This window comes from Motacilla alba, chromosome 3 (genome assembly GCF_015832195.1).
Source record: "Motacilla alba alba isolate MOTALB_02 chromosome 3, Motacilla_alba_V1.0_pri, whole genome shotgun sequence".
In the NCBI taxonomy this organism is placed as follows: domain Eukaryota; kingdom Metazoa; phylum Chordata; class Aves; order Passeriformes; family Motacillidae; genus Motacilla; species Motacilla alba.
The window spans coordinates 98571856-98684234 of NC_052018.1; the positions used below are offsets into that span (position 1 = coordinate 98571856).

A 112379-nucleotide genomic window follows, 5' to 3' on the forward strand; every position below is an offset into this window, starting at 1 on the left:
GCATCCCTATTCTCTCTTTGAGGTCCTTAACAGAGATGTGGGGCAGCACTGGGGGGCTCCACCTTGGCTGCACCATTTTCCCCCAAGTGGGCTTTGTGCCACCAACCACAACCGTCTGGACCCAGACATTCAGCTGCTTTTTAACCCACGCTGCCATCCCCTCCTCTAACCTGCACTTTGTCCAGCGGGATGTCACAGGAGACAGTGTCAAAGCCCCTCTGAAGCTGAGGTAGAGAGTATCCACCACTCCCACCACGTCAACCCCATCACCTCCTTTGGGTTGGTTAAGCCAAATTTCCCCCTGGCCTCTCCCTTTTTCTGCTGAAATAACAGCACAGCCCAAGGATGTGGTATTTTAAGAAAACAACTAGATTAAGAGACAGATGCTAAGTGTTCAAAGACTTCTGACAGAGATAAACTGCAGTATCAGTCTCTATCAGATGGAGAGCACAGGCCCCATGCTTCAGGGGAGAGGCTTAATGATTTAATAGAGCTTTCCCACCTCTCACTAGTGAGCTTCAGCCCTGCACACAGATATGTGAGCACCAAGGGGAGACAACCCCAGATGTAAATAAATCATTAGAAGCCCTCACTCAGGGTCTCAGCACTGAAGACATTATCTGGGCATGTTTCAAGGAAGAAGCAGAGCATGTTTCCCTGTGTCGGCTTATGTCCCACACCTCCTGGAGGAGGGTGGATATCTCTCTTCATTCTTCCTACTGCCTCTGGGGCTAGAGCCTGTGTTTTCTCTGGTGCTTCAGGCTTTTTAGCAGGAATTTAACTGTTCATGTGAGTGCGCAATGATTATGCTCCTGGTGGGAGAGGGGGATCAAAGAATTTTCTGGATTCTGCTTCCTCTTTGTCCTTTTATTTTGTCTGCCTCCCTCTCCACCTTGGCTTTCTGTTCCCCAGTGGAGCTGCTCCACGTTACCCTACCAAGCAAGCACAGCTTGGCTCTGCAGGTTGTCCTCCATCTGCAGCCTGCGCCCCAACACTCAATTAGGTGGAAACGTCTAACCTCCAACTAGATGGGAGAGGAAGGAAGAAGAGAAACTTCCATGTGGATGCTTGTGGTGCAGCATCTATCCTGTTTGTTGGGGAACAGGGTCATATCTCTGGCATCCTCACTGACTCCATTTCTGAGGAAGGATGTTCTCTGCAAGCTTCATCTTCCTGTACAATGGCTTCCAGAGGCTTTGCCCACTGAGGGCTGATGTTTAAGCATTTAAAAACGACAGCATATGTGGATCCAACAAGACCTACCAAGTTTTATCCACAAGGAAAAGGGAAGCTTGTGATGGTACCTTTGGTCTACTTCCTCTAACTCATTGGCATGTATTAACCATGGCAGTTAATACGTGGTTTTAGCTTGATGAAATTAAAAAAGAGAAAGGGAGAAGGACACAAGCATACAGACTGGGAGAGAGGAAAAGTCCCGAAAATGCCATAAAACCTGCCAGGTATCCTTATTGCTGCCATTGGGAATGAGATTTTTTTCAAGTAAAATGGCAGCAAATAGCTCAAAGATGTGATTTCAAGGACCCCCGTAAGAAATCCTCCTGCCTCGCTATGTGGAGCTTCACCTTTTCTGATTAGTTTTTAACATCCTGCTTAGTCCACTGTACTGATTACAAAATTAAGTTGCTCCTCTGAAATCAGGATGTCTACACTAAGTAACAGCCAAAGAAGCTCTATTCCCAAATCCCACATAAGAAGCTCTGGCACCCACAAATTTCACAGGATTTTTGGGTGCTCAACACCTCCCAGGCAGGATGTGTCCTCAAATGACTGAAACGAGAAGAAAAAAATAAAAAGAAAAAAAGTCCTCTCAAAAGTAAAACACACTTCTGATGCAAAATTAGCATTTGGCAGAGAAGTGACTCATGGTGACTGAGGGCTTTGTGCAGCCCTTCTCTGAAGCATCCAGAATCTTTTTCTGGCTTGTGATTCACCAGAAAATGGTGGATGAGCACATCTTGACCTAAGCAAAAACTGAGGGTGTTGCAGAAGAAGATGAACATCTCTTCTCTGCTCCCTGAAATGGTGCTGCTGGCAACTCTGTGGTGCCAGGAAGAGGGAAAACAGCATTTCCAGGAGTGGGTTAAAAGGCAGAAAGCTTCATTTACAGTGTATTCTAAGTCTTTGGGAAGCCTGAAGGTGAACCAGTGGTGGATTCCACTTTACACAGAGCAGGACCCTGCGTGGGAGGGTGACATGTCAGTTCTTCTGAATGCCTGATGCCTGTTATTTTTTTATTGTTATTTATTGCAGGACCCCATTTTTGTCACATTTTCCATATGCTCTTGTGACCCATAGCTCCTCCCAGAGCCCAAAAATCTCATCTTCAGGGTCTTTACAAAGACCCTTCAGACTTCTTTGAGAAGAATTTTTGGGAATGGGGATCAGCAAAGCACCTGAGCACCACCCTAAACCCCATCTGTACCTCTCCTCCGGACACAGCCTCGCATCAGTGGAACTGTGTGCAGCAAAGACAGAATTTTATCAACACACATGAATTGCAGTTTCACCACCTAAATTGCTACAGGACAGAAGGAAGGAGACATCTATAAGACATGCATATGCTTACTGAGTGGAGCAGATATATAACAAATTTGGGTTAGAGTCCAGCTGCATGAAATGGGGCAAGCACAACATCTCCAGCTCCGCAATGTCCCAAGAGAACCTTTCTGCTGGAGGCAGGGCACAATGTGGAACCAACAGGCACAACTGGCTGATGCCCCAGGGACAAGCACCATGCTGATGCCCCAGGAGGGGGCAGGAGGGGTGCTTGCAGCTGTCCAGGCACAGAGAGGCACAGAAATACATTTTGTTTGTGGTTGGATTAGCTGGGTTTACTGATGGCTGAGGTGAAAAGACCAGACTGTCTTCTGCTTCTTGTTTCATAACTATGCCCCTTGTCATACTTCATTTCTACATCTGTCTTAATTATTTTTTAATCCAGATGACTCCCCACAGCAAAGTCCCTAGTCAAGAAGTCTCTTATTCTCTAGCAGAGAGAAATAAACGTTGACAATGATCTTTTTTTTCTTCACATCAAGTAGAATTAAGTGCCAACTTTTGTCATGACTACAAAACATTCTCTCTGGGCCAAGGACTACCTTTGGATAAATGTTCATCACAAAATAGCACCTTCCCTCATTAATTATCCCCCTGGTCAAAATTTCCAGGACCTTCCTACTGCAAAAACACTATGACACTGATGTCATGGTTTAACCTGAGCTCATCTTAAACAATCTAAATCAGGTTTTGTGGGAAGGGTAGCCACGACTACAGAGCAATACTGAGGGTAAACACTTGAGGTGGTGGATGTTAGCTGAGCTCTGTTGGATGGCAGCATCATGCTACAGGCACTTTACGGATCCCCGGGTGAGTGGCTGGGTGTGTCACTCCCCATGGCTCCAGACATCCAAGTGCAAAAGTGCAAAATCATTTTTTGCCACTTGTGTTGTGAATGCAGGCAAGGGCAAGTGACTTCGGACTTTTGTGCTTCCCTTCTCTGGGCTCTCCATGAACAGGAAGGTGAAAATTGCTGAAGGGAATCTGAGCAGGAGCCCTTTCCATAAGGGTGCTTTGCTGTAAGATCATCCACCTGCCCTAAGGTACCTGCTGAACCTTTTTGTCAAAAGGCAAAGGAGTGATGCAGAAGTGGTACCAGGCCAGCCACACAGACCTGAGCACAAAATGCTGCCTTGGTGAAGCTGCCTCCTTGAGCAACAAAGGCAAAAAAAAAGAAAAAAAGGAGTCAAATTCCAATCCTGCCATTGCTTTCATGGTAATCAGCACGGCATTATGCGGAATGATTTGTAATTTTACACTGACAGCTATTCTCTTCTGGCAGCCGCCATGACTTAAATAAATGTCTGATGTTGTAAAGGCCTGAGGGTTTGTGCCTTTGACAAAAACCTCAGCGCAGTAAAGAGCCCAAAGACAAAGAGATGCTGCTCTGCAGTCCTCATTTCAATCCCAGCCTATGGATCATAGACTCTTTCCTTGGTGCCTATGGTCATTCTGTGATGTCAGCCGCACTTGAAATTCCTTTTGCAGAGCAAACAAAAAGCACAACCTGTGGACTTTGCTTTTAGTATCCTCCTTTTCTTCTGATGGAGAAGTGTCTGGAATGAGAAGAGATGCAGGGATAAACCCTACAGCTTGACCCAACATGGCAGATTTTGAATATGAATAAGAAATGTCAAAGTAATTTCCAGCCTCTTACTCGGGCAAAAACTTTTATTTTTTTAATGCCTTCTAGATAGACAAAGCAGGCAGCAAGTGCCTGGGTAATAAGTGATCTTCAGCTGTACAGGTTCACAGGAAATTGTCTAATCTTCCTTACAACTCACAAAACAAGGGAAGCAGGATACAGAAAATTAAAAAATATTCTCTTTTGCCTTGAATTAACTTGTCTTTTCAACTGAGTTTCAACTTGAAATCCAAGTCCAGTGACTGGAGGAGATTCAGCCTCATGAGCTGTCTGGTCCTGGACATTGAAGAGGATCAAACACAAAGTGGGATGAGGCTCCACAGCTGGAATGGTCCAGTTCCGATTCACTCATAATATTAATATTTCTCTCACCATCAGGTCTTGTTCATTCAAGATACCTGTATAGCTCAGGCTCTCCCACCAACCACAAGAATACCCTGCCAATCCACAGGGATTTCCTATAGGTCTATTTTTAGAAAAAGTTCAGAGCTTGGAATCAATAAAAACTGCTTAGGTCAGAGTTCCATCTGTGTCTAGCCTGGCTGGATTTCAATCTCTTCATTAAATTTTCATGTCTTGATAGAAAATTAGAAAAAAAAGAAGGATTTGTTATTGTGCAGGAAAAAAATATTGCTTTTCAAGCAAAGCAGCTATAAAGTTGATCCACACTTACAGAACTTCTTTGGCTTCTGTGAATATTTTTAGTTTTTGCCTGGCTACTTTTGATGGTTTATTTAAGGTGTTGTTGGCACAAGTGGGAGATTTCTGGGAACTTCATAAAAGCTTTTAAGTTTTTTTGCTTTTATTCTAGAAGCTTTTGTGTGCCCAACAACTGACAAGCTGTTTCCAGCTCTAGTGGCTTGTCCAATAAAATATATTAATGTTCCCTATGGCCTTGATACATTTCTGTGATGCTCAGAAAAATAGAGGTCTGCAATTCTCACCTCAAAGCCTCTCACCAAGTACTCTGCCTGATATGTAAAAATCCCAGTGTCCTGAGGCATTTGTAATATAAAGTTGAGGTTACATAATGCACCATCCCCTTCAATCCTGATCGGGACAGATCCAAGGTCATTTCCCTGGTAACTTCAGGAGACTTTGGCACAAACCCATGGGGTTTTTTTATAATTACAAGCCACTTTTGAAAATATTGCCTGATACCACCAAAATTTCCTCAACCAAAGATATTTTCTTTTTCAATTTTTTTTCCTTGCAATGCTTTTTCCCCCCCAGGTGCTCCTTTTTTAGGGTGAGGAGGTGTTGGCATCTCTTTTGACGCTGTCCAACATGCGAGATCCAACAGGAGGTGGCACAGTGGTCCCTCCAAGCAGAAGAACAGTTCCCCCAGGTGGCTCTGGCACAGCTGTCTGGGATTTTGCGGCTCCTTCAGTCTGAAGCCACGTGAGCCTTGCCAGCTGGTAGATTAACATCAAACCAGCCCCATCCAAGTAAAGCTATTTTTAATTATTCCAAAGATGTGGCTGCTCTCCTCAGTGGACATGGCTCCACAGCCTCTCCACTTCCCTCCTTCCCAAGCCCTGGCTGGGTCCTGGGGTCCTTTAATGTTTGAGTTCTTCCTTTTAATCTCAGATTTAGTCTTGAGAAGAGATGCTTTGCAGCCTGAGTGGGGCCAGCCAGGAGCTACTCCCCAATAAACTTCGTGTCCTTTGTTTTGCCCGGCAATGTTATCTGGGCCATTGTTTTACCTTTCCTGCTCAGTCCCACTCAAGGTGACTGAAACCACATAGAAACCATAAAATGGGGAACTCCCAGTTTTCAGGGCCCATCTTCACCCATTGTTTGGATGCTCACCTCACCTTCTCCACCCTAATTTCTATCACACTGAGAGCTCCTGAAATTTCTCACTTCCTCATGGCAGTGTCTCACCTATCCCCCCATGGGTAGGATTTGCTGAGGTCATTCTGTACAGAGGACATGACCAGGTCATCATCACTAGTGCATGTGGTGGGCAGTGAGGTGAACCCTAAACACCTGAATGCTGCCTCTGAAAAAAATCAACCCCCTAAGACTCAGCTCTGTAACAGTGAACATGAAAAGGAAAAAAAAAAGAAAATTCAAAGAGAGTTGACTTTTGTATCCCTACTCAGCTCTGTTTTTACCTCTGAACATCAGCACCCATGGCAGGACTGCGTTTCCATGTAATGTGCACTCCCCGTAGATAATTACACTTGATTGCTGTTGCTGGTGGCTCAGACGTCTCCCAGGCTCCACCATGATTCCACCAGCAGTGCTTGGGAGCTGAGCAGGGCCACCGCGTATGGTCCAAGCTGCAGCCCGAGGATGCCCAGTGCCACTCGCACCCCCTCCCTGCTCCCTTGGCAGCTCTGGGAAAATAAAAAAGGCCCAGGGTCTGTTACAGTGGGATACAGAGGTCTGCCCCACCATGCAGGCCAGGAATTATCTGTGAAGTGGGAATAGCCCCTTTCATCCCAGCCAATTAACTCCAAAGGATAAAGATGGTGATGGAGCCGACAGCAGCTGAGTTTATCACAGCTTTCAATTTAGAAGAAACGACCCACTAATGTGTGCTCTGAACAGATGGATGTCACACAAGCCAGGGTTTTAGGAAGCATTCCTGATTTTTCCAGACTTCTCTCCTGAAGACCTTCCCATTGCCTCTTCTGAGCTCCAGGGAGATCAGCAAAGGCCAGAATGGGATGGTGGGGGAGCAGCAGCCAAGGAAAGATAGGAAGGTTTGGCTGGGAACCCTCGGACTCAGGGTGGGGAGCAGTGAGGCTAGTGTAACTTCTGCCCCGTGGGGCCCTGCAACAGATAGGAAGGGAGGAACCCTTCCCATCAGGAAGGGATTTGCACCTGGAGCCTTGGTTCCTGCGCTCACACTGCTTTTCTCACCTGGAAAATGCCCTGCTCGAGGGAAGGACCCCACAGAGCTTTATGAAGGCAGCAGTCTGACCCCAGCACATACCTGAGATGCCAGATTTGCAACAGCCTCTACTACAAACATTTTGTTTATTGCTTGAATGGCGTGTGAAGAGAATCACTATTTTTCTGTCTTATTTTTGAAGCCCTTCGCTTGTTCTTTTGTAGTTTCTGAAATGCCCAGCCCTGCAGGAAGGTTAGCAAGAGCTTGGTGTTCTACCCTTAGGGTATGAATCAGTGTGAGTGGGCACAGGATAACTCATAGCCTGCATGTCTGTTCATTTAAGGATCTGCTCTTTGCACAGCACCAGAAGCAGGGCTACAATGCCAAATAATCCTTCAGTCCCAAAATCATCTACCCCAGCACTCTGAAATATCAAGAGATAAATACTAATTTCAGTGATTCCCTAAGCCACGCTCACAGAACTTGTCCACAGTGTTTATCTGTATTGTTTCAGCCAGAAATTGTTGTAGTACTTCTTCTTGGTAATTATTTGAAAAAGCCATTGCAATGTGCCACCTGCCCCTCTGTACAATGTGCCTGTCCCCTTCTTTTAGGGGCACCTACAGGAACCAGATGCCATGGTGAGTAAGACAATTCCCCCATGGTAAGGAATATCTGACTCTTTGGCAAACTCCAAAGACCATTGTGTCAACCATCCTCTCTGGTGTTGATTCTAGTTGTGCAATCAGGTTGTACGTGAGCTGGCACTAAAAGCTTGCTCTTCCAGGCACCTTCTGTCTTCAGGTGACTTTTGAATGTAGAAAATTGGTTGCTTTGACCAAAAGACCTGTTTTATTGAAAGCTTCTCAGCTTATCTATGCTGTCCTTGTTTCTCAGTTGAACCCTTTGCTAGCCTCAGACCTAACCACATTTCTGCTAGGCACAGTGGCTTCTTTTTTCCATGTGAAAGGTTTATGCACTGACCTTTTCCCCACACACCTCACTTTTGCCTTCTGTTTGTCTCACCCAGCTTCAAGCAGTTCTCTGAAAAACCCAGATAAGGAGTTTTGTCATCCTGGGTTGTCCTTGTAGTCGATACCCCAGAAGACAGAAGAGATATTTCTCCCAGCAGGAGTTATAGCTTGGCACGATGGTGTTCTCCAGGCCTTTCTTTCCATTTGAATGACCATGGACATCTCAGACAGCTTAGTGGTAAGCAATGATAGGCAAGGCAGCTTAGAGCTGACTTGTAATTCACTTGTGCTATGGTGATACCAGAGATGATTTGTCCAGGCATCGCTCAGGTGATATGAGCTATGGGACAGGGTGGGATTCTTCAGGTCCCAGACCAGAAGAATTTTGTGGAGTCTGCTTTGGGAGTGCATTTATGGGTGTAGAAGAGCCAACAGCCACATGAGGTCCAAATGCAGTGAAGAAAGTAGCCTTTGACTGGTGTTATTTTTTGGCTGGTGAAAAATATGCCTCCTGTCTTCTATCAAATGCATTGAAATGACTACATTAAATTAAATAATTTCCTCCTCTTTTTTTCCCTTAAATATACAGTGGTTTTTTTTCATATAGTAACATTTGCTATAGTAGAATGTCAAATTATTGTGGTAGAGGTAAACTACTGTGGCTTGAAGACTTTTGCAAAAATATGGGGTTTTATATTAGACAAACATGGACATTTTGGTTAGTCTGAGGTAGCAGCAAATGAGGCAGAAATAAAAAACTCGGAAAGTTAAGAGACTGCTCTCTCTGTTTGGTTTGCTACTTACGTAGGAAACATTCTTGATTTTACAGGAAACTTTCTTTACTCCCCTTCTTAAACTGATTTTCTACTTTGCCAGGATCTGAAACATAAAAATTAAAAATAATGGACTGTCCTGCATAAATTATTACATTTACGCCTTGAATGCATCTTCTTTCTATTATTAATTGTCCTTTTCCCAGAAGGGATTGTGAAAAATGGGCTGCTTTGAAAACAGTCTTCCCCAGCCTGCTGATGGAAGGAGGGATGATGGACGTGGTTTGGATTCTACAGCTTATTGCACCTGGGGCACCTCTTGCCTGCTCCTTCTGCCTGCAGGAAAGGAGAGGGGTCCAAGGGCACAACTGCCAGGCCAAAAGTCTCAGTTATCATGAGTTTCATCCCCAAACCCATTGAGATGTTTATGCAGAAGGGTTTCTCCCTCTGGGCTTTAATTTCAGCAGCTCTAGCTGAGCAAACAGAGAGGGACCACCAGGTCTCTGTCACTGCAGTGGGCAACAGCCCCAGGAGATCCAGGTTAGCTCAAAGCTAGCTCTGGAATAGCTGCTCTTGCAAAATGGCCATGCAGTAAGTGTCTGAGTGGAAAAACTTCACTAAAAGGTGCATTGTGCTGCCTAAAAATAACTACCACATCTTTGTCCAAACCACATGCCTCCCGAGGGCTCCAGTATTTAAGCACATTTGGATGAAAGAGGAATCCTAATCAGGGAGATATTTTGCTCTGGCTGCAGATCTCTCTGAAGTCACTGGAAAGCATCTGCAGAGGCTCTGGGAGGACTTGGCTGTCACCCATGCCTAGGCACTGCAGCAGCGAGTTGGCTCTTGGAGCGGATTCCTTTAATTGGGGCGATTGCTCACGTGCAGAGGAGCAAATTAAAATCCTGGGAGCTTGGCTCTACAGAGAAGCTCACAGCTGCCCAGGGAAGGCTGAGGGACTGACACAGAACTGTGAGCTTCTTTAGTTTGGAACAGGACTTTAAGGTCATCACATCCAATCATTAAGGCAGCACAGCCAAGGCCACCACTAAACCATGTCCCCAGGTGCCACATCCACACGTCTTTTAAATACCTCCAGGGATAGTGACTCCACCACTTCCCAAGGCAGCCTATTCCAGTGCTTCTCTAGAAGCTTCTCCAGACCCTTTCCCAAATTTATTGACCTTGTCTGGACACGCTCCAGCACCTCTATGTCTTTCTTGTAGTGAGGGCTCCAAAACTGAAGACAGACAGGGTTTGAGGTGCAGCCTTATTTGTGCTGCATAAGGGGGACAATCACTGCTCTGGTCCTGCTGGCCACACTACTTTGGCAAGCAGGAGGTATCACTTGTCACCCCATCACCTGCCCTTGGAAAAAATTCCCCTCCAGACACCATGTTTACCTTTTCTCAAGTGCTTGCCTGGAGGGAAGAGGCTCCAGAGTATGGTGTCTTACCATGGGCTATTCCAGCATATTCTGGGGATACCACAACCTGCCACACTGGGCCTATGCCTCCAAACTCACTTATTATCTGTCTCCCCTGTCTGCAGGATTCCCATAATTCCTCCCAAGTAGATGGATGAGATTTGGGATGGGAAGGGTCAAGGTCCAGCTGAATCCAACAGATCCCCTTCCTCCTTCACCCTCACCCTGCCAAGCCTGTACTTTGTGGAGCTCAGCTTTGCTCCTTCCATGACAGAGATTTTAAACACTACTTTAAAAAAATAAAAATAAAAGTGTCCCAAAACTCTCTCACTCCCCAAAGCTCCTCTTTTTCTTTTCCCAGCAACTTTCTTTAAATTTAAGATGGTGCTGGTCACCTTTGCTCCAAAAATGCACAAAGCTGCTGCATAACTATTTTTCAAATAATTAATCTTTCCAGTGGAATAACTTAAAGCCTCACGTTTCCTGTTAGGTTACACAGCGGCAATTTGTAACAAGAGATCCCGCGCTGAGCTACGTGGGCAGAGGGCCAAGGACGTGGCGCTTTACCTACACAAGAGCCCTACATAAATAATCCTTCCCTGCATGTTAAACAGTTAGATACTGTTCAGTTCAAGAAAAAAAAGGAGATGGAAAACAAAAGCCTTTCTTTGGTTGTGATTTCACATTTGGAATTAAATTTTCAGCGGCAATCTCTTTTGTTTCGCAAGCTTCGGGGGTTGGGAATGCACCTTCTCAGCTGCCAGGGACATACAAGCTCAGTTCTACTACCAATAGCTGTTTTATTAATTAATTCACATGTCACACAAATATTTTGTCTGCCATAAAACTTACAGCCTCCTGTATAACTGGGATCTCATGATATGCCAAGAGTAAGCTGAGTAATACTTCTCTGCCCAAAACCAGGCTTGGGTGGAAATCATAGGAGATGGGGAATGTCACTGGATGAAACAGCCCTTGGAGGGCCACTGGAGCCAGGCATAAATCAGAGCCACCCTGAGATGGTGAGAAAGGATGCCAGGAGCCGCACTGTCCCCTGCCAGCTGCAGCATGGGGACAGCTCTGAGGTGAAATGAAACCTCCCTTGGCAAACCTTTGTCCCTCCTCTGCCTGGCGCAACATGCAGCTCCCATCACGCTGGAATTCGGGGGTCTGGCCTCCCCAAATCCCTGAGTGTCTCTTGTCATATGTGTTTCACATATCCATACTAACAGCATCATATGGGCTGTGGGGCGAATGCAGGGCTTGGCTGAGGTAGTAGCAGTGTTTATGGGTGTTATAAATTATCATCAGAATCATGCATACTGCACTTGTACTGTCAGGATAACAGTGAGAAGGGCTGGGATATGGAATAAATCAGTTGTAATTTGTTCTCTTATCAAATTGAGGGAAAGGATTTCAAAGGCTTTCAGCAAAGGCAGATAAGCACAGTGTGCATGCTCACGGGTCAACCTCCTAATTTCATCCCTGAAGATACAAGTAGGAGCTTGGCAGAAGTTTGCTGTGGGATGGGAAGGTCTGAAAGCATCTAAACCAATTCAGCACCCAGCCTCCTGTGCTGTCAGTGGGATTTTAGGCATCATTCACTTCCAGACCTCTAAACATATTCAAAGCATCTAACCTGTGGTTAATGGGACTAACATGAGGGAGGTGGGATGGACTGGAGGATGTGTCCCTTGTAAGAGCAGGTGCTGCTGCTTGTCTCCTCTTTTTGCTGAGGAGACGAGTGTCTGAGTGCAGCAAGGTAAAAATCACAGTTCACTCAACCCAGTGAGGCAATGAGCCTGTAAAGATTGCTTCCAGCAGCTCCCAAATTTGAATGATGCTCCTATCTATTTTGGGGGTTACCATGAGACTTCCAGGCGATGGAGTGGTCTTGCTGGGAGGAGTGAGTGAGGAGACTGCAGGCTGTGGTTTCCCTTGGCCCTACCCATGGCTTGTGCTCACACTGACAGGATTTACCCCAAGTGATGGGCAAGAGCCTGATGCCCTTGCCAGGACCAGTCCCAGCTGGTCAGCTTTGCTGCCCTGGGAAGACCAGCCACGTCAGCTGCAATGTACCGGAGTAACCCTTCACAAGGGAAACAGTTTGAAATTAGGCAAACAGGAGAATAGCTTCCAAAAGGCGTGAAAACTAGCTTGTTTCATGCTTAGAATAACCCCATTACTTCAATATCCTGAAAGAATTATGCCAAACTTCCTATGCACACGTGCACACGCACAAAATCCCCCTTTGGGCTGCTTAACAACAGCGAGAAATTTCAGAAGAAGCAGCTCCTGAAAAGAAGGAATTTGTAACAAATTTGTTCTTTGGAGCAGAACTACAAAGTGTGTATCATTGTGCTTTGATATTTAGAATGGCAATTGTTCTTCTTATTGTGAAATATATTTCTTTTGTACCAGCAAATCCTTGAAAAAAGCTTAATCTTGCACACGTGCATTAGGAAAATTCTCAAATTAAGACCTCTTTAGGACACTGATCAATGCAGCGGAGAGGAAGGCCAAGAGGAAAAAAAAGCAGCTCAGAGAGGGAAAATTACTTCCTTCTGGACAGAGGGGGCTATTTATTGTAAGCAAGGATGTGGGAAGCTTATTATGAGAAGTGATGTTTGCGACTTCTCCTATGTGAGAAGGTTTGCACCCAGGTAAAGCAGCTATAGAGGCAACTGTTCTTCAAGCATGTCTAATGTGCTCACACATGGGTGCTGTCAAACTCCATGCAACTTTAAGAGCTTAAAAACTTGTTTGTGAACTTTTTTATTTCAAAGCACAGAATAAAATGCTGGATTCACATGAAGTCCTTGCCTTTTTCCCATGTCTGCTCCTGGTTGCTTCTCTACATGTGACTAAACCATGAGTCCACTTTTTTCATCAGAGTGATCCAAAAGACTGTGTGCCACCTGGAAATGACCATGTGTCAGCACAACTCTTATTAGACATCACAGTGTCCCTACCAGCAAATTGGCCCAACCCTGGGAACACTTGTATCCTTTCTTGCATGGAAGAGACACAAATCCAGGGCAAATTTGTATATACTTTTCCCACCACTTGCAGGAATTTGTAGTTTGGATATCTTCTCCCAGGTTTGAAGCAGTGGGTGGCAAACCTTGGAAAAGAAATGGAAAGGCCAGAATGGGAGATCATATATGGCTGGGGAAAGGAATGTAGCAGGAAAGGTGATGAATTGGTGAAAAGAACAAGCAAGCAACCAAAACGTAAAATAAACTTACAGAAACATAGAGAAGTTCCAGTGAAAGGGGAAAGAGAAACAATCTGGGAATGTCAGGCAGCAATGTGGATAGTATATTTAGTTAAGCCACTGACACTGGTGGGGAAAGTGACAATTGCAGGGTTTAGATCTTAATCCAACAAGGAAATTTCAGTATGGGCTTATTTTTAGACATGTGAGTAATCCTCATGATTTCAGATCAGAAAGGTAGATCCCAGCTGGTATCATCCTGTTGTCAGTGTGGACCTCACTGTTAGAAAAAAAAAAATGTTTTAAGCCTCTTTTAAGTCACATTTTATTTTCCCTGTGAAAAAAAATATACATACTCAAATTTATTCAGATTAATAAAGACATGGAGGTGGCTGCTGTGAGACGGGGAAACAGGGTTTGAGGTTTCCTGTGGGCTGAGACAGGTCTGCCTGGGGAGGCTGCTCCTGCTCCAGTTGTGTTTTGCTGAGAGCAGGCAGAGCCAGAAAAGCAGAATGGTGGAGTCACTTCTGGCATGATGGAGTGAGCAGCAGGACATGGGCACCCAAGACATCACATCCTCAGGAATGGGACTTGTCTGGTGTAGAGAAAACAGGACAGGTCACTATTGTGTCCACTCCAGGCTGTTGCAACCTGTACAGAACATGGCTTGGGTGAAAAGGGAAACAGAAGAGCACATCTAAGGGTGAGCCCAGCTCAAACATTCAGTGCACAATTTATCATATTTACATTTTAGATGAGATGATATTATTATAGTTATTTATTGATTGTTTCCAACTCCACTGTCTCCTCTTAAAAGTCAGACTAGACAGTAGCTTGATATAAAGTATTTTATTCACTGGATTTTAGGTTGGTTTCTTTTGGAGGGGGAGGCAGGATTGCTAGTTCTTTCTGCATGCATCCTTTTAAAATGCTCTCAACAATAAATGTTTTGAAGCTTTCAGACACAGTGATGCTTGGAGTGACCCAGCTTCAAGCGACCTGTTCCTACGTGGAGATAGTCCTGCTCTCTCTCAGTGACATTTTATCACTTGCTGCAAGCACTGCAGTGTCCCCTGAGACAGGAAAGCCCACCACAGGCTGTTCCTTATGTGCCACTGATCTCCACCGATACCAAAAAGATTAACCACAACATCATCATCCCCTTATTGTGCTGGGCTTTGTACTGATTGTCCTGGTTTAGGCCAAATTTGGGAGAAAACCTCCAAAGAGCTTCCTCTAAAAAGCAGATTTAAGTGGCCCCTCCCCCAACCAGTTCACAAAAAGATTTCCTTGGAGAAAAATGGAAAATACCTGTTTATTTAACAGGCACCAGCATAAAAATTTAACAATATCGAACATTAAAACCTCTTGCTGCTCCAAGAGAGGTGACAAACTCAGAAAGTCCTTTCCATGGGCTGTGGCTCGGCTCACTCAGTCTCTTATCAGTCCCTCCGGTGCTGGAAATGACTCGGCCCAGGCCCAGGTGCAAGCTGCCCCCCTCGGCCCCCCGGTGGGCCACAGGTGCGAGCTGCCCGTGCTCCTCTGGGTGTTCAGTCCAGAGCAGGTTTCAACAGGTTCAAGAAAAAGAAAAACCACAGAGCAGGGAACTTGTCTGCCTCAGCTAGCTAAAAGCTAACTAAAAGCAAAGGAGAGCTCTGTTCTGCTGTCTGTCCATCTGCAGACAACACAGTCCAGGAGCAGGACGCAGGGAAGCAAGTGCAGTTCCTGATAACAAACTCCGCGCTGCTTCTCTCCCCTCCTTCGCTCTTAGAACCAGTCTTAAAGATGCAAAACTTATTTCTGGGCTAAACAGACGAATGGGGATACAAGCATCATAAAGTCACCCCAGGATACCAGTAAACCTGCTGGCTATTGAAATATCCACAAAAAACTGCACCTCCTCCTGCAGAGGCTGCTCTTAGCCAACTCCACACTGCTCCAGAGCTTCACCATCTTCAGGGAATTTAAAAAATTAGGATGCCTGAAGGGATCTCAAGTTGCTGGGTGCAGTGTGATGTCACAGAGAGATGGTTCTTCCACTGAATATTGATGTGGCATTTTTGGGCCCCACAGAGAGCCACAAATCTGGGAGAAATCACCACCTTCCTTGTAAAGGAGCACATTTCAAGGCATTCGTTGATCAGAAAGATCTGTGTCTGCCTGCCTATGACCTGGCATCTTCTGCTTAACAGGTTAATTTTTAGCAAATAGACCCATATAAGAAGAATTTGTCAGCAGGTTACTCTGTGTCTTTCCATTGGATTGTCGTGAGACACTTCAACAATGTCCCATAATTAAGAATTTATTTTGGAAATGGTTGGAAAGCAGTGAGATTTGGCTAGTCCATCCTCATCCTTTTATCAGTGACATTGTGGGTCTCTGAAATTTAGGAAGAAAAGGTAAGAAGTCCATTAACTGGGCTCCTTCAAATATATATCAAATTGCCTCCAAGTTTGCCAAACCTTCCAAGGAGGAATTAAGGAATACAAAAGAGATGGAGAAATGACTGATATGAAGCAGGTCAGATGCTCAGGAAATATAGCATTGTTGCAAAAAACCAAAAACAAACGAAAAAGGGGGGGAATAAGTGGACTCTCATTTTCATCAGTATAAAAATTCATCTCCATTATTATGCAAACATTTTATACTGTCTTAGATACAAGTTCTGTGGAAGAAGTGCTTTACCCTAGCTTGCTGCTACGGAGCTGAGAACAGGAGCTCAGGAAAGTAAGGGCCAGGTCCTCTATCACTCCAGTCCTGAAACTGGTTTAGACAGCAATGGTTTAAAAGGACCAGGCAGGAGCAGCAGCTTTATTTACGGGAGGGTTATCTCCAGTGGTGTGGAGTGATGGTGACGGCGATGGGAAATTTGGGCTAGAAATGCTCACTAGCGTCCCTGAGACTTTTGCCTTTAGTCAGCGTTGAGAGCAGCATTTAAACCTGCAGAGGAGGGATCACTAAGTGGCGGCACTGAACCGGCCTGTGCAACTTGCCCACCTTTAGCTCCTCGTCTTCCTCCTCTGACCTTTTACTACGGGGAGAGGAGGAGTGAGGTGGGGAAGCAAACAGCACAGCAGGACTTCAGAAATCCTCCCAACGTCCAAGTCAGGAGAGACACAGACCTAGAACACCCATTTATTCCAGTAAGGAGCATTTATCAGTGCCAACCGGGCAGTCGCAAGAGCAGGAACCAGAATACACTTTGCAACACTCGGGCGAGGCGAGGCAGCTCGTAGGGACTCGTGGATCATTTTCTCCCTTTACTCCCCGAGCCTGACTGCGGCAGAGAGCGCTCAAGCCCCTTTGCAGCTCCCGGCCTCCCGCTGCCGGCTCCATCCCTGCCCAGCCCAGCTGCCGGGCTCGGCTGCCGCCGCAGCTCCCGCTCCCGCTGGCACGGCTGCAGCGGAGCGCGGCCGGGGAGGGCCCTAGTGACGCACCCGATTGGTATTAGAAGACTTCACTGGCTATTTATAGGCCCCCACCGACCGCAGAAAGCGCTTGGCCTCGGTTTTTCTCCCTCTCTCCCTCTCGCTCACTGGCTTTAGCTCAGCACAGGAGGGGGAGCAAAAGAAATGCTGTCAGTAAACCAGCAAGTCCAAGCGCGACATTCCCAAGCACAGCAAAATTTCTGCCCCTCCGCTAGTGGATTCAGTCTGAACAAATTATTTCCAGCATGCCGGCCTTTCACTCTGGTGTTCTTTCCTCCATTGCAGCCTGGATTTCTTTCCCGTTTCCCTGCCTTTTTTTTTTTTTTTTTTTTTTTTTTTTTTTCCCCTCTCCCTCTCTCTCTCTGCACAGTTTCACTTTCCAGTTCCTGGCATTGGCTTGGCTGCTCCTCAGCAGGGCTGGATACACACCAGAGACGGGGAGACCTCTTTATTGAGCTTGGCAGATTTCCCTGGTTCCTGCCAGGAGCTTCCCTGTGTGTCTCTCTCAAACACCCGGGCTGAGCCCTGACCCTTATTTTGGCCCAAGACATCTGATGCTCTCCTGACTGCTGGGCCAGGCTTCAGCTCCCACGTTCATCCTCTGAAGGACAAACCCATGGTCCCCACCCTTGTCACCCACGTCTCTCCAGCCCCTGCCCTGTTCCCGTGCTGGTGGATGAATCAGTGAGGACTAAACGAAGCTGTGGATGGAAATTGTACCTACACATCGACCCTGGATGCTCCTTCAGCATGGATAATCGCAGCAGTAAGTTTTAAAGTGCTGTTGTTGCAAAAGCACAGTCTGCTCCAGTTTGGGGCAGAGGTGGCATTTGGAAATGTGAGTAAAAAGTTCATTTCACCTGGATACGGGAAGTGAGGTAAAAACAGTGCCTAGCGTCCACAGCAAAGGCACTGATGGAGAAGTAAAGCCATCTATAATCACTTCAGTGAAGTGAAAAATAGAGGTCACTGGAGGTGCACATCCATTCTTTTTTTAACAAAACAATGCTGATTTTCACAATATTTATTGTCAGAAGCATTTCTAACAGAAACACTCCGGTCTGCATGCAGGCCCTCAGGTTTACAACAGAGGTAAGAGAGGACAACTGTGGGAATTAAATATGGAGCAAGCTATTCTCCTGCTTTCTCAGTGAATTAACCATTGCCCCACCTGAGAGGCTCTGTTCCTTGCAGCTCCATCAGCACTTCAGGGCTAAAGCAATCAGAGGGTGGGGTGTCTTCTCAGTCTCATCCTTAAGTAAATCACTTTATCTCTCAGTGTTTGTATGGCACCCTGCTCCACACTTATCTCTGTGGACTTGCAGGCTCCAGGGCTCTCTCCAGCAGGGAGAGTATGTCCAGCACCAATTCCAGACACATCCCCAGAGGGCTGAGGCTCGCAGAAACCCTGGCAGACAAATAACAGGGTCAGGGTCTTTCACTTTGGAGAGAAATGGCACACCCAGCTGCAAACAGCTGGTCCCAAAATTAATGCATTATGTTTTTCAAATTTATTATTATTTTTAGTATTTACCAGGTCCAGTTCTGGGCTCCTCAGTATAAGAGACATTGAGCTCTTGGTCCAGCAGAAACAAAGTTCATCAGGGGACTGGAGCACTTCAGTTCTGAGGAGAGGCTGGGGGAGCTGGGCCTGCTCAGCCTGGAGAAGAGACACTGAGAGGAACCTCATCCATGTCTGTCAGTGCCTGCAGGGAGGGGCCAGAGCATGGACCAGGCTCTGTCCAGAGACAATGGGACAATGGGGCAGGAACTGAGGCTCAGGAAGCTCCACCTGAACATGAGGAAGAACTTCCCTGTGCAGTGCCCCAGCACTGGGACAGATTGCCCAGAGAGTTATAGAGTCTCCCTCACTGGAGATATTCCAGAAGCATCTGGACACACTCCTATGCCGTGTGCTCTAGGACAATCCTGCCTGAGCAGGGAGTTTGGATCTGACCACTGTGGTCCTCTCCAATCTGACCCATTCTGTGATTCTGTAGCTCATCAAAATGAAGATACAGGAAATTCACTTGAACCTGGGGATGGTGCTTAACATTCGGGCAGAGAACCAAGAGCATTCTTGACAAAAATTACTTTTTCTTGACAAGCCTGTCCCTTTGTAACTTTCTGGTCCCATTTCTAACCCTCAACGTGAACAAGACTCTTGCTATAGGTGTCTTACTCACAGCTGTGTCATGACCAGGTCATCTGGGATGTGTGGGACTGAAAACTGGGTAAGAAATTATTATTCCTTCTATGCAGTCTCTTTAGAAGCTTCACAGAACTGCGTTGGCTGTGTCTGCCAAGGTGAACAGGCTGCCACTGTTCAAAAACAAGGGGATGCGAAGTGTCCTGGCAAAGGGAAAACGCCCCTTCTCATCTGACCATGCTGGAAGGTGCACGGTGTGGTACTGAAGAGCCATGCACCCTGTTGACCACTCTCCTCTCACTACTTCTCTGCAGAGCTAAAAGCCTACAGAACCTTTTTCAGAGGCAAATCAGTACATACAGATTCCCCTTGCCACTGATGACAGCCAGGACACTTCATTGTTGCATCCTTCTCAACTTCGAGATGCTCTAACCCTGAGAACTGCATGGTCACCCTGGAAATGTGGGATAAGCCAGTAAATTTCAGGATGCCTCTGGAAGGCTGTTTTAAAAGCAGATCAGAAGCAACAGCCTGCACAGGAAAATTTTGATTTATTCCTTAGTTCCTACTTCTCCAGTTTTGGAGAGGCACATTCATAAACCATAAAGGCAAATTATCCCTCCACTGACTAAGATCCAACCTTGACCTTTCTGCAGCACAATTAAAATGTAAAAGCATTTTTGCCATATGACTAGCATTGTTCCTTTCATTTACACCTCATTTTCTGCCAGCACCAATGTGTAAGGTGGTCATGACTCACAATAAATGTCTAGTAGTTCTCCTACAATAAAATCCTGATTTTGAGGGACTTCCAACTTGAGCTGGACAAAAACCTCATAAGATGTAACTTACTCTTGAATTCAGCATCCTGGTCCACATGCAGCTTTGTTTCCTCTGATTTTTGTGTGTGAAATTTTCTCACCGGGGTTTCGTAGAAGTAAATCTTGTTCTCATGGATCACACAAAAGCAATCCTTCTACAAGTACCTGACCCTTGGCATTCGACAGAGGAATGTGCTTGATTCACTGCTATAATTTATGGTATTTTTGCCAGTGCTGCAGTTGTGCCACTCCATTCCTAAGCAGGAAAACCACACAGGCTCTGCCTTGGATGGGCTGCAGTCAGATGACAACTGGTAATGCTGACATGCTGCAGGTGGCACACGTGGCTGGGGAAGTTTGCACACAAGCACCCATTAGACATTTCAGAGCTTTACATTAAAATTCTGCTAATTTCTACAATAAATGTGTGGGGGACAAACTCCACATTTAAATTGCAGTTCAAACTTTGGACTTAACACTATTGCATTTTAATATACTAAATGTCAAATGTCATGTGGCTTCTGGTAGTGGAATAATTCAAGCAACTCAATGTGTTATGCATTCATGGATTAGGTTGTAAATGTTTGTAAACCAGGCAATAAAGCTGTATGAGCAGAAGCATTTACAAGATAATAGTGAAGTAATTTGAGTTTCAATATTATGGGAGAAATTGGTGTTTGGCAGTGCTGTGTGGGGAGACAGACACTGGACAGCTGAAAACATTATAGAAAACATTATAACCAACAGAAGAACACAGTCCAAGGTGAAGACAGCTTACAAATGTGTATAAATTGCATGATTTAGGGGTAAAACATGATAGATTTTTTTGCCTTTAGGTAAAGGAGGGTCTGTTTTCTTGCAACAAAAGATCTGGATCTTCTGTCCTGGTCATTTGCAAAGCAAAGGGATTGGGAATGTGATGCTAAACTTTTGGAGAATGCACATGAGCATGATTATGTGAAAGCAGTAATGACATTAAATTTAAATCTCAATCTGTCAAACAACACAAATTGTTTGTCCTGTAATTTAGAAAGACAAATGTAATTTTAAAAAAGCAGGCATATTACACTGGTATACCTTTGTTCCCAGTTGTACTTCACAGAGTAGTAGATCAGAAGCACCCAATATCTAAATGAAATTGATAAAATGGCAATTATCTCTGTTTCAGCACACAGCATTGTTATTTCTTTGCTAAATACAGAATCAATAAACTCATTGCAGCTGGACAATGTTTATAGGCCTGTGGCAGAGGATGGTTTTCAAAGGAATTTAAATATTGCAGGGAGTGGTTTTATATTCCAGGGCCTCAAGTTTGCTTTGTGATAGTGGTTTAGTTTCACTGTTGCTCAAGAAAAAAGCCCTCTGTTCAAGAGGGAAATGCAGAAGGTGCAAAGTGAACAACTAAAATGTTCAGTTCTCCATGCCTGACACTGCAGAGGACAAGGAATCAGCATGGCAGAAAAGGAGACAAGACTGGATAAACAGCAGAGCTACAAATCCTGAACAAATCAAACACATAATATTGGTTTGCATTCCCAGAATATAAATTAACACCTGGTAAGATGACTGTGTTTTTGAGATAAAATTTTGCTTTCCATGAATACCCTCTAAAATGGGCTTAAAAATTTTTCCATAAACATTTCTGGCCACTAATCTAATTGATGGGAATGTGTTCAAAAAGCAAACATAGATGAAGGAAATTCACTGCTTTTATTCACTTAAAAGTGAGTATTTGCAAGTGTTTAAAGGTATTCCCTAAGGTCAATAACTAACTAAACAATCTTATTTTGTAAACAGCTGTGGTGCAGTAAAAAAGCCAGGCTCCAAAGGTCTTTGTGTGAAACTATCAACAAAATAATCTCAATTATGCTCAGAAGAACAAATATTTTTAGCAATTGTTCCCCTCAACAAGATAGACACTTTCTGATGCTCCCTAGAAGATGTAGTTGAAAGTGAAGTTTATGTCAGCAAGGCACCTGCATGGGATCAAAGATTTCTGACTCCTTGGGATGTGCATGGATGTGAGCAAGGAGGGATCAGGCCATCTTGCCAGACCCTGAATTGATTCAGGCTTTGAAGCTTCAAACCCGGGAGCTTCAGGGGAATTACTCCCTGCTCACAAAGGTGGAAGAGCGGCATCAAGCCCCTGGGACCTACCCCAGCTTCAGGCACACTGTACACCTCAAGCAGACCTGCTTGCCCGAGCTCCTTCAGCTCTGCGTTTTGTGGTTTGGTTCTCTCAGGTGAAGCCAGAGCCAAACCCATGACACACTTCCTGCAGTTTTACCCCACACAGAAATTACAGGGGGAGAGCTGCTGGATCTCCAAGCCAGGACACCAACTATCCCTGCAGAGCTGATCCTTGACTACGAGGCCCCAGTTTACCTGTGAGCACTCACAGTTTGGTAGAAATGCAGTAACTTCTAAGCCCAGTCTAACTGAGGAGCAGCTTATCTCTGTTCAGCTGAAACAAGCACAACCCTAAACGACCAAACGCGCAAAACCTGAACCAAACCACCTCAGAGAGAAATCACCTTTGACAGGCAGGCTGTGTTTCCAAACTTTTCTCTGTAGCTGTGAAATTGAGACTTTAGAAGTAAAAGCCTTCATGCAACTGCTGCTTCCCTGCCAGTGCTGGCCCTGAAAAAACCCTGCTGCATATTGGGAAAGCTGCAGTGCCGTGATGATATGAAATATTCCCTCGGCTGCTGTCTCTGGAAGGGTGTGCAAAGCTCCCGTGGAAGGCTGAACAGCAGCACAGGATGATTGCTTCTAGACTTTCACCAGCCACAAGCAATCGTGCCCAAATGCACGAGCTCAATTTCTGTGTCAATTCTGTCAGATTATTGCTGCTAAAGAAGGTTCAGCTACCAAAAGACAATTGTCTGCCCTGAGATTCCCACCCTGTTCAGTTCTTTGAAGAGGGGTATGTGTATATATATGGGGGTTTTTTTTCATCTATCATTGAATGGTGAATGCTCTGTTCATTCTGTTTGCCAAATTGCACAAGACCTGATGCAAAGCCCTCTTTAGTGCAGCATTCAGAAGTCTCCAAGCATGAGTCAGTGCGAGCACTGCTGAAGGCTGCAGAACCCTGCAAGTATTTTAACCTCTTGCTAATGGCAAGGAGGGGGGGGAAATAGATGACAGATCCTAAATTCTCTGCTTTTACTATCAATTCAAAGATGGGAGTCACTTATAAACACCCTTCATTATTCCCAATGATTAGTTGAAAAAAAAATCTTACCGTCTTTTTTTCTTCCTTTTTTTATTCTGACAGGATGGCTTTAATGGTCTTATTTTCTTCTCCTTTCATATTAGAGCAATTTGTGTGCTGTCCATCCTGGATTTCTTGCAAGACACTATAGCAAGGATGGCAGAATGGGGCCTTAGATGCTAAGACACAAATCTGAGAGCCTTTTTTGTGTATGGTTTAGCAATTCCTGCTTCAAATGAGGAACTGTGAATTCTCCCCGCCAACTCCCCTGGATTTCAATAAAAGCAAGCAGGAAAATACTGTAATTAGTCCCACCATTTCTGAAGCAAAAAACATGAACAAATTATTGCAGGTTACCATTTTTTCAGCTCTTCAATTACTGTGGATGTCAAAATAAGAAAAACATCTGTATTTATAGCAGTCTGTTGATGGAACAAGTTTTTAAAGCAAACAAAATTGTATTTTTTCAGCCTGTGAAAACGCTAATGTAGTCCCTTATTCTGTTATCTCACTATCTTACAGAAGTCTATCATCTGTTTTGTGCTTTTACTGCAAAAAGCAGGTCTTAGTGTAAGAGTTTGTACACAGAGATGAAGAGGTGAAACACAATTTGAGTATCTCATTTCCTTCACGGGGATTAAAATGTTGGTAAGGTTCCAGTATTTGTTGGAAACTCCTACTGGGCATTACTTCCTCCTCGTGCCCAAAATAAATTCCTCAAATATTAATCATTTGTGATAACTGCGTTGCTTTTTTACACCAATGACGCTGCTCCTACCTGTCAATTCCCCCCCAGCAGCAGGAGAGAGGAATTGCTACTGCTCTAATTTTTTTTTTCATTCACCTGGTCAAATTCTGATACTGTACGGGATCCCGGGATGTGCTTTGTTCTCTAAAATTCTGTCAGAATCAGAAAACAACCGAGACCTCGAGCCGTGAACACCTGTCAAACACAGGCAACTAGCAGCTTCCCCTCTTCCAGACCCCGGTGTCCTGAGGGAAGCCGAGGCTCTCCCAGCCCCCTCCCCAGGCTTTTCACCGCCGCCAGCGGGGCCTCCCCGGCTTCCCCCGGACCAGGCCCCGGCCCCGCTCTCCTTCTTCCCGCGGGAAACGACCTTGGCGGCGCCGGGAGGAGCCCTGATCCGCCCCGGCCACCTCCCGCTCGGCAGGCGGCTCCGGGGCGAGCCCTTCCCCTCCCCGGGGTCTCGGAGGCGCCGGCCCCGCCTGGCCCGCCGTGGTTCCGCCGCCCGCGGCCGCCGCCCCCGCTCCCTGCGTGACCAACTCCCCGCCGCGCCCCCGCGCGCTTCCCATTGGCCACCCGCGCCGCCCATCAACCCGGACCTCGCTGCCGATTGGTCGCCGACCGGGCCGGCGCGCGGGTCCCGCCCCGCGGGGCTCCCCCCGGCCCTCCCCGGCACTTGGCGGCGGAGTGTCCTCAGAAGACTCGCAGGGCCCGAGGGGCCGCTCCGCCGCCGGCGACCGGCCCGCGCTCCCATTGGCCGCTCACCCTGCCAATCCCTGAGGCCGCGGCGCGCCGTTGGTTGCCGGGCGGGCGGGGGGGCGGGGCGCTCCCCCCGCCCCCGCCCGCGCGGTGCCGCCCTGTGACCAACTCCTGTGTGTGAGTCACGGCAGCGCCGTCAATGCCGTGTGCGGGCGGGCGGCGCTGCCTGGGCTGCCCCGGCCCCCCTCCCTCGGCACAGGGCTGGCGGGCCGCACTTGTCACCGTGTCACATCCTCCCCGCCGCCTGCCGACCCGGCTCACCCTCCCCAGCTCGGCCGCCGCCCGGGGACGCCGCGGCGGCATGGGATAGAGCCGGGCACAGCCGCCCCCGCCGCTCGTTTTACATTGACCTCCCCGCGGTTTAAATCCCTCCCCCGCGTGTCCCCCCCGCCGCCTCCTCGCCTCCCCCGCGCCCATTCTCTCCGCCGAGCCCCCGCTCCCCCGGGCGCCTCCCTCGCCGGTCCTCGCCGCGGAGCCCCCGGAGCGGGTGAGTGCCGGGCACGGCCCTCCCGGGCTCGCTGAGGGGGCTGGGAGTGCGGGGGGCGCGGGCCGGGGCAGCCCCGAGCTCTGCGGGGCGGCCACCGACAACTGTTCCAAAGTTGGGGCATTCTCCTCGCGGCGCAGCCTGGCTCTGCCCGCTCGGACTGCGAAAGAAGGGGGGGAAAAAAATTGCTATGACCCCCCGGCGTCGCTGCCAACTTCTAGTGTGTGTCGTGCTGCCGGCGAATGTAATTTTGATTTTATTTTGGTTATTTTCCCCGCCCTGGTTGAGGCTGTGGTGATGGTTGTCGTGCGGGATCCCGAAAGCCGCCCGGGTCGAACAACCCCTGCATGCCGGGCTCTGGCCACTGTCCGTGCTGGAAAAGCGGGGAAACCCACCTTTTGTATTTCTAGGTCCTCCATCCTCCACCCCACCCTGTCAGTCCTGGATGTTCCGCTATTACCTGGGCATCACTTGCCATGGCAGGAACATGCGTGTTTGGAAGGGGGAAGCCGTGGTCCGCAGCAGGGAGTTTTGGTGTTCTGGCTTGGTATTGGGAGCGCTTGATGTGAACTGGTTATGTCTCTGTTTCACTGCTATTGATTTTTCTTTTTTTTTTTTTTCCCTCAATGTATTTTTAGAACATGAATGTGGTGTATGTAGTGTGCTGTACGTACAGAGTAGCTAAAATAAAGCAGAGGCATGGAAAACCCCAGCAAATACAGCAGTGCTTCCATGCACAGGGCATCCAAAGCCTCAGTACTCTGCCAGGTTTATTTATTAATATTAATTGCTCGATCTTTGTAATTTATATCATATGGAAACTAATTGCTGAATTGAAGGTTTACCAAACCTCGCAGGGCTCCAAAATCATCTATCTCAGGCATCTGAAAAATAAATCTGCTGAATTTTTGTTAAGAGGAAAGGCCAGCATCATTCTGGGAATCCTCCACATGAAGTTTCTCTTTCTAAAGCCAAGCACTCTTGTAAATAAGTCCTAGTAAAGAATGGCTTTACTCAGTGAGCACTCAAGTGTATGCAGAAGGTCAGTGAATTTCTAGAGAAACTTAAATCTTTACTAAATCTTGTCTTGCTTTTATCTATAAATAGAGGGAGGGAAACAAAAATAAATCAGCTGTGAGATTGACATGAAATAGAAAATCAGTTCATTTCCCAAGGGGTAATTTGCCCAACATTACCTGAAAACTTCCTAAATTTTGCCTTTATGGGGAGCGGTCCTTCAACTGCAGTCTCTTGAATCAGTATGAAGTGGGCTTGTTTCTCCTCTGGAACTGGCTTGGCACCAGTGTAACTTCATTAACAGAGCAGATTTGCATTAATGTGAGGAGCAATCCAGAAACTCACGTTTTGAGGAAGGCCCCTGTAGTAATGACGTGACAAGTCGTGATTCCTCCCCTCATCAGACCCAATTACACCACCCTTACTCACTCTGAGTGGCACTTCACTGCGCAAGTGCTCCCTGCGATGCCTCTGTGACTGCTTGTGTACTACAGTGCCAATCTGGGTGAGGTAGAGTGGCGCTTGTTTTTCTCATAACTATTTTATTCCCTTTCCTTGAAATGACAACGTGTTGGATAACTATTTTTTCCTTGGGCCACGAAGAAAACTTCTGAGGCTTAAATGTAAATCTGCTTTGTTAAGTGACCGTTCCAAAAACCCACTGTTCAGGACTTCTGTGCTGCCAAGTGGAACGGGCAGGTAAGTTTTCTGTGTGCTTGCTTTCCCTTGTTTCTACAAAAAGTTGGAAAAATATTGGTGAAAAATTAATTATCTTGTCCTGAAATTCCTCTGCGCCTGTGGGATTCCGCTCCTATGTGCGGTGTTCAAGTTGGAGTTGTTTTCCTAATTCCCCTCTGTCTCTAGAACCGCTCCCACCCCCCAAACATTCACTTTGCATTGTTGAAGTGTTTGCTGTTGAAATCACTAGCAGAAGCATCAGGCCCTCGGCTGGTTTTCTTTAAAGCAGTTGATAATGACTTGGATGTGATGTTGTAGAAAGATAATATTATCTGGTGTGTCCATAGCTCAGATCCACTGTCTTAATACAGGCTCAGAAGAAAGCTCTGTGCTAAGCAGCCTGTAAAGAAAATGTCTAACAAAGCAGAATTGTCTTCTGCCTTTCTGTACTTATTTATAAATCTCTTGAAAGTCTGTTTGATACTCTTTCAGAACAAGGCAAGATCTCTGCATGTTTGTTTCATGTTTTCACTTCCTCGTATGACTGTGTTCATTGCTAAGCCTTTGTGTCACTGATTGAGATGTTATTGTAATTAACATTAATTATGCAAACTACATTGTTTTTAGAGGCTCTCCAACTCTGTATTGATACTGTCAACTTGTTTGTTTGTTGAGCGAAAATCCACGCATTTCACCATTCTCTGAGGAAATAGATTAACCGATTCCAAGTTAATACATGCATGGGAAACCCTAGCAAAATCAAGTCATAATAGCTCAAATGGCACATTGAATCTTGATGGATGTGGTGAACCGAGTATGGCTGGATCTGAAATATCAAGGCAGAGCAAACAGGGGTAGCAGGAAAGGGGACTCTCAGTACACTCATTTAGGGAGGGTGTTTACACTGCAGAGTTCCATTACATTTTTTCCAGATAGACAGTACTAGGATCAATTGGGCCAAATTCTGCCATCCCTAATTGAATGAAACTTTCAGTAACCTGCCTGCTTGAATTTTTTTTGAGAAATGGAGAAAAATAGCAGAGTTTAATTCATTAATTATTTAGGGCGTTTTTGATTTTAGACTTGGAGAAGATATTTTCCTTAAATTTGTTTTAGAAGGTGTTCCAGAGTTGTCTTTTTAAAAGAAAAGCTTAATAAAAATATATTTGAAATATACATCCCTGTAACAATGGTAACATTTTATAATTTTTTACAATGTTAATTGTAGTGACATCCACAAAAGTCTCCATGTCTGATTTTGAATCACCCTCTTGAAACCCTTCTGAGCTGAGAAGGATTTTAGAATTTCTCCCTAGAAGTCAAAATTGTTGCAATATTTGCATGTTGTATTCTTGTGTACTCTTAGGAAGAAAAATAATAGAGGCGGGGAGAGTTTAAATGGGAATTGGTTGTCATGATATCACATCTGAAAATATATGCAGACTGGCAGATTATTCCCTGTCTTAAAAATCAAGTCTCTCTAACTTCCCATTTAAATAAGCAGAATTTGGTTTGCAGTTTGCTTTGGGTAAAAAAAGAGATATTTTTTTGTTTCTACTTTTGGTGCAGTGGTCCTCTGAAAAGTTAGAAACAGCGCCCTGGGGCTCAGCGAAGTGGAGGGTGTATAATTTTATGGGAAGGCTCCATAGCATCAGTGAATTAGCATTAGCAGCTGAGTGAGTTTGTTAAGTTGTAGACATGGCATTATGGAAATCAATAAAATGCTGATTTCTTTTCCTTATTGCAGATTCCATGTTAAAAGGAAAATATACTATTTGTTTGTCTGCCTTTCATGTAGGGTTGCCAAACCATTAATTGATATGGAAAGGCAGGTTTTTCAGCTCTGGCAATCAGTAGTCATGTTTGTTTTGTTTTGCTTTTTAAAAATTCTTTTAAATCTTTATTTATTAGATTGTCTTCCAAAAATCACACTAACATCCTGGCCTGCAAGTGGCTTCATGTGTGTCTGTTTGTCAGCAGAGGCAAAAGGGAAGGTCACTTATTTTTCTTATGTTTGGGTGGCATTGTTTGTTGTAGCCCAAATGCTCTATTTCCTGATATTCCTGTTTCTGCTGTAAATTAAGTTCTCCCAAGGATTTGGAGGATACTGATGCTGAAATCCACATTCACAATAAAAGAGAAATAGTGACCTTAACTGTTTTCAGAGGTGTGCGTCAGGAGGAATGATAGTAAGCACTGTAAGATGTATAATGTGCATTGGCCTTTATTTCTTTGTTCAAAGCTTCTCCTGCTTTTATACCAGAGAGACAAGTACCCAGATCATTCATCACACTGAGCTCTTACAGAGACATGACAGACCAACAGCCTTATGTTGCACGCTGTGGAACATGTACAATGCATTAGGTTCTGATGATCTATATAAAACATTTTAATTGGGAGGAGCTGTAAATGGGAATGGCTGTCTTCTAATCCAAGGGCATCGCTTTTTCTTCTCTTCTTCCTGATTGAAATGGAACTTAAGTTCACCATCAAATTATTATGTTTTAATGTAGCTGTATGCTATGACTCCTGATGAAATGCTGAGGTACAGTTTGGGGGACCCCTCTGCCTTTGTGATGGATGCTAATTTGGTGGACTTTCTGGAGCTAAGAAGGTCCAACCCTGTGGCTTCTTCAAGGATGCTGCGGCGAACATCTGTTCTGTGACGTGTGAGCAGCCTATGTAACCGAGTTCAGATATCACGAGGCTTGTGGAGCACGTTCTTGTACGAAGAGACGCAGTCCAAAATGCTGGGTGTATGGTGCAGACAACGCTAAAGATCAGCAACTTGGAAAATTAATACTGTGATTCATGTTGATGTTTTAGAGGGAATTCTGATGGAGGCGTGGTCCCAGCAAAGGCAAACTCAGAGGTCCAGCAGCACAGATAAAATAGCAGCCTTACTCTTATCTCTTTGGTAACCCAAACCTGTTTGCTGATAAACTGGCAAAATTATGTTTATAGTCTCCCTATGCTTTGTTTCTGCTAATCTCTAATTAGGTAGATCCAGGGAAGGCCAGCATGGTGCTTTTAGTGCTCAACTACAGCTTGGAAATGACACTCTGCTTTCTAATGATTACAAGCAGGTGAAGTGACAGGAAGGGCAGAGGTGTTGGAGTAATGCGATCTGCAATTAAATTCCTGATTCTCTAAAATATTTACCCATAACTATAGTGATCCACAGTACTTCATATCTGGCATTGCCCATGTGTGTCCAGTTAAGGACAGTTAAAAAGCACAGAAATACAGGGGGAAAAAAAAGAAAAAAGTATAAAGAGATCTCAGATGAACCAGAACAAAACCTCTTTAGCTCCTGCTATTTGAAATGGGGAGGAATCCCAGGAAATGACGAGGGTGAAGTCTCTCACACCTGCAAAATTACTGTAGTGATTGTGACTCTGAAAAAGCAGGTTCTAGATAGAGAAGGAATTGTACTCTGTGGTCTTGTCATAACCTTGCTAATATGGTTAAAGCATTAGTTCCGAAAACAAGTGCATTGAGAGCTTAGAGTCTTTTTCTTAAAAATGTACAAATCTATATTCATGTATTTTCTGTGGAGCAAAATAAAATAATGCTTTTTAGATTACCCATTTTCAATATTGTTATTAAAAAAAAAGAAATGCACCCTGTTTTCCATCTGTCAAATGAAGTCAGATATTCCTGTGGATGCCTTTTTCTCTTTTATCTTTTTTTGTTTGTTTGTTTCCTTCCTTCTGAGAACCTTTTCATCATCTGCTTTCCTACTTTCTGTCCTATTGAATTCCTTTCTCGTTGTTGTTTTGATTCCTTCCACTTCTTTCCAGATAATTTTTTTTTTCAATTTGTTATTGTTCCTTCTATCCTTAATCAACTACCAATGTTGCTGCTTGCCTGTAGAATCACAAAGTCCATGCTGAGGTGTGTCATGCCAATAGTATTTAGTGTCCTCTGTCCTCAGCAAGGAAAAGGTTTACCACTGCTGACCTGTAGTCCGATGGAAGACGTGAAGGGAGAGCCTGTTGGAGGTGTGACTTGAATCGGTGCAGTCATCTAGGAGGAGTCAGGGCCACAGCCAGAAATTATACCCAGATGTCATCAGCTTCCAGGCATGTGCCCTGTGCTGTAGCAAAGCAGGTTTTTTTCTTCTATCCTTTGCAGAGCTCACTTTTTTTAGTTTGTTTTTCTGCTTCTCTTTATTTGGCTGTCTTTTCTAGTTTTGTCTTTTCTCCTCTGTAATATGTAATAGCTACTAATGACCTCTCAAACTACATCACAGGAGTGTTAAGGCTAGTGTGTTTTCCCTCATCCTGTCTGGAATATTTGGCTGTTGCCAAAGAAATTGAGATTAGAATCAGGGTCTCTTTGAGTACCATGCACCAAAGGTGTATGTACGTGTGTTGAAGATACCAAAATACTGTTAAAAAAAACCACAAAAACAAACAAGATTTGTAAAGTTTAAAAAGTTAATACTTGTTTTGAGATGCAGTGTGAGAACTAAGGTATAAAATTATATAATGAATAAAGGCAAAGATGCAGCCTTTTTCAGAGAACCTTTAAACTATTAAAACTTTTTAAGGAACACTTCAGTTCTTTGCTGAACCTACTCAACTGAAGGAAAGTGAGCCATCCTCCTTCCTGTGAGAGGGAACAAATCTGATTGTAAACTTTCAAAACAGAGCTGAGGTCTTCAGGCCTGGTGGTGGTGATGGCTGTTGCCTGATGTCAAGTGAAGGAAGTAGTGGCAGATATGCAGCAGGAAGATGCCCAGGAACAGGCATTCTGCCAATCCAAGGAGGCTGTTTTAACTGTCCTTTGATTTGGAATATTTTTAATTTATTCTGTTTTCAGATATTTCAGCGCAAATTCTAGAAAAGGCAGTTTCTCTCTTTTCAGATTGGCAGATTTTTGTAGTATGCCTATCTTGAAAAATCCAAAAGAGGGAGGAGGTAAAAAGTAAATCTCAGATACAGTATTCTTCTGTCCCTCCTGCCATGTTCAAAATGATATCTCATCTTGTTCTTATCCTTGTTCAGAATAAAAGCTGTGATAATCCATTTCCTTTGCTGTGATAATCCTTTGCCCAAATGTCCTGGTGGCATAATTTGTTTGTGATGCTTGGACAGCTATCATATCACTCCTGCAAAGCAACAGTAATAGTTGTTACAAACAACAATATAATCCAAGAAATCCAGAGTTAAAGTGCTTACAGCAGAGACTAATTGCATGCTAGAGAGTATTACTGTATCTTCCTTATTGATGTCCCTCATTGGCCAAGACAGACTTGCAGATGAGTTCTTAACATATTATTTAACAAGATGGTAGTGCTCTGTGTTTAAATTGCTTGTTGTTGTGGGGTTTTTTTATTGCCCCTCCCCAGTGTGGTGTTCAGAACCTCCTTATTAGTTTGAAGGGAAGGCCACAGATCCAGATTCCTTCTGGAACTATTGTAACGTGAGGAAACAAAGTGTAAGGTTTTTTTCAAGACCTACTAAAGTTCTCCTTGCCCAAGGAAAGTTAAGAGTCCTTATAATCACTGGGGCTTTTGTGTGGTTTTTGTTTTATTTTTTATTTTTCCTTTGCCTTTCTTTCCCACTTGAACCCTGATTCTGAAGGAACTGGAGCAATTACCCAGCCTATCTTACATCTTCCCATTCACAAGAGGATGGAGTGGGAAAGAAGGTCTGCGTTGGACCTCACTTATTCTTTCTAGCCCCTTTGCCACCCCTAAGTCACACTACTTCAACCTAAAAAACAGCAGAGGTGAAATTCCAGCTTGAACACTTTTTCCTGGTTTTAATGTGAGTTTTTTACAAAGAGAGGAAATAGTGTAGGTGAATGCATCTAGCACCCTTTAGGAAAGGGTCACCACCACATAGATGCTGCTGAAAAAGGGTGCCAAATCCTCCCAGATTCTGTACCAGGCTCTTTGAAAGGCTCCTATGAAATAAAGAAGCTATATAGCCAGTGTGTATGTATATTTCTGAAGGTTATGCTGGATTTCTGTCATGCCACAAACCCTGATTAGAATAATTTATAATAAAAAGTGAGGCATGGATTCCAGAAATGGATAATGTGATGATGGAAAGAGGGAGGTGAGTAGCAGAGGAAGCAAATATGGACGTTTTCCTAGTTCATAGATGTACTCCAAAGTGTAGATTTACTGCCACTGTCTGTAGGAAGAAGCTACAGTCCTAATTTTTGATGTCAGAAATGACTGTTACATGCTTGGCTTAATATACATACTGTGCACTGCTGTTTGCTTATTTATTTGCTGTAGGACTCGGGATATTTCAGGTACTTTCTAGGTACTTACAGATAATTTCTGCTCCAAGGACTTCACAAATCAGAGAGGCCAGAGGAAAGTAAATGGGTAGGAATTGAGTGCTGAGATGCAGAATGAGATTCACAGGATGCAAGGCCCTTGAGAGCAGTGCAAGTGTGTGGCAGAGGTGCTGTGCAGGTAAGATAGGGAGGAGGATGCCTGCAGTGGCCTCCAGGAAAGAAACAGGCACTTGGTGCGTCTGGAAAAAGAGAGATCCTTTTGCTTTTCTTCTGAATTGCAAGTCAGTCTGTGGTCTCCAACTTCTGATCTCTCTCTTGGATCATTTCCCCTGTATTTGTGATTGTGTAATGTGGTGGCTTTGGAAGTGGAATTATTCTGTTGTGTTCTGTGCAGAGAAATGCTGTGAAAATGGGAGAGCAGGGGACTGAGGCACATAAAGTGTGTGCATGCAATATGAGGCTTGACATGGCCAGGGAGGAGTAGCATTGGGGTTTTGCACAAGTATTCTTTGGGGCATGAAGTGTCATCGTTTTCAGTTCTTTTTTTTTTTTCTTTTTTTTTTTTTTTCTGTGATTAAGGCCCTGAGCATGCCTGTAATGCAAAACAGAAAACATAAAGAAAATGTTTTCTCTTCAGCCATCATTCTAGCATGCTTATGTGTGTATGAATCATTCCTCCTCCATCTGGAAGGATGAGATGCAGAGCTCTTTTCTAAGGAGGTATCTAAAGTACATCCTCATAGCAGCCAGGAATTGGCATGACAAAAGGGTTATAGCAAGTGGCTGGCACTTTTCCCATCCATCTTGCCACTGGAAACATAATGCTTTTGCAATGTGCTTGTTCTTCAGGCACCAGTGTGCAGAGCCAGTCCTTGGGACATGCAAACGGAAAAGTTGCATGTTGTTCGCTTTTGTTTGTGGCACCTCCTCAGCAGCCCAAAAACTGGGAAGAGAAAATAACACTGATAAACTATTTTCCTTGATTTAAGCATGATGTGGAGTGGATGGGAACAGTGGGGTACTCGTGGAACATCCCCAGGTGTGGGAAGATGGGCAGCAAGGCATCTGGCACTGCCAGTGTAACATCAAGAGTGGGAGAAGACTTTGTTTTGCTTCTAACCCTGTATACCTTACCCAGAACAAGGAAAAATATAGTAGCATTGGGTGCACAAGGAAAAAGGTCTGATTTTTTAAAATGTCATCTGTTGTTCGTGTACGCTATATTGTCTGTATTTTGTCTTTCACTTTATTTGCAAGAAGGCCAAGGCCCTGAATCAATTAATTTAGTCTTAAGTGTTCCTGTGATGTCAAGAAAGGGTTTTACTGCGCTTTTTTTTGGTAGAGGAGTGTTAAATGTGGTGTCAGAACAGGCAGTAGAAAGAAGTGCCCCTAAATCTCAGTGCCCTGTTTTAACAACTCTATTGTTACCTTTCTCTTTTGCTGACCATGACTGGGAATGTCTTTGTCTTGCAAGCAGTGGCCAGCTCTGTATGTAGTTCATATGTAGAAACTGGGTGTTCTTTTGCTGAAGATCCTTAGGACACTCTTGAAACTCAACAAATGCATGTCCATGGGATTAGACATGTCTTTGCTGCTTCCTTCTTTTGAAGGGGGGTTGGAGATGAGATAGGAGAGTCCAGGATTCATTGCCTGCCCTCAGGGTCTTTGGTGCAGTAATGAACTTGTGTTTTGGACCAGTTGTTCTCAGAGCTGGGACCAGTGGCTTTTCCTCCCTGGGGAGTGCCTCTGCAGGCAGGAAATGCTCTCTGCCCCCCATTCCTGCTCTGCTTTTTAACCAGTGTCTGTTCAGCAAGGCAGGCTCATTTTTGCTGCAGGCACTGAGAGGATTTCTCCACTTCACGCAGGATAGTCTGGAGGTTTAGGGCACTGCTCCTGCAAGACCTCAGCTGACTTGGATCACAGTGGGAATGGCCAGGAGGAAATCACCAGCCTGTCTTACCGGAGAGCACCAAGGCCTGCTGTGCTGCATGGAGAATGCAGGCTGCTTAGTGCCTTGTGTGTGAAGTACTTCAGCTTTTTGAAGGCCAAGTTCTTGTCTTAGTATATGGATGGAAAGTCTTACTTTCTGCTTCTTTGCAAAGGGTGGGTTCAAGATGCAGCCCTGTTCTTGGCATCTCTTATGAGCTGACTCTACACAGTGACATGCTGACCTCGGGAGTTCAAAGTACTGTCCTCTTCCTTTGTATACTTTGGGTTTGGGGTATAGGGAGATGGCTGGTGGGTCTGTAGGCTTTCTGCAACAGGGCTTCTCTTCTGAGGTGAGAACAGCTGTGCCCCTTTCCTTTGGAGCTGTTGTGACTGCCGGCAGGGCCTGTGAAACCCTCTAGTGCCACTGAAGCTGAACACTGTGTATCACTGTCTGCTGCCTCCCAAAATGCTTTTAGGGGGCTGCTCTGGATCTGGGATGTAAAATGTCCCAGAAAGCCATTCTGCCCTGGAGAGTGAAATACTCTTGCATATTAAGGCACACTGTTGGACTTTGTATTTGGGGAGATCTTGTCTTTGACTATATCTCGAGCTTCTGAGTTTTATCTTTTTTTTCAGATACATGATAGCCTGGAGAAGACCCTTCAGGCAGAGATGCTTTGTTACTTTCTTTGACTTCATAATTGCTGTTTATAGTATAGTGCAATAAACACAATTAGCATTTTTGGCTTATTTCAGGGTGTGTGCTTGCATGTGAAAAGGATTGGATATGTTAACTCTGCCATCTTTCTTACCTGTGCCTGAGATATGATCTGATTATGATCTTTCCTGATACATTACAGCTTTAGAAAGGAAGTAACACTCCCTATACTTTCAGAAACATTTCAGCAGCTTGACTTCAGTATGTAGTACATTGGTATCAGGGATGAGGGGTGTTACGTTCAGTCTCTTGCTTTGAAAACTGGCTTCTGGATCCTGCAGAGCACAGTCAGCAGGTGGAGGATGTTCACATTGCACACCTCACCTGCAGTGTACAGTTGGGACGTGCTCCATGTGTATAAATTCAGTTTTGCTTTTCTCTATGTCATGTGTCAGAGTTTACAGTCTGGGGACCCCTGAGGCAGAAGAATTGCTCTGCCTTGTGTATATGAGTACACTCAGAAGGTGTCGTTTGTCCTGTAGTGTTTGGTATTTTCTAGCCCAAGTCAGCTGTGGGTATTTCTGCTTGTTGAGAGGCTGAAGACTAGGTTCCCATGATCTAAATTGTGCCTAACACTCTGTGCTTGAAGGCCAGGAGTCAGATGGAAGGAAATAAAAGATACAGTGACTTAGGTGCAATTTAGGACATGTGAATCTGGCTCCTCCTCTCCTGAAATACCAGTGTGCCAGAAGCATCTGATGTAGGAAGCTGCTAGGAACAGGCCAGGCCAGTGACCGTGTTTCACTTTCCAAAGTATTTCTAAACCTCCCAAACTAGACTTTGCACCTTTAACCAATTTGAATTCTCAAGCCAATTCCTTCAACGTTAGGCAGAGCAAAGAACCTGATCCAAGCAGTGCTACTGATTACTGGAAAGGTCCTGTCATCTCACTTTACCCTCTGGAGAGTAACTGGAGGGGTGGGGGAGAGGCCTGGAGCTGTGTTAGTACATGTGTTGTTTTCTGCCTCTGGGGATTTCTGTTGTTATGCATTCTCTTGTTTTTCCATCTTACACAAAATCTGAAAGCTTGTGTTGCAGCTGTGTCCTAGAAGGAGCAGTCAATGCTCTGTTACCCATCAGACCTGGTGATGAATGAAGGGGAATTTTGGGCTCTTGGACAGGGATGCTGAAGTTGCTTTGTAGCCTTCCAAGCGTGCTGGGCTGTGGGGGACTGAGCCCTGTCAGGCTTGCTTGTGGCCACAAAGAATGTGATCTCTCAGTGATGGCCCTGGTAATCTCTGACTATCAGTCATCCTCTTCTCAGTTGGAGGAACTTTGACTTAACAAGAGATACATCAGCTTAAGTAACTTCTACTTGAAGATACTAAGCTCTATGAACACTGTAGAATATCTTATCCTAAGCTTTTGAGCCCTTTCTGAGTGTAATGCAGTGCTGTTCTTGGAATTATTTGTTTAAACTGTAGGGCCAGTTTAAATAGAACTATTGAAGTGTATGTTGCTGTTCATCATACATCAAAAAATGAAGTTCAGGGAATAATGAGTTACCACAGGGCACCACAATGAGATAAGAACTCATCATAGCTTTGCAATAAATGGCAATGTCATTAAAAGTGAAAAAAAAGCCAGAAATCTTGAGTGGAGATTTTTAGCATGCTGACCAAATGAAATATATTGTAATAAGAGCAAATTTTTGTGTGCAGAGGGTGTCCAAGATTTTGATTGCTGTGTGAGACACATGGCTTTGGGATATTTTCCTGTGTATGCCTTTTGTGTAGATAAGTGACAGTACCTGATTTTTGGTCCTGGAGGGAAAATGTACACCCTTATTATTGAGCAGGTTTCCAAGATGCAGCAGTGGTCATTAAAACTCAACAGTAGACCATGAAGCTGAATTTGGCAGGTGGGTACTTTTTTTAATCCCTAAACTTTTAATGGCAATGACTTGCAGTTATGTCATGCTGTAGTTTTAAAGTGTGCAAGGCACTTTGGTTCATTTATGTTCTCATTCAGGTTTCTAATGTGCACACAGAGGTAGCTGCTTTCTGGGATTGTTGATAATATGGAATATGGTGAGCATGGCCAGCCCTTGGTGTGTACAGGGATATCAAGCACTCCCTCTTTCACTGAGTTTTGCAGCAAAGCCACTATGCTCACATTTTCTTGTCTGCAGAATGTGGCCCCACCCTGCAGTTTATAAAATATTTTAAATTAAAAAAAATTAAAAGAAATGATGTGCAAGATCCATGTCACTTTTCTTCTTTTTGTGGTACTTACTTTAACTTACTGCTTTTAGCAAGTAGAATCACTGTACCACAGTGGTCTCAGGCACAGTTAAGCAGGACACCACGATCTGCCCATCTGCAGCAGCTCTGCTGGAAAGGTCTCATCTGCAGGAGCCCTTGTTTGCTCTTAAGGATGAAATGCAATTGAGCATCTGGTGGAGTCTGCTCTATGGTAGAAATTAATTATAAATATATACCTGGGGATTTTTAAATCATTAGTCTTAAATTGATTATTTCCTACCAGTTGTAGGACTCCAAAGAACCGCTTTTCCTTCCATAATAAAAAGTATCAGTTTGGTGGGCAAATACAATGCTACAGGTAAGATATGGCAACAATAATGCATGAAGAGCAGTGTAAGGAAAAAGACAACTTCCTGCTCTGTGGTGTTCCTGATTTTTTTTTTTCCCTAATTATATGGAGTTGGAAGAGTGAGCTGGTAGGATATGAATGTTGCCATCCAATAATAAGAGTTGTGGTCATGGGTGCCATGCAAGCGTGAACCTTCAAGAGACTATGATGTGTTTTGGGGGACAGACCAGGAATAATTCAGGCCTGCATATGGCTTTCTCTGGTAGAAAGGTGAGTTAAGGGAATGTCTGCAAAGCTAGTGCCCAAAGCTGGAATTGTGCTCCCTCTTCCAGTTAAACCAATGTGTAAACAAACCAGTTCACTTGATGTTCCCATTAATTTGGACTGCCTACCTTTCCAGTTTTTCTAGCTTGTGATTTGAGCAGAATGAGCTAGTAGGAAAAATGACAGTCTGAAACTGGCTTGGCTTGTCTCTGGCTCTCCCCAGAAAGCCAGTTCTTTTTTTACCACCAAAATAGGGCCTGGCTCCATAGCTATTGTTCAGGACACCTGAGACAGCGAGATCATCTGCCACTGCCTAGAAAAGGACAGCAAGGAAAAAACTTCCAATCCTTTGCCACTCCCTTCTGCATCTTTCTACCTGCTAAGGCCTTTCTCCATGCACAAATGGTGTAGCAGCTGTGGCTTGAAAATCCCTGGGGCTTTCCCCTCACCCTGGGATGTTTAACTGTGTCCAGCCCTGGCACCTTTACAGGCGCAGGCAGCAGAAGCTGTGCGTGGGGCCAGTGTCACGTCTGTGCCGAGCACACTGCGCTGCCTGTGCCTCCTTCCAGCACAGCCACGCTGTACAAAGCAGGCTGGACTCTGAGAAACAAGTTGGGCCATTTTTCTGACTTGAGGCCTTCAGGCCTGTGATGACCTTAAGCCTCTTGTCCCTGAAGAAGGGAATACCATGAAGAAGCCTTTCCTTTTTAATGGGGAACCAAAACCTGGGTTACTGAGGGATCTCTGGGACCAGATGAAGTAGGTTTTCCCACTGTGTGTGTGAGAGGGGATGGTAAGGAGAAGGAGACTGGGTACTCAGAACAGCATTTGATTTGATTGTGTAACCCCAGCGTAGCATGCTCGTGACGTGTGTTTCTGACTTCGCCAAGAACCACTGAAGGTGCAAAGCCCCTCAGTGTCCTCTCTGTTTCAGGAAGTTCAGACAAGCTTCTGGCTAAGCAGTCAACAAGTCCACAGAGTCCCTTTGGTGTTTTGATGACTGTGGAAAGAATAGTTGGCAGTAGAACTAATTTTCTGGCTTTTGTTGCTGACTGTGACCAAAAAAAAAAAAAAAAATTCAGCTTTCTTGATCTGCAGTGATGGCAAGGCTGTGTGCAGGGCAGAGAATGCAGCCAGTGGTCTTCCCCTGGTGCCTTGCATCTTTGGAAAGAGATTTTATTGGTGTTATAGTAGACTTTAACCTTCCATGGGATCTGGTTGAATTCAGAGGTCTGCAGCTGAGATCTGAGGGCTGCCTTCTGATCAGGCTCATTTCACCATTAATTTTTATATGGCTCTGCATGGGGCAGTAGTAGAGATTTTGATGTTCTGTATTCTCAAACATCACTCCATGCTTTGGTATGCTGCCTGTGTATCAGTGGATACAGTTGGGAGTTTGCCTACTGAAAGTGTTTCCTTTTTTCCCTTGATATTACTAGAAGCCATTCTCAAATACGTTTTGCCAGACAAAATAAAATGAAACCTGTGAATCCCAAACACCAAGATTTACTGTAGGCTCTAGCGGGAGAAATGAAAGCACATTGCAAACTCTCAGAAAGTTGTTTGAATGCTCTGCGAGGAATACCACCCAAGGAAGGGGTATTCTTGCTTCTTTAGAGAGAACAAGAGATCAGCTGAAATAATTTTCTCTAACCTTACGTAGCAGTGTAAAAATAATTTATGGGAATTTTGGTTTTGACTAGTTAGCAAGGAGGAGTTGAGGAGTAGCAATAGAAGTTATTAGAGCCATGATTGACTGTGTTGCTTTTGATCTTGTGGCTGAATCAAAGATATGGATTGGTTTGACCTGAAACATGAAAGGTTTCTTTTGCTAAAATGAAAAATTAAGATTTTGCTTAATCCTAAACCCAAGTATTTTGGATTGTCTAAAATCCTTTAGGTTAAAGAGTGATTGAAAACAGTTTTCTAGTTTCAGGGAAACAAGAATCTTTATGGTTATTCACTGAATTCAAATTGATTTCAGTCCTCTTGAATCCACATTTTGCTGAATATAACCTGGGAGAGGGAAATGGAGCTGCAGTTCCCCCAGAGTCTCTCCTCTATCATGAGAATGAAATCACAACTGTTCAGCTCCCTTTTTCAAAGCAGTGCTGCACACATCTCTGTGATAGTCCTTCAGACCAAAAAACATCCCAGCATTGATAACAGACAGACAAAACTGAACGTCTGTCACAGTGAGAAACAGAGTTGTTGTTTTTTTTTTTCCCAAAGATCAGTGTGCATGTCGAAGGCAAGTGAAAATTATTCCCTAATGAAAAAGCAGTAAAATTGCTGAAGAGCACAGCTAAACAAAGGTCAAACTGCAGTCTGAATGGAGACAGAGGCTAAACTTTTTTGCAATACATACAGAGTGCAGTATGAAATGTAGGTGACCAGCCCAAGGAATGTTACCATGCATAGATAATACATATATGTGTAGGTAATACATGCAATCATACTTTTTGAAAGCCTGTAGTCAGAACAGATTGCATTGCACAGAATCCACACAGGAGTTAAAAAATGTGTAGCTGCAGAACATAATACCAAGGTCACCACAGAAACAGAGCATTTTTTTTTCAACACCAGAAGTGTACCAAGGAATAGTGGATTAAAGAAGTTGTGTGAGATACTGATACAGGTCCTGGCATTCAAACAGTGTGTATCCCATGCTGCATCCCACTTTTCCCTGAGATATGAAGGAAAAGGTGAAGGTGTTAAAAGTAAGGGTTGACAATTCAATGTAGTTATCAACCAAGTTATTAGCATATGGTTCTGGTGTACAGAAATAAATGTTATTTTGAACTGTTGTCTGTGCACAGAAGGTCTAGATGAGGCCACCTTGAGAGTGTGGTTACATGGGGAAGCTACAGAGATGAGGAGGCTTCCAAAAGAGGAAATTGTGTCTAGACTTCAAAATGCCAGTTCTCAGTTTTGTTTTAGGTGGTGATATCCTGTCTGGTATCTTTGAGGAGAAATAATTGAGAGGAAACAGTCAGTGACATGTAAGGAGGTGCTTTGTATCATTTCAGAGTAAAAGATCCAAAACTTTTATATTGAAAATTGTCACCAACCCTCAAAATTTGTCACACCTTTGAGAAAGGCAGCATGTATTTTATTGTCTGATAGAGTATCAGTTTAATACCACTGGCCAGCAGTGATGGAAAGTGTTCTTGTGAAGGCTGTCTGAAAAGTCTTGACTAACTTGCATGCTGTAGTCAGTCTGCCTTCTTCATAAATTTTTATGTTAAAGGTTAAACATTTTGGTTTCTTTCATGTTTTAGCCATCTTGGGGGTTGGAATGGTTATGCCGCTTTTCAGCTTGGTGTTTTTATAGTTAACTTGACAAATATATGTAAAATATAGAACATTGGACCTACGGAGTAAAGTTCACTGTTTCTGATAGTTCAAATTAAGTTTCCCCACTTCTGCATATTTTCTATGTGCACTGTACTTCTGATGTTGAGAGGGGAGGATCTCAAACTCAGTACTTCCCTAAACGAAGAGGAAAATAATTATTTATGTTGTTTGTGGTTAACCTACAGAGCAGTATTAATGGTCTGTAAAACCTCTTCAGATAATTGACTCAATAGAAACTTTTGAAAAATTATTTAAACTTGAAAGAAAAGTTTCATGGGAAGATAGGACAAGATGGAGTTAAAATCATTAGGAGGGTGAGTTGGTGTGTAGGTGAAGATCCTTTTGTAATACATTCATGGTAAGTTAGAAGGCAGAGTAGTGTGTACTTAGGTGCTAAGGGGAAGAAGCCATGAAGTGGGACCAAAAATCTTCAGTACAGTTAATTCTTTCACCCAAATGACAGTGGCGGTCCACACTTCGATGCAAATACTGAAAACTTCATCCGAGGTGCCAATAATTGCTTTTTTTATTCCTCAAATTCAAATATGCTGGAGTGTTTTCCCAGGCAAAAATGACAGTGTAATACTTAAAACTTGAAACGGAATCTTACAGCCATTGAGATAATTATATTTGTGCCATATAAAAGTTGTGCTTGAAAACAGGATTGATGCCGTTGTGTAATGTGTTCCTTTACAGAGAATTACTTAAATTAATAAAAAGTTACAAAAAAATCACACATGGTTGGATTTTTTTTCCCTCTGGACTATTAATGATTTAGAATATTTTGATACAGACAATTCAGTTAAGTAATTGTACTTATACCTGAGCCAGGGCTTTCATAGTCTTAGAAGTGGAAGGCAGTGAAGTTTCTGAAAGCTTATATAGTCCTTGTAAAACTTGGCTGTTTCTTCTGTTCTTTCAAGTATTTAAATTTTCACCTCAGTCCTTTTAAGGATGGACAGGCATTAGAGTTTTTTTAAATTATTTGACTGTGTAAACTTCTTTGCAGGGATTTTAGGGGTATCCTAAGCTTTTAATTATGTTTTCATCCATACTGTGATAGTTATTACAAGAAAACTGGCAGCGTTTCCCTCTCTGTGCTTCTCTATTTCTCAGAGAAGATGAAGTGCTGTATTTTTTTTTCTGTCATTGTTTTTATTTCTGGTATCTCAGTGGAAAATAAAAGCCGGTCTCTTTTCCCCACATTTGTGTGTGCCCACAAGCAGACACGTGTGCACACTCTTCGCTTGCACGCAAGCACACACAAGGAATTCTTGCTTGTGCACAGCCAAAAGAGGCTGGACCCGGCTGTCTTCAGCTCAGTGGAAATTGGCACCATCCCATCTCCAGTAAACAACAGCCTGACGTCAGCTTACGCAGCGGTGATAGCAGCAGAACTTGAGAGATTTTTCAACTGGCTGAGCTGTTGAAAGGCTATCGCTGGATTTGATAATCTCTGGCTGCACTTGAGAGGATTTGGTGCAAAGGTGGGGGGAGGAATGGCTGGTTAATGACAGAAATAATAGAGCAATTCCTGATAACTTCATACAGGGTGGAGAGGTGATTTTTAAGTCTTACACCAGAGGGTATTTTGATTCCCAGCTCATCAGCTGCAGTCATTCTCTCCAGGTTCTGAAATCCTGGCTGCTCTGTAGAATTCACATTCGTGCCCTGTTGGAAGCTGGAGAACAATTAATGTGCTGTAGAACAGTCAATCAAGCAGATGATGAAATTTGACTTTTCTAATGTGTTGAATTAAGCACTTTTATTATGATTTCGATTCCTGATGTTTACTTTAATCAGTTGTAGTTGAGTTCAAAGAACCTGAGCCTGTCAATGCTAAGATTTTTGCTAATTTCTGTATATTCCATTTCTATTAGTAGGATATAAGTCATTGAGGCTCCACATTATGGCCACAATACCCAGAAAAGGTTTACTGAAAGATACTTGGTTATTCATCCTTATCAAATTCAGCCAGAATAAAGGGACCATTTTGTGGTACTGGTTTCAGATAAGGCCTTGGGAAAAGTACCTGTTCTTATGACATGCTGCAAGACCCTTGACTGCAAAGTTAGTGAAGACTGTTGCATTTCTGAAACAGAGCCACTATGACTTAAATTTAATTACAGCTGGTTCTCCTCATAACCCGACAGTTGAAAGAGACTTTTCTATTGTTCAGTACTACCACTGAAAACACATTTCCATTATGAACTTAGAGTCCTCCTATGCCAAAATCAACAGTTAAAAATGAATGGTTTGCTCTGGTAACAGGAAAAACAAACATGAAAATCATTGTGTTGTGTGACAGAAAATCAGAATGTTAAAGTAAAAGAAGTTGATAAACCTACAAGAATAACTATCTGATGGGCTGTTCTTGAATCAAAGACACTTCCAAGCAAGTATTTCAAGGACATAAATAATAGTGCATCAACTTCTGCTTTGTTTCTTGTTTGGCTGCAAAGATAGCAAAAAGTTCATGTTCCATTTAGGTCCCGTCACCAGGGATTTAAGAGTTTTGTGAAACCCTGGAAAGGAATGTGAATATCTGCCAATATTAACATTTTCTAATGTACACATTTTTACATCTGCTTTTAGGGTACATTCAGACTAGGTTAATCATAAAGTCTGTCTTAGCAGGGAGGGACGAGAATGCAAGAGGGAAAGAAAAATTTTACTCTTTCTAGGACTATATCTGCCCTATTAACAGTTTTTGAGCCTTTTGACCAAATCTGATGGGGATGCACAAGTCTCAAAAGCTCACAGCTTCTGTGAAAGTGGGCAAGAAGGTGAGGACCTGTCTGAACCTATACTTCTTGGTGAATTCATAGTCTCTGAATATCTCATAACGATACAACTGAGATTGCTGATATTGCAGAGGGGAAGAAATGCGTGAGCAATGGGTCTTTAAAAACCAGGGAAGTCCTGGATTTCTGAGTCTGACTGTCCTTGGAGACTCGTGTGGCTACTTGACATCCTGTCCCCAGAGAGGCTGGCATGTGGCAGGGCTTGACTGCGCTTGATTTATGAGAAAAGCCCAGGACAATTTTAGACCAAAAGCCAAGCTGTCAGAAAGCTTGTGCCTGAGAGCTTGCAGTAGCAGAATAGTTGACAGCTCAGGTAAGGAATTTGTTCAACAGAAGTTGGCTGGAGCAAAACTCTCAGACTTCCTGCACTTCAGGGCCAATGTGCAACTCCAGTATCACAGCTTTGGCCCTGTGCAAACGTGAACTTGCCAGGATGTAGGAGAAGGGCAGACCTCTTTGCCTGTGCTTCCTAGGCAGGTGTGACACAGGCTGGGCACCATGACCTGTATACAAACTTTGGAACAGGTTGCCTTAGGTCTGTTTATGACCTCTTTCCTTCTCTGTGGTGGTAGGCTCTCGAGACAATGCCTTCCCTGCAGCCTGCCTCCTTTTCTGGGCTTGTGCCTGTGAAGGGAAAACTGAGAGCCATATTTACAGTGGCTGTCACTGAGCAAGGGTCTCATCCTAGGTCACTTCAGCAGTACTAAGTACTTGTCACAACCCTGAGCAGAACTTCCCCTTCCAAAAACCAAACCAGCAGCTCACAAGGGTGAAATATCCGTGGGTTTTGCGGGCTGTAAAGTCCAATCCCGGCTAGCATAGGACTCTGCCTGCACGGATATTACACAGACGAAGCAAAAGACGAGAAGCGCTCTTTCTCCACGTGGTTCTAATGTCTGTTTTATTGGCTGGAAAGGGACATCTGCGTGGAAGACCACCCAGGTGGAAAAAGAGCCAGTGGTCCAATCCCAGAGAACATTTATACCCAAGGGAAAGGGGGCAGGGACGGAGGGCCTCAGCCAGTGGGAGACCACTGAGGAGGGGCAAGGGAAGGGGTTACAAGGGCACAGATGACCAGGGGTGTAGGGCAGGGGAGTGAATGGAACATACCATATGAGGGGAAAAGGGTACAATCCATGTGACATAACATTTCAAATCACCCAGTGCAATACAACAACTATTTAGTGCACTGCAACACAAAGGTAGTTAATCTCTCAGCTGCAGCCTCTCTGAAGATGATGTTAGACCATAACTGGGAGGAGACATGCAGTAGGAAAGGTCCTTTATGATGTTGTTTGGGTTTTTTTCCCCTTGCCTTCCTTTATTGTCTCTCATCTCATTTAACCAGCCTGCTAGTGCTCTATATAGGTAGATGAGGTGCTGGGAAAGGTCTGTATACATCTCTCAGGCTCCAAGTAGGTAACACTTGAATTTGCTGCCCAAGGTAAGAGTTAGCCAGAAATGCTCACACTAGCCTTGACCTAACTCAGAAGCCAGAGACTTGTTGTAGCATGTTTCCTCTTGCTGGAAACCTGCAGCATGGCCTTTGGGATTCTCAGCCCTGCTTGTCTCTGCATGTAACAAAGTCTACTGGATGGCTGTTGAGGTTATGGTTCACTCTGTATCAAGAAAAGTTACATTTGGCTTTAGAGTGTCTAGGTGTCCAATAATACAGATTTTTAAATAGTTTAAAAAGATCTTGAATTTGCTTTTGGTTTTATGGAAAAAACTGTAAAAAGGCTCCCAAATAGGCTGTTTTGCTATCCAGATGTGACTTTGGAACAGCTTTGTCATGCATCTTGAAAGGAATTATCCTTCCCCAAAGATTCAGAAACATCTTGTGGTTAGCACCTTCAAAGAAACGTTGCAAGGCTTCTAAAGAAATGATGCTGAGGGCATCCTTTTGCTCTTAGATGATTTGGATCCTTGCAGGTTGATATTTTCAAGACTTTTGTTTAACATAAAGGGCTAAAACTTAAAAAAAAAAAAAAAGTAGTACACTTGAAGTTATTTTTTAGTGGCTTCTTAGTACCTGGAAATGTTCCATGGTCCTGTCCTTGCTCCTTCTGTGCTCCTGAAATGTTACAACTTTTCTGAATAGTAAAGAATCATCATAAGCTCTTCCCCATGCTTGATCACAATGTGAGATGCAATGCACAAATAGCTCTGGGCAAGACTGAGGGAGGGGGGATTCTTACCAGCCTCTGCCACTGGTGCCTTGCAAGAGCTGCTCCCAAACCTGTTCTGTGTCTGCTACAGCACACACATTAGTGAGTTTAATGAGGCAGAGGGCAGTCCCCAGTAAATTTTGGGGATTTGGGGCTTTCTTGTTTAAAACACTTGTACAAAGTGAAGGAGCAAAATAACTTTGCAAAATAACAACTCAGATTGACTTTATCTAAACTCAGAAAAAAACCCCAAGAACATTTTCCAGGCATGGTTTCCTACCTTGGCCAGGTCCTCACATCTTACTGGTATAAAGCATGAGTGTCTAGCTGAAGAGACCAGCAAGAGCAAAAAGGAGGAATTCACAGTGATCCTGTTTCACAGCTTAGAGATAGCCACCATAGCTTGCTCCTTCCTTTTTTTATTCTCTTTAATTATTTATCCCTAGTGGGCAGGGAGTCCTTAGGAGCATATGATGCCTTCGCATACTCCCTTATTCATGTCTCATTGAATGTGAGACCTGTCCCACACTGAGAGATCCACAGACATTTCATCGGACTGGAAAGGTTCTCCATCTTGTTTGGTCGTTTTAAGGGTGTCAAGCGAAGGAAATTTACTGATTTCTTCTTGTTGGCAATGCCATGCAAGCCCATCATGGAGGAAGAAATCAAGAAAACCAGAGCAGAGGGTGGGGTAGACTGGTGAGCAGGAGAATTTGGACTTTTATGGATCTACACTGAGCAGAACAGGGATTTGTGTGCTGTTTGGACAGCTGGGTAAAATGCACAGCCCTCTGTTCAGCTCCATAGTACTCTGTTCCCTGTTGAGGCCCCCCAGTTTTACCTGTGCAAATTCCTTGTGGATTTTTTGTCACCTGAAATAAAATAGCATGGTTTGAGGGGAAAAAAAAAAAACACTAAAAAACCCTGAAAAACCACACCCCAACACACACACACAAAAGTTCTTGCAACTGAAATGTCTGTTTCTACCACTAAAAGCTCCGTTTTCTCATTACTGCAATAATGTGTTGATTTGAAATGGGCTGAGTGGCTTTAATTATAATACTGATTTTATTTTCTTTTTTGGTAGCAATAATAGTCAAGCAATGGCATGCCGACAAAGACAGCTTTGAACGAGCAGCAATGCTGAGAGGTGCCATCCTGCTCCCTCCCCCCAGCCCCATCTCCCAACTCCTGACAAAGAAAACAAGTCGCTGCCTCTTCAAGACTTTTCTTGTCCTTTCTGTTCGTGACAGGCGTAAGTGTTAGTAACATCTGCTGGCCCGAGCTCGCTTCCTCCTGCTGTGCCGGGCTCTGGCAGGGCCGTGCAGAGGAGCCAGGACCCTGTGCCAAGCACGGAGCGTGGCTTTGCCGAGCCAGCGCTGAACGCAGCGGAGCTGTGCCTGCAATAGCCGGGCGCGGGCTCCGTGCGCCTGGCAGGGTCTGCCCGGCTCCTCCTGCCTTCTCCGGCCCCAGCTCTCACAAGTGGAAGTCTTGTTGGCTTTTTCTCCGTGTGGATAATGAATGTTATTTTAAGTAAAATAGCCAAGGAGGATAAACAGATCAACATGTGAATCTGAAAACATCTTCTGTGAGCTTTGACTTAGAAAGTTACTACAAATTAGATGTTACGGAGAATGCTTTTCTTTCACCATTTATTCTTTAACTTGTTTCTGCCTTTCAACAATGATGTGTGGTTCACTAGGCAATGGAGTTTTTAGTGGGTTTTTTTTCCCTTTACTGTCAGATTTCCTTGGTGGTGGTGATATTTTCCGGAGCAACCTGAAGGGAAAGTATATATGTATATAATTTCACAGGGACATAGCATCTGTAAAGATAGATACAGACCTTGCTTTATTTTGTAATTGTTTGCTTCAGAGTTGGCTAGCTTTCCTTTTGGATAAAATGGACAAAAAGTATTTGGGTTTTGCTTTTTAAAAGTAAGGCATAGGGTTTATCTTCCTGAGACTGGTTAGTTGAATACTTTTATTTTTTTCATCAAATTAAAAAAAATAATAATTAAGGGAATATGTGGAGATTTGGTCTATTTCATGTCCCATGTGAGGTCAATGGGGAAATTATGTGCATCTAAGAGTAAAATTTATCTCAGACTTATCAGCTCCTAACAAGTAGTGATCTTGCTACTTGCTCTTAGGTTGGCAGTAATGTGATGCTGTGCTGTTCTGATCTGTTTTTTGGGGGATGGATGGGGAGTTCCTGAGACTATTTTATGTGCCATTTCCTGATAAAAGAATTTTTAAAGACTCTTGTAATGATTTATCTGGATATTTTCTTCTAACAACATCAAAAGGCAGCCTGAAGTTACACTATCCTATACTTCACTCCAATCAGCCTTATAGAATAATCCAGCTGTTTTTTTCCTTCTGAGTACACAAAGAGTGTGTGTGGTAATGATCCTGGAGCCTGCAGGCAGCTGCAACAGAAAAGGACTTCCGTGGTTTGCTTTTGCTTTCTCTTCCTGTCCCCTCCATTTTCATATATGTTTTTGAGAAGGCCAAGTTTCTAATAGGCTGCCTAGTGCAAGACCAGGGGAAAGTGAAACTGTATTTCGGGGCTTGTTTTGTTCTTTTGGTTTTCATCAGTGCCTCTCAAAGGCGCTGTTCTTTAGTATTAAAAACAGCCCAATGGACGGAAAAATTAAAGATGTCACTCAATAAAAATTAAAATCTGAACTTTATCTATAGGAAATAATAATGAGAGATAAGCTGAGTATGTCTCCCCCTCAGCCCTGTCCCCTGCAAAATGCCAAGCATCATCACGTTTGCATCATTTAGAAGTAACTGTAGTACTTCTAAGTAGCTGAAAGTGAAAAGATTAGAAATCAGGTTGATGATAGTTTCTTTTCAAATGCTTTCTCTAAATGTTTAATACTGTGTCCCTGAGGAAGTCCCATTATTAAAAGTGCGTGACTCTGAAGTCACCTTGACTCTGCGGGGGCGATAGTTGAGAGTTCTGGGGATTTTCCTCATCTGACTCTCAGAGTTCCCTTTTGTTGCAAGGATTAAAAAGGTTTTTTGTGAAACGTGTCCCTCTCAGAGTTTGTATCATCTCCAGTCAAGCCAAATTGACAGGGGTGGCAAGAATTACCCCGTGTACACTAGGTGTACAAACCAAATCATGTTATTAACTGGGACTAAGGGTTGCTGTAAACTTTTCCCAAAGGATTTTGGAGCTTGTTCACAATCAAACGCTGAAGAGGAGTTTTGGTGCTTTCCAGGCACCTTTCCCCCCATGTGACATTAATAACGCTAACAGAAATAACTCAAGAGTGCTTACTTCTAATAGACTCAGTGACAGAGACCCTAACACACTTTGCCCCATGGATACTTGTAGAGGGGGCTGTCGTCTCTCCTCTGCCACAGCCTGGTGTGGGGTAGGACGTGGCAGCTGTGTATCAGCATGGCAGCACACAAGGCATTGGGATGAAAAGTGGGAGAATTTCACTATGTCCTGTAGGAACGGTTAAGAACTTTACCCAAAACAGGAGCTGATAAAGACATGAGAGTTAAGCAGTTGGCTAGTTGGGAAGTTTCATTTCTCTGCAGAATGCACACTGTAGGTTGTTGGCTGTTTTTTTTTCTCCTGAGTTATAAAAACTAGCTAGTTCTTTGCTTGAACTTTCCTTACTCCAGGTTTGGTTATAGGGCAGGCAGTGAGCCAAGGCATGGGCTGTGCAGGGTGAGGTACAGGGTGCTCTGCTTTATCCTCTCCTCTATGGATAATGTGGTAAGAGCTTTGAAAGCAGAGCTGTGTGTGTTGCGTAAGGGCATCGCATGTCTCCTCCAGTATCTGCTCAGAGCTGTGAGGCTGTGAGGTACCATGCTGCAGGTCTGCACAGCAGCTTCCCTGGGGTAGGCAGTCCATGAGAGAGCAGAGCAGTGCTGCTACATCACTACTAACTCTAGTATCTGCAGCACTAGGATCTTTCCCTGGGGGCCTCTCCTTTGCATATTAACCCAACCTGACCCTGCTTGCTTTGCAGGAACTGCCTAGATCACAGCTAAAGGGGGTATGGCTGTAGGCATGGATGTGTAAGGTCTGACACTGATGGTATCAATGAACAAGAAGCCTTACACTGCTCTATGTGTTCTTAATGAATGCTGAAGCCAAAATATTCATGCATTTCTTTTTTTCATCTGTCACCGGTACAGCATGTTTAATAGTTTTTTGAAAACTGTGTGATGAAAAAGAAAGGCCAAAACCCCTTAACCAAATCATTAACAAAACATTCTTCTTAATCTGTGTGGACATAAATATGGGCAGACTACTCTTACAGGTTTCTGACTGGGTCATTCAGCCTTAAATTGAAGTGGCCTCATTCTGGGGGGATCCAAGGAGCTCAAGCCTTGAATTTTTTTCTTGCCATGTTTGCTGATGATTTTTATACTGTTAGCAAGACTTCTGGTGGGTGATATACCGAAAAGTTTGCAGTGGCAGAAATTACCGATGAATTCAGTGAAGGAAAGCTGTGTGCATGGAGGTTCCAAGGGGAAGAGGATGTCTTTGGATTTTTGTTATTTCAGCTTGAGTTTTGGTGTGCAGTTTGTCTGGTCCTTTGAGCTGCCACTCTGACAGTAAATTCACATTTCAGCTTTTTTTCAGTTGATTTGATGTTGCCTAAGAAGTCTAATTTTTTACTTATGATCAGACAGGGCTGATGGATTTAGGAGGGCTGATTTTGGGGTAAAACTCCAAGTGTAAAGTGACTCTTTGTGTTTAGGTATACATGGGCACAGAAATGCTTTTAGTGACATTTGTTCCTTCTAGAAGCACATGCTCTTCTGAAAGCTTTGGGCTTGGTTGGTTGTATATACCAAAACCACTTTCTCTTCTGTTTTCCTCTTTCTGTTCCAGAAACTGGTAAAAGATCTGTTTGATTTCAGGTTTTCTTTTTAATAAAATTTTTGATGAACAGATTTCAGCAGTGATTTCAAAGGAGCCTGACATAGAAGTTAGGCATAAATGTCACAAAATTCAGTATCTGTGCATGATTTCAAATCTAAACCATGAAAAACTGAGATTTGCTTTCCGATTTGAAGACAACTTAAACTGCAAAGCAAGGCAAAAAGAAAGTCTGGTACTTCTAATGCTGCTGAAGTTCATGCAGTTTTTGAAGCCACCAGCTACTAAAACATGCTAATTACTCCATGGAGATGATAATGTTTTTGGGATGTCAGCTGAAAAGTTGGCATGAAACCTGGGTCCTGAAAAGTCAGCTGCTACTGACTGTGATGGAGTCAGTGTCACCTGCTGACCCTTTTTTAAAAAAAGGGTTTAGGCATGGTGTGTAAAGGGGATAGAAGATGTTTTCCTTCCCGTAACAGAAGATATGGGTGTGTGACTACAGAAGTTGCCACTGCCCAGAGGCAGAGACTTGGGGTAATTAAGCAGGAGCACAGACACCTAAAGAGGGAGAGAATTTCCAATAACTAGACATACAAAATTAAACCAAACTGGTGATTCTAGTTTCAGGTAGTTACTGTACTGGTTTTGCATGGCAGAGACAGTGTACACAGGGAGTGTTAGGTTATAGTGCCCGCAGTAGCTTTCCAAATACCACTCAGACAGCCACAATTGATTGATTTTGTGCCTCTAATTTTGACTTCTTTTCATCAGTGGGAAAAACAGATTCCTCTAAGCCAAGGGGACCATACCCTTCCATCTTGCAGTTGTAAATAGAGTTTGGTTCCCTTCAAAGTTCATTGTGAGTTGTTGCAGTATGTGTGACTCATAGCCTAGTGAAACAGTCTCAAAAAGAATACAATCTCAGCATTAGTTTTGTTTTCACTAAGCATATCCAAGTATTTTCCATCTCTTGGACAGTCAGATATGTGTTTTTAAATCACCTGCCTGCCTGACATTAGATTGCCAAATCATCGGTGATATGTGTCATGAATGTACAGGACTGGGTTGTCCTGTGAGCATGCTGGATGGCTGGTTTGGAAGGGGAAATTTCTGTCAAAAAGTACCTGCACTTAAATGTTAATTGGGCCTTCATTTCTTAGATGTGCATATCTGTGCAAGTGTATGAGAAAAACCAGCTATGGAAAGTAATCTTATGGTTCACTGTGTGGGTATAATGGAGGAAGGAAGCTTTTTTATTATTATTTTATTTTTAAAATTTATTTTTCTTAGTAGAATAATGTAAGGAAGTTCAGCCCTGTGTTTTCAGTGAATAACTACTTGGTAGTGAAATGAAGTAATGAAAAAACATCCAGTTTTTGGGGATACTGTGCATGTGAAATAGAACATTTTTGCATACTGAGTAGGATGCTCCAAGGCATGTGCAGTCTTTGAGGCTTTTTTTGTTCCTTTTACATATGGGCCTTGGTGAGAAGTCAGACCTGCTATAGGTAAAATTTCCATTTGTGATCCTCTTGCTTCTAACCTTGTTGAGCAGTTAGATGTACTAACTTGTCCCTTTGAGTCTCTCTCTGTGGTGCAGAGCTGTTTATGCATCTCACACTCCTGTTTGCTCACCAAAAGCCATCTCGTACCCACAGAGGCGTCTTTCCAGGCCAAGGTGCTCTTAAATAGAAGACCTGATTTTGATTGTTTGATACCTAGAGTTTTATGACCACAAACTGTTGAGAGAATATTGATAACTTCCAAGACTTTCATTCCTTTGAATTAGCTTGGGTTTGGATGTATTTGCTTTTTTTACTGTCTATGCTATATCAACATCCATCTTATCTCTGCTGCTCCAAATTTGTTGTTATTATGCTATGCCAACACCTTTTCTTGGCTTCTGAAGCTACCTTGTGTTGCTTTTGGGTTTACTGCTTTCTTCAGAGGGAAAAACTTTTTGATTAATACGTAACCTACTCAATAGCATAGGTGCTTTGCAGAATAATTTTTTATAAATTCCCCCAAAACAGGTATCTTCCAGTGATCTGGAATACAGGAGAGGGAGTGCAGGGGATGTGTGCGATGGGAAGACAAATCAGGAGACCTGAGTTGAGTGCCCAGCCTTTAAACATTCCTTTTGCTCTCTTGAATTTGCTGTTTAATTCCTGAGGATTGTATTTCTTTTTCGCATCCCTCTGACATATCTGTTTAGCTTGTAAGATGCCTGGCACAGGGCTGTGTGTCCAGACATGGATGTGTGTGCAGAGCCAAACCTCCATGAATCTCCGGGTTCAAGAGGAGGACGGCAGCGACAGCGTTGCCATCCTGAGCTACAGTGGTTATATTCCCATCCTGGGAGCTCCTGTACTTGAGGCTCCTTGTCTCTAGGTAACTCCTCAGTGTAGGAACAAGAAAGTCATAGTCCTCTGCAAGTTGCTGCAGCACATCCTACAAGCGTTGTGTCACATCCAGCCCTCTTCTTCCCGGGGCTCCCTGATCCCTTCAGCCCCCATTAGCCACACACTGTCTGGGGGAGTAGTGCTGGTTAGCTGAGAGCCCCAAACTCTGTGAACCAGACCCACTTGAATGATTCCTCTGTCTCTCCTTCTGTGTTGGGGTTTCGGGGATTTGCTGGCCTGTCTGCAGGTGTTTAAGGCTTCATCATTTCACCTCTGTCTTGTTACATTTTCCCCTGAAAGTGGTGTAGCACTGAAGCTGCCTCTGGCTCAGACTGGTGTTGCCCGAGTGCCGCTGTGAAGTCTCCTGGCACTCACCATCTCTGGGCGAACTACCTCTGTAATAGTCATCTGCTCTAGCTGCCTTACAGCTACAGGATGCTTTTTTTCCTTCCCTTCCGCCTTCATCCTTCTTACCTTTATTGGGTAGCTAGACGTAGGTGTTCTCTGGAGTGGGTGCTTTCCTCCCGTTCCCTCGCTATCAAGCGCTCATCACATGATAGCAGACCTCACCCAGACCCAGGCGGCTGCCGATCACAGCGCGTCGGCAGCTGGCACCGCTCCCGACTCTCCGGAGCTGGCAACTGTCCTCTTTTCTTTGAGCTCCGATAACGGGAGCAGATTAGCGGTGGGAGCAGCCGGAGCACTGCTTTATGGGGCTTTACTCCTGTATACCTCCGGTTTTCCACAAATCTTGCCAAGTGAGTTTCCTGATTGTGGGCTATGTCATTCGCTATGCTCCCCCTTCCCTGCCCCCACCCATTTCCTGGCATCACTTTAGATCCGGCTGTAGCACTGGTCCGGTTCTGCTGGAGCACTCCACCCTGGACTTCCGAATGCAGTAAATCTTTCTGGCCGGGAGAGTCATACGGTGTGTGGAGCATGAAAAGCTACAAAGCTTTGTCAAGCTTAGGAAAGAAATCCTCAAAAAATGAGGGAGAGTATTGAACTCCTTTTTTTTTTTTTCTCTCTCTTCTCTCCTCCCCCCATGCTGTGTTGTCTTCATTTAGTGAGTTTGCTCTACCCTAACTAGAAAAATAAATAAACAAACAAAACCTTTAAAATTGTCTCTACTGCAGTCTCCTGCAGCAATTTTGAAATTGTCTGGTATAAAGGAATAAATAAAATACGTTCTCATTTCATTCAGTGGCCTCTTTGGGTTACCTTTCTAGACTATCACTGTCATCATCTTTCAGAACACCATGGGTAGTGTTTCGTTTACCAGTGCTTACACCATCTGGCCTCAGAGGTTGGAGTTGGTCATTCTGGGGCTAAAACTGACCAAAGATTTGCAGTGCTGTGATTATGAATAACCTCTTGGCAATTTTGCTGCCATATATGCTACTAAAAAAAGCTTTTGATTAATAAGGAAAGTGTTGGAGCCCCCACTGACTAGATATTTTTCTGCTGGATGTCCCTAGGACCCAGGATATCCTCAAATTCGTGGCATTTGGGCTTGTCCCATTTGCTACTGATTTAAATCTCAAACAGCAAACACAGACTAGGTTTTGTACTTTTTTTGCCTTTTGTGTCAGCACTGGAAGTAAATGGACATGTCAAATCTTGAGCATTGCTTTTCCCAGTGTAAAGTCAAAAGTCTTTCCACCTGCATAAAAGGGAGAGGGGTCAGAGTGTTCATAACAGCATGCTCCTCTTATAAAGAAAAATAATTTCTTTGAACAGTGGACATGGGCAATTGATGGAATTTATAGCCCAGTATGTTTTGCTGCAGGATTAATAAGTGGTGTCCTGTAGGACAGCTGCAATTTGCTGCCCTAAAAGACTGCTTGGGATCAAAGTGTCCTTACTTCTGCCATATTGCCCATGAGCTATATCTGGTGAACAGAACTTGGGTGTGAAATATCTTCAAGTCCCTTTTTCCAGGTCAGTTGTCTGAGGCAAACACAGCCACCCCTTCTGCCTATCTCTGCCTCCTCGCCTTTAGCCACAGTTGAATTTTTGCTCACTTTGTATCAGTCTAAAGACATTTGCCATCATAATGTAGTGTAAAAGCCCTGGAGAGAAACAATGTCTGGTGGAAATGATGTCTTGTGTGGACTGAAATCACCTTGATGAATACTGTAGAAAGAGTGATGCTTGCTGGTGGAAGTTTTTAGGGGAACCTGTCTGTTTCTTGCAGGAGACATCACAGTTCTGCTGGATGCTCCACCATCATGATCAGGCAAATGCTCCTTTTCACTTTTGCCTTGCTGAGGCTTTTGCACCTTTTTTTTTTTTTAATTAACTGCAGTCATCTCCTTTACGCTGGGTTAGATAGCAGCGTGGCACTTGATCTGAATTATTTTTATTGTGTCCCGTGGCAGAGCACAGTGGTCCATCATGAGCAGAGCATATTTGCATGACATCCCTAACAATTTTGTCTTCCATACTTTATTGTGACTCTCAGGTTACTCCTGAGGAAATTCCAAGGACTGGACATTGTGGGGTGGATTGTCACAAACACTCTAGGACCAGTTTGTGTCTACAGTGATCAATTCCTGTGTGTCTTCCTCAGAAGTGACACACAGTGGGGATTTTTCTGCTGTGGGTGCTGATTACACTTGCAAATGATACTGATGTGGGAGGAGCTCTGAGTTTTCTTGAGAACAGGGTTAGAATTTAAAATCTTGACCAAGTGGAGAAATCACTTGGAAAAAATAAAACGTTATTCAGAAAAGGACAAGCACAAAGTTGTTAACTTAGGTGAGAATAATGGGCTGCCCAGACCCAGAATGGGAGGTGGCTGGCTGAGGAGCAGCTCTGCAGAGGGGGGATGGAGTTGATGGTGGATTCCAGGCTGACTGTGAGTCACCAGCCTCATACAGTTGTGAAAAAGGCAAGCTGAGGTTTATAACCAAAAGGGTACAGCAATCCTTCCACTCAGCTCAGCTTGGTGAGGTCTCAGCTGGAGTCTTGAACCAGTTTTCTGCTCACAGCCTTTAAAAACAGCAAAACAATTCAAAAGTGGGTCAAAAAAAAAAAAAAAGGAGGAAAATAGCATGAATGGATGATTTAGCAGACAGGACCTATACGGAGAAAATGTAAGTATTGGGGTTGTTCAGTCCATGGAAGAAAAAAGTGAGGGGATGGATGAACATGTTAGCACCTGTAAAATGTGGGAAGGAATAAGCTGTTTAGCATATATTTCAGGAAGAGGGCTGTGTACTTGAGTCTTGTGGGAGTTTTATGCAGCACAGTCCCGTTGACAGGCTGTCACCAGAAATCCACGGGAGCCTCTTTTTAGCAAATGTATTTATCTGGAACTGTTTCTGTGGCAATGGCCCTTCCTCTCTCCTGCTTTGTGATGGCCAAGCCTGAGAAACACATGGTGGGAAGGGAGCCTGTGCTTCCCATTGCAGGAGAGCTGGCTCTGGCCCAGTGAGTCGAAGAGAGCAGGGCAGCTGCAGAGCTGACCTGCACCTCCGATCGATGCCGTCATGGCAAAGCTCACCCTGTGCCTTTGTGCTGAGGAGGCAGCGCGTTCCTATCCAGGTGGGGCCCCACAAGTGCTTGGTCAGAGGTGTGCTCTGACATCGGGCAATGGGATTTTTTGACTGCTGGTGTAGGGAAGTTGGACATATGCATTTGGCTTGCATGGAAAGGCCAGTCACTTTCCTCTCTAAGGCTGGAGGCAGGAGAGGTGAAAGTAGGAATGCAGCTTTATACTCACTGCAGGGCTTGGTGGTCTTGCATGAGCACCAGGTATCAGCTCTCAGGATATGACAGATCCATCCTGACACATGTCCCTTTAGCGCCAGCAGCCAAAACATCGTGGTTGTGTTGTCCTGAGGGGTTTGTTCTCATCTTTTAGGGAGATTTTTGTCTTGGGGATGGGCTTGCTCTCCTCCATCATGTAGCAGCTACCGCAGCAAAGCAATATTAGGAAGTAAGATTTTAGCTCTCTTCCATGTGATTAGTCCTGCTTGAGGAGGGGGAAGGGCCTCACACTCCCTATTAATCATTTCTTCTTCCCTCCTCCCATCTGCTCAGTGATTCTCTTGCTCTTGCATACACCACTTACATTTGATCACTTTTATTTCTCTCTGATTCTCTGACTCCCTCCCTGTCCTTGTTGGTTCTTTCTTAAATCTCTGCCCTCCTTGCTCCCACATTCCTGCAGAGATGCTACTCAATGACCTAATTTTCTTCCCTAACTTCCTTAAAAAAAAAGAAAAAATGAAAAAAAAGAAAGAAAAATTACTCCGAAGTTCATCATTCCCTTCTCCATGGACATGACATCTTTTCCCAGCAGTCAGCACCTTCAGCCAGAGTTGTAGAGCATGCGTGGGCAGTGTCTGCTTCCCTCCTTCTCCTCTTTGGGCCCTCCCCAGAGGGTAAAAGCCTGACTCCTCCTCCACCTCCTTCTCTTCCAGCTGCTTTCACTAGCCTCCTAGCTCTTCTTGGCAGTGAGGAGTCTGGACATCTGTAGAAGCAGCTGGAAGCAAGATGGAGAGCCAATATCCTGCAGCTCATCAGATCTCTACAAACCTCAGCTCAGGAACAAACTGCTTAATTTGCTGGGTTTTTGTACTCTTTTAGTTCGCAGCGCACACCACTCGTTCCTCATGATCTCAGCAAAGCTCCAGCTTTATTGATACATGTCATGGCATGGCTATAGCCTGTTGTTTTAGAAATCTTGTCACCAGTCTGTAAATCTGAAGAAGAAGGCAGAGTTAAGCTTTGTTTCCACCTGGATCTTCAGCACTACCTGCCATTAGCATCATATGGTTCCACAAACAGTATTTAATCCTGTGTTAGTAAAATTTTACCTCTGTCAAACAAGCAGCAGTACCACAAATTCATAATCCTGAGAACACAGCAAAAGTGTATTTTGCTGGTTCTCTGTCACTTTCCCACCTGATTTACATCAAAACCTTCTTGTGAAGATGACTGGTGATAGTCCGAAACGCTACAGTCATCCTTCCCTGTAAACACTGGAAGGCAGCGTTAAACTGAGCTCCACAGGGCTGAAGGAGCAAAAAGAGGTGCAGGATCCCTGCTGCTGTTCCTGTGGAGGTGGGAGAAGCTGGAGGGGGCTGGGAGCTGCAGCATTTTGCAGCAGGGCGTTCGGGGATGGGCCCCTGAAGGGAAGCTCGTGAGGCGCGTTGCCGTGAAAAGCCTCGCAGCATGTTACATGATGCAAGCTCCTTGGCAAGTGCTGTAATTGTGTCACTGAAATGGCTGAGCCACAATGCTCAGGGAAAGGTTTTTCCTGGTGAGCCTGCGAGCGCACTGTGCCCTTCCCTGGTGCACGAGAGCAGTCTGGGAAGGCCTGGGATACCACAGAGTGCTGAGAGAGCTCGTGTTTGGGGAGGGGTTCCTGTGCTCTGTTTCGGGATTTGAAATTTGCCAATTTGTGGCTGAGCACACGTAACAAGAGATATAACTGGACAGATGCTTTAAAAATATTTTTCAAAGGACTTGGAAATGAGTGTGACGATTACGGACACCATTTTCATAAAGCTTTCAGCCCAGCATCCTGTTTTACTTTCACGACAAACTGCAGTTATGCACAAAAACAGCTACTGGAGTTAATATCTTGCTCCCTCAGCAGTAGCTGTTTGCTTTCAAATGCCATTATTTGCACCCAGAGCCATTGGAGCACAGAGGTACAAAGTAAAAGGAATTGCTTTAGAAATCAGGCTTTAGGCTTGGTTCAGGGTCAGTCTTCAAACCACTAGCTCTGACATGGCTGGGCAGTGCTTTGCAGCGTGGGTGCCCATCGGTACATGTGGTGCACAGAACCTGCATGTGGTATTGTCAGGTGTTTAAGTCCAGTGTAAAGCAAATACCATTTGCAAGTAGCCCTAATATGTCCTATTTTTTTTCTTCCCCTGTCTCTAAACCTTTGCTGTGAAACAGAGCTCTCATATTTTCCATTCCTAATTCAAGAGCTGGAGGGATTGCTAAAGCCAGGTATCAAGTTACAGGAGAAAGAGTGAAGACATTTGGTTGCAGCTTCATTGGCTCACACAGTGCATACACCCAGGCAAACATTTTCATCAGCCCCCAAGTCTCTGTTAAAACTCTAAGGAAAGTCATCTTTTCTCTAGGTCTGTCCTTGGGAAGGACACTGTCTGCAAGGAAAGTTCCCTTCAATAGAGGTTTGAAGGCTGGAAACAGGAGGAAGGAAAAACCCTGTAATGATCAAAAAGCATCCCATCCATAGTACAGGAAATGCTGTTCCTACTCATCTGAGCTACCAAAATAAGACAAACCAACAAGTTTCAACAATAACAATGTTAAAATTTTTAAAAATCCTTTGAATGGGTAATGTGTGTAGCTTGAAGTGTGACTCAGCCAGGAATTGTTACTATTTCTGGTACTGTTTTAGTTTTTAAATATAATCTAATTCAGATATTTGGCATGTCCTTGGTTGTGATAGGAGGCTGATTAGAGGTGGTGACTAAATATCCTTTATCAGCTGACTAATTCAAGCTTGGACCTTTTTTGCTGAAATTGAGATTTGATACTCTCCAGGTTAGACATGAACTTGAGTGAAGATTGCAGTGTGTAAAAGAAAGCCAACCTCCCCCTCTTATTTTTTCTTTTTTTTTTTTTTCTTTTTTTTTTTTTACCTTCTTGTTATCACCTCCTATCTAGCATTTCTTTTCTTGTTGGGGTTTTCAAGACCGTGGTTTTTTTTTCCTCAGACAGAACCTCTTCTCTTTGTTAGGATGCTTTCTTCAAACCTTCAGCTGCTTCTGTTTGATTCTTAGAGTGGTGGTGTGTGTTTGGCTGTATCTTCAGTAGTTTGTCCCACCAGAAGAGCCTTCTCACATCCTCTTTTCCTCTCCTATGTATCCTCTTGGTCTTTCCCCTGTGTGCTGGTTTTCCTTTTGCTGATCTCCATGTGTTGGTCCTTTTTGTTGCACATTTGCACTTGTCTGGCTGGGAATGATCTGCAGCCAGCTCTTCTGTTTCCCCACCATGCCTTTCCTTTGGTAGAGCTGATGGGAAATGCTATATTTCCCCCTTCCCTCCTCCCTCTGCCCCCTTCCTCTCCTGCTTCCTTTGCTTGTACAGCTAAGTGAAAAGTGCTTAATAAAAAGGACTTTGGGTAAAAGAGGAGCAGAACAAACTCCAGTTATTTCCCTGTGTGTGTTTTCTTCTGTCTGCCTGTTCCTGCAAGCAGGCACTCAGCTTTTGAAATGCATATTCTTGGGAATCAGTTGAGAGATTAATTTTGGACAGGGTAGTAGTGGACTGACATTTGATTTCCTTATTTGAGTGTGACTGTTATCCATATGCTGGAGACCACATGTGACTTACAGCACCCGTTCTCTGCGCTTCCTCAGTTTTTCTGCCCAACCTTCAGTTCACATATTGTTGGCTACCCTTGCAATGAAAATAAGTAGAAATTGTCTTTTTTTCCCACTGAAAGTTTAGGTTAAAAACAAAACACATACAGAGCTTCAGAAGCTCTGGGACTCGTCTCCTATAACCCAAAGCCTGCCTTTAGAGGCAGCCCTGGGGGCTTTTCAGAGAGCCGGAAAGGGGAAAATTCAGTGTTGTACACAAGGATTTTGCTTCTTGCTGTCCATGTGGCAGTTGTGAAGGTGTTCCTAAACTGTAGTAGTTGGCAGTGTGTGTTTGCTATACTGAGATACTCCACGAACCCTAAATGTGAAGCATGCTGAGATCAGAAGGGAACCATAAATGAATCTGTATTTTCTGTGTTTATTTTTCCCAGTTTGGTGGACAGTGATTTGTTGTGTGAGAGTCCGTGCAATATGAAAGACACAAATTGAATTAAAACTGTCAAGTTCTTCCCCTCCTGCCACTTTTCCAGGCTGTTTTTTTCCTGTGTGGGCTGTGTGTTGTTTGCGTGCTTCCACTGCTGCTCAGTGAAACACACAGCACTTCTGGAGAGCAGATAAAACAAAATTAGGTGCTTTGTTGTTGCCCATATGCCCAAAACTAAGGATAAGAAAAGACTCATCTCTTCTCATGGTGTGACACTTGGGGATGGTTTTCTGCAGGGCCAGGAGTTGGACTTGACAATCCTTGTGAGTCCCTTCCAGCTCAACAGATTCTGTGATTCTGTCCGTCATCACAGAATCTTCAGTGCAAGCAGTAGGAGTTTGAAGAAGTTGGGTGAAAACCTGAAGGGAGTCCAAGGTCTCCTTACATTTGTGTAATTCCTGGTGGAAGAAGTGTGATGTAACACTGAGCAGAGTCACTGTGCTAGTGTACCTTTGGACCTGGGCAAGAGGAAGAAAAGCTGTGAGACAGCCTCTTGTCAGGAGCTTCTCCCTGCAGTCCTCCAGATTCCTGAAAGACAGGTCACATCCTACCAGGCATGAGAGATGCTGAGTGAGGATGTACAGCCTGTGCTCTGTGGGTCTGCAGACTGGATAGGTCCTTTGAGTCTTTGCCTATGAATACAGGAAGGACACACTATGGAAGGTCCTTTATGCAGATGCCTTCAATAGATGAGGAAAAAGAAAGCACAAGGTATCTGCCTCTTCTTCCATCTTGCCCTTACAAATGCTTCTCATGGTTGCTAGCCCTTTCCTGGGAAGCACATCCCCCTTCCCTCTGAGGGGCTATGGACTGGAGGCTCGCTCTGGGGCAGTCCAAAGAGGTAAATCACCTTTGAGAATAAGACAAGGATATTTGGATCACACCTGCATGTCCTGCTGTGTACCCTGGTGCTCAGGAAAGGGTATTACTGAAGCGCTGTAACAGATGAAGCTCAGATGAGCAAAACCAGATGTCAAACATATTTTTTACCTATCCAAGCTGTCCCTTACTGTAATAGTGGCAGCCAGAGAAACTTTAAACCTTCTGCAAGTGGAGATGTAGCCCCAGACTTTGAATTGCTTGTTCAGCTGCTGTGTCAGATAGATGGTGTGGGATAGAAGCACACATCATCTTCTGCCAGTGTGGGAGGCACCCTAAGCAAGGTGGACAGGATGCTTAGGGTGGGACAGCTTGGAAAGGCTCCCCAGAGCTCAGTCCACATGTGCTGTTAGTCACTGCCTGTCCTTTACTCAGGCATGAGTTTCAGGCTGGGTGCTGTAGCTCACAGTCTGACCCCAGATGTGTGTTAATTACTTATTTTCCTCCACGTGCTGGCAGATGGTTGGAAGAAGAGTCTGCCAAGCATAGTGCATGCTTGAGGGTAGTGATTTTGACACACGTTGTTGAGATTATCTGATGTTTCACATTTTTTGTTATTTAGTTTGTGTGTGAAGGGACTATTTAAAACTTGCAGACAATAGTTTGCTGGGTTGCAGGGAATGAAACCCCTAATGAATAGTCCATTGTTTACATCCATTTGAGGCTGTTTCTTTGCTGAATTAATGCCATGAAACATAGCTGCAACTCTGTTGTTTTTAACTCCCCTCTCCTTACCCATCCCCCCTTCCTATTCCTTTATGGTTGCTAAATCCTGCTGCTATCTTCTCTACACAAGTTTCCAGGCTTCCTTCTCTCCTCTTGATTTTCTTCTGCTTAAACCTCTTGTCCAAACTGGGTCATCTTTTGCTTCTAGTGTGATACATTTTCCCATCCTTGGCCTCTTGGACTCACACTTCAGTCCTTATTATTTTTATCCAGATGAATACGGGGAAAGAAGAAAAAAGCGCCGGAACTGTTTTCTGCCACAATCAGGTCTAGATCCCCCTCTTGCCACCGCCTTTCCCTCCCCACCTCCTTGCTTTGGAGATCTTTCCGTGCCAGTTTGCAGCTGTATGTAGATATATAACTGTTTTATTTTGTATTTGCCTGCAAGCCCTCTGCCCAGTTTCTAGCTCCTATTTTCGTCTCCATTCAGGAGGCTTCCCCCTTTACTCTGTCTGTACTGCTCCACACTCTGGTCTCTGTGCCTTCTTCTGGTGACCCCTACAATTTGAGGTAGCTCTGTTTCCCCTGTCTTCAAACAGATAAGTGGTCGGTTGGCAAAGTTGTAAGCTTTTTTTTCCTGTACTCTGATTTGTAGATGGCCCTTTTTTATTGTGTTGCTAATTGATGCTATGTAGCTGTTTACCTGCATGATGCTGGAGTGATTGCTCAGACTGATGCATACCACACTCTGGAACTGTTTCTTTTCTTTCCAACCCTGATTTATAGATAACTGGAAAAAGTAATCCTTGGCTGCCCTGTTTTGAAAACTATTACACCACAGAAAAACTCATTACATGAACACAGCACCTGATATAAAGAAGCTCTGTTTGGTTTTCTGGTTTCCCTCATGAAAAAAAAAGGCTTCCCTTTATTATTGAAACAATATTTCCCCTCAAATTATATTTAAGGGATGTAGGCACCAAGGCTTGCCTGCTCTTCTAGGAGTTCCTGGGAATTGGAACTGGGGAGGTTTTCGTAATCAATAGAGGGAATGGGGTATTTTGGAGAGGTTTTGTTTGTTTTCTGGATAGGCAGTGTGCACATGCCACATAATACAAACCCACCACATTTCTGTCGGGCTTGTGTATACCAGACAAAATGCTAGCAGAGAGAATTCTCTCTGGATGAAGGGGTTGGGAGCATTAGAAAGCCCCAAAGATGTCAGGAAAGTAGGTACAGACCGACTGAGAGTCTCCTTTAATTAAAGGAGTGCTGTGCATTGAGCAAATCAAGTGCATTTGCTTCCCTTTTTTCCACAACCTCGGTGGGATGCTCTCTGGACTGCAACTTGAGGGCAATGCTGTAAATTTTGAAATACTGTTTGTTTGTGTAGGATGGTGCTGGTGTTCTTTTGGGTCAGCATAACTGCTCTAAAATATGGCAAAATCATGAAGTAACAAGCAAACCGATGATGCTTCAGCCCAATGCCAAAGAAAATCCTGCAAGAGAGAATTAGCTGTGAAAATTTACCCTGTTGCTACGGAACTCATTTGGTTGCATATATCATGTCAGAGTTGAAGGATTGAAGAAATACTCCACTTGGTAAATGAATATTTGTGCCAGTTACAGCACAGCTTATTCATGCATAAAACCTGAGACACCTGGTAGTGGTGCTGGACAGGTTGTTTTTGAATGAATGAGCTTGTTGGAAGGCAGGGGAGGAGTGAAATGCCTTTGTGTCTTTAAAGTATTTCTCCTTTTGATGCCATATACTGTTAAGGAAACTGGATTTTGGGGACATGTTAGTTCTGTAAGCAGCAAAAGTTTCTGCTTCCTACAGTGGTGATCCTTTCTCCTTCTTACTTCCACTCCAGATTGATGTTAAGATCCTGAGACTGTGGCACTGCTTTTGTTTTGGCCTCTTACTTCCTTCTAAAAACACAGAGCCAATACATATAATATGATCAATTCCTGACTTTCTTACAATTTTCTTCCGATCTCCATCACTAGACATTGCATATCCCTCCCAAACCAAATCCCTGTAGCCCAGAAATAGGTCACACCCCACCACCTGGACAACAGTAATGGCTTGCATCATCGCTTGGCGTGACGTTGGCTAGCACTCAGCAAGCAGGACCGGCTTCTTCAGGCAGCAGGATGTGAGAGCACCCTTTGTGATTCCTGCAGATGGGCCTTGGGAGGTGATGGAGGAGAGGACTCTGTGTACACAGGGAAAAAAATAAAGACGAGGTATAAGCTAATATGATCAGCACACAGATTTTCTGCTGGTTGGTTTGGATAATTTATAGTGGTATACAGAGGTTTGTTGCCTTTAGGCTGACTTGTTCCACTGCTGGCCAGAGGTCAGCCCCCTGGCCTGTAAAAAAATGAATTGTCGATGTCTGTGGCTTTTCCTGGTGGCCACAGTCCTGGGGCTGTTGTCAGTCCTGCTGTTGAGCTCAACTGGGGGCTGGAGGGGACTGTCCAGGATACTTGCTCAGCCTCTTAGCAATGGTGATTTCATTTTGGACATCCCTATAAAGTGACCCTATGCAGGGCATATCCAAATCTCCTTTTTATTTAGTAGGTAGAGGAGCAGCAGTGCCAGCAGTCAGACTGGTAGCCTTTGCTCGAAGATGTGATTTCTTGTTGCAGTGGTTACTTTGGGAAGCTCACAGGAAAGAAGCACACTTCCATTTTTCTTCAGATTTCAGTTGCTGCAAAAGGTTAGCTGCACAGCAGATAGGCACAATGGAATTAGCAGCAGAGGCAGAGGTATCTGCGAGCATGTGACCATTTTTGTACTACATGTACGTTGTGCTTCTTCCTGAGAAATGCTGGGAACAAATTGTCATAGAAATGGAAAATACAGTCAGTCTGTTTTGGGCTGAGGCAAGAAATGAGGGCCCTATAGCCTGGAGAGATGTGTATGAATCTGCGTGGGAAAAATGCTCCTTAATTAGATGGGTTGACAGATCCTGTTTCTCTTGCTCCTTCCACAGTTTGCAGCATTCAGTCTAGGAAACACCTCCCGAACTCGCCCACCACTGCCCTTACGGAAGGCCTGGCACACTCACCTAGAGTCCTCCATGCCATGTGGCTGGACGTCACTGAGACCTGGATCATGACCTGTTTGGCTGGATGGACAACTTCAGCCTGGGAGGGGAGCCCAGCACATCCCTTGCCCTCTGCACACCGTGTTCTTTAATGCTCCTTCCCGGCAGCTGGCTGGGCTCTGGCGTGGAGAGGATGGTGGCTGTCCCGGCAGGGCCTGGCCAGGCGCTGGGGCTGTGCCAGGGGCCCTGTCCCCTCCTCTCGCGCTGGGGAGCTTGCGGTGCTGCCGAGCTGAGCACTGCTGCTCTGAAAGTTGCTTAACAGACAATGCTTAACTCTATCTTGACAATACACCCTTTTCTTGAGAGAAACGAGAAGTTTCAATTTCAGTCACTAGCCTGTTTTTCATTGACCTGTTTTAGTCAGCAAGTCATGGCTTCACTGTGCCGCTCACTCAAACTGCCACTCATGAGCCTAATGAGACAGTGGCGCAAAACCCCTGTCCTCTGCAGAAAATGCAAAGAGAGAAGAGGCAGTTTTACCCCAAATGTTAGAGGAGACTCGGTCAAATTAACGCTACAGTAAATGTAAAATAATTTTAATTTACAGAGTACTTTAAGCCCCATTTGGGAGGTGGAGGGGGAAGGGTTTGAGTGAAGTTAATAAACCTTTTAAAACTTTTGACTGAATCTTTTATTCAGTGTTTGTATAACTCGTTATCTGCTAGTTAATACCAGTATTTTTGATACCTCTCCAGAGCCAATACATGACAAACCTTCAGCCCTGTTGGGTATTTGTGCTACAGCATATTTAATAGCCATGACAACAATTCAACAATTGTATAGAAGCTTCCCCTCCCTGTCTGAGTATTGCAGGCACCAGAGTGTCTCCATTGGAAAACCCCTAAACATACAGTTTCAGCCAAAACTGGCTTAATGATAGTCTGCTGAGAGCTTGACAGGCTTTTTTTTTCCCTTTAAAAATAAAAAAGAAAAGAGGGCACTTTTTTCCCTCCCCCCCTCAATTTTTTTTCTTAACTTCTTCGCTGCTTTTGTGAAAGCTGCCGCTGTAAAACACAAGGCAAATTAAAAAAATAAATTGCTTTAAATTGCTTAACAGGCTTGATGAGACAAAGCCTGGTGTGTTGGAGTGGCTGCAGGGAGCTCTGCGGCTGCTTTTGTATGATTTCAGAGGTGAATTTAGATGGCTGGAAGATAGATGGGTGCCAGATGCAGTTTGACACAGATTCCGGCAGCTGCTCCTGCGCGAGGTTTCATTAGTGGTGAGTTAGCGAGCAGCAGAGCGCCAGCGAGGCCCCCAACACTGCGCTGACAGCAAGAGCACTGAAACAATACAATATTCGCTAAGTGATTTTAATCTGGGAGATTAAATGACACCCAGTTGGTTTCCCGACTTAGAAAGCCAGCACAGTGTAAAGCTGTTCATGGCACTCACTCTACCCGGGCCCTTGTCACATACATTTACAGTGAGAGTGCTTTCCCGAGCCCCGAGCCCTGAAATGGGAAGAGAAGGGTTGATTTTGTGTTGCAGACATATTTTTCCATCCTCACTGTATAATGTGCTTTTAACTACAACAGGAAACATTGGCCTCACTTCAGCAAATGCTTACATTGGACTGAAGTGCTCGCGTGCTCCTGCTAAGCACAGGCAAAACTGTTTGAAAGATTAGGGCCATGGTCTGTAAAGTGAACGGCTTCCTTTTTAATAGATGGGCAAGTCCCAAAATCAGGAAGCAGTTGGTATTTATGGGCTTGGGCAATTGGGTTTGGTTTTAAATAAACCAGTGTACTACAATGGATGACTTGATAGAAATGGTGGAGGAGCTGCTGTTCTCCAGGAAGATGAAGTTTTATTTATGGAGGAACACTAAATATTAGGACTTGGTGAAAGGAGGGAAAATGTAATTGAACTTATTTGCAATACAACCCAGGCTGACTTCAAGATTCTTCTAGGGGAACTTAATGGGTTGTATTTTGGGAACCCATGCTGTGGCACATTTACTGTGTGGTTATTCAGACTTTTTGTATTTTTTGTTTATCTCTAATTGCTTTAGCAAGTAAATCCTTGACAAGGAAAAAAAAAAAGCTTTTTTCCTCTGATAGATGGGGGAAAGTATGTAGGAAAGCAAACAAACAAGATCTTTCTTTCACATGTGCTACCTGAATTTTGCCTTTACATATTTAACTGCTGATGTCAAACTGCTCTGTTCACTTTGAGTCATTTGCTATCCTCACAGTAAACAGACAAACTAGCCTTTTTTTTCCCCTCCAATAAATGTGCGAGTTGGATGTGTATGAGCTGCTGTCTTTGGATCTCAACCGTTTGTAATGTTTGTGTGCATTACAATTCTGTTTCTAGATGCCTTTGGTAAATACCCCATGCATGGCTTCAATTAAGCTTTCTATATTGAGAAAGTATGCCTTAATTTATCAGGTTAAAGATATCTCTGTTACATCAATTTGTTCACAGTGTGTTGTGACCTAATCAACTAGGGATGTAAGCCATTTCATGAGGAGTAATTACTCAACAACAAAAAATGTCTCTCTTTCCTAATAGCTGTGAGTGAGTTGGCTAATTGGAATCCATTTTGGTAGTGGCAGGTCAGCAATCAGGAGGTGGCTTTCCTGACTGGCTTCTAGGTGGGAGGGAGAAGGCAGCAGCAGCAGAAGTACAGAGCTGTGGTTTCCTCAGGTCACTGGGAAAGCTTCTCTCCGTCAGATCAGTGCCACATGTGCTGGCATTGGGGTGTCCTCATGATCCCCTTTACCACCAATACTGTAGAGTTTGGTCAGAACCCTTTCCTGGATATTTTTGAGGGAAAGAATTCATGAGTGGGTTGGAAATGCCAGATCTTCTTTTCAAGACTTGCAAAAGAGTTCTGGTGTTGTTTATGTTAGTGGGGGCAGGGGTCTGCAGTGATGTGACAAATCTCCACGGCCTGGCTAGGCCTTGGTCAGGAGATGATGTGAAGTTTAGGGGTGGTGGCTTGTTATGTCTCTACTCAGAACAACTTATGACAGTGACAGAGCAATTTTTGCTTTCAGTGCTGCATCACTTAGGAGCATGAGCTGCTAGTCCTGCTAAGGGTGATGTGCAGAGGCATCTTCTAGATGACCCCACTTGTTGCTGTCCTGTTTTCCTACTTGATAGATCATTGAGGTGCATTCTGTTTTTTTCTTTTATTTTTTTCCTCCCCTCCTTGTCTTCAAACCTTGCTGAGAGGGAGGTGGAGAGGAAAATCCTCATGAATTAACATTATTTCCCTGGTGGGCTTTGCTGCCATTTTATCTAATTACGCCTGCTGTTTTCCAGATCACATTGTAAGCATTTGCATGAAGGGGCTTTCACTTACCTCCTCAAGTAAATTAAATAACAGCCCTTAGGCTGGGCTGACAGCATAATGCATTTTCATGTGGGAGATCATCAGCTCCCATACCTTGAGATGGGAAATGCTGAAATGACAGGGAAGCTCTGTGCTTTTGTCTCAAATTAGGGCAGCTAGACAGTGTTAGGGCCACTTTGAAAATGCCTGCTGCTGACTCTTCTGGTGTGTAGAGATTGGCAGGAAGAGAGGGGCACATAGGAATCTGCAGAGGGCCACAAGGAACAGACTCACGAGGATCCACGAGCTACGTGCAAGATGTGCAGGAAAGCAAAAGAAAGCAAGCCTGTTGTCAGCAGGTTTAAATGCACAGCCCTATTGGAAAGCATGAAGGGATCTGCAAACTGTGGAAGATTGGAAACCACAGACATAAAACAAATGAGAGGTGTAGGCCCTGCCCTGAGGATGTTTACAGCATGACTTCGTGGATGAGGAAGGCTGGACTTGTGTGGAGAGCTCAGGAAATCAAAACACATGGTCTTGACTTTCATTTCCACAATAAGTCAACCCATAGTTTCCCTGTGCTTCATTTTTTCAATTTGCAAAATGAGGCAGTAGCCCTTCTGCTGAAATGACAGTCCGCTGCTTTCCTTGCCCGACCCGTTACTCCTAACAAGCATCCAGCCCCAGGAATTACCCTTCTCCGAATGTTTCATAGTTCCCAGAGCCCTTCATGGTACCAGCCTCATGGGATGATCTGGTCCCTTCACAGTCATGTGTGTTACACATCAGAAATGTAGATCAGCCCTTCCCTGGCTGTAGTCACTCCTTCATTCCTTTGCTTCCTTTGCTATAGTTGGGAGCTTCTGAGGAGGAGAATGAACCAGGAACAAATGACCATGAGGAAATGTATTTCTTCTGCTCCTGATCAGCCCGGGCTCGTCCTGGCAGAAAAGAGGATGTTGATGGGAGGGCAGAGAGATGAACTCCAGCTCCCCCAACCATTAGGCTTGGACAAGCCTTGGGTAGCTCAAAATTCTGTTGTGCTCTTGGATTCTTTCTTTACAGGACCTGAAGTGGGGACAGGCCAGCAAGTGAGCTGGTGAGCTGCATGGTCAAACTGAGTCAGCACTTGGGGAGTGAGGAAGAGAAGGAGATGGACCTCTACAGCAAGTAGGGGATTTAATTCCTACTCTGGCTTGCTGATGTTGGTCATGAATGGGGGTCAGCAACAGGAAAGGTTGCTTAGCCTGGGAGGCTGTACCTGACTTATGCAAAGCTCCCACCACGTAGATGTTGCACATAAAGGAAGAAAGGTGGTATGTGTTCATTTAGTTCACTATAACTCTGTGGTGACAGTGACCCTCGCAGTATTACAACTGTAATGTTGAAGTACCTTCTAGTTTTTGCTGCTGATTCCTTTTATCCTGTGTCATTGGTTAGGGATTAAGGAAATCATGCAGATCACTAAGATCTGCTTGAAGGAATCTTCAGTGACTCACTTTTGTCTAGGGATCTTTGCTGAAGGAATATGATTTACTTGTTTTTCTTTAGAAAAATCAAGTTTTCTGTTCCATCAAAACATAGTTCCAGGTTGAAGATGGAGGAGAGCAAGAAATGTTAGTATGGTGGGTGTGTAAACACCTTTTAACTTACATGTTAAAGCATCTTGGCTCTTCAAGTAACTAGAGAACTACTTTGTGATGCATTTCTCCATCTGAGATGAATTTTGAATGCCAGCGAGATAATGAGATTTATCAAATAAAAAGCCTGTCTTTCACTTTGTTCAAGCTTGGCCTCATGCCTCAAATGCATGGAGTTTAGCTCAGAAGCAGCTTGTAATTTGTATCACAAAACCACCGTGTGTAATTCGTGATGGATGGTGGCCACTGGCTGCGGGAGGTTTGCAGTCAGGACGTGCTGACAGCTTCCGCTGACATTTGCGCCTGGTCGAAGTGGCTGCAAGGGGCAGGGGACCAGCAAATGGTCACCACGAAGTTTCTGTGGGAGAGGCTGAGGAGGTGTTTGCCTTCATAAATCAGGGATTCAGGTTTAATGTCAATCACTTTTTAGCATGAACTTGCAGGATGTTCACGATGCAAGACACAGTGCTGCTTTTAACTTCTATGGGGAGATGATTCAGGACTGATACAGTTGCTTCAGTGATCTGGTAGTATACATCCCATTATCATTATTCACTGTTAGAAAGCTTTCTAACAATTCATGATATTTCTCAAGCTCTCATCCCCTCCTCTCTCTTTCTAAAAAAGCTAATTTAATTTTTTTATTATTATTATTCAGATTCCTGCTGTATACATCCCCCAAGCAGGTGGGAGGGGGAGTTGGTGGGTGATGACTTGGCTTTGTTGGAACTTCACTTAATGCAGGGTGGGGGCAGAGAAAATGAAGCTAAATTACGCAGATCCTGAAGGCACAGCTAGTGCACTGCATCACTTGTGAGCATGACTAGAACTGAAAATGAATCACAGCCTTGTTAGACACGGTATGTGTCAGTGCATGTGGGCAGAAATATCATTCAGCGAGAGAGAGAAAAAGACAGAGAGACTACATCTTTTAAAGTGTGCTGGTCCCACTGAAATCGCTGTAGTATTTAACCGAATGGATGAGAGCTGGGAAACAGTGGGACAGTCGCTCTAGGATACTTTACCTTGTCAATTTTTATTCCTTTCTGAAGGTTCAGAAGGAGTCTAGATTTTGTCAGCAGTGGCATCTATTTTCTAAACAAGAAAAGGCTATAATTGCAAGCTCAGGTTTGAACCCACTGCTGAGGACTTTAAAATACAGCCACCCATTTGGGGCTAGATTTGAATGTGAAGTTGCTTCAGCCCATGTGTTCATTGTGCATTAGGAAGCAAATGTGATTTGCTCTTTGTGTAAACTTTTGATGGTTGCATGTGCACACGAACACACAGTACACACATGTGCACACTGAGCCAGTTCACATATTCCAGAGACAAATATCCAACCTGAAACTGTAACTCTGGTTCTTGCAGCTGTGTAATTCAAACATTCTATTTCTAGAATGGAAATTGGTTTGCAGTTCAGTTGCAGTGTGACAGAGCCACATCAGGTGATTTGATGGAGAGATGCTGGAATCAGCTGGTCACTAAAACCTGCTATATCTGTACTTGCGTTCCAGAAGATACTTGCCACAAGTGATAGCAATGTTCCTAAAGAAGCTCTCCCACCTCCTGCAGAGACCTATCCATAGCAGCCAACAAGCAGCGGCCATCTTAAAATTCCCCCCTTGGCACACTAAAACCACAATTTTTCTGTGCCAGGTGGAATCAACCAGTGTATTCTTTAAGGGATTTTGGTTGTGCATTTTTGAATGTTGTGCTTGGTGCCTGTGCTCAGTCATTGGCCTGTTATGTGTGATGTGTTGTATAATTTAAAAGCTAGGCACTAGCCAGAGTTTTTTATAAGTGGCTAGAGATGTGTGGTTTGTCCTCTATCCCCCTCCCACAGACCAGGTGCTTTGTACTTTCTGAACATGCAGTGGTTTTTGAACATTGTGAAAGATGTAAACTGCAGCTGAGAACACAACAGTGCACCTCCCCCTGCCAAAAAAAAAAAAAAAAAAAAAAAGGATAAAAACCCCACCATCAGTAGCTTTCTTAAATCCTGGTCATCATGTGGCATTCCTAGAATGTCCATACTTACTAAATGAAAGAGGGAAAATGGGGATAGCTTGTGATTTTATGACTCTTAATGTGACTTTTTTGGGAGGAAGGCAAGGAAGGGATCCGTACTTCTGACAAGTTAAAAATAATTTTTAATTACTTAGAGTAAGAACATGTTCTGAAAAGTAAAAATTTTGGACTTAATGTGCATGGAACAAAAGGCCGTTGTGAGCTATGTACGAGAGTTGCTGAGAGTTTGTATTCTGCCCTTTTTCTTCTGTGGGAGTTATTTCCTGTTGTTGACTAGAGTTCTTTATTTAGAACCACCTAGCTACTGAATGACGGCTCACTTGCAAGAAGAAAAAGTGTGATTAAAACTTGCTAAGGCTTATTCCAAGATCTCCCTACTTCCATTTATTTAAGGGGAATCTTTGCTAAATGAAAGAAAGTGAAGTTCAAAACAAAAAATGCATTTCCTTCTCATTATTGCACCCACATCAGCTGTGGCAGCTAGCAAAAAGATCTTGGGAGCCCCTAATGTCTTTCACCTGAACATCTCACGGAAGACAGTGTTTGTCTAACAGAGGTGATTTGGTTTAGGTTATTCTAGTTTTAAAACAGAAACAAACAGAAACAAATGCCAGGCCTCCCTTTTTGCTGGCAGGAGTAATGCACTGATGTTCTTGGGGGCAGTTCTTTCTATGAACCCCACAGGTCGAGTAAGGAGCGGGCACTTGCACTTTGCCAGCTGCTCAGAGAAGGAAGAGTTTCTTTGAAGAGCGCTGCCAGCAAAAAGAAGTTTCTGTGTGCTGACCTTCTTGGCAGTAGTATTTGGGTATCTGTGTGGAGTCAAATTATCAGCACTTTGACAGCTGCCTAACTTCTTTTGCTCTTGTGGCAGGGTCTGAACATCCAGCAAGAGTACAGTAAAGTTAGCAGAAGAGCAGATTCAGAGGAAAAAAGAAAAAAGAAAAATATTTAATATGAAGGCTAACTCTACTGTAGGTAATAGGTAAGCAAGCAAAGTAGCTGGGGTTTATTGTGAATTTATCGCTTAGCAGGAAATATACTAGGAATGTCCCCTGGGTGTGGATGATTAGAAAATGCACTGGGGCATGAGTGATAGCAGATGGACAATCATCCCTCCTTAGCTTGGCTGGCCCCTTACTGTGAGCCTCTGGCAGAGGGTGCCTCTTTCTGCCCAGCTCTTGTAAAGGGTCTGGTGCCTCTCTGCAGTAGCTGGGGCTGGCTGCTCTGGCTTGGCAGGGACTTCACTCAACAGGCAGAAGTTATGGCTCAGTCGTTGGCACCTTCCCTTTTACAAATGAATCCGATAGAAACTGGTTTGCAAAGTTGAACCTATGTAGGAAAGTGGATCGCTGTGAAAGAGAGAGGGGTTTGGGAGCCTTCTGCCCATCCCACGTGTGCTGGGAAAGTTTGTGGCTGGGACAAGAAGCAGGGAAAGCCTCAGTGATACACCTCGTGTTATTTCCTTCTCCTGCTGCTGTCCAGTGGTCAAACAAGTGAAGACCCTGGACTCGGTAGCAGCACCATCAATGCAAATGCAGCTCTTCCTCCTTGTTTCTTGGGTCCCCTCCTTTCCCTGGACTTGTTTCCCTCTGTACTCCAATTATGCCTCTGTTTTGCCCCCTCACCAAGGCTCCAATAAAAATAAAAGGGGACAGTTATTACTGTTTGAGCAACCTGCTTATGACTGTCACAGAAAACCACCATAGTTTATGTCACATGCAGCACCTTCTTCCCTACTTCCATGCCATCCCTGCTCAGGACATCTCTTTTTTTTTTCTTTTTTTTTTTTTCCAACTATTTTATTTTGCACCCCTGAAAATGTCCACACATGCTATGTCGGATGGGTGTGACCAGACAGGAGAGCTGCCTCTCTCTCCAGACCCTTGGCACATTTCAAGGACATTAGCACCCCAGAGTCACTGTGGGAGGAAGAAAGAGACTATTAAGAGGTGTGAAAGGAAGGGGACTCTGATGATAAATGGTGGATTTTCAGCTTTTTTCCTTTGTCCTGTTGGTAGAACCTAAATGCTGGGTGGGTTTGCAATGATTTAGTGTTTCATCCTTGCTTGGGAATACTAATTAGGTGTAAACCTCTTTTAGCCTTTGGGTAATGGTCACTATAAATAAACAGCTTGCTTTGAAGTGAAAGAACACTAAAAAAAGGTTAGAGGAGAGCCTAAATTTATTCGTGCAGTTCCCTTTTTCTTCAGAAAGATAAAATTCATTTTTGACGGTTACGGGGTGGTTTTAGGTAGAGTTAGAAGTGCAGACATCACCCACAGTCTGTTTACCTGCATATGCAGTATGAGCTTCTGCTGACTCTCAGCCATGCTAGCACTAGGGAATGTAGAAAGACAAAATGAATCATTACCACAGGCATAGTCACTAAAAGCATCTGATGTACTCATTCAGTCTTTTTTTTTTCCTCCTCTTTGCACATAACCTAAGGAGTTACACATTTTGTGAAGGGTTAAATCAGAAAGATTTGTGCATTCACTGCATTGACTCAATGGGTTCAGTTCTGTATGAACTTCAATAATTTGTAGAGGAACAGAATGGCAGTGGGAGTTAATGCTGCTACATTTGATGTTCTTGTGCTAGGTTTTCTGCCAGCTCCTTTTTTTTTCTTTTCTTCCTCTTCTGAATTTGGCCCTACGGATTCAACTTCTGTTTTATTGGGGTTTGTTGGTTTTGGCTTTTTTGCTTTTTTTTTTAAAGAAGTGGTGTAGGTCACTCACTGTTTATTTAAAATTAGACCCTCAGAAACCTTTGTCTGAAAGGAGTACAGATAAACATCGTCAGTAAAGAATTTTGCACCTGGGACAGTCAGAGAACGGATTTATCACTGCAAATTTGAATTACTTTGAAAATGCCTCTATCTTGGTAAGCATTCTTTGAATCTAGAGGCTTTAAGAAGCTGCAGAAACTAGTTTTAAACAATAGGCCCAAGCCCCCAGATCTGCGTAGGAGCATTAATGTGCTTTACAGGTTGTATTCCAGCCAGCAAAAGCAGCTATAGGTGAGTGCATTCATTTGGATGTCCATGTATTAACTCATGTTTTCATATAAATAAAGATTGAGATAGGTTGTTGTTGGTTTGGTTTTTGTTTTGGTTTGGTTTGGTTTTTTTCTGTTAATGCATCTGAGCACAAACACATTTAACTCCAGTGACATGGTTTAAGTCCTGCTTAACATATTGAAATGCTGTGCAACATCCTACATCAGCACTGTAGCCACAACACCATTTCGATTGTGCCCTCCCAGCCTCAAACTCCTTGTAATGCTTTAATGCAACAAATCTGAGCAGGAACATCCACTTCTAGAAGCCTCTGGTCACCCCACTGGTGGCCCCATTTGGTCTATCAAGTCTTTGGCATCTGAGCAGGGTTGAGCAGCTGCCTATGCACCCAGGCCTCTTTCAGGTTTCAGGAGTGTTTAGGAAAAGTGTGGGGGGCATTTGTGCTCCAGAAATGCATGGCTCCATGGAGAGCTTTCTAGGAGTAGCTTTGCTTCAGGAGAGGGCTGTAGTCTGTGCAGCGCTCAGGGTAAGGCAGAGAAACAGAGCTGTTCTCCCCTGGTGAACAAGGAGCAGGTGGTCCTTCAGCATTGGGAATGTGGTGGCGACCTTTGTGCTGAAGTGTGTGTGGCTTGCATGTTTGACAGCCCCACGTTGTTAAGATTTTCAGGCTCGTGTTGGGTTTGTGCTCAAGGCTGGTGGGTGGCCCGAAATCTTCTGGCTTGATTGCAGCGACATCTGTTTACACCAGTGGTTAATTAGGCCTGAAGACTGGCCATCTCTCTATTTTCCTCCACCATTTCTGTGGTTTTTTTCTTGATTAGAAGTATTCCCTCCTCCGCTCTAAAACAGAAGCTTTGGTTTTATCTGCAGATTTTTTCCCCCCTTGATCCACTGGCCCTGGTATGAGATGAATATCAGGACATCAGTGTAGCCTCTCTTCAAAAAAGTAACCAAGTGTTCCAGAAAAGAATGACTTGTGCTTTTGATAGAGACTGCAGAGTGAGCATTGAAAGGGAAAGAAAAGCAGCCTGAGATTGTTTAAAACTCAGTTCAGTGCAGCGTACAATTCACTGTGTCACAAGAAGCAGGATTGGAAAGGGGAGACTGTTTTAGGAGCCTGTGTGCTATACAGGCAGTGCCAGTGTGAACAGTCTGGCCTGGGCCAGGAATGAAGCACATCTTGCAGGGAATGCAGCCTGAATGGGATTTGGAAAGGAACACAGAGTTTCATTAAAAGGCAGAAAGATGTGAGGAGATACACAGCAATGGTAGGCAGCCAGAACCTCTGTCAGGGGACAGTGTTTCAGCTGGGGCAAGGATGATGCACACCAACAGTCTCCAGAGGACTGGGAGTGCACAGGGAATTACAGAGGGAGGGAGTCATCTCCTTGCATGAGGAATGCAGCAAAACCTCCTCTGACTAAGCCAGCTAATGCACACTGCTTTTTTTTCTTTCCTGATAATCCTGTTCCATAATATTTCCTTAATAATTTAGCATGTGAAGAGTAGCTCTTCTAAAAAACATCTAAATCACCAAATCTTACATTCAGATGAAACCTCGCTACCCCTGTCGTTTACACATGCTCAGGATTTTTATTTGGTATGGCTATTTGAGAGCTATCCTGGAGTTAAGAGTTGGGTTTTTTTTCCTTAATTACTTAATGAATTTACCATGTGGCACAACCCTTGGTACTGCCAAGCAATAGCTTCCTATTACTAGACTGTACAGGCCTGATCCTGTATTACCAAAGCCAAAAGCAGTATTTGGGAACCGACATTTTCATCAAAATCTGTAGGAAGCTTAGAATAACTATACAAAAGGGGTTAGTTGCACTCAGAATATTGATTCATGAGCTCCCTCATTTTTTGCATTGCTGTTCATTTTACCCAAAGAAGATCAACTGCCCAACTGGACATATAATATATGATACTGCATTAGAACTAAGGCTGCATTTGGTCACACTCATTAATTAAACTGATTTCTCCTGTAGGGTTTTTTTTTTCCTAGAGAACTAACCAAGAATGATAATTAAGCATATTATGCATTCTAGGGAACGGTGTTTCTCCTACTGCCACAAACACATTAAAGGAGAAAAATATGAATTAAAAGAGAAAATGAAGGAGGGGAAAAGAGCTAAAACTGGAATGAGAAGGGGTGGAGCATTGCTTTGTTTGGTTTTTACTGGCTCCTGTGCTTGGGACACATGGGACAGCTGTGTTAGTTGCACCAGCAAGAAAAGAAGAAAAAGCCATTGAAATCCCAAGGAAAGCAGCCCAGCTCGCAGGTGCAGCTCCCTCCCTGCTTGTGTACAGGTGCAGACTGCAGTAATGCAGAACCCCATTTTTTTACTGAGGAACTTATTTGTGGCTGAGCCTCACATGAGAAGGGCCCTACTCCTGGAGGTCAGTGCTGAGCCTGAAGAGAGACTGCACGAGGTGTGAGCAATGTTTAACCGTGCCTTTGCTTGCAGCGTGCTTTCTCCTTACCCAGGAGAGCCTCGCTGCTGAAGTGGAACAAGCAGCTCTGGCTGTAGACAGGCCCTTTGTCTAGCTTCTCCCAAGGTACCAGTGCTGAGGGGGCCTTTATTTGCAGAAAGTTGTCTGCTCTGGGGGGCAGTATTAGGTGTTCAGCTGCCAGCTTCTGCATGCACCGAAGCAAAGACATCCAGGGAGAAAATAAAGTTGTGTTGAACAATTACCTGATGAAATCTCGGAGTATTCATACGTATTGCAATCAGAAAGGAAAAGGCTAAGGATGCAATTAGAAGCATAGGAAGCAGTTCACTCCCTCTACTTTTGAAAAATGCAAGGGATGCCAACATTCTGGTACAAACTTTGCCACTCTTTCCTAGTTAGCATCTGTGTTGATGGCCAGATTACCTGTCAGTCATTAGTGTTTTTAATGAATAGATTTATGAAGCCCAGTGTCTTTTTCCCCCTTCCTAATCTTTGATTTCTGTTTGTTCATTTATTACCTTGTTCATTTATTTATCTTCAATGCAGGGGTGGTTTTTGAATGATTTTCATGAGACCTGGACTCAATCAGACAGGCTTTAACCATCCTTGCTCAAAGACAGGGCTGCACTCAGGCTATGCCTGTAGCCCACGTCAGGTCGGTACTGCTGCAGAAAGACACAGCTCAGCTCCTTCTCTTTTACTGTATCCTTTTCACATGTGAGCAGCTCAAGGGCCTCTGTCAAGGCTACAACTGCACAGCTAAACCTGTACTATTACTCCCTGGGAAGCCCATACATGCATGGTTCTGAAAATGGGATGCATTTTGGGTGGCTCCTCCTTGCAGACGCTCAGACTTTTCCCCCTCCCGCTCCCGCAGGCTCTGGAAACCTCTGCCTGACACACTTCCTAGCACAGCATTTTGTGGCTCCATTGCAGGCTGCTTCTCCGTGCTTACTGAAGTGTTCAGGCAAACTGCGTTTGGGTCTTGCAGACACCTTCTGGTCAGGCTTCTCCAGATCTGCAGAGCAGAGTTTCTTGGCCAGAACGGCCTCCCTCAATCAGGTGCAAGGCCATGTGAGGAGCAGACAGCAACGGGATTATTCTCCTTGCGTAGCCCAACCTCATCCCGCCGCGCTGGAGCCTGTGCTGTGCACGAAGCACAGGAAAGAGCTCTATTCATATCGATTCATATCGTGACCTATGCTCAGCTGGGAATGCTTCTGAGTGTGGATGCAGGTTGTACTAGTTGTGTTCAGAGGCACAATCTGAGTTACAGCATGACTATAAACTCCTGCCAAGAAAGACTCAGGAGAGTTACAGTAGGAAACAGAAGGGGCGGTGAGCTTTTTCTTATGCTGGTGTAAAATTGGAGCAACCGAGTGAAGTCAGAAACATTTAAAACTCTAATGACACAGGCTCAGGCTTTTTACTGCCGACTGTAACATGGCAAGATCAGGGCTGTGCACATCGGGCTGGAGCCCAGCTGCTTATTTAGCAAATGTTTGTGGTTCTGCCTCTGGTGCCGGTGATAGCGTGCACACACCCAGGCACGGGGACTGTAAACCTGCTGCGGACTTTGAGCTCCGGAAGGCAGGCGCTGCTCGGCTGGGCGCATCCACGGCGCAATTGCGCAAGGCAGATCCCGCTGGGTTACAAATCTGGTGTAAAGGAGGGTGGAATGGGGCCCCGAAATTCAGTGAGTCTGGCATGCAAAAAAACCCCAAACAACCCGGCTAACAATGTGCAAGTATTACAAATATTCTGTGTGGCTTTTGAGTAGGCAGAAGCCCACCGAACAGGTATCACTCAGGCCCTAAAAAAGATGAACCTTTTCCTTTTATTGAGTGAGCTTGCAGTGACACTGATAATTTCAGGGAGAGACTTGTTTCCTCAGGCAGAAGGACCAAATTTCAGTGCCTTGCTGCTGGAAAGTATCCAGCCAGGGAGATTCTGGTTTTAATGTTTGTCAGCTCCTGGGCAATTCGCAAATCACTCGTCAAAATCTAGTAAATGGCTCGTGAATTGCTTTGCAGATTGGTTTAGGGCTAACTCTTTGCCACAGATACGGGATGAGAGAGCTTGGATCTCCTCAAAGGATAGCATGGGTGGAAAGGGAATGGTGTGCTGAGGCCTCCAAACCTGCAAAATAAAACGTCAGTTTTTAGATCTGTTGCCCTTTCCTTTATTTTTAGTGAGTTCAGCAGAGTGCTCAAGTGCCAGTCCTGGTGTTTTAACATCAATGTGATGGGGCCTTTCCAATTCTAATTTTAAGAATCCATAAAATCAGCACTTAGTCTCCTTTTATTTTGGCAGATTCACTGTTTTAATAGTTTGGTGTTGTTTTTCCTTTGTGTATTTTTGTCAGATACAGTTTCCAGGGTAAGGAAACCTTTCTTCTAAAGGCATCCTTTTCCTTTTTGGTTTTCTTACTGAAAATGGGACTTAGTTTCTAGCAAGACCATCATCTTGATTGATCACAAATCATTACAGACCGTTTTCAGCATAATACCTAAATGAGTCGTGGTATTAATGACTAATAATCGCCTTTATATTAGGTCTTAAAGCTTTATTGTCCCGAAGTACAACCGGTTTAGTGGAACATGAAAGGCCGGAACGATCCGACATGCCTGCTGGGGCTACAGCCAAAACTGTAAGGTGTTTGAATCGCCTTTAACAGCGCCTGTAACAGGGGATTACAGCCCCTTTCAAAACTCAGTCATTGAGGTGACTTAAAATAATCATCTTCTTTCCAGATAGCGCCTGGTGCCGAGCGCTTCCCTCCTTCCCCCAAGTCTTCGCGCGCTCGAACATCTCCATTTGGCCTCATTTTTGTGCTTCGGTGGTATCGGCACAGCCCAAATTAGCAGCGAGGATTCCACGGACGGGGGCCGCCGCCTCCCTCGGCTCCCAGGTGAGGTCCCGGGGCGGGGGGCGGCCGGCAGCGCTCCGGGCTTTCTCCACATCCGCCCCTCGTCCCTGCTGTGCTTGGCCGGGCCGGGGGCTGACCGGAGGCGCCGGGGGGAGAATTTTGGGTTGTACCGGGACAATCCGGGGCCAGCCCCGCGCGGGGAGCAGGGCCGGCAGAGCCCCGTGCCCCGGCCGGGTCCCCGCCGCCGGATAGCAGAGATACTTGTCATATTTGCGGTCGGGGCGCGCTGGCACCCGCCTTTGTGCCGGCCCGGCGCTCCCCGGGGAAGCCGCGGGGGCTGCGCCGCCCGCCCGGGGCCGGGGCACGCGTGGGCAGCGCGGGGAGCCGGAGCGGGGGAGGAGGAGGAGCAGGAGCAGCGGCAGCAGCAGCAGCCGCGGGGGTTGGGGGGGGGGCGGGGGAGGAAGGCCGGGGCCGAGGCGGAGCTTTGACGCGGGCCGGAGGTTGAGGAGCTCGCCGGAGCCGCCCCTGTCGTCAGTGCTGGCGGCAAGTGCTGGGAGCCGGGGCTGGTGGTGCCTCCTCCTTCCTCTCCTCCTCCTCCATTGTATAATGCTGCGTGATCGCAGCCGCCGGGGCAGAGCGGAGGCTTAAATCCTCACGCCGCCTGCTCCTGCCTCCTCCTCCTCCTCTTTTCCTCCTCCTCCTTTCCTCCTCCTCTGCATCCCACCCGGCCCCTCCCCGGAGCGGCGCGGCGAGGAGCGACATATGGAGCTGCTCTAGGGCGAGAGTTTCCGACCTCCCCCTCTCCATGCTTTAGTTCTCAGGTGGAGCTGCATGTGGTGAGTGGGGCTGCGGGGCATCGGTGGGGGGCAGGGGGCGGCGACACTCCTCCACCCCTCTGGCTTTGCGAGTCATCGGGGCTTGTTTTATCTCTACCTTTAAATTGGTGCCCGGGCAGAGGAGCCCGGGGCGGGGATCCTCCCCCTTTCCTCGGGGGGAGGGGGGGTTCTTGCGGAGATGAGTAGAGGAGGGAGAGCGGCGAAGTTGACCTTAAAAAAAAAAAACGCCCCCTCCCCCGCCGATGCGGGGGGATCCCGAGCTGAAGCAGGTGCGGGTAGCTGGAATATACTTTTTATCGAGGTGGCTGTGCCGGCCCCGGTAGTGCGGCCGGTTGTGCTCTCTGGAGCCGGGCTCCCTCCGACGCCAGGAAAGCCGCGCCACCCCGGTAAGTTCGCGTGTGCGCCGGGGAGCCCCTGGAGCCGGGGGCTGCAGCCTGGCTCCCTTCTCCCAGCAAGAGCGGGGGATTCAGGGAACCCCGAAAAGTGCGTGCTGTGGTGCCGGGGGAGCTAAAAGGGCCTGGGGGAGACTTTCACTCTGCTGTAGCAAAGCTGACATATGGCTGGGCAGGACCCGGCTGGCCCCGCTGCCCGGCCCTTTTCAGGGGTTGGTGTTAGGGCTGGGGATTAGCCTGTCTTTTCCCTGAGCAATAGCGCGCATGGGTCTTCCTTGGGAGCACGGCCAGCGCAGAGAGACAGAGGCGTCTGGGGGGGATTTTGAGAGTAAGATGGTTCATCTTTTGGAAGCGACGGCAAAAATGTATATTTATTAGGATTTTCTTCGGGATGGATGAACACTTGAAGAAAAATCCTTTTGCGGTGTCACTTTGCTTTAGAGCGTTGGCTGCTTTACACACACATGGATCTGGAAAAATAGGTTATTCCTAAGCATGAAAATAGGAGTACAGTTACCTGCTGTCATTTCTTGCATTTTGTGAAACATAGTTGGAAAAGCCAGGGCCACTTTAGTTGGAAATCTTTGGAGAGGCTTGTGTGCTGTCCAGTGGGCCCCTTGGTGGCTGATTTACAGCTGTGGGTCAGCTGCTGGTGTAAAATAAAGCGAATCTGCCCATTTTATCTCCATCCGGGGGGAGGGCTGTCAGCTTCTTTAGCCGAACTTCAGTGCAGCAGGTCAGAGCTGTTGCGTGTGGCAGCGTGTGCTCAGACAGACCCAAGGCTCTCGGGAGCAGGGAAATCCAAGCTTTTTCATCTGGTGCCTGGTGCAGTCATCAGGGTGACTCTCGCTGCCATCAGTGACTGCTGGGTTTTGCCACTCTAGAATGCACTATTGCTCAAACAACAGCGGGAGAGGGCTTGGCTGCCCCAAACACCAGTTTTATATTTGTGTCTCTCAAATGACTGAACACTTGCAATGTGTGTGAGTTCAAACAACGCTTTCTACCTTTGTAATTCTGATCATTTTAGGCATGCATCTGCACAAGTGAAGGTTCCTGTGTCTTACGGACTTCTCACAGGGTACAAAATTGACGGAGGCACTTCACTTAGTATCTAAGGGCACAGGAAGCTTTTACATGGTAAAACAAACTATAAAAATGAATTGTGTTTTCAAATAATCGCTACAGAAATTAGCCAACTGATTTAGCAGGGTAAATTGAAAGTAGCCCTTTCTGGCTGAAGTTAAAATGCATGCATTTTACGTAATAGGATGGTATCTTTGGGCTCTGATTTAACATAATGAACCAGGTGGTGGTAGAGAGAGGAGGAGGATTAGGAGTTTGTGCTGCTGGACAGGTATCCAAGAGTGTGTCCTTCAGAATACTTCCATTGTTCAGGCAAGTATTGCAGCATCCAATGTAACAGCTCTCGATATTCCTCCTCTCATGACTGATCCTGCTTCCATTTAAGTTGGTCGCAGAAACCGCCCACTCCTTTTCTGCAGGAACTGGATTGGACTGCTGAAAGAACGAAGCTAGACTTTGTGCATATGAAAATGCTGCTTTGATTTTTAAGCTGATTTCTTTTTCTCTGAAGCTGATTGGAAACAAACAAAAAGAAACTTATAGCCATAGGTCCTTCAGGTTTTGTCTTAAGGAGCATTAAATACATCTGTAGGTGCTGATTTATTAAGAGTTGTAATTGTGTTCCTTTATACACCTGCTCTTTTTAATGGGAAAGATGAAATAAAGAGTTTCACAGCGGAAATAATAACATAAATATACCAAGTGCTCAAATTGTCTGCCTAAGAGGCATCAAGGACTTTGAGATAATGTCCTAATAGCAAGGAAACACTCAAACTTCATATTCAAAATTTATTTTTTTAGCTTCCATGAAGTACAGCAGATTTTATGCAGTATCTAGTTTGAAGGATTTTGCCATCATTCGCACAAGCTGCTTTTTGTTTTTCAATAAATATTTCATTGGGAAAACATTATTTTTTTAGGAACTCTGACTTTTTTCACACTGATGTAAAGCACTTCTGGCACAGTTCATCTCTGGCAGTGCTAACACTAGACAGGTGATCCAAAGTATATGTGACTCTTTTTGCTTTTATGTAACATCTTAAAAGTGTAATCTGTCAAACAAGGAGAATGCAGTACTTTGAAAGTGCAAGTAGTCTTCTGGTGATCTACTTCTTATAAGGGCCAGGTAGCAAGAGAGACACCTTCTTTTAACTCAGCTCTGTGGTGTAACTGGCTCACAAGGAGATAGCTCCAGTTGCAGTGGTTCCTTAACATGCACACAAATCAGTGCCAGAAATAGCAGCTTTTAGTTACCAAGTCCAAAGATCAGGAGTGTTTCAAAGGAGAGAGCAAGGTCCAGCTTCAATGTAAGCAGGTTGGCACTAAGCAGAGATCTTTAGTCTTGATGAATCTTTTGCTAATTAATGGATTGTGGAAGGTGAAATTTGCCAATCTGAGCAGAGCGCTCATTTTCTTCAGGGGTGTATAATTGCATGTTTTCTGCCACTTCTTTTGATTTCTAAACTTTCATCAGTCAGAGAAACTGCTGTCATGAAGAGGTGCCTGTTTTCTATAAATGGAGAGAGACTCTCAACACGTGTTAGTTCTTTAATTCTTTTATAAACAGGGTCAATTTTTGTGTTTGCTGTAGTGGAGGCTTCAGGTTTGTTCAGCATGACCAATGCAAACACTATAACAAAAATAAGATAACAATACTCGGCTGTTCAACACGAGTGGGGAAGGCAAGGCCTGTAAATGCTGTGCTAATGTTGCTCTTGGGTGTGCTGAAGTGTAGCCCAAACTGAGGTCCAAGGCAAACCTGTGGCTGGGAGACAGCAGAGGTTTGGTGGGAGAAACAGGCTTGTGTGTGTCACAGCAGGGTCCCTGCCCTGTCTCTTGGCTATGTGGGTATTAAACTGTGTGTCACTGTGCAGAGTAGAAACTGCACTGCCACCACGTTTGCCTCCCCGATGGCTCCCGGTGAGCATGTCAGATGCTGGCTGTCATTGCCGAGTGGCCAGAAGGAGCTGTGAAGATGTGCTGGCTGGGACATTCCTCTGGCGAAGAGGGGATTTTCGGGGTGGGGAAGACCTGATTCGACGGGCATTTCCAAGGGAGGTGCGGTCAGACTACTGTTCTTCAAGTGAGGAGCCAGGTTTGGTATCCTCCTCAGCTTGGTACTCAAAATCAGAGGTGTTGCCATAGAATGTCTGAAGTTCCCAACTGTATAACATGATCAGTGTTTTGAGTACCATTGGATTTAAATTTCTCCTTTATATCACAAATTTCACCTTAATATCACTCTGGAATTGAGTTTTAAGTGGCATTGAATGACATGACTCTCAGTCTGTAATTATCAGGAGCCAAAACCTGTTTTCTTTGCTTGCACACCAGTAAGGTGTGAAAGCAAAGTAAACAGTTTGTTTTCAGTGAAGTTACAGTAAAAATTGAATTCTTGATATAGAATACAGAGAGAAGAGTTCAAATGTGGGTTGTTTTCTTTTAATATGATTTTGAAAACTGGGTAGTATATGGAAGTAGCAGAAAAAGGAAGTTCCCTTTTTCAAGGAGTCCTGAATTGGTGGAAAGATCTAAACTTGCCCTAATTCTTCCTCAGATGTAACAATTAAAACTATTTTCCTCGATCCCAGATTTTCCACCCCACCCCACAAACCCTTGTACTGTTTGAACCACACTCACCTTTAATGGAAATGTGACAATTATTGGCTGTTTTCATACAGTTTCTTATAGTAGTCTGTAACATTAGTCTTAAAAAACCCTTCTGTCCTGCCAGGCAGGCAATAAGGTTGAATGAACTGTGCTATAGCAAGAACCACCCATGATTTGAGGTAAACTATGCGGATATATGTTGGGGTGGAGGTTGAAAGGAGCGTGGAGGGCATATTTGAAGCAGACTGTGCAACTGCTATAGCAGGTCTGACTAGTTTGAGATGCCTAAAGGCAGCTTTGTCTTAACTTCAGGTAGCTGCAAAATGAAGTTTTAAATCCTAATTCAGAAATACATCATCATCATCTTCCGGTGCCTCTGCAAACTTTACTTTTCATGTGTTTTTACAGGCACTCTTTCTCCCTTGGAAAAAAGCATTTAGTAGGTACACATCCACGTGCATGCATATCATTTGCATATTTTTCAAATGTACATTTCATCAAGATAGGAGACTAGCGTTTGTGTGCAAACCACAGTGTTTTTTTTTCTGAACAGTGGTGGTTACATTTTGCTTTCTCACTGCTCTGTGGGCCCTGTGTGAGACAAGCCACTCTATTTCAGCACTTCTGGCATGGCCTGATTTGCTGCGGGTCGGGTCTCCTGCCTGCTCCTGTTCCATTGTCAGAGCTGTGCCTTAGGCTTCAGGAGCCTGTGCTGCAGTCACAGGGATTTTGACCAGGGTACTTCCATGCTGGCTGTCCCAGGGGTCCAATAACCTGCTTGGGTTACCCTGCTGGGACCTGGCTCCCCATTACCCCCTCCTGTTCCATCTGCTTGGCGAAATTGGCTCTTCTGAACAGCCCATCCACTTTCCTTCCCTAACTAAAGTGTTCCACAAATAGCTCGTGAATGAATACAAGAGAGAATATTTTCTCTATGAGTGACACACAGTGTCAAGCTTCCTGTCACTGCTCTGCTTCCCCTTGCTGACAGGGGCACACATGTGATGTATGTGTGCTTGGATGAGGACTATAATTGTGGGGAAAATCAGTATAATGCTATCATGAGTGAGGTGAGTGGGTTGTGCCTGACTGAATATGAAATAAAGTTTCAGACATTTAGTTTTCTGAGCTGTTCTCCTTCTGTATTTTCTGCTCCCGATTTCCAAATTTTCTAAACTAAAATTTAGTTTGTGGTTAAGTTTCTTTCTTATGTGTTAATTAACCTGTCCTAAACATGCTTCAAAATACAGACTTAATACACCTGTTGTCAAAATATGCTGTTAAAAGGGTGCCTCCATCTAAGTTTAAATTATTTACTTGAAAATGTTTAAATTGCTCCACATACAAGAGGTGTGGGTCCCATGGTGGGTGTTTTAAAGAACATCACTTTGGTGTAGTATTTTTTTATTGTGAAATCAAGCAGGTGCCACAAAAAATGGAATCTCTTTTGTCTCTGACTCCTAGCTATTATAGGTTGAGAATAGTTCAAGGTTGGCCAAAGTTCCCTTTAGTCAGTTTTCAGAAGGCTCCTTTGTAGGACATGGAAACACATGTTGTATTTCAACAAATGCAAGAGCTTTAGTGCTCTGGACTGAAAGGCCAGCAGTTAACATCTTATCCAACATCATTTAACACCTTCTGAGCAAACTTTCCTGTCAAATTTTAACTTCGTTTTAAAAATTTGTTTTGTTTTCATTGGTGGTGGAGAACCTTCCAACAGCTTTTTCACCTCTTTAAGAGAAGCTTGCAGGGCGAGTTGATTCTTTTTCATAGAATGCATTTGTTTGCAGGGTTGTGTTCATTTCATTTAATCAGAAATGTTGAAAACAACTCATGTGCTGTTTAAGCTACTTTAAAAAATGCCAGGGAAACACCTTTCTTTTCTCCTAACTCTCAGTAGTGCAAAACTGGTTAGCAAATAAAAATTGCAGGCCAGAAACTAAAATGACTTGTCATTGCTGGGATTTGTATGGTACATTTGCAGTATATATTTCTTCAGAGGATTTTTTTTTCCTTTCTCCTCTTCTTCCCTCCTGCCATTTGCTGCTTTTCAGTTTGACTGTGATAATTTATTCAACACTGTTTTCAGAGCAATAACCTACTTTTTGGCAAACCATTTAGTTCTTTCAGTAGTGTGGGGGTTTCCTCCCCCCACCCCCTGTGTTTATTAAGGGTCTATGACAAGGGGGAAAAACAAGGTATCTTTGGGGAAAAGATGCTACTATAGGATTCAAACAAAGTAATTATACATAGGTGAGAAAAACTCCCTTATTATACACGAAGGGGTCTCGTCTCTCATGGGTGCACACACAATTCTCATTAACCTTTGCAGGAATTGCACAGGTCCAGTGGAGATGGGTGTGCAGTGCTCAGTCCCTACACACACTAAAAATAAAAGGCAGCCTGCGACACGTGCGTGCCAATAGAAATGTCTTGTACAATACAACACCACGTTGCTGTAATCCATTGTTCTGTGCGCCAGTGCAGGGGAGGAGGGATGCACAGCCGGGCTGGCTATTTCATCATTCTCCCTTAGAGCCTGACCAGTAGCATCTTGTCATTACAGGCGTGTCATTTTAGCAGTGAAAAGGGAGTGAGTGTGTGTGTGTGTGTTTCCTAGTCTGTGTCACTTTCTGGTAGATGTTCTAGGTCTTTCAGATGATTGTTTCGAGTCTTATTTGCAAGCGAGGTGTCTCTTTTTAGACAGCACTTGAGCTGTGCCGGTGCCTCCTGGCTCTGCAGTGGGAAGGAGTGGAAGGCAGTCTTGGCTGTATTGGGCCCTGGAGCAGTACATTGCCATCTTAATGGCTGCTGCCCCACCTCTTGAGGAGATGGCTCTGGTTCTCCCAGCATGGAGTTGTGTGCACCGGCTCCAGCGTGGCTCCTTGCCCAGTGACATGGGAATTCATGGTGTTGTGGTCCTGCCTGTGGGACTGTCGCCGCTTGCTTCTGTGCAAGGAGGCCCAGAGTGCTGCATTTGTGGGAAGAAACAGTGGTGTGCAGCAGGAAGAGCTTCTGGGCTGATCCCAGGGAGGATGCCATATTTTTTGGGTGCCAACAAGCAGAGTCTGCTGAATAATCAGCTAATTATATAGTAAAGTCAGGGGATCTGGCCCAGTGCTGTGCTTGGTTTGCTTTACTGCAGCTCTGATTTCCTGCTGCTGATGCCCAGGTGTGTAAAGCAGCTCCTGGTCCTTCAGCAACTCAGCAGATTGCTGAGCCCATGTGTTCACAGCACAGTAGAACTCAATTCACACTTGGCAGGCCTGGCTGCTTCTTTAACACTGCCACATGGAGACCCAAATTTCAAAACAGCCTCAGCCTGGCTCTTTTTGGTGGCTCTTTGAAGCACAGAGCTGAACCCCAGGGAGGAAGCTCCTGGTGTGGTGGCTCGGACACTGTTGTGAGTAGACCGTGTGTGCAGCCATCCTGGGAAAGGATGTGAAGGAGATTTTGCACAGAGGTGACCTGAGATAAGGGCAGCTTTGCCATCTTCTGGAAAGTCTCTCTCCCCTCACAAGGTATCCCTAACAAAGCGTCTCCTGGTAGTGGGAAGGGGGGACAGCTCCACCCTGATCTGGCTCAGAGCAGGTGGTTGGTAGTCAGCGGGGCCATGTCTGCACCAGGTCTGTGAAGGGCTGTGGCAGGGTTGGCAGTAGTGGATAGTGTGATTCCTAAAGCTTCCAGTTAAGGACAAGACCAAAAAAGGGCAGGCTGGGGGCTTGTTTGCATCTTCTGGGCACTGTTTTATAAGGAAGCACATGGGAAGTCCTGTCTGAAGCAGAATATGCAAGGATTGACATTTTGGCTTTGAGATCTTTGAGACAGAAATTAGTTTCTGCTGGGCAATCCAAACCTGTTCTGCTTTTTTTCCAGTAAAGATCACTGCCTGCCTGTATGTGAATATTAAATAAATGTTTTTCAACCCTGGTGTGTTACCCTGGTATATTCTCCCTCTTGCTTTGCACTGAAAAGGAGTTGTCAGAGTTGCACAGGGCTTTTTCTTTTGCCTTCAGCCTCACAGTGGTTTGCAGTGTGCCTTGCTGGCTTTCCATGCTCAGAACCTGTGCAGTCTTGTCCACCTTCTGGTTCTGCCAGGGCAGTCTCTAATGCTTTAACAAGCTAACAAGTACTCCTCTGATTTAAACTTGCATTAACTTCTGCTACCCTGATAGAATTCCTAATATTATAAACACCCTTAATAACATGGCTATAATCTAGAAAACCTGCTGTCCTTTTTCCAAACAATTACTTAATGAGGCAGTAATTTATTCTAAGCTATATTTGTTGGAGCCCATTCCAGCTTTATCAGACGTACTCTGGTTGGATGTGTGCAGTTAGTCAAAAACATTAAAACTGCTCCACTTCTTCCAGGGGAACATGTTACATTTAGCAAACTGACAGCATTAGAAACTGTTTCCAATTTAATAGAAGCATATGTTTCCTGCAAGGCTTAGCACGCTGCAGAGTCAGAGATTGCCTTAGACTGCGGCTTTGCCTTTTTTTAGCGTGGTGAAGAGGAGCTGCAAACTGAAGGCAGAAGTGGAGTCTGTGTTTTTGGTTGTTTTGCAGAGATCCTTCTAGCGGGGCTTCGGCAGGCTGCAAGTTTAAGAAACTCTCAAGAAAGTGGTGTGGGCGGTGCACATAGAGCTCTCGCTCAAAATGCAGTTTCTGATCATGAACAAACAGCAAGAGCTTGCTTTGCCCTCTGGGCCTCAAATAGTACAGTATGCAACAAGGGAGAGCAGGCAAGGCACGAGGATGGAAACAGTAGGATCAGATTACAGTTTCAAAATATCGCTGGAACACGTTGGCTGGCGTTACACTATTGACTGGCTTTATAATTGCATTGCTTATTTGCGAGGGAAGGCTTCACCTTACTTTCTGATTAACATGGACACTCCTTCGGGGACCTGGGGACTCCAGGCTCCGAGTATCAAAGGCAAACCCCGTGAGACCTGCACGACTTCAGATGCTTCTCAAATGAGAGTCTGAGCTTCCTCTGTTGTCTCCTGTTTGCCAGAGGTTTCCTTACACAGCCCCTATTGAAGTTCTGTTTAGAACAGCCTCTTACAGTCACCCACTATGGTTTTCCTTCTTATTTTGATTTTAACTGGAGAGGAGAAAAGACCCCTGTCACTCAGCTTGCTAGCTGCTCCTTGCTCAGTCTTCACTCTGTGTGAAGTGCCTAAAGCAGGGGGCTAAGGCTGTGTTTCTGTAGGGAGAGAGAAGCTGCCTTTCTTGCTAAATGCAGGAGTGGGGTGCTGAGGAGCTTTACTTGCTTCTTTGTTTCTTCTGGAAGAGCTGAGGTTTACCCGTCCACCACAGGAGATGGGGAAGAGTTAGGTCCCTGTGAAATATGTGTGAGAAATACCTGCCACTTAGAGTTACTGCTGGCACTGACAGCCTTGCAGTGAAGGCTTGCAAACATAAAAACAATCCCCTGTACTCTCTGGAAGCAGAGAGCTGCCCAGGAGGCCAATTTTTTTATATACTCTAAAGGAGAGTTTTGTAAGTGCTTATTAAACCTCACTCAGTTAAAAAAAAAAATTAAAAAGGGCAGCCAGAATTAATATAAAATGTGTCAGGGAAAGCAAACCTTGTAAATACAGAATGTCTGAGCACTGGCTCTGGAGAGGACAGAAACCCCTGCACAGCTCCAATTCCCTCTACCTCTCGGGGGGTTGTGGGATTTGTTTCCTAACTCACATGTGACATGAGACACAATTCTTACCAGGCAGTGTTGCCAGGAATCCTCTTTAGCCAGGCAACATGGATGCGGTACACTCCAACATGTAAAAAGGGCATCAGATCTCGAGAAAGCAGCCTTGTGGGGAAAAAAAAAATAAAGAACAGTCTCCCCCCAACCCCCCCATCCGGACTGGTTGGTTCACACCCTGCAGGCCAGCTGCAGCACAGCACAGGCAGCGTGGCCGTGCAGCTCTGCATGGAACAGGCTGTCCCAGCTCCAGGGATGCTGCCGTGCCAGGATTTAAACACTCCGGTGTCAGCAGATGAAATCCCCAAGGAGGGGTGATTTCCACCGAGCTCTGGCTGTTGCCTGTGTAAGTCCATGTTGCTTATTCGCTCCAGCCCTGGAGTTAAACTGACACCTGGGCTGTTCAGCTTTCCCCCTTGTTTTGAGTGAGGCTGGGAGAACCTGCCAGGTTTATACTGGCCTTTCCCTCTGCTTTTCCTTTGTAACTTTGAATGGAGGAGGGTGCCAGTGCTCTCAGATGTCTGCACTTCCACCTGCTGGGGCAGGTTTGCTGTGCTTTGCCAGGATCCTGCAGGCCAAGGAGCATCCCTCTGTAGTGGGTGAGCCCATGGTCCTGCCTCAAGGGGTCTTCTACAGATGTGTCCATTCTCTCTCTCTGCTGTGGCCTTGGGGATGTGGAAGCAGGGACAGAGAGAGAGAGGTTTACTGGTTTGCCTCCCTAGCTCTAGGGGACAGATACTTTGAAGTTGTGGAGACTGGTTACAGTTTCAGGTGGTCCCTCAGGCTGGGTCCAGCAGCACTGAAATACCTCACAGGAGCTCAACCTGCCTCTGTTAGCTTAGAGGATCTAGCCCTTGTCTTGCCAGTTGAACCCAGTTGGCATAAAAGGCCTTTTTATTTTGGTCCTGCAGCTATCTGTGCCAAATCCTCATTCTGCTGAAGTCAGTAACAAAACACCCATTGACTACCATTGGGCCAGGATACAACCAATGGACCCCTCAAGGATGAGGAGTGAAGGACGGAGGAGAGGAAAATTGTATTTCATGTGCCAAAAGTGACACAGAAAGCACTTCCATAGTTCACTGGATAGGTTCTTTGAGAAAAGCTGGTGAGGGTCACTTACATCTGAGGTTTGTGAACTTAGGGGAATGAAGTGTACAAATTCAGTGCTCTCATTGCATTTTGGGGGGACTCTTATGGGGAGCTTTTGTGTTGCGGGGTTTTGTTGGGTTTTTCTATGCACACATGTGAAGTAGCATTTTATTTTAATTCCCCCAAGTTGCCTTTCTCTCTCCTTTTTTACCCCCCTGTGGTTTTAATTGCCTAAGACTTCAGAAAGTAACTGGTCCTGCTTTAAACTCCTCTTCTCGCACAAGCCCCTGTGGTTCACACCTGTGTTTCGGTGTTCGGCTGCCTGGAGGGGAATGGTTGCCTGTGGACTCAGGGATTTTGATGCTTTTACCTTTTTGAGCAACATGGTGTTTGTTCTAAAAGTAACCTCAACTCTAATAAGCTAATTATTTATAATTTATAATTAAATGTTCATCCTCTAGATTGACTGAGGGGGTGGTGTAAATCTGCGAGTAGAAATGTGACTTCTTAAAAACCCTTTTCTGCTGTTCCTCTTAATATTCAGTTCCTCCTTATTTTTTTTTTTTCTTTTTTCTCCTTCCTGTCTGTCTCGATGAGCAGAGAGGGCCTAGTGGATTGTAGAATTGATTTCCAAGATGAGCTTTCGGTCTTGAGGAGTATTTTAAAATTAATTGTTAAAAGTCTTTGAGAATTAAAATTACAGGTTATTTTTTGTTATCAGATGAGCAAAATCACTTTTCCTCTCAATTTTTACATATCTGGTGCTTTTCTATGCCAAAGTGCCGATTATTAAAGACTTCAGAAATAATCTGGCAGTGTTGAAGTGTCCGAAGCACGATCAATAAACACAGTGCTCCTCTCACAATCTACACATACCTCTGTCCTCTGGAGAGCGAAGGATTCATCACTAAGTGGGCTCAGAGACACAGGACACAGGCATTGCACAAGCTCTTCTGTCTCTCATCGATGAGGGTTGACTCCAGAGAAGCATCCGCTCCAGGCTGATTATCTCTACTACTGAGCCCCAACTGCATTTTTTTCCAGCTCTGTCTGAAGGGCATGCAGAGCCAATAAAAGGAAGCTAAATGACACACAAATGAGGAAAAAAAAATACTACTTTTGTTTTTCAATTAAGAAAATGCAATTCCCAAACAATGCTAGGGTTTCTCTGGTGCTGAGGCGCGTGCAATCGCCCTAAATGGGCAAAAAAGCAAGTTGAGTCTTTCTCAGCAACAGTGGTCTAGCTTTTGGTTCTGTGTCTTCCAGAGCTGGAGCAGACTGGTAGATAATATTGTAGAAGATCTCCAAGTAACTCCCCCAGCCCCAATCCCCAGAAAGATGCAGCTTTTCCATTATCATTCTTCAGTTTTCTGGTTCTACATACCTAAAAGGCATTGAAAACTCACTTGCAGACCAAAACCCTGCAACACCCTTTATTACAACAGCAACAACAACAACCAAGTGACGTCCAGTCTCAACTCTAAACACCCGACCTCAAAATTATGTTTAGCAAATGGGTGAAAGTGCAGCAGAAATACATCTGGCTGAGGTTGCTGCTCAGCCAAAATAGATGCATGAAAGACCTTCCATGAACATTACCCTTTATTTCTGCCTGTGCAGTGCCTCATTTGGATGGGTTGGTGTTGTCTGGCTGCCCTTGTCACAGCTGTATGGCTTGGTTGGACAGCTCTCTTTTGACACCTGAGATGGTGTGTGTTTGTCTCATTTTGTACTGATCTTTGGTCAAGCTGATCTTAAGTTTGGTATTTTTGTTTCCCCGCAGGAGGTTTGTCTGGAAAGGCTAGAAGCAAAGTTTTTGAGATGAACGGAATTGATTGAGATCAAATGCTGGTATTGTACAGCATTTTTTTTTCCTGTTATTCTCTATCTTAAGACATACAACACTGATCCCTTTAATGCAGGCATGAAACGGATTGGTTGAAGGAGGGAAGAGATGGTTTGAACTGTAAAGAAGAATCAGGCAACATTGTCTTAAGCTTCGATGGTCAGAAACTATGAAATTCCTTTTTGAAGAGCTAGAGAAAGACTTGCAAGCCCCCAGGCATGTCTGATTTTACCAACTCTATCAGTTGGTCTCAAAAGATATCACCTCCTTGCTTTGCTTGGCATGAATGAAGTGATTTATGGAAACTGGAGGAAAACATTCTTTACAGTTCCCATTGGCACGCCAGATGAGAAGGGGATAAAATAAAACTTTATAAATCCGAGAGTCTAGCAGTGCTTATTTGAGCCCTCTCCTTGGTGGAATAAAGCCTCCATGCTTAGGCTGACATCCTACTTTGGTGCTTTAGGGGTTAAACTCTCTTCAGAGAATATTAGTGGGGAAAAAGGAAACTGAAAGCTGTGCTGAAAAGCTAGTAGGTGAGACTGGGAGTTGCCTGATCTATTTTATCTTTTAAAAGGGCAAGCTCTGAATCAAGCTATGTGAAGATCGAGTGAGATGTGAAAGCCTGACAGTCACACATACAGGAAATCTTGAATTATCTCTGAGCTTCCTGGAAAATGACGTAGTGAGGTTATCGTAGTTTTTACTTTGTGATGATCCCACAGTTCTTACTGATCAGCTTTAAAAAAGTGTTCACTGCCAGCACCTCAGTCTTGGGTGGAAATGGGCTCAATTGGGTTTGTTGGAAATGCCTGGCAGCGTCACCTGGCAATGATGAATAACTGAGCGCAGGGAGCGGAGCCTGGGCTGTTTTCTTTATCATGGGGGAAAAGGTTTGCTTTGTGCAGGGAATGTTTTTATACATTCCTGGCAGAGGCTGACAAACTTCAAACTCTTCTAGTACCCAAGCCATTTAAAAATGTCTTCTTTAAATAGAGCATTGTGGAAGGAGCACTGGTATGTCTTTAGGTCAGAGTCTGTCTTTTTTCAGGGGGAGGAGATAGCACGAAGGGATGGAAAGCTGCTCATCTCCTCCTAACCCCTTGCTGCTTTAAAAACGTGCTGGAATTGGGCAGGGTTTTTAATTCTTGCTAGCGCGATCCTCCCTTTCTTGCTCTTATCTGTCTGAAGTGAAAGGAAGTGTGTCTGCTGTGGACACTGGAATAGCAAAGCCCCCGACTCGCACCCCAAACCCATGTGAACAGCTCCAGAGTAGTCCATGGAAGTGACACTAGGGAGCAGAGAAAAGCCAGACTTCAGCAGTAGTGCTAAATTTCAGCGGTTTTGTTCACCCAAGATTCCAGGCGCAGGAATTGCTGGTAGCTGGCCAAGGAGCTTGGATGGCAGCCTACCTGTTCCTCAGCTCTGCTCAGCCAGCTCCCCCCACCTTTCTTTTTTTAATTGCATAATATGCTAGAAAATTATCTGGATTAGGGACTTAGTTTTAACCAGAAGAGACTCGCTTCCCCCGATCTGGTTTTTGATTTACCACCCAGCAAATGCTTTCTGAAGCTCTTGTAGCACTGAAACTCTGACTTCTTTAACTCCCTCTTCTGCTTTCTAAGGGTCTCTTTGCTGTGAAATGTTTGTCAGTCATTTTTAGTGATGTTTAACTATGTTTTCTATCTGCTGAACTGGTGTGTGACCATCAAACTGTGTTAGACCTGCCTAGTGCAGTTGTTTTGCAGGCACTAATCCGACAGGGTGGATTGGGAATTGTACTCACATAAGGAAGGCAGATTTTGTCTCCCAGATGATAGCTGCATAATGTGAGAAGGGTCAGGTCTGGGGTAAAAATCTATATGGCCATTGCAACTTCTTTCCGGATACCTGTGGCTAAAGAGCCTCTTCCACCTTTTTTTGTGGGTTTTTTTTAGGTTTTGTTTTTGTTTTTTCTCTTTAAAGAAGGCAGATTTCTTCATGCCAGAAGAATTTGTTAAACAGAGGGAAGGATACAGGAATGACCAGGGAGCTCCTCGTGATCATACTAAAAGAGTGAGCAGGTTAGAGCTCCAACACCTCACCACTCTACCTGAGAAAATTAGAGAGCATAATGTTAGGTCGTGCTACTGTCACAGCACAGCAACTCCTTCATTCCTCTGTGTTTGGGGGGATCTTGGTGTCTCAAAAATACTAGTGATAAAATGAGGTTGGGACTGTGCTGTGTAGAGGAGCATTTCCAGGTGCTCTGAAACATTCTGGAAAAGATGGCACTGGGGACTGAACTGCCCTACTTAATCTTAACTCAGAAATTACTTATAATGCTGGGCAAGTTTGGTAAAATCCCCTTAGTTTCTTTCAAAATCTGCCATCTAACCCCCAGCAGAGTGTAATGCAGAGAGTGGTCTTGGGGATGAGACTAAAAGACTTGACAGATCTTCTTCTTCTGACTTGACAGATCATCTGTAATTTATCTAATTCTGAGTATAATAATTGCATTTCCTGCTCTGGTACTTTAGTCCTTAGGCGATCAGCTAAATAAACCCATATGTGTGTATCCTGGTGTACCAGGGGATGATCTCCCAACCTCACTGGGGAAGTTTCTCTCAACACACAATTGCTTGAGCCTCAATTCCCCTGTGAACACACTTTTGAATAAAAAGAGGAAATTCATTGTGAGAACTTCAGTGCTTTACATTTGTATTCCCAGGCATAGCACCGCCTCAGTTGGGGAATGTAAGGAAATGTTCAGTACAGTGCTTGTGGCTTGTGCTCCTATGGACAGGTATTTGCTTAATGTAAGGAAGAGGAAATTTGCTGCCAGGCATGCCAGATCTTGAATATTATAGATGCTGTCTGAATTCCTGCTTGGAATTTATCAGCACAGCCATGCCTAAACATGGATGGACCAGAGCCCTGCATTAGGGTTGCTGCTGCTTGGTCGTCACGCTGCCGTGGGCCAAGGTCGACTTATTGATGGGGACAGATGTGCACCTGCTTTGCTGCCTTCATCAGTCTCCTCTCTTCCCTTGCAGATATATGTTGGGGAAAGGAGGAAAGCGGAAGTTTGACGAGCATGAAGATGGGTTGGAAGGCAAAGTGGTGTCTCCCACTGACGGTCCCTCTAAGGTGTCTTACACCTTACAGCGTCAGACTATCTTCAACATTTCCCTTATGAAACTTTATAACCACAGGCCATTAACTGAGCCAAGCTTGCAAAAGACAGTTTTAATTAACAACATGTTGAGGCGAATCCAGGAAGAACTCAAACAAGAAGGCAGCTTGAGGCCCATGTTTGTGGCCGCCTCGCAGCCTGCCGACCCTCTCAGCGACAACTTCCGCGAGGCACAGCCGGCGTTCAGCCACCTGGCCTCGCCGCCCCTGCTCCCCGCCGACTTCGTAAGCACTATGCCCCTGGAGTCCTGCCTCACCCCGGCCTCTTTGCTCGAGGACGACACTTTTTGCACTTCCCCGGCTGTCCAGCACGATGGTCCGACAAAGCCACCACCTCCTGCTCTCCAACCAGTAAAGGACAGTTTCTCCTCAGCCTTGGACGAAATCGAGGAGCTTTGTCCAGCACCTACCTCCGCAGAGGCAGTAGCAGCTGAATCAGCAGCCGTCGACTCTAAAGCCCAGCCCAGCGAGTCCAACATCCACAAGCCTGAGGGCCTCCCAGAGAGCAGAACGGCTGAATCCAAACTCATGGACCCCCTGCCTGGCAACTTTGAGATAACAGCTTCCACAGGTTTCCTCACAGACTTGACCCTGGATGACATTCTGTTCGCTGACATTGATACGTCCATGTATGATTTTGACCCCTGCACATCTGCCACGGGGGCTGCCTCAAAAATGGCTCCTGTCTCAGCAGATGAGCTCCTAAAAACTCTCGCTCCGTACAGCAGTCAACCAGTAACTCCAAATCAGCCTTTCAAAATGGATCTCACAGAACTGGATCACATCATGGAGGTGCTTGTTGGGTCTTAAAAATATTAGAAATATAGCAACTTTTTTTTGTCTTTTTTTTCTTTTATTTTTTTTTTTTTTTTTTTTAATTTTAAGTACCAGTATATACAGTTGGTAGTATTTCCATAGTCCCTCCCAGCCCCGATTCACAGCACTGTGCATGCATCCTTGCTTGCCTTTTTTGAAAAGAAAAGGATCACACTAGTTTTTGCTTCGAGCAGAGTTGGAGTGCCTTCATCCATGTATGACCACTTCTAATGTATTTTTTTTTAAAGTGGTTCCTCAAGGAAGACCGAATATCCTGGTATAGGAAAGAATACGTATTGTAGACAATGTTATGTTATTAAAAAAAAAAAAGAAAAAAAAAAGAAAAAAAGGAAAAAAGGTAAAAGCTAAGCACAAGGATTATGTTGGGGAAAGCTGTAAATTGCATGTGCATACTTGTCTATTTTTTCTATAAGTTTTATTGCAAGAGGTAAAAAATTTTATTATTTAGATAATCTCAATACCATTTTAGCCCTGTATAGGTTGACTTTAGCAATTCAGCCTTTTGGAGGCATTAACCTGCTCCTCTTTAAGTGTTGCATTTACATGGCTGTTTAGAAACTGCTGCCGAAATTTATTTTATATTTTTGTACAGATTCTGCAGTTTATGGTATTGTTTTTTCTAAAAACAAATGCTGTTTATACACACAAAAAATAGCTATTTTGATAGGATTTGCTCACATAGTTCCTGCATAATTCAGATGTACAAGAACCACTTGTACTTTTATACAGAGTTGTAATGTTTTATATGTGTATGGTGCAAAGAGAAAATTGGATCAAATAAGCCTGCAGTCGGTTTCCCTGAATGCAAACAAAAAAAAAAAAGTGCTTTAAGAAAGGGCTGGGAGCTGCTTCTGCCGGAGTTTCACAAGTGTTTGCTCCCTGCTGTACCCACTGCGCACTACTGTGATTCCTGAAACTTAGAGCCATGTCCTTTTCCAACATGTATGTGAAGCAGTTGGCAGGAAACAGTTGTGGAACTTCACCCCCCCGGAGGTCCCGTGGCCGGGCGCTGTCCCCAAGCCCACCTGCCTTGCCAGGCCCCCATCCTGCCTGACGTGGAGCCTTAACCCGGCGGAGATCGGCACCTCCTCGCCCAGAGCTACTGGGAATGGTGTTGGGGGGAGCACCGTGCCCGGAGCCCCCCGAGAAAGAGCCAGCCTCCCGTGGCATCTTCCTGACTGACGGGCGCGGGCAGAGAGCGGGGCTGGGAGCGTCTGCTCACCCTTTCTTGGAGCATTTCTCCTCCCCTCTCCCACCTCACTGTGCTAAGTGCTGAAAAAGGCAGCTTCAGTATTACTGCAGTGAAGCTCATCTCGTACCTGCACTGGATGGACTTGCTTTAATATCCATTGCTGTCGAAACTGGAGCCAGTCGTGTGACATCACTTGGCATCTCGTATAGAGTTGGGTTCTTGTATCAACTGTGTTACCTGCTTTACACTTTATAGACCCATTTTACAAGGAATATACAGACACAGCTTTCTATGCATGGTCCCCTCCCCCATAACACCTGAGAAGTCTTCTTACTGCACCAATAGCTTTTTTTTTTTTTCCTGAGTTCGTTGTGGTGTACATTTAATTTAAAAAGAAAAAAATGTTTGCAATGTATCATGCCTATTGCTGAAGTTGCTATGGCATTTTAGTTTTCCGATGGTACTTTAGTTGTTGAGTGCCGGTTACAACCTATATTGTTGACATGCCTATGGCTTCTTTAGGAATAACTTTTATATTTATTTAAGAAATTTTAAATTATGTTTTACGTCATTTGGCAATATTCAGTCAATTCTGCTCCCTTCTTGTCATGGATGAAATTGGGTCTTGCCTGCCTTTTGAGGGGGCAGCGTTTTGTAAATTGGCACTTTAAAACAGGCCATATATATTTATTAGTATATAGATAGATGTAACATAGATATGCACACAGACACAGGATGAGAGCAAATACATTTTTGCAATGAAGGAACTCCTAATGGAAAGGAAATGCATCATGTACAGCTGCGAAAGGCGCTTCTGGCTCCCAGTTTATGTCCCAGGGAGAGACAGGGCTGGGGGAGGAGGGTGGCACTGGCCCAGGAGGGTGAGTTTGCTTTCTTCCTTTTCCCAAGCTGTACTCCGTGCATCACTGGGGTGCTGATGGATTTGCAGTCACTACACAGACAGACTAAAGAGAAAGGAAGTTACTGCTTTAAATGGAGAACCATTGACCAAGTGTAGCTTTAGGGACCAGGGGAAGGGAGGGCGGGGAGACACGACAGCTCCAGCTGCCCCCAGCCCTTGTTCCGCAGCAGTCCTCGGCCCTTGCAGGAGAACCCACGGCCTTTCTGTCCCTGCACCTTGAGTACCTGGGAACACAGTCCTGCACAAACCTGGAACAGCACCAGGCTTACATGGTAACTTGGTAGGCACTTGCATTACCATGGTTAAAAACTAATTTGCAGGGTGCTGGAGCCGCCTGTTTTTTGGGATTACTTAGTATTTACACCTGCATAAATACCAGCTGCTAGGCAAAAGCTCCCATCACTGCCCTTCTCAGAGACCTGTGTTGTTAAGGGGAGTCAGCTGAAGGTTTTCTACCCAGAGAGCAGGAGCTGAGCTCTAAATCCAGTCTGCCATTTGGACAGTGTCTGTGGCTCCTGGGTGCTGAAGCACGTGTCCTGGGGCAGAATCCCTACAGGAATCCCACAGGACAAAAACCTACTTGATTTGTGGGACTCAGCAGAAGGTTGGGAAGGCAGGTGCAGGCCTGGGTCGGGCTGAGCTGTGGCTTTGCCTCTGCACAGTCACTGACTGTCTCTAGCTGGGCCTGTGCTGTGGTCCCAACAGCAGCCAAACATGGAATTTCTCTGAGATCTACACCAGGGGTGAAGATTGACATTAACGTGCAATGAAGTGACAAGATGGGAGCAGAATAAGAGGGCTTTGGATTTGAAGTGATTTTTTTTTCTTAAATTATTTATTCTTTTTTTTTTCTTCTGTAAATATATTTATTTTATTGTGAAGCTAACAACATCTGGATTGTAACATGTACAGAATGTATGGTAGGAATGTATCCTCTTGTAGGAATGTAAATCTGTATGAAAAAGGGTATGGGAGCCAGATTCAGAAAGAATTAATTGAGTTCCAGTCAGGATATGCATGGATCACAGGATTATTTTTTCCCTACACTCTTTTTCTAATATGGGTCTGGTTGTTTGAAATATGCAAAAAAAGGTATGGAGGAGGGACAGGGTTATGTTCAAAATTAGTTCTAATCAAGCTCCTACCCCCCACTGGCTGCTTGAGAGGGGCCTCCCTTGGCACGCTACTGGAATCTGCCACTGAAAGCAGGAGCAAATGCAGTCATCTCTATCATGCTGACCTGGGAAAGGTTTAGAAAAGATGACTTTTTCCCTTATTTTTTAAGCATGCATGGGAGGCCCAGCAGAATTCCCTGGGGCCGGACGCCCGTAGAAGGGGGCAGGATGTTCCCTCCGGCCCCAGGAGTTGTGCCAGAGCCACGTCCTTGCCCGGAGGTGGGGCCGGGCGGGACGTCCCCGAACAGCCCAAAGCCCCGGCTCTGTGTCCGACCAGCCGGGCCCGAGGCTCCGCAGTCCCTCCGGAGCCCGGTGGGTCCCCACCGCCCTGGGGAAGTGGAGCATCCCTCTTGGAGAGAGCGGCATTGCAGCGCCGTCTGCCCGGGCATCGCTCCGGCACCGCCTGCAGCCGGCTGGGAGAGCAGCTCTGCGAAGGCACCGCCAGCAGCAATCACTGTCAGGAGAAATTCGGACCTTGTGCAAGGTAATTCGGATTTTCCTCAACACCGTGTGGTAAGAGCCTGGGTTATTTATGACTGATCATTTTGAATCCAAAGTTTACACTTTATTTCTATTAAATTGAGTATATAGCAATGGGTCCTGTCTGACAAATGGTTTAATTCATTCTGGCACGCTTTGAACTTTTTGTTCTTGTTACAGGGTTTCTTTTGGTTTGGTTTTGTTTTTTTCCTCCCCCAATCCCCCAATCAGGCTTCAGTATCCTGCTTCTGTGCAAGTTGCTTTCAATATTCTATTAATTAATGAGACTGAACATTTTAAAATAAATTAGTTATTTTAAAGCACTTTTTTCTTTTTCTGAAAATAAGCCTAATGTAAGTTCTGGAACCTCTTTAAAAACACAAATTGCAGATAAAATCCCAACCTCAACTCCTATCTAGTTCTGAGCGTATTCCATACTAGTGCCTGCAAAGGCCAAGATTCTGGAAAAGGTGTAAATAGTGTGACATGTTCAGTGCATGGTTGTTTGAACAGGGCTTGTTATTGTCAAAAAAAAAAAAAAAAAAAGAAAAAAAAGAAAAAAAAAAGAAAAAAGGCTGTATTTCCCCTTCCCCTCCCACAGACCTTAGAGCTGTGCCTTTTCTATGCAATATTACAGACATCTGAAACCAGATTACTGTATTCACATGTAGGTATGGGCTGTAATCAAAAAACAATTGGACAAATGTACATGGAAATGAGCAGTCTTACTTTTGTAGTTTTATATTATACAATAAACAATTAAAATAAATTCTGGCTTTGTTCTTTCCCTCCACAAAAGAGGACAGTCAGGGGAAGACAAGACCCCATGAGGGCTGCAGGAGGAGTGGGAGGTGTTCATCCGCGGGAGGTGGCAAGGGACAGGGGAGGGACAGCCCGGTCTGACCCCGCTCCACCTGACAGAACAAAAGAAACATCGCCTTGTGCGAGGCCTGTTACTGCTGTGAGGCTTTTGTCCTCCCCGGCACAGAGAGGTGCCCGTGGTGGCCGTTCCTGGACTACGTGTGCCGAGGGCTGCTCGGGGCTGTGAGCGGCTTCGCAGGGAGCGGCCCGGCTGGCCCGGAGCGGGACCTGCCCGCTGCTAATGCACGGAATGCACCGTCCTTCAGGCCATCAAATCCCAGCAGGAAACATCTGATACCTTAATCCACCGCTTCGTTTATCAGTGCCCTCCTCCCCTCCCCACTCCTCCAGGTGCCTGGTGTTTGCTTTCAGGGCCAGCCAGGAGGGAGATCTCGCCTCTGCCTTTGGCTCCATCCAGCCTTTTGCGGCCGTGCCCGCGCAGCCCCGGAGCGCCCTGGGCTGGCCCCGGCTGCGGTGCTCAGCTCATGAGTCACCCCCTGCGCACGCCTCGCCCGGCCTCCCACACCCACGGGAGCACGCCTGCTCCATTTTGGATTTCCAGAGACTCAAGAGCCAGCGGGAAAAGCAGCGAGTTGTCCCCGTCCTGACGTGCCGCACGCAGCATCCCGGCTGCGGGGAGCTGGCTCGTGTTACGGCGCAGCGCCCCGGGCTCTGTACCAGCTGCTGCCCGGGGACAAATGGCTGCGGGGACACGAGGCGCAAAGAAAGGAGAAGTGGGAGAATTAAAGCCGGCCCCGGGATTGGATTTCTGTGTGCTCAGCAAGCGCTGCGCTCGTAGGGGTGAAGCGCGGCCGGGGCTACGGCGCGAACCTTCCCCGGGCGCTCGGCTCCCACCCGGGCTCCGCGGGGTCAGCTCCCGTACGGACGCGGCCAGGTGCTGGAGCGCTGATCCGAGGCAGGGCCGGCGGAGATGCCGCTGTGGCACTCCCGAAGCTGCCCCGGTTTTGTTTCCACCTACCTTTTGAGAGTTCATTTCCTCACTTGTGAGTTGTCAGTGAGAACTGCCTCCAGCGCAGAACGCCCAGGCTCCACACAGCGCCCTTCTTCCCCCTCCTGAAGTGAGCAGCTTCCCACCCACTCCAACCCTCCAACTTCCCACCTCAGCGAGGGCAGACCATTGCTCTGGGCTTTTAAGAGCTGCATCCCCGCAGTGTCTGCCCCGACCCGAGGGCAGCTCCAGGCATTTGCCCACAGGAGCCCTTGCCCTGAGCCCGCCGTGCGGGGAGCAGGAGGAAAGGGGAAGCAGGCTGGAGTTCGGCACAGGCTGGATGAGGCTCAGGTCCGAGTTATATCACACCCAACACCACAGCGGAGGAGTGAGGCACTTACCTTGTTTCCCGAGGTGACAGGGCTCTGGCGTACCCTCGGGACCAAAGGACACGACGCTCCCTCCCTCCCTCCCTCGGTGCCACTGTTGCCCCAGGAGTGGCGTTTCCACAGCACTGGGCAGTGGCTTGTTTCAGCAGCATCGGCCCAGATCTGCATTCAGCTCTGCAGATACTCAGTATCACGAGTCAGGGCAGTGGCTCCACGGCTATCAAGAGCCACACCAAGCTCCTCTCTGGGCCCAAGTGGAAGATCAGGGAGCTGAGGCCACCAGCTTTCAGGGACCTTGCTCAAGTATATGCTGTGTGGGCAGACAGACACCCAAACACAGCACTGAGGCAAGGAGGGGATGCAAAAGCGCCCTTGTGCACCACGCTGCTGGCGGCCTCACCCAGAGGGGTAATGCTCCCTGCCTCCAATGTGCACATCCATGTGGGACCCGTGTTCCTCCAGTACTGGCATTAGGAGCAAGTCCTGCTCACACAGCACAGCCAGCTTCCCTGGACTACACACATCTCATACTCACCAGAAGAAACACAGCAGGGAAAAATTGTTGCAGAATGAAATCCCCTCCTGCCACAGGCAGTGCTTCGTAGAGCTGCTGTGAACCACAGCGAACCCATCGGCTCAGACAGGTCTGCTGGGATGCTGGCTCCATGGCTCAGCTGTGCAAGGAGCTGCTTCTCCTGGCTCCCCCTGCCCCTTTCCACCTCACCCCTCTCTTCTGGGCTTCTTGCCCCCAGCTCCCACTCAGCCCCGGGTCCCATTTGTCTCCATCACCGGTGGCTGCAGGCTCCTCTCTCTGCCTGGTCTTTGCATACATCATCTGCCTCCTCTCCAGGCAGCTCCCTCCTTCCACAGCTCCCCTCCCTTTTGAAGAAACTGCCTTAGCAACTGGCAGCAGGCCAGCAAGATCATGGGTTTTCCCTCCCACCCTTCCTTCTCCTCCAAAGAACAAGGTGGCCAGGGAGGGGGAAGGAGCCATAAGGCCTCATGTGCAGCAGCCACAGGGATTCTGTGTGTGGCAGTGGGCTGGGCACACCTACCTCTCATCCTCTGGCACTCCAGGTGTGCCAGGCACTCTGGGGTCAGGAGCAGGGAGGGTTCTGTTTAGTCCTCTGTCTCTCTTCCTTTTTCAACCAACATGTCCCCAGAAACAAGCCCATTCCTCCCCAACCATCTCCAGATCTAGAGATCTGCCAGGGGAAGGCACAGAAGGAACAGCTTCCAAATAGCCCATTTCTACAAGGATTTCCTTCCATTCTTCTGGTCCTGCCTTCCCCACCTCATGCCACTCTCCCTGGACTGTTTCCTCTCCTGTTTCCTTTCCCCCCTGTTCACTGGGCTTCCTTCCCCTTGCCCTGTTCCTCCCCTTGCTTTCTCTCCTTCACAGAGTTTGGCCTTCAGTACTTGCCCCTTTCCTGGTGGCAGCAGGGGTGACATGGATTGTGTGCTTGTGCCAAGCTCTGCATTTATTAGAGAGGGCGAGGAAAAAGAGAAAATGCCTCAAACCCCTGGAAGCTTGCTAGAAGACAATACTCAGCTAGGGTAACATTGCTCCTGCTTTCCTTGCACTCTGCCGTACCGTTTGCATGGAGAAAGGATTATCTCGGCTGCTCCAAAGGGACTTTACTGCCTAGCTTGCAGTAAGCCCTAACCCTTACCCTTTGGCAGAGCTAATTTGGCCAGCCTCCTCCTTCCTGGGGTGGGGGGGATGCTGCTGGGGTGGGGGGCACAGAGGAATAAACCCCCCTTCCCCCTGCCCTGATGGCAGAAAAAAGCAGCTGCCACCACCCTTTCCCTGCCTGCCAGGGGTTAATATCACAGCAGCCAAAGTGGCACCTTCCTTCAACTAAAGGTTTCCACCCAAATCCTTCAAAAGTGTCACATGAAATGGTCTGCATTTCTTGCCCTCCCTGCAGTTTGGTGGAAAAATTTGGTGAAGCAGATCTGCCTAGTATAACCTTAATTAAGGGATGTGAGGGAGAAAGTAGGAGACCCCACTGGGAAAATCCAGAGGCACCACAGACCTAGGGGCTGCAGATGAGGGGGGCTTTGAGTGCTGGCTGATTGAGCAGCAACATTTTCATGTGAGGCCTGGCAGCTGGCTCAGGACACGAACGGAAGGAGGGCTCAATTTCCAGCCGGTTTAAAGCCCAGCTCTCTGCTCCTGCACCTCTTTCTCCGGCCAGAAGTGCAAAGAAGCTCCTTCTGCCACCCTGAATGGGACTGAGGGTCACCTCAGCCACTGTCTTCTCTAGCCTCAAGCTAACGCTTCAGTTCCAGGGATGAGGAGCACCTATTCTCAGTTTGGAGAACATCTCTCCTGAATGTAACTCAGTTTTCAAAGCACCGGAGCATCCTACCTCCCTTTGGTGGCTGTGGGGACACAGCTTCAGGCTACACCAGGGTTTGAGGAGGGTCTGGTGAGCCGAGCTGCCAGACTTTGGCTTTCACTGGATGAATGCAAGAGCAGGGTCTGGGCCCAGATCATATTCCCCAAGAGGAAATGTGTACAATTGGAAGCAGCAGTGATGCTCAAAAACCACACAGGGGCTGGCCAGTGCAGCCCAGAGGCAATCCAGCTCCAGCAGCAAGACTTGGTCCCATCTGTGGAGCTTCCATCCAAGGAAAGGCTTGGGGGTCAGGAGAGGAGCAGCTCAGCTCCAGGGCAGGAAAAGCCTTTCAGGGTTACCTGTGGATACACATGGCCTCTGCACACAGCAGCTGCTCTGTCTCCAACCCTTGGACATTGTGACACAGGGACACCACAGGCACAGCCCTGAGCTGGCTGTGCTCCAACAGTGTCACCTCACATTCCCTGGAGCAGCCCCTCCCGCTGAGGAACCTCGGAGCACTCAGACTCGCAGCCAGGGAGGGAGAACTCACCGTGCTGCTCTGGGAGCCAGGCTGCTCCCACCTTGGAAAGGAAAAGGATTCAGGGAAACAACAGGGCAGGGGGGCTGGGGAAGAGCTGAGCTTACAGTTTGCTCTTTTTGCCCTCTCAGATGCAGCTCTGCCAGAACAGATGACACCCCTGTTTGGATGACACCCCAAAGACACACAGCAAGAGCAACGAACAGAGCAGAATTTCTAAGCAGAATTCAAAACACCTCCTCCATCCCTCTCCTGCTACAGATGACCCCCCCAAACACGGTGTGGCCTCACTGGTCTTATGGCTTATTACTTACTACAAGATGAATTCTGGATGGCTTCCTTTATCCAGCCCAAGTGAAGAACTCCAATGCAACAACAACAACAACAACAACAACAACAACAACAAAATTAAATCACCTCATCACCTCTGCCACTCAATGTGGGTTATTAAAAAGCCTTGGCTTAGTGGGTTAGGGATCACCAGCACACCCAGAATCTTGCAGAGAGGAGCACAACCATGATCTGTACACCCATGGTGTGTCATGGGGGCTATGGGGATGGCAGCGATGCAGAACGGCAGCGATACACAGCCTCAAAACCAGACACTGTGGGAGCAAAGCAAGGGCCGAAACGTGCCCAGTGAATCATCCACTACGAATTGGTTCAACCAGTCTGGAGTCCCACACACGAAAGCAAGGACAACCCAGGACTGTGTCATCCCAGGCAAAGGAGTGGGGGAAAAAGGGAGAGAAACATGCTGGGCAGGAGGGACGACTCTTCGATGTGGCCCTGGGGATGAGTTTGGAAAGGTGGCAAGTCCCAGCTTGCTCCCTCCTGCCAGAAACTCCTATTCCTGCCTCCCCTCCCACACCCTGTGCTCCTGATGTGACCTTCCTCCCAGCTCAGCCACCACGCAGCCGCTCCCAGGCAGTTCCCCGTGGGGACCAGAGGGGCAGGGGATGAGGTGAAAAAGGCTGGGGAAGGAGAAGGGCTCCAAGGGCTGAGGACCTGCCAAACAGAAGCATCCCTTAGAAGGGATGGGAGGAAAACTGACCTCCCACAGTCAATGGGCTGCTCCTGGGGGATAGCAAATCCACGTGGCTCTGGCTAACTTCATCTCACACCTGGACTGGGGCAGGGTAAGTGCTCTCCAAAGTTATGGATGAAAAAGATGTAATTTAAAAATAAAGAGTAGTCCTCTCCAAGACATCCTAGCCTGACTGGTGCTCACCAAGCTCAGAGCAGGCACGGTGGCTCCAGCCTGCCCAGCACCCCTGCCCAGGACTGCTCCCCTGGCTTTGGCACCAGCTCTGGGTGCCAGAACATGCCCAGCTGGCTGGGAAGGGATCCCTGGGATAGTGGCACCAAGGGAAAACTGCAGCCTCAGGAACACACACACACACACTGAGCCTGTTCTCTTGTGCTGCTCTAAATGCTTCACTGCTTCAAGGGAGAGACATCAAGATTTAAGCCTAAATTAAGATTTAAGATAAACAGCAGGAACAAACCCATTTGGCCCAGCTCCTTCCTCTCCAGCAGACTTGCAATCTGTACCAGGTGAGCAGGGCCCAACCATTTCTGGTTATGGTGTCTGTTCTAAAGCAACTGATCTAAACTTCAATGAAACAGGCAAATTTGGCTCTGCTGTTCCAGAGCACCCTGTGCCATCTGCAGATGATTCTTTACACAGAGAGAATGTGCCCTGACAAACAGAGTTAAACAACCCAATAGCTTAGTGTGATATATAATTTATCACCCAGAGTAACCATAAGAAAAGCACATTTTAAATGTGGGGTTTGACAGTGGTTAACCCTGAAATTAGGGACTTTCTTTTCTTGATTACTGCACTCCTCTTTTTGAAGCACAGCTACCCCCAAAGCCAAGCTCAACTCTGCTGCTTTAAACCCAGCTCCTAACCCCTGCTCCTCACACAGCCTTTAGCATGAAACAGGTCCTGCAACTGTACCTTTGGGCCAGCAAAGGCAACACCTACCATGCAGAAGAAGAGTTAAAAACACTTTGTGTTTTAACTCACTGCCTCACTGCCTCCTTGTTAACCCAAGGGAGAAAACCCAGGCCCTCACTCCTGGTTTAATGCCTCACACCACCTCAAGCAGCAGAATAATTTACCAACATATAAACGGAGGGCTTAGGGGCAGCTGCACCACATAAACAGTCACGGTGGGGCTCTGAAGTTTCTGTCAGGATATGGGATATAAAGCTGGGTGAATAACTGATTTTTCGGTTCACTGGCAACCCTGAAAAAAGTTTCAAAAGAAAAAAAAAATTCATTTGGGGTCAACTGAAACAAATGTTTTGCTTCGACTTTTCAGCCCCTTTAACAAAAGTTAGCTCCGAAGATCATTCCAAATGAAAAGTTGCTTCAAATACAAAAATCTCAAAGCCTTTTATTCAGAAAAGGCTGAAACAAAATAGGTTTGTTTCTTTTCTAGCTAGGAGAAAAAAAATGTGGCAAATCAAAACAACTTATTTTCATTTTGCCAAAATTTGTCTTTTTTTGCTCAAGATTTTATCCAGCTCCAGCACAACCAATTTACACATGCAATAACTTAAAGAGAGACACTAGTAATCCTGATGAAATACAAGTTTGTTTTGTTTTGTTTTTAAAAAAACAAAACAAACAACAACACTGCACAAATGTCCTGAAACTGAAACCCAACAGAAAGTAAGCTCAAAACCACTAAGCTTTTCTTGGCTCGGCTAGAGAATCTTATTAAGTCTCTGAATCATAGAGCCACAGATTTGGGATGTTGTGAAAATTAAATTAGTCTTACTTATTATTAGCAAGGCAAGAAAGGAACCAGGAGATTAGGATGCAGCAAGTGGCATTGTGAGCCAACTTTTCAGCGTGTCCCTGCCTTTCTCCTGTAAGCCCACAATTAGCGGCGCCCGCGCTGCTCCGTGGTGTTTTTAATCTTGGGATGCAGGTTCCTGACTCTCCCCTCAGCCTAATGCAAATCCAGGATTTAATGCCACGCCACAGTGAGATTCTCATTTCACTTCCTGCCTTGTTTCATTTGAAGCCTCTGCTTGTCTGTGCTCTGTAGGTGCATCTTACCCTACGGCTGCAAACATTTAAGATCCAGGGAAAGCAGGAGCTAAACCCTTGGGATAGAGGAGGAAAGGCACCCATCCATATGGACTTCCAGACAGTACAAGTGGGATGACCTCAGCCCTCTTCTGTTTGGTTTTTTTCATTGGGAGTTTAATATTGGAGTTTGCGGGCTGCTGGATGGCTCTGATGCCTTGGGGGACAGAGGCTGGCCAGCTGGGACAGGAACACTGCCCTACACTATGGGACCAGAGACAGACATGGGATTATCCAGATTTATTCACGCTTTCATTCAGAATTCAATTGCTTCACATGCCAGGGAAGAAGTGGGAGCAAGGCACTTTGTTTTTCTAACTGCTGTACTTTTAAATTAAGCCAGGCTATAGCATAGCTTGCCTTCATAATTCACAGCTTCAAGACATCCCACCACACTCCTCAGTGGAAAGAAAGCAAAGAGCAGATATTCCAAATACCTCACCCAAGCATGGGTTTTAAACAGTAGGAAAAAAAAAAACCAAACTGGTTTTCATATGTCATAAAAAGACAAAGACAGGCAGTGACAGTTTGCTGGAAATTGTTTTAACAGATCACAACTGAAAGTGGCTTTAGACCCACAGAAATCCTTGGAAGATAAAAAAACCTGATCCAAAGAAGAATTTGGACCATCTCAAATCACCACTACACTTTGAAACCATAGCCTTCCTGAGGGCAAACTCCAAAGCAATATTTAATGAGCCAATACTTCAATTTATCATGAACTCATTTGAATACCAGAATCCCTACATAATAAATCAAACCTGCCTGCATTGTTATTATTATTGTTTTGTTTAAACAGCTCTTTTAATCCCCAAACACCTGGCTATCAGTACAGCAGGGCTAGGGGTGAGCAGCTGGGCGGCACCTCTGGTCCCTCAGGCCACGGGGCTTCCAGCAGGTGTGGGAAGGGCTGTCCTGTTTTCCCAGCCTCAGCTCCCCCAGGAAACAGTACTCACACCAGAGAGGAACCTCACATCTCCAACCCTGCT

General features: G+C 45.2%; 1 protein-coding gene and 1 long non-coding RNA gene across 10 annotated transcripts; one reads left to right on the forward strand and one right to left on the reverse strand.

Moving 5' to 3' along the window:
- Positions 1-17907: 17907 nt before the first annotated feature.
- LOC119699918 lies at positions 17908-24364 on the reverse strand. Of its 2 annotated transcripts, XR_005256594.1 has the most exons (4): positions 23103-24364; positions 20933-20983; positions 18420-18545; positions 17908-18293 (listed from the first exon to the last, which is right to left on the reverse strand). It is a non-coding gene; the product is annotated as an uncharacterized LOC119699918 (long non-coding RNA). The 2 variants fall into 2 exon arrangements; XR_005256595.1 differs by lacking the exon at positions 20933-20983.
- Positions 24365-24988: 624 nt separating this feature from the next.
- Positions 24989-103965, forward strand: SERTAD2 (SERTA domain containing 2). 8 transcript variants are annotated; one of them, XM_038130934.1, is made up of 3 exons: positions 24989-25060; positions 81720-81877; positions 98452-103965. In XM_038130934.1, exon 3 carries the CDS (start codon positions 98456-98458, stop codon positions 99398-99400), a length of 945 nt encoding a protein of 314 aa, XP_037986862.1. In that variant the 5' UTR covers positions 24989-25060; positions 81720-81877; positions 98452-98455; the 3' UTR covers positions 99401-103965. The 8 variants fall into 8 exon arrangements, with proteins under 8 accessions (XP_037986862.1, XP_037986866.1, XP_037986863.1 ...); XM_038130935.1 differs by lacking the exon at positions 24989-25060 and adding an exon at positions 25068-26773; XM_038130933.1 differs by lacking the exon at positions 24989-25060 and adding an exon at positions 81520-81616.
- Positions 103966-112379: the final 8414 nt, after the last annotated feature.

What these genes read in the sequence shown, in the direction of transcription:
- SERTAD2 (XM_038130931.1), top strand. Translation starts at nt 97,397, where the DNA reads ATGCCAGAAGAATTTGTTAAACAGAGGGAAGGATACAGGAATGACCAG. An exon ending in CATACTAAAAGAGTGAGCAG is followed by an intron (nt 97,480 to 98,451) that starts GTTAGAGCTCCA and finishes CTTCCCTTGCAG; the next exon opens with ATATATGTTGGGGAAAGGAG.